This window comes from Phyllobates terribilis, unplaced genomic scaffold, assembly GCF_046119375.1.
Source record: "Phyllobates terribilis strain yellow unplaced genomic scaffold, ASM4611937v1 Scaffold_2__4_contigs__length_985480577, whole genome shotgun sequence".
NCBI classification, from domain to species: domain Eukaryota; kingdom Metazoa; phylum Chordata; class Amphibia; order Anura; family Dendrobatidae; genus Phyllobates; species Phyllobates terribilis.
In genome coordinates this window covers 489278213-489422391 of record NW_027362762.1, presented here as the reverse complement: position 1 = coordinate 489422391, position 144179 = coordinate 489278213, and the positions used below count along the sequence as shown (strand labels likewise).

At 44.5% G+C, this 144179-nt stretch overlaps 2 protein-coding genes across 3 annotated transcripts in view; one reads left to right on the top strand and one right to left on the bottom strand.

Moving 5' to 3' along the window:
• The window catches only part of YRDC (yrdC N6-threonylcarbamoyltransferase domain containing), a 16345-nt gene extending 3733 nt beyond the window's left edge, over positions 1-12612 (top strand). Inside the window, exons 2-6 of the mRNA XM_073665873.1 lie at positions 1-154; positions 4993-5107; positions 7697-7816; positions 8018-8160; positions 11993-12612. The exon at positions 1-154 is cut by the window's left edge and continues 42 nt beyond it. Coding sequence (XP_073521974.1) covers positions 1-154; positions 4993-5107; positions 7697-7816; positions 8018-8160; positions 11993-12050 — 590 coding nt within the window. The 3' untranslated portion in view covers positions 12051-12612. The remainder of the gene's footprint in view (positions 155-4992; positions 5108-7696; positions 7817-8017; positions 8161-11992) is intronic.
• A 20775-nt stretch (positions 12613-33387) lies between these two features.
• MANEAL (mannosidase endo-alpha like) lies at positions 33388-96382 on the bottom strand. Of its 2 annotated transcripts, none has more exons than XM_073665871.1 (5): positions 96035-96382; positions 44892-45456; positions 44690-44799; positions 38938-39014; positions 33388-34775 (listed from the first exon to the last, which is right to left on the bottom strand). In XM_073665871.1, exons 2-5 carry the CDS (start codon positions 45364-45366, stop codon positions 34139-34141), a joined length of 1299 nt encoding a protein of 432 aa, XP_073521972.1. In that variant the 5' UTR covers positions 45367-45456; positions 96035-96382; the 3' UTR covers positions 33388-34138. The 2 variants fall into 2 exon arrangements, with proteins under 2 accessions (XP_073521972.1, XP_073521973.1); XM_073665872.1 differs by lacking the exon at positions 96035-96382 and adding an exon at positions 45576-45596.
• Positions 96383-144179: the final 47797 nt, after the last annotated feature.

Below are 144179 nucleotides of genomic sequence, written 5' to 3'. Positions count from 1 at the left end.
AAGCTGGAGTGATTGGTGTGCCCACTGACACCATCTATGGCATCGCATGCCTGGCACAGAGCTCTCAGTCCATTAGTAACATTTATAATGTGAAAGGACGCAATGGGACCAAACCGCTGGCTATCTGTGTTGGGGCCATTGAGGATATTTATAGGTTAGTAAATCTTACATCTTAGTTGCTTTTATATTTTCTAACATATAAATATTACACACATTGGTTTTAAAGGGGTATTACCATCTTAAAGGGGTTGTCTGTGTAAAAAATGAGCCACAGTTCATTAGTGAAAATGACTACCTGTGGGAGCAGCAGATCCAACTATCAGCTGGAAAATGACAAATGTGGGTCACCAAACCCCTTCATAAATTATTTATTATTATAGCACCATTTATTCCATGGCGCTTTATATGTGAAAAAGGGGGTATACATAGCAGAAACAATTACAAAAATCTTAAACAAAAATGCGACAGCAAACTGGTACAGGAGGAGAGAGGACCCTGCCCGTGAGGGCTCACAGTCTACAAGGGATGGGTGAGGATAGAGCTGGTCGTGCAGCGGTGTAGTGGAGCAATTGTTACTGCATGTTTTACGCTTGTCGGAAGAGGAAGGTCTTCAGGTTCCTTTTGAAGGTTTCCACGGTAGGCGAGAGTCTGATGCTTTGGGGTAGGGGGGGATGCATGGGAGAAATCTTGTATGTGATTGTGGGAAGAGGGGAGTAGAGAAGGAGATCTTGTGAGGATCGTAGGTTGCATGTAGGTATGTACCGAGAGACTAGGTCACAGATGTATGGAGGAGACAGGTTGTGGATGGCTTTGTATGTCGTGGTTAGGGTTTTGAACTGGAGTCTCTGGGCAATGGAGAGCCAGTGAAGCGTTTGACAGAGGAGAGGCTGGGGAATAGTGGGGGGGACAGGTGGATTAGTTGGGCTGCAGAGGTTAGGATAGATTGATGTGGTACTAGAATGTTAGAAGGAAGGCCACAGAGCAGGAGGTTGCAGTAGTCAAGGTGGGAGATGATGAGGGCATGCACTAGTGTTTTTGCAGACTTGTGGTTGAGGAATGTGCGGATCTGAAAGATATTTTTGAATTGGGAGTCGGCAGGAAGTGTAAAGGGTTTGAAGGAGAGGTTGGAGTCCAGGGTTACCCCGAGGCAGCGAGCTTGTGGGACTGAGGAAAGTGGACAGCCAGTGATTTTGATGGATAGGTCAGGTGGGGGAGCTGACTTGGATGGGGGAAAGATGATGAATTCAGTTTTATCCATGTTACGTTTTAGAAATCTAGCAGAGAAGGATGACATAGCGGACAGACATTGTGGGATTCTAGTTAGTAAGGAGGTAATATCAGGTTCAGAGAGGCAAATCTGTGTGTCCTCAGCATACAGATGATACTGAAAGCTGTGGGACTCTGAGCTGTCCCAGGCTGAGGGTTTAGATTGAGAAGAGCAGAGGTCCTAGGACTGAACCTTGGGGACAGACAGATAGGGGTCGAGATGAGGTGTGTGTGTGTGGCACTGAAGGTCTTGTCTAAGTATGAGGAGATCCAAGATTTGGCATAAAAGGCTTGGCCCTGAGATTAGAGAATTTGTAGTAAGAGGCAATGGTCCACTGTGTCGAAGGCAGATGACAGGTCCAGGAGGAGAAGGACAAAATAGTGTCACTTGGATTTGGCGGTTAGTAGGTCATTGGTGACTTTAGTCAGGGCAGTTTCAGTGGAATGGTGCGGTTGGAAGCCAGATTGTAAGTGGTCAAAGAGGGGGCAGGAGGAGAGGTGGGAGGACCGTTCAAAATGGACTTGTTGTTCGAGTAGTTTTGAGGCATAGGGGAGAAGTGATATGGGGTGATAGCTAGATAGAGTGGATGGGTCAAGGGAGGTTTTTTTGAGGATGGGTGCGATCGAGGCATGTTTGAAGCATGAGGGGAAGACACCAGTTGTTAGTGACAGGTTGAAGAGGTGGGTTAGGGTTGGGATGCAGACTGTAGTAAGGTTAGGGATGAGGTGGGACAGGACAGGGTCAAGTTCACAGGTGGTGAGGTGTGACTTGGAGAGTAAGGAGGAAAGTTGATCTTCCGGTTGGGGGAGGAGGATTGAGTAGATATGAGAAGTGGCTGTGGGGACTTTAGGCAAAAGCTTTGTCTGATGGTGTCAAAGTCCTCAGTTGAGATGAGACGGAGGAGGTGCTGGGGGACGGAGGAGAGAATTGAAAGTGTTCAATAGCTGTTTAAGGTTGTGTGGCAGGGAGGATATGAGAGATGAGAAGTAGGTTTGTTTTGCTGCAGTGAGTGTGGACTTGAAAGTAGTGAAGGACTGTATGCATGTGATGATGTTCTCATTGGAGTGGGACTCTTCATCTCCTCTCAGCAACCATGGATGTCCGTCTCAGTTCTTTAGTCAGGCTGGTGTGCCATAGTTGCCTGTTGATTGTGCGAGCTTTGATATGTGGTGGTGGGGGGCGATTGAATTGAGAGCTACAGCTGTTGTGGTGTTATATAAAGCGGCAGCAGCATCTGTATCATGTAAGGAACTAATGTCTGTAAGAGGGAGGAGGAATTCAGAGAGTGAGTGTAGGTCGAGGTGTTTGAGATTTCTGCGAGGGTGTGCAAGTTTGTGGAGTGGGGATTGTGCACCTCAGACATGTATCTGAGTATTGAGTGGAATGTAAAAGGTGACATATAGCAGAGATATTGTACCATTTAGATTGTTTCAAGGGAAGTTGCATAAATGGCACCATCAAGTATATGACAGTTGTGATTACATATGGTTAGGTCACTGTAGTTTAAAGAAATGGGGTTTTAAAAGCTTTTAAAATGAGTTATATGGCCTTTCGTTAGTTATATTATATGTAGCCATGTGACCATCTTTTTATTGCACATTTTCTATTTTTTGCCCTTTTAGTGTTGTCTGGGTTATTTGGGATGTCTGTCATGTGGAGTGCTGGACAAGCCCGTCTGATCGAATAGTATGGGCGTCCTCAATAGGCTGTAAGCCAGACCCTGTTTATCACACGTATTTGTGTAACTGACGTCCTATACAAGCCCCATCTGTGTGCATTTATAATACTACACTGCCACCCCCTCCATGAATTGGTGGGTCAGTGAGTGGCTGTTTGCACCTGTGCTGCCCCCGCCTTTATCAGGGTGGTGTGCTGCATCCTGCAAGTGCATTGGTAATCTGACCTGGTGTTAAGTCTGTTTTTTCTTTTCTGTGATGTTTTTTGAATTTATGTCCTTTTCTGTGAGCTGTGTAGCTATGTGACCACTAATAATACTCTCAAAGGAAAGGTTACGCTGCAGTTCTAGCAGAAATCTGCCTAGTTCTGTAGAAATTTGGTGCATTACTTTGAGATCATGATGGATATCCTAGATATATGCAGGTGTAAAGCTTTTTCTATTCACTACTCCACAATGAGCACACACTGTACATAAGCAGCATTCAGCGCCTTAGGTCCGAATATTGCTTTACACACTGAACACCAGGTGGCGCCGTACTCGGTAAGGAAACGTCAGGGAAATACTTTTTCCGTTTGTCATTTCTCATTATTACACATCTTAATTTATGGACATCTATGGTGATTTCTTTGCCCGTGTGGATTGGATGGGTTGTTACTGACATCTGGTGAGAATTTTATGTCAATAGCACCTTTTTAGAAATATATTTACTTAGACAAAAAGTTCATTTATTTCAGTTCTTCAATGCAGAAAGTGAAACTCATGTATTATATAGTCATTACAGAGTGATCTATTTCAAGTGTTTCTGTTAATGTTGATGATTATGGTTTACAGCCAATGAAAACACAAGTCATTATCTCAGTAAATTAGAATAATTAACAAAAATCACCTGCAAAGGCTTCCTAAGCGTTAAAGGTCCCTTAGTCTGTTTCAGTAGGCTCCACAATCATGGGGAAGACTGCTGACTTGACAGATGTCCAGAAGGCAGTTATTGACACACTCCACAAGGTCCCAGAGTTCCAATTTTCATTTGGAAATCAAGGTCCCAGAGTCTGGAGGAAGGGTGGAGAGGCCACAATCCAAGCTGCTTGAGGTCTAGTGTGAAGTTTCCACAATCAGTGATGGTTTGGGGAGCCATGTCATCTGCTGGTGTAGGTCCACTGTGTTTTATATAGACCAAAGTCAGCTCAGCCGTCTACCAGGAAATTTTAGAGCACTTCATGCTTCCCTCTGCCAACAAGCTTTTTGGAGATGGAAAGGTCATTCTCCAGCAGGACTTGGCGCCTGTCCACACTGCCAAAAGTACCAATACCTGGTTTAAAAACAACAGTATCACTGTGCTTGATTGACCAGCAAACTCGCCTGACCTTAACCCCATAGAGAATCTATGGGGTATTGTCAAGAGGAAGATGAGACACCAGACCCAGCAATGCAGACGAGCTGAAGGCTGATATCAAAGCCACCTGGGCTTCCATAACACCTCAGCAGTGCCACAGGCTGATCACCTCCATGCCACGCAGCATTGATGCAAAAGGAGCCCCGACCAAGTATTGAGTGCATTTACTGAACATTTCAGTAGGCTAACATTTCGGATTTTAAAATAGTTTTTCAAGCTGTTATAAAGTATTCTAATTTACTGAGATAATGACTTTTGTGTTTTCATTGGCTGTAAGCCATAATCATCAACATTAACTGAAATAAACACTTGAAATAGATCACTCTGTTTGTAATGACTCTATATAATGAGTTTCACTTTTTTTGTATTGAAGAACTGAAATAAATGAACTTTTTGATGTTCTAATTTAGTGAGATGCAGGTGTATTACTCCCGCTGTATATCTTCACTGGATCATTTTAGGTTGTTTTCTTTTAACAGAATGTAAATTGCAAATAGTATTTATGATCTATATAGTGGATGTGATATGCAATGGCGGCCATCTCATTTAATAAGTAATAATCTGTTACTACGGAGTGATACACATTTTCAAATGCAGCAGTAAAAAGACGTGACCCAAAGATAATGTCTGATTTGGATTTTCTCTTGAATGCAGGTATTGCCAGGTTAATGTTCCTGACCAGTTACTTCGTGACTTATTGCCTGGGCCAGTTACATTGGTGATGGAAAGATCAGAGGAACTTAATAAGGAGCTGAATCCTTACACTTCAGTAAGTATAGACTGTAGAATTCATACAAGTCAGGAAGAAACGAACATCCTGATTCCATGACACTTGGAACACATTTCTGGGTCACTTGTCAGAAGTAATCCAATAGTCATGTGTATTTAATATAATTTTTAGGTTCTATATACTTCAATGTATACTGCTCAACGTTGACTTTGCAATGCCAGGAAGGAAAAGTGGTGGAATTATGGAAAATCACAGGATCGTTCAATATGTTAAAGATGCACTCCCACTAATTACCCCCACCTTCCCCATTAAATGTGTATGTATATGTATTGTAGTGGGAGTGCTAATCTACTCACCTACTGCTGTTCTTCGCCTTCACTCCTTAGTGATGTCACTGTAATTATGACTATCCGGCTCGCTCTTTGATCTGTGCATGAACCGAAAATCTTCTACAATATAAGCCTATGGTGCCTCGTTCTGATGCTCCATAGACTTGCATTGTAAAAGTTACTTCTGGGTTGTGCAGAACATAGTGACCCAGAGAGTCTGCAGAGCGGTGACGTCACTGAGAAGAGGAGCAGAATGGCGCTGGACACCGGAGGAAGCCGCTGTAGGGGAGTATAATAATACACTTACACTACATTACTTGTGTATGGATATCGATAGATATAGACACACAAACACTCTTCAATGAATTAAATAAAAAATTAGTTGGCGTGCTTTTTTAATGATGTGCAAATGAAGCCTAAAAGATTTTCAAAACCTCTCCATTTATTCAGTATAAAGTATGAGGGCCAAGCACAGAAGGATGGCTCCTGAGACCATTCACTTGTTTCTTTGTGAAGGCCTCTTCATGGTGTTGCCCATATTGTCTCTAGACCAATCGGCTGTAATTTCATACAAGGCAAAAGCAGGACTCCTCGCTGAAGAGCATAGACCATAACTCCAACTTCCATTACCGTCTTGCTCTGCACCATTTTAGCTTTCCAGAGTGGTGGCATAAAGTCAATGAAACACCTGTAGGTGGACGTCTGATCTGTAGCCCATTGCCTTTTGATGGTTTGTGTAGTCACTGATGTTTTAGGCTTGGTATGTGATGTAGAATTTCACTTGCAGTGCAGAATAGATCACTATGCACCACTCTTTGATTCTGACAAGAACACATGGGCAATGCCATTAATAAGTCTTTTCATGAGATAATGTCACACCGTGATAATGCTTCATGCTGGTATAATATACGGTAGCTGAACACCTCTAGTCTGCATTCCATGTACCCTATCAGCATTACATTGATTTGATGGTGGAACCAGTGGTACAGGGTGTATGATATTGTGCTACTGGGAGCAGCCTGCAGTGTCTCTGGGACCTGTCTCCCACAGAGTATACATCGAAGACATCATTGGTCGGCAGTTGCAAAGGGAGCGGCCAGCGGCAGATCTTGATGATTTGCGTACCCAAGTTCATTCAGTGTGGCAGAACATTCCTCAGACAACCATTAAAGAAGCACTCTTCCCATCAAAGTTTTATCCTAATATATTGCAATCATATTATATAGCACTATGCACTTACAACTACTCATTTGTCTGTCTACCCAGTTAATTCTTCTTTGCTCTATGTAGTAACAGGAAGTCCCTTGTTCCTGCATGTATCATTCCCCTCTTCAGCTCCTGACGCAGCTGCTCTGCCCCTCCTGCCTGCCAGGGACTTTTGCAGTGACTTATGACTCACACAGGGAAAATTGACCTCCTGTTTCTAGATAGAGCTTAGAAGGATTCAGCTAATCGGTTTTTAATCACATGATGTCATAATCCTTCTCTTTTCCATTAGGTCTAACAGTGTAGAAGGGCAAAATGAGCAATTGTAAGTAAACAGTGTTATGAAATATAATTGCAATATATTAAGAGGATAAAAACTTTGATGGGAGGAGGAGTGCTTCTTTACGGACCTCACTGATAACATGGCAATGTGCAAGTGCATGGAGTACTCCGTGTCTCTCTCATCCTCAATGCTGAATCAGTCGAGATGTTTGGAAAACTTCCATATTTTTTCATGATTTGCATGTCATTAACATGTCTCTCCATCCTGTGATTTGCATAACTCCATGACTTTTTCTTTTTTGGTTTTGCACTTTCAATGTTGAGGAGTGTTATGGCTCATACAACCCCCGAGTTGTAAAACGGTGTAATACTGCTCCTCTCTACCTTTTGTGGTGTCGCTTTCTATACGTAGCCACACGGATGTCATATTTTGTGTGAATTCAGCAGGAAATAACGTGGCGTTCTCCATCAGATGCTGGATTACAGAGCTATGGTCTTAGTCATTTCTTTCAGAGCAGAAGATTCTTACAAGATGTGTAGCAAATACAGAAGAACCTATGGCTCTGTTGTATGGCGGCACAAGGACTGTGTCCCCCTATAGCTTTGTAACTTGGATCTAATTCTTCACCCTAATTATTTAGAATTAGAAGATGCCCCCTTCTTAGATCCGATTGTGATAGTTAATTAGACCCTTTTTTTTGTTTTGACCTTTGCTTTATTTTTATATATTCATTTGTTCATTCCCCTCCTGGAATTTTCTAAACTAATAAAGTTGTATGTTTCTTGTACTGAATCTGTCGTCTTATTCCAGTTGGTGGGTGTTCGTATACCAGATCACGCGTTTATCAGACAGCTGGCACAGATCTGCTCCGAGCCATTGGCACTGACTAGTGCGAACATCAGCACCCAGCCGAGCACCTTGTCAGTTGAGGTATTATCTCTAAGAGCGTTAAAGTAATGAAGTGGGTGTAAAACGGAATACCCATACTGAATCCGGCCTAGTACCTTTGTTAGATTTATACAGAGATTGTTTTATTGTCTCCCTTCATACATTTGTTAAATTGTTAACATTTTATTTCATTATTTTGACTTTCCATAAGAATATAGTACTATGTTTTGTTTCTGGTTGTAGGAGTTTAGAGACCTGTGGCCCACATTGTCGCTAGTAGTGGATGGAGGATCTATTGGGGACTTGTCTAGTCCAGAATCCAGGTTGGGATCGACCGTAGTGGACATTTCTGTTCCCGGGAAGTTTACGGTTATCCGTCCTGGATGGTGAGTTCTGTTATCAAAGGGTTATCCATTTTTTGCAGTCTTAAATTTCTGTGGGTTTTCTTGTAGATGTGTTTAACCACTTGGTGACCACCAGTATGATATTTTTTTGTTTTTAGATAACACTAAGACTTTACATAAATGCATTGATTTTCTATCAGATTCCTACCCTACAATTCTGGTTGTGTAACACTTTTTTGTTTGAGAGAAGTATCAGGGTCTCCCTTTGCTGCATTTATTGCATGTGTTATAAATGTTCTGTGGTTCATCTGACAATAGGGTGTGGCTTCACATAAAAGGGGTGTGGTTTTGCAGCATAAATATCTGGCACAAGCCAACTAATGTGGTGTTTTATAGGTAAGGTGCACTCACACTTGCAGAGCATGAGCGTTAAACGACCACTGACTGGGCACATGTCAGTGGTCATTTAATAGCCTGCTTACACAGGCCGGCTGCACTCCATGCTCGTAGAACAATCGTTAATACGATCGTCCTGTCCCCATACAACATACTATTCTTGGCATCCTATGGTCTGTTCATACAGACTTTGTGCTGCTGTGACATATGATCATTGATCGGCTGCCTGTTTAGACAGGCCACTACTTTGAGAAACTAGTGTTCCTAGGAAAGCTTGTTACTGGTTATCAGCCAATATAAATGCAACCTTTGATTAGACATAAAGACGTGCCAGATCTATCATCCAGCATGGGCTACTGTGATAAACCTGACAGATGTTGAGACTAGTAGTGTACACTTTGACAATTTTCACAAGTCTACCCCAATGTTATTGGTTAAATCATGTTTAGTAATGGTGTTAACTGAGCTCCTTGATGTGCTTTAATGTCACAAAAACATTGGCGATTCCTATTTGAAGTGCTTTGTACGGGATCACTATTTCCCTTTGGCCTTCATTTAGACCAGCCAGGACATACACTGTGGGGACCCCCAACTAATAGAGAATAGGCTTGTCCTGTCCATGTTCCTAGCAGAAAACTATGCTGTACCGCTGTCTGGTATTTTCAATGCTGCGTCTAGTGGTGGGTTGTATGAACCAGTCCGGTACCGACAGCTGCTCCATTCTGTGAAATGATAATGTTTCACACCAACCCAGCCTGAAAACTGCTGTCATTGGCTGGCTGTAAGTCAGTGGGGTTACAGCCAAGGGTGGGCAAGGTTTCAACGGCTGTAATTTTTGTCTTTAAATGTGTTTTTAATGTAGGTTGGTAATTACTAGTGATGAGCGAGTATGCTCGGGCCGAGCTCTGAGTATTTATAGCTGCTCGGTGATATGGTTGAATCGCTCCCGTGTGCATGATTTGCAACTGTTTGACAGCTTTATTACATGTGAGGAATGTCTATTTCTTACACATTCCTCACATGTAATAAAGTTGTCAAACCATCGCAAATCATGCACACGGGAGCAATTCAAACATATCACCGAGCAGCTATAAATACTCAGAGCTCGGCCCGAGCATACTCGGAAAAAGGGTTAACAAAACATACTCGCTCATCACTAGTAATTACATATTTAATAGGGATCTGATTGAGATCCAAAAGAACCATCTCTTTGGTGAGAGGTGTGAGATGAGCCAACCTGCCCATTGCTAGTTGCTTCTATGAGAGGGGTTGCGGGGTTTCCTCTTCTCATGGTGTGCACTGTATGGCAGACAATGTAGCAGTCACCCTCCTCCCACTCAGAAGCGGAGTTGAGAAAAAACTAGCGAATTGAAAAGTATAAGATTAATTAGGTTTTAGCGTAAAACCCAATTTTTTTTTTCAGCCAAGGGAACAACCCCCAGACATCATAAGCTTGGTTTATATTATCTGGTCATGCCAGCTCAGATACATATGGTGTGAATGAATGGAAGCAGATGTGAATACAGCAGTCACATGGCAGCTGCTGTGGCACCAAATTGTCCATATATATTTTTCATGTTCTTGTGACCTTGGAAAATGAAAGAATTGAATAAGACACACAATTAGTAATTGTCATCTCGGCATCATTTATAAGAAAACTACTAACACCTTTATTGCTTCTGGTAACTATGTACAGTCATGGCCAAAAGTTTTGAGAATGACACCAAAATTATATTTTCACATGATCTGCTGGCCTCTGGTTTTTATTAGTGTTTGTCTGATGTTTATATCACATACAGAAATATAATTGCAATCATATTATGAGTACCAATAGGTTATATTGACAGTTAGAATGAGTTAATGCAGCAAGTCAATATTTGCAGTGTTGCCCCTTCTTCTTCAAGACCTCTGTAATTCTCCCTGGCATGCTCTCAATCAACTTTTGGACCAAATCCCGACTGATAGCAGTCCATTCTTGCATAATCAAGGCTTGCATTTTGCCAGAATTTGTTGGTTTTTGTTTGTCCACCCGTCTCTTGATTGACCACAAGTTCTCAATGGGATTACGATCTGGGGAGTTTCCAGGCCATGGACCCAAAATCTCTGTTTAGTTCCATGAGCCATTTAGTTATCACCTTTGCTTTATGGCAAGGTGCTCCATCATGCTGGAAAAGGCATTGTTGGGCGCCAAACTGCTCTTGGGCGGTTGGGAGAAGTTGCTCTTGAAGGACATTCTGGTACCATTCTTTATTCATGGCTGTGTTTTTAGGCAAGACTGTGAGTGAGCCGATTCCCTTGGCTGAGAAGCAACCCCACACATGAATGGTTTCAGGATGCTTTACAGTTGGCATGAGACAAGACTGGTGGTAGCGCTCACCTCTTCTTCTCCGAATAAGCTGTTTTCCAGATGTCCCAAACAATCGAAAAGGGGATTCATTAGAGAAAATGACTTTGCCCCAGTCCTCAGCAGTCCACTCCCTGTACCTTTTGCAGAATATCAGTCGGTCCCTGATGTTTTTTCTGGAGAGAAGTGGCTTCTTTGCTGCCCTCCTTGAAACCAGCCCTTGCTCAAAGAGTCTCCGCCTCACAGTGCGTGCAGAAGCACTCACACCAGCCTGCTGCCATTCCTGAGTAAGCTCGGCACTGCTGGTAGTCCGATCCCGCAGCTGAAACAGTTTTAAGATACGGTCCTGGCGCTTGCTGGTCTTTCTTGGGCGCCCTGGAGCCTTTTTGACAACAATGGAAGCTCTCTCCTTGAAGTTCTTAATGATGCGATAGATTGTTGACTGAGGTGCAATCTTTGTAGCTGCGATACTCTTCCCTGTTAGGCCATTTTTGTGCAGTGCAATGATGGCTGCACGTGTTTCTTTAGAGATAACCATGGTTAACTGAAGAGAAACAATGATACCAAGAACCAGCCTCCTTTTAAAGTGTCCAGTGATGTCATTCTTACTTAATCATGACTGATTGATCGCCAGCCCTGTCCTCATCAACACCCACACCTGTGTTAATGGATCAATCACTAAAATGATGTTAGCTGCTCCTTTTAAGGCAGGACTGCAATGATGTTGAAATGTGTTTTGGGGGTTAAAGTTCATTTTCTGGGCAAATATTGACTTTGCAAGTACAGTAATTGCTGTTAAGCTGATCACTCTTTGACATTCAGGAGTATATGCAAATTGCCATTACAAAAAATGAAGTAGTAAACTTTGGAAAAATTACTATTTGTCTCATTATCAATACTTTTGGCCATGACTGTAGAAGCAAAATCTATAGTAATTAAAAAGGTTTACTAACATTATATATTTGGTATTCTTGCACCCAAAGCAGCCACTTGACTTGTATTTGGGTTGTTAATTCTTGTCTTGATCAGTGCATTTCATCTTGTGGTTGCAGGGCAGTAAAAAGCCCATGCCATGGTTTTTTAATGGTAAGTGCATAATAATTTTTCCTTTTTCATAATTTGTTCTCCTTGCAGTGCCCTGACTCCAACCATAGAAATCTTGAACAGATACGGCTTGTCATCTGTGTCCTGATGTCCCCTCTGATCATCTCTTGCGTATTGTAGACTGAGAGAGAATCCATTTGACAGCAAACCAGCACGTATTTGATGTCATGGGCCGTGAGCACTGAAGTGCAGAAGCCTGAAAACCGTGGCATGTCTTAGACTTTTTAATCCGCAGGACCTATTAATCATTGGATTCTGTTTTGGATATATGGATGTATTTGACTACTCCAGGAAAATGAATAATTTATTTATAAGAGAAACTGTTACATTGATGACCTGTTCTGTTGAAAAGTAGAACAAAGTCATTGTTTATTACAGATGGACACTTTATTTTTAAAGGACCAGACTTGGATTACTTACTGTAGGCCGGTTACAGACAGATGCATTTTTGTATCCATATTACACTTGTAAATCTGAGCCTGTCTGCCTCTACTTAACAGAACAAAAAGCATCATAGGAATCTGGTTCGACTGAGACTCCTGGTTGGGCCAGGATTTACAGGCATAATACTACACATTTTGCATGTCTGAATCCTGCCTTAAAGTTGTATTTGTTTTTTTTTAATTGAAATAAAACTTGCCAGAACTGTTTTCACCTTTGGAATTGCCACTTACTATGTGCTTATACAAAACGTTATATCTGCAGAATATTACATTTTTTTTTTTTCTTCTATAAGCAAAAGCAGGAAAGTTGTAATATTGCTGCTGATCTCCATAAACTTGTTACAATGTCAACAGTCAACAATCATTAAAGTGGTGGTCCATTTAAAAAAAAAAAAAAATCCTGCGAATAGTTGATAACTTGCTATTTGCTGGGATTCTGAGCCCTGGGACCCGCATTGATTAGCAGAATGGGGAATTTTTATCCCTGTTACAAAATAAATTATCAGATACTCTACTCTTGCGCCATTCATTCTCTGTAGGGCTGCTGGAAAAATCTGCGCTCTGCTTGGCAGCCCCATAAGGAATGAATGGAGTGGTAGTCAAGCGTGTGCACTGCCATTCTAAAACCATGCCTAAGCTTTTGTGTTCAGTTTCCATAATGGAATTTTAAAAAAAAAATGGCCTCACAAGCGCAACAGCATATGGTTGCCATGATTTACAGAGGATGTCAAATGAAGTACTCTCCTGTCCCTTTGTACTTTTCTGACATATATAAATCATAGAAGGGGTGGGGGTTTAGGTCTTCTATTTGGGACACCCTCTAGTGCATACATGTCAAATTCTGGCCCGCAGGGTGATTTATATTTGGCCCACAACACCAGAACCACCAACCCTATATGGGCCCAGTATTCTGTATGGAGCATTGTGGGGCCCATAATACTATAAGGACAACTGTGCTGCCCATAATACTGTATGCAGGACTGTGAGACCCAATTTACTGTATGGAGGACTATGTGGGGCCCATAATACTGTATGCAGGACTGTGAGGCCCAATTTACTGTATGGAGGACTATGTGGGGCCCATTATACTGTATACTGGTTGGCCTGTGACTTTGTCCAAGTTTTTCATTTTGGCACTCTGTGTGTTTGAGTTTGACATCCCTGCTCTAGTGCAAAGAGCTCTTTGTGGTCGGCTGACTACATCCTCTTATTTTTGGTTTCTCTGAAACAGATGTACAATTCTCGGCCTGTGTGCCGCAGTCTGCCCACCTGACTGTGCGTTCAGCGGGGTCTCTCTGAAGATCGCTGGGGCCGGCAGCTATTGAGCACTTTTTCTCTGGAGAGGAGAGCAATCATTGTTACTCAGGCTGTGTGACAGAAGCCTGCTTTAACCGAAAAGTAATGAAGGGCTTCCATCGCACCGTCATATACCTGCACTGAGACAGGAGCTTCTACTCTGAAGCTCACCAACTAATCTCATCCAAATTTCCAGAGCAGGAAGCTTAGAAGTTGCTGCAGAGGAGGAGAAGAGATGTTTCTCCTCCACTAGCCTAAGGAACCTGTATTGTAATCACTAGAAATAGCAGGGTTGGGGCTTAACAGCAAGTGGGTCATGGGTATTTTACCACCATCTGTTCAGTAAATTTGTCACTAAAATATATTTGCATGTGTGAAATGTGAACAGTGTGTAATAGTATGACACAAAGCAGCTTAAACCATTCCTGACGTGAAGTACAGTTCCATCATGTGTCAGATTTCTGGAAGATGATGGCTGAATTATTCAGCTATCATCTGCCTCTAAAAGCCACAGGTGGAGCTGAGGGTCATTCTATGTGTCAGTCAACACTCCCGTGACATGATTGTGATGGTTGCCATGACAGCCTGCTGAAGATCCCCCTGTCATTTACGGTACGTTTTTTAAAAAAAATCTAAGTTCAAATCTACCCCCTCTTCCCCTATTAAAATAAAGCAATCATAAATACACATTTAGTATCGCGTTTGTAAAAGTCCGATCTATCAAAATATGAATTAATTTAATCCGATCAGGAAATGGCTTTACGAAAAAAAAAAAATAATCAAAACGCCAGAATTATGGGGGATTTTGACTGCCGCAACATTGCAATAAGAGTCAATCAAAACTTTGTGTCTACCTCAAAATGGTATCAGTAAAGTCAGATCAGGGCTAAAAAGATGAGCCCTCACAAATTCCCATATCCTGAATATTGAAAATGTTATGGGTGTCTCAAATTGACGACACAAACCAAATTTTTTTATTTTTTTTTTTGTATTTTTGCCGCACTTGGAACTTTTTTCCCCCACTTTCCAGTTCATCACATGATAAAATGAATGGTGTCATTCAAAAAAAAAAATCGTCAGGAAAGGATCCCCGCAATGCCTACAGGAGCTGTGCCCTCACGATCGCTGCTGGGAGCTCAGTGTAACTTATAGCCGTGCTCCGGCTGTGTCACAGCCAGGAGCGGTGCATACACTGCCCCTGGCAATTTAACCCCCTAAATGACATGATCGATAGTGATCGTTGCATTTAGAAGGCTGGGAGAGGGAGGAGGCTCCTCCCATGTGATCGGTACCCACACAATATCACTGAGAAGGCCCGATCGTTGCCAAAAATATTTATTGGTTTAAAAAAAAAAAAAAAAAAAAAATGATTTATTCTTTTTAAATATACCTAAACAAAATAAAAATACACATTTGGTATCGCTGTGACCGGACCCCACCTACAAAACTGTCAATTATTGAACCCCATTAAAAGAATTAATAAAAAAAAAAGTGGCAAACTATGCTTTTTCCGGATACCACCAAAAAAAGTTACTCAAAATTAAATGTAAATAAAAATGGAATCACTGAAAATGTCATCTTGTTACGCAAAAAAAAAGCCGCTGCCCAGTTCAATCAGTGGAAAAATAAGTTATAGTTCTCAGAACATAGCGATGCAAAAATATATATTTCAGCAGCAGAAGGGAAGGAAGGGAGACACAGATCCATTACTAGTGGGTAGGCGGAGCCCCACAGGGATCTTTCACCTCAGATTTATAAAAAGTGACGACCGGCCCCTCCAGCTTAGGCTCCTCCTACTCCCATGTTCCTCAGTCTAAAATTTGAGGTCGCAGCGGATAGTCACTGCCTTTGCAGCTCCTCAGAAGAATTTTTTTTATTTTTACCAGGAGACCTGGCCCTCCCCTGGCAGATCTGCTTACCCCCTAAGGAGGTCCCCGCAGCACCCTGCTGGCCCCGGGGGATATAGGGCGCTCCCTGGCAGAGACGCACACCGCTCATGTGGGGTCCCTGCGCGCTCTGCCGTGGGGGGAGCGAAGGGCCATGGCGCCACACATCCCTCGGGGTCCCTGTGGCGCTCAGCTGGGTAAGTGCCCTCTGTGTGTGTGGAGTGTTTCAGCGGCAGCCGCTGTTACTGACAGAATGGTGACTGCCTTTTTGTCCTTGCAGGCAGAGGGGTACGGCACCCCGGTGTAAGGCCCTGACTGCTGAGGAGACGGGTGCTTCCTTCCTGCCGCACCCCGAGCCGGAATCACAAGACCCTCAGAGACCCCATGCAGGCAGATTCCATGACTGGCTGAGCACAGAGAACAGTAGCTGATGATGCACAGCCCTCTCCTCTTCCCCGGGTGGCAGGGGAGCAGGGACAGGAACGCGGGCTCAGTTAGTGTCGGGGGGCGTGGCTTCGCGCTCTTGGCTGCCTGCCATCATAGCCTCAAGCAGGAAGCCCCGAAAAGCATGCGCTGAAGCTGTCCCCGCCCCCCCCCCTTCTCCTTCTTCATGGGCCCTCTGCATTACCTCCTCCTCCCTGCTCCCCCCTCACACACACACAGGCTCCAGGAACAACGCGGCCAGCTGGTGAGTCACTTCTGTTTCTTAAGCCAGAAGATTCCTTTGTTTTTTCTCACCATTGCAGCGCAGAGCGCTGCTGCTCCTCTGCTAAACGCACACCTCTGACCTTTTAAGGCAAAGGGGCTTTGCGTGGTCAGCAGCATTAACCCCTTCTGGGGGTCTGGCCTTATCAGAACAGTTAACACTTTCTGTAATAGGTTAACCTTTGTTCTGCAGAGCTGGGGTAGTTTTTTCTCCCTCTAAGGAGAAGCTTTAACCCTTCAGTGCTTGGTGAATTTTTTGTGGAGGAACAGGCTGTGATAACGGAATCACACATTCCCGGTTACTGTACCCATTGTAAAGGGTTATTACCGCCTTATCCGCGACGCTCGCAGCTGCGTGGGGGGCATGTCGGATCAGGGTCCAGGGGGCGCGGACCTCTCTCCCGGCCCGCTTCAGGATCGGTCCCGTGTATCTGATGCGCCGGGGTCTTCGATGGCGTCAGGTTCAACACTTGTCGGGGGTCTCAGTGATGTTAAAGTGGAGGCGCTCACTCGCTCCATAGACAGTCTGTCTAACCTCCTGGGTCATTGGGTAGTCCCATCCGGCGTCACGAGGCAGGAAGCGCCACAGGCCTGTGGTGGCGCTGTCTACTCCGCTCATCGGAGGCTTCGGAATCACCGACAAGCTCTGCTGGTGAGATCTCCGATTCTGATGAAGAGGATCGGCAGGGTCGCTCTGCTTCGCTTTCGGGCCGCGTGGATGCTCTTATTGGAGCCATGCGGGAAGCGTTACAGCTGTCTGAAGAGATGACGAGGCCTGGCAAGTCGGCCCGTCTGTATCAGGAGTCGCGTCGGGCTCGTTCGACACTGCCAGCGCATGATGAACTTAACGAGGCGGTGGAGAAAGAACGCCTGTGTCCGGATAAACGCTTCCAGGGGTTGCGGTTCTTTGATGCCCTGTATCCCTGCTCCACGGAGACGATCACTAATTGGGTCCCCTCTCCTGTAGCGGACGTGCCATTGTCTCAGCTGAGCAAATCCTCCTTGCTTCCTGTTAAAGGGAAGGCGAGTCTACAGGAACCACTAGACAGAAGGACGGAGTTAGCGGCGAGTTCCATCTACGAGGCCGCGGGTCATGGACTCCGAGCGGCCTTGGGGGCCATGTGGGCTGGTGAGGCTTCTCTGCGGTGGTTCGATCCGCCGTCTGAAGTGGAAAGACTCTTCCAGCTTTTGGAAGAGGCAGCCCGATATGGCAGGGACGCAGTGCTGGATACTACTTCGGTTCTGTCCAGGGCTCAATCCTCGGCCATCACAGTCAGGAGAGCACTGTGGCTTAAACAGTGGACTGGAGACGCAGTATCCAAACAAGGTTTGCTGAGTCTGGCGTACAAGGGCGGTCAGCTTTTTGGTTCAGACCTCACGGAGCTGATAGCCAAGGATTCGGCTTTGCCGCAGCGGAACGTAGCAGCTTCTACGTCTGGCAAGTCAATTGCTGGTAGTGGTCGCCGGTCCTTTCCGCCCAGGGGATGGTTCTGTCAGCCCTCTTGGAGATCGGGTCATCCCTCGTCTTCTGGGAAAAAGACCACCCAGAAATCCCGTAATCCCTGGAAACAACACTTCCGTCAGGACAAACGGGAGGTTGACAAAAAGCCCAATAAGGCGGACTGACGCCAGGAACCCACCCGAGGGCTCTCGGGTGGGAGGTCGTCTGCTACATTTCGGATCGTTTTGGGCATCCCACGTATCGGACGCCTGGGTGACGCGGGTTATGTCGGCAGGCTATTTCATAGAGTTTCATTCTCGACTCCCGGACAGGTTTCGCCAGTCACGCATCCCGTCCGAGCCCAAGCTGGCTGCCGCACTGCTGCAGGAGGTCGACTCTCTTCTGCAGCAGGGTGTGGTAGTTCCGGTTCCGCCGGAGGACCGGGAAAGGGGGTTTTACTCCAACCTTTTTGTGGTCCCCAAAAAGGAGGAAAAGTTTCGCCCCATTCTGGACCTCAAGGATTTGAATTTTTATGTCCGGACCCGGAAATTCTGTAGGGAGTCTCTTCACTCTGTCGTGGCGGCCCTGTCGCAGTACGATGTCTTGGTGTCGATCGACATCCGCGATGCCTATTTGCATGTTCCTATCGGCAGGGCTCTCCAGCGTTTCCTGCGTTTCGCCATAGGTCAGGCCCATTACCAGTTTGTGGCCCTACCATTCGGGTTGGCCTTGGCACCCAGGGTTTTTACAAAGATTCTGGCGCCGCTCATAGCGCTCCTTCGATGGCAAGGAGTTGCAATTCTCCCCTACCAGGTCAACCTGTTAATTGTGTCGCCCACAGCGGAGGAGGCGGTGACAGCCCGCGATCTCTCCCTTCAGCACATGGAGGACTTCGGGTGGCTGGTCAATTGGAAGAAGTCGTCTTTGGAGCCTTCGCAGTCAATCCTGTTATTGGGGATGCATTTCGACACGGTACGGTCAGCGGTGTCCCTACCTCCGGACAAACAAGCGAACCTTCGTCACCATGTCCAGGCTATGAGGTCGGCGATGACTATGTCCCTTCGGGAGAGTATGCACCTTATGGGTCTGATGGTGGCGGCAATGGAAGCAGTACCGTTTGCACAATTTCATTCCTGGGGTCTCCAAGATCTTATTCTGACCCGTTGGGATCGATCGCCAGCTTCGCTGGATCGCTGTGTCGGTGTCTCCCGCAGGGTGCTAGAGTCTCTTGGATGGTGATTACGTCCGGAGGCCTTATCCCTGGGGAAATCCTTCCTCCTCCCACGGTGGTCGGTCTCTACCGGTCCGGATTCAGACGGACAATGCGACAGCTGTTGCGTATATCAACCATCAGGGCGGGATGAGGAGTTCCAGACTCATGATGGAGGTCTCACGGATCCTGGTTTGGGCCGAGTCCAGGGTTCCAGTCATATCCGCAATTCACATCCTAGGAGCGCTGAATATCACGGCGGACTTCCTCAGTCGCGAGCAGGTGGATTCCGGAGAATGGAGCCTTCATCCGGAAGTTTTTGCACTGCTGTGCTCCCGTTGGGGGACTCCCCAAGTGGAGCATCCAGGTTGAACGCCAGGATCCCGACCTTCATGTCCAGGTACAGGGTCCCGGAAGCTGTGGCGGTAGATGCTCTAGTGGCCCCGTGGAACCAGTTCGAGCTGATCTACGTGTTTCCGCCGGTATGCTTACTCCCTCTAGTGCTCCGGCTGATCAAACTCAAACAGATCTCGGCGATTTTGGTGGCGCCGGATTGGCCGAGGAGAGCGTGGTATTCAACGCTGGTGTCTCTTCTGGCGGCGCCTCCGTTTCCACTGCCTCTTCGTCCGGACCTGTTAACCCAGGGGCCCTTTCGCCATCCGGATTTGAAGTCTCTTCGTTTGGCTCTTGAGACCGAAATCTTGACCCGTCGTGGGTTTTCAGCCGATGTCATTGCCACCTTGCTGGCGGCCAGAGGTCCAGCTACGGCTAGGATTTATCACAGAACTGGGGAGGACTTCAATTCATGGTGTTCTGGTTCATCAAGAAACCCGAGGGTTTTTTCCATTCCCAACTTCTTAAGCCTTTCTGCAATGTGGTTTGGTCAAGGGTCTGGCAGTTAGTACCTAGCGGGGTCAGGTATCTGCACTGTCTGTGCTTTTTCGGAAGGCTATTGCCTCGCGCAGAGATGTGCGTTCGTTTTTTCGCGGGATTGCACGTCAGTTTCCGCCTCGGAGGGCGTTTGTGGCTCCTTGGCGGCTCAATCTAGTCTTGGAGGCTCTTCAACATGGGCCGTTTGAGCCTTTGGATTCAGCTACGCTTTACTTGCTTTCTTGGAAGGTGGCCTTCCTGGTGGCGGTCACCTCCTTGAGAAGGGTTTCTGAGTTGGCGGCACTGTCTTGCTCGCCCCCTTTCCTGGAATTCCACTCGGATCGTGTGGTGCTTCGTACCCATGGCGATTTTTTGCCTAAGTTGGTATCGAGTTTCCACGTCAATCAGGATATCGTGTTGCCCTCCCTCTGTCCGAAACCGAAGAGTCCAAAGGAGCGAGCCTTGCACTCGTTGGATTTGGTGCGAGCATTGAAGTTCTATCTTTCAATCACCCAAGGGTTTCGGAAGTCGGACTCTCTTTTTGTGATTCCTACTGGTCGTCGGCGTGGGTAGCGGGCTTCCAAGGACACTATAGCTCGGTGGTTACGTTCGTCTGTCCTGGAGGCGTACCGGCTCAAGGGCGAGCCTTGTCCGGTTAAGGTTCGAGCTCATTCCACGAGAGCTGTTGGTTCGTCGTGGGCTTTTCGTCAGGGGGCCTCGGCAGCGCAGCTCTGCCGGGCGGCTACCTGGCGCTCCGTCCACACTTTTACTGAATTTTATAAAGTGGACGTGAGTGCTTCCGCCGATGCGGCCTTGGGACGCAGGGTCCTGCAGGCGGCGGTGGTTTAGGTTATCTCTTTATCTCCTTTTCAGCGCTTGTTGCGCACTTGACTAAGTTGTTGGGGTGTTGGCGATTCTGCCACTGTTTCCCACCCTTGGGTTCTGGACTGTTTTGGGACGTCCCACTAGTAATGGATCTGTGTCTCCCTTCCTTCCCTTCTGCTGCTGATAGACGGATTTTGGTTCGACCTTACCTGTAAAATCCTTTTCGGCGAAGGAAGGAAGGGAGACACAGCACCCTCCCATGGCAGAAGTGCATTATTGTTTTCCAGATGCGGCGCGACTCCTCTCTGATGGCAGTCATCGGGACTGGGGTCGGCGCGCTAGGGCTCTGTTCCAGCATTGCCAGCTCATCGCAGTTGTCAGGTCCAGTGAGTAGTGCCTGGGACTGTGTGTTCTTTCCTTTATATGCATAACCTGTTCTCTCGCATTTCTGAATTTTCAGATGGGGTTGTGTTGTTCTGCTGGTGTTGTCTGCTCTTCCTTAGCTTGTGTACGGACTGAGGAACATGGGAGTAAGAGGAGCCTAAGCTGGAGGGGGCCGGTCGTCACTTTTTCTAATCTGAGGTGAACTATCCCTGTGGGGCTCCGCCTACCCACTATTAATGGATCTGTGTCTCCCTTCCTTCCTTCGCTGAAAAGGATTTTACAGGTAAGGTCTTACCAAAATCCATCTTTTTTTTCTTTAAAATAGTTTGTGTAAAAGCAGCAAAACATAAAAAAATGATATAAATGTGGTATCGCTGTAAGCGTACAGACCTGAAGAATAAAGCTGTCAATCAATTTTACCATATAGTGAACAGCATAAAAAAAAAACTATTGCTGGTTTGTTCTGCCTCCAAAAATCAGAATAGAAAGTGATCAAAAAATGTTATGCTCCCGAAAATGGTACCAATAAAATCGTTAACTTGTCCCGCAATAAACAAGGCCTCATGTGACTGTCAGCAGATATTTAGAAAAATTATAGCTATCAAAATCTATCAAAAAGTTACTTTTTCTTTTGCAACAAAAATCTTAGTGTGACAGCTGCCAAACACAAAGATGATATAAATCTGGTATCTCTGTAATCGCACCGACCCAAAAGACTAAAGTCGTCTAATCACTTATACTGCATGAGGAACATCATAAAAAATAAATAAAACCAATTCTTCACTTGCTGCTGATTTGTTCATTCTGCCTCCCAAAGATCGCAGTAAGGCTCCGCTCACATTTATCCTGCGCTGAGCGCTTGCATCGGGGCTTCCGTGTAAATCTCTGAAATATGTGATTCAGACGGAACTCCTGGCGGAAGATTCCCTATAATGAGGCAGATGGAGACACTTTGAACGCTGTTTGGCCTATGATCCAGCAGTGTCTGTCTTTTTAAGTGTGCACAAAAGCGCGATCGGCCACAGTTTTGTGCATCTCTGAAAAGGACACCACTGAACAGAGGCCAGACGGAGTCCAGAGTATCTCAGCTGCCTCATTATAATGATTAGATCCTTTGGGGTTTCATCTGAATCACGTCATTCAGAGATTTAGATGAAACCAAAATGTTATGCTAAATGTTCCCAATTAAAGCTTCAACTCAAGCCACAAAAATAGCCCACGCTCAGGTCCGTCATCTGTTAATGGAAATATAGGGGGCTTCCATGTTACTGGTAGTACAAAGGCTCTGGAAAAGCGCTATGGCTCCTCGCCTCCCAAAAGAAATCCAGCTAAATCTGCGCTCCCAAATCCGAATTTGCAATTTTTACTCGACAACCTCCACTCCAGCTTGTTTCTGGAAAACACCCATGGAGTCCAAATAGTCACTACACCTTTTAGATATGTTCCCAGAGAGGTGTAATTTCTAAAAGGGGTCATTCAAGGGGTAATACTGCTCTTCTGGCAGTTAGGGGCTCTGTGTATGGCATTTGCAAACTATTCTACGATAGGTTGTTCACCAAGAGTCAAATAGCACTCCTTCCGTGTCTCACTGTATGGCTAAGCAGTACTGTACAGCCATATATGGGGTATTGCCACGTTCAGCAGAAATTGTGGGACAAATTTTGGTGCCATTTTTACCCATTTCCCTGTGTGAAAATATAAAATTTGGGGCAAAGACAAAATTGTTGTGGTAAAAATATAATTTTTTCTTCACTGCCCAAAGGTATAAAATTCTGTGACACACCTGTGGTGTCAATATGATCACTGCGCCCTAAGGCTATGTGCGTACGATCAGGATTTGAAGCAGAAATTTCCTAAGCGTTTCTGTATCTCCTTGGCAGGAAAAACGCAGTGCGTTTTTGATGCAGTTTTTGTACATCAATGAATGCTTTTTGGAGCTAAATAAAGTTATTTGGTGGGACAATGCTTAAACCCTTGGATTACCATCAGAACTAGGGTGAGTATATTGGTTAATTTAAATGATTAATGTGTCTGTTGTATTTCAAATAAAGTGTTTGCTCTGTGTTTATTTAACTCTTTTACTTTACTTTAATTAGGTTTGGTCATGAAAAGGTCTGATTTACACCTTGTCATCACCAAACAAAAGAGCTAGGTGTCAGCTGACCCCATTCACCCAATCTTCATTAGCATTTCTATTCACGTAATTTATATGGCAGCTGTGAGGTGCTGCTATTAGCCTGGGAAGGTGCTATTTGCAAACATGGTCCCTGGCCATTAATAACAGCTCACAGCTGTTTCATTAGCCACTACGTCCCCACGAACAGCAACAAGCAGCGCATTGAACGCAGCGTATTTTTGTATATAAAACGCGGTGTTCTAATGCCTCACTTTTGTTGTCGGTACATGTGAATCCACACTTCAATCAGTCAAAATCTGCAGCGGAGGCTAGCGTGTCCACTACAGAAATTGACATGCTGCGGGTGAGTTCGGGTACGTGGCCACTGTCAGGAGCCGCTGCAGGTTTGACGCTGCGTGTTTATACAGCGTCAAACCTGCAGCGTCCAGCTGTTACAGCAAAGTGGATGGGATCTTTAGATATCCCATGTCCACTATGCGCGCATCAGAGGCTGCGAGTCACCCGTGGAAACTGACATGCGGAGCTCTTTCAGGACCGCAGTATGTCAAATTCTCTTGCGGAGTCGCTATTGTCTGCAACTGAAATTTGACCACTAGAATGTATTGAATGCGGTAAATATGCATCTTTCAGTGAACACATGTGGATCTACCTGCGTTCAATAGAATGAAACGTTTTGGATGCAGCAAAAAATATGCGTCCAAAGTGATGCTACGTCCGGATCGTGGACGCATAGCCTAAATTAAAAAAAAAAAAATGGCGTGGGCTCCTGCGTCATTTTCATAACCATCAGACGGAAAGCCGACCACTGGGGGCTGATATTAGTAGCTGGGGAAGGGGCCATTAGCCATCAATGTTCCCTGGCTATTAATATCAGCCCACAGCTGTTTGTTTAGCTTTATTAGTTAGATTACAGGTAGTCCCCAGAAAAAAAAATTGACGTGGGGTCCCCCAATAAAATCTAACCAGCAAAGGCTAAACTAGACAGCTGCGGGCTGATATTAATAGCCAGGTAAGGGGCCATTGATACTAGCCCCCTCCGCGGCTATTAATATCACCCCTCAGCAGTCCCAGAAATGGCGCATCCATAAGATACGCCAAATCTGGCGCTTAGCCTCACTCTGCCCACTGCCCTGTAGCGGTGGCGAGTGGGGTAATGGGGTTGGGGTTCACGTCAGCCGTATTAGCGGCTGATGTGAAGCCCAGGTTAGTAATGGAGAGCGTCTATAAGACGGCCAGAATAAAGTATTTTAATGAAATATAAACACGTTTTTTAATTATTTTTTTTATTGTACTGGGTCTTCGAAGCCTTCGATCTTCTGAAAAAAAAAGTAAAAAGACAACCATATACCTCACCTGTCCGCCGTCACGACACAGTCCATGATTACTGCCGATTGTCCCTCAACGATCCATGTCACTTCTACAGCAGTGACATCAGCCATCACTGATATCACTGCTGTAGAAGACTGCAATGTATACTGACAGGCGTGTAAAATCACTCCTGTCAGTATACATTGCTGCAGGAGGTCACTGGGGTTCATCAGCTAATGAGCCCCGGTGAGCTAACCACCGTGGGAGCATTCTTGAGAATGTTCTCACGGTGATGTCATGTGAGCGATCGTTTGATCGCTACATCACCACAGGTCCTCGCAGTACAGTACACTGCTGGGAGTGTACCGCAGAGAGGAGACGATCTCCGCTGGGGACCAGGAGGACACCAAGGGGCGCTGGAGAAGTGAGTATAAGGTGTTTTGTTTATATACAGTACAGACCAAAAGTTTGGACACACCTCATTTAAAGATTTTTCTGTATTTTCATGACTATGAAAATTGTACATTCACACTGAAGGCATCAGAACTATGAATTAACACATGGGGAATTATATACGTAACAAAAAAGTGTGAAACAACTAAAAATATGTCTTATATTCTAGGTTCTTCAAAGTAGCCACCTTTTGCTTTGATGACTGCTTTGCACACTCTTGGCATTCTCTTGATGAGCTTCAAGAGGTAGTCACCGGAAATGGTTTCCACTTCACAGGTGTGCCCTGTCAGGTTTAATAAGTGGGATTTCTTGTATATGTATGTGTGTGTGTATATATACATATATATATATATATATATATAGATATAGATATATATATATATATATATATATAGATATAGATATATATATATATATATATATATATATATATATATATACACACACACATACATACATATACATATTATATATATGTATATAATATGTATATGTATTGTATGTGTGTGTATATATATGCACATAGCCTTAGATGAATTCATTGAGAGGTGTAGCTTGTAAAATGGGGTCACTTATGGGGTACTCTCCTCTTCCAGTGAGTAATGGCACCCGCAAACCATAACAACAAAATCTGCACTATAATATAGCGCTCCTTCCCTTCTGAACTTCCCACTGTGCCTGAAAAGTATTTCCCGATTATATGTAGGGTATTGGTGCAGTCAGGAGAAATTGCACAAAAAACTGAGAGGTCCATTTTTTCCTTTTAGCCCTTATAAAAATCAAAAATCTTGGGCTAAAACAACATTTTAGTGGTAAAAATGTAACCCCTTTACGACGTGGTACGTAATAGTACGCATCACGTCTTAACCCCCGGTTCAGTGGGGGCTCCGGTGCTGAACCGGCACATGTCAGCTGATTCTTACAGCTGACATGTGCCCGCAACAGCTGCGGGTGGAATCGTGATCCACCTGTGGCTGTTAACCAGTTAAATGCCGCTGTCAATCTGACAGCGGCATTTAACATCGCCGTATCGGAAGTGCGGCATTAGCCTCGCCCATCGGTGACCCCGTCTCATGATCGCGGGTCACCGATGGGTTGGCATGACAACCCGGGGACTGTAGCAGACCCCTGTGGTTGTCATGTCTCGATTTGCTATGAGCGCCACCTAGTGGTTGGCGCTCATAGCACAGGAGCATTTCTGCTGCATACAGGCGATCTGCTCATCGCCTGTATGTAGCAGAGATGATCGGACTGCTGCTGCTTCTAGTCTCCTATGGAGACTATTGAAGCAAGCAGAAAGTAAAAAAGTTTTTTAAAAAAATATAAAAGTTTAAATCACCCCCCTTTCGCCCCATTCAAAATAAAATAAAAAAAAGCCCCACATATACATATTTGGTATCGCCGCGTTCAGAATCACCCGATCTAGCAGTATAAAAAAATAATCAGATCGGTAAACGGCGTAACGAGAAAAAAATTCTAAACGCCAGAATTACTTCTTTTTTGGTCTTCGTAACATTGCAATAAAATGCAATAACAGGCGATCAAAACATCGGATCTACCCCAAAATGGTATAAATAAAAACATCAGCTCGACTCACAAAAAATAAACCCTCACCCAGCCCCAGATCACAAAAAATGGAGACGCTACGGGTCTCGGAAAATGGCGCCATTTTTTTTTTTTTTTTAGCAAACTTTTGATTTTTTTTTCAATACTTCAATAAAAAAGAGCCTATACATGTTTGGTGTCTACGAACCCGTAATGAGCTGGATAATAATAATGGCAGGTCAGTTTTAGCACTCAGGGAATATGGTAAAAAAAAAAAAAAACTGTGGAATTGCATTTTTTTTGCAATTTCACTGCATTTGGATTTTTTTCCTGTTTTCCAGTACACGATATGGTAAAACCAGTGATGTTGTTCAAAAGTACAACTTGTCCTGCAAAAAATAAGCCCTCACACGGCCATAATAAAAAGGGTATGGCTCTGGGAAGAAGGGGAGCAAAAAATGAAAGCGCAAAAACGGAAAATGGTCCAGTCATTAAGGGGTTAATTATTCTTTCTTCACTGCCCAATGGTATAACATTCTGTGAGGCACATGTGGTGTCAATATGCTCACTGCGCCCCTAGATGAATTCATTGGGCGGAGGGGGGGTGTAGTTTGTAAAATAGAGTCACTTAGCCAGGTAAGTGACACATCGCTGGAGTCATGGTCTCTGCCCCTACAACACGCTGCTCCGCTGCTCTCAGATTGCACAGCAAGAATTTGTTGACAGATACCCTTTAACACTGAAGCCCTGTTCACATATAGTTTAGCTGGAGGTTATTTGTGAAGGTAAGAACTGCATAACTTACCCCAAAAAATCTCAGCAAACACTTTGCTGTGACATGTTCTTTTCTGTGAATTGGGATGATATTTTAAAGAATAACTATATAATTAGTTTTTTTTAGCTTTTATATGATAGGTGAGGCGGATTTTTGAAGTCCTTGGTTCGGATGAGCAGGCAGCTGTAACGCAGCATGGACTGATGACATTGGTCCATCATCCGTGTGTCCGTTTTTACCATCAGTGTTTGGTTTGTGTCTTTTTTTTACCATCAGTGGTTTTCACAGATGGATAAAGAAATAAATACGGACAGCATACGGATGGCTGTGCGTGTTTTTCGCTGACCCATAGACTTGTATTAGCCCTTTTCATTCACGGACATGTCTGTGTGTTTTGCACTGACACGGTCCGTGAAAAACATAGACATGTGAACAGCACCATAATGGATACGTGCTGTAATCATGAAAAAAAAAAACGGATATAAGATGTACGTGCAACACGGATGTGTGAATGAGGCCTTAGAGACAGATGAATGAGGAATAATACAGGCTCAGTTCCTGAACTTTGATCAAAGAACAGGAACCGACATATGACCTACTAGTGCGTAATATGTCAAGAAGGGGGTTAAACAAAAATTTGAAATATACTCTTTATCTAACAGAATGTTCATTAACCTAATGCTAAAGAAAACGTGTTTATCTGGGAGCTGTATTGTAGCCCCTTCAAAAAGCACAAAATATACTATGTGTGATCACGACCTTTAAGGGGTTGTCCCATCTGAAGAATTGCTTTCCCCAAATGAGGACTTATTAGTAATCAGTAGTCATGGGTCTGGCATCTAAAACTTTTTACTTTGAGAAGGCCTCTCAAGGACACATGAAGTGTTCCATGGAGCTTTTTCACCCATTCACAACATTCGCCGTATATGCATGGCTCATGTTGGAAGCTGGTGTATGGAGAGGGTTCCCGCAGTGAGCCCACCCCATACCCGGCAAGTCATGGCTGTGTATTACAGCCAGGACCTGCCCCTAACCATCACGGGTGGATCAGTGCTCCACTCGCAATTGTTAACTTGTTAAATGCTGCTGTCAATCTCTGACAGCGGCATTTAACAAACGCCAACGAGCGCGTGTGTCATTAACTCCACCCATCAATGCGTGACGTGATCGCGGGTCGCCGATGAATTGTCACGACAGCCGGGGATCAGCTGATGACCTCTGTGCCTATCATTACGGAGCTCCTTTGAAACCCTGCCTGTGGCCGGGCCGTGATTTCTGCTACATGCTTCGATGCAGTGACATCGCTGTATATAGCAGAAGCAATCCGATGATCGCATCTCCAAGTGCCCCAAAAACAATAAAAAGTTTAAAAAAAAAATGTCCGATCTATCAAAATATAAAAACAATCCAATCTGTAAACACCGTAAATAGAAAAATTTCAAGAATGCCGCAATTCCACAAAAAATACTGTGAAAAGCGATCAAAAATCCACATCTGCCCCAAAATAGTACTAATAAAAACGTCGTCTCGCCCCCCCCAAAAAATAAGTCATCACACAGCTCCATCGGCTAAAAAATAAAAAAGTTACGGGTCTCGGAAAATGGCGACACAATCCCCAAAATTGTTTTTTTGAAAACTTTTAATTTTTTTTCATCACTAAAATAATAGAAAAACTGGACATATTTTGTATAGTCGTATTCGTATTGATGAGGAGAATCATACTGCATGGTAAACAGCAACTTGGAATAGCAATGAGAAATATTTCAGTGAATAACAGTACAGTTCTTTGCAGCAGTGTGATGCACCCAGTCGTGGGAGACACCACGTGAGTTCTCTTTTTCGAATTATATGGCCCTAGTGGGGGTCACCGGTTCCTCCCGCTAGGCCGCAAGTCTCTTCCAGATAAAGTCTATCAGATCCCGTTTAGCCTCCCACGCATCAACCGGCCCCCACCCAACCTGAGATCCTAATCCCAACTGTCCCCTGTACCATAGGTGAGAGTTGTAAGTGACGGCTCTGTTCACTTGCGCGGTTCCTCCGCTGCTGCTGGCGAATCTTTCCTGTTGCAGTCCTCTCTCAGCTCTTCTCGGCTTGACCATCGACGGTAGTCTCTCACGCTTGGGGGAAGGGGGTCCCGACTTCGGCTCTTGGCAGGCGGCATCGGATCCCGGGAACTTACTCAGTGTGGGGCGCAGGTCCTGACTCTGACCAACATGCGCAGGGATCAGGGGGGCTTCTGTGAAGAGTGTGGAGCCTCTCAGGCCATGTTCAGCTCTGGTGCAGCGCAGCCCTCCGGCTTGGGCCTGTTGTGCTGGGCTCTTTTGTCCCTCTGGAGCACATCTGCTCCACTCTGTGCAGCCTGGTGCCAAATCTCTGGCTGCAGTGTCTTCTCCAGTGCACATCCGCACCCTGCGCTCTCTTGGCGCCAAAAGCCCCTGCAGTCTGGCACACAGGGCCTTTATACCCAGGAAACTCTGAGTCACAAGATCAGGTCCATCACACAAAAGTCTCACTCCCTGCAAATCTGATACACATCATTTGGTTCCTGCTAACACAATTCTTTGTTTCACTTTCATTTTCAGTTTGTTCCAGCAGGGGGTGGTGTTTGCTTACAGTTACTTAGTCTCTCTTGTCCATCTCTCTACAAAGACCACAACTACAATAAGGCTAAGTGCCCACGTAGCATTTTTCAAGCATATATGCTGCGGAATTTCCGCAGCGTAAACGCTTGTTAAACGCTAGGTAATCAGCCCCCCATGGTCCCCAAGGGGATTCCACAAGTTCTATGCCCATGCTGTGGATTTTTCTGCAGCGTTTATGATGCGCTCAAAAATCTGCAGCATGTCCATTAATTTTGCGGAAGCGCGGCATAATCGCCGCCATTGACTTGCATTGAGACGCATATTCTTGCATATAGACGTATACATTTGTACTCACGGATTATATGCGTTTCAATGTGCGGATGGTACCCAGTTCTGGAGGAGAGAAGACTCTCATCCAGACCTGGGTACCATTGTACCTGTAAAAAAAAGAATAAAATAAAAAATAAAGTTTATATTCACCTTCTGATGGCCCCTGGTCTCCTTCCCTGTGCTTGCGGGCAGGACTGAAGGACCTTCGGTGACGTCACAGTCATGTGACCGCAGGCCCTTCAGTGCAGTGTCCCGCGATCAGCTGGCAGCCAGGAACGAGCGCAGCAACACACGCCGGGCCATCAGAGGGTAAGTATAGGTTTATTTTTTTATTTTTAAACATTCTTACGGTCACACTATATAAATCCATGCTGTTTGCATGGATTTATATAGTGTGACCAAGTTGTCACAAGCACTTTCCAAGTGATGCTAAAATCGCCTGGAAAGTGCTTGTCAACCTGCATGCGGAAATGGATGTGAAGAACGATTCAAATCCGCATGTATTTGGCAGGAAAAACGCATGCACAATCTGCATGCGTTTTTTCTGCCAGGGAGATGCAGAAATGCTGCAGAAATTTTCTGCTTCATTTCTGCATCGTGGGCACATAGCCTCACACTGCTGCCACTACCCTGCCATATGAGGGTCCACCCTCATCTTCTGTGCCTTTACCCTTTGTCTTGTAGACTATAAGCCCTAGCAGGCATGTAATCATGTTCATTGTACTGTTTTGTCATGCACTACCATAAAGCCTGTTTACACCTTTTCATGCATAAAGTATCCTGGAAATAAGAGTGCTTAAAGGGGTATTCTCAAGTTATTTCATAGGTTTTTCGGTTGACCGTAGACATAAGTCCATCGAGTTCAACCTATAGACTAACATATTGATCCAGAAAAAGGCAAAAAAAAAACACGAGGCAGATGTCAATTGCCCCATATTAGGGGAAAAATTCCTTCACGACTCATGATAATCAGACTGGTTCCCTGGATCAATGTTCCATTACAGAATCTAGTACTCATAACCTGTAATAATCTATTTTTCAACAAAGGCATCCATGCCATGCTTTTACTTTTGTAGTCAATTAACCATTAAGACATCATAGGCAGAGAGATCCAAAGTCTCACTGCTCTTGCAGTAAGGAATCTGATGATAATTAAACCTTCTTTCCGCTAGACGTAGAGGATGCCCCCTTGTCACAGTTACAGGCTTTGGTGTAAAATTAATTTGAAAAACCTCTGTACTGTCCCCTTATATATTTGTACATTGTAATAAGATCACCTCTAAGTTTTCAGTTTTACAAACTGAATAACCCCTAAGTTTGATAAGCTGTCTTTGTATTGCAGTCCATCCATTCCCTGAATAACCTATGTGGTTCTTGCTCTTGTTCAGCTATGTCTGACTTTTACACTAGAGCCCGAAATTGTACAGTTTTTTCAGTATGGCCACACTATGTTCTTGTCATGAGCATCTATGCCTCTTTTAATACATCCCAAGATTTTATTTGTCTTGGCAGCAACTTCTTGACATTGATCACTAAAGTTGAGTATCACTGCTCGGTTTGGGGATGCGATCCGGTGACCTGTTGCTGGTTGGTGGGTTCCACTGTCTGCTGAGCTATTACCCTTTCTTCCCTGTCCAAATGTTGATGGTTTCTATTGTCTTTGTTTTCATTTTTTAGTTTGCTCCTCTCCAGGTGTTTCTCATTTTCCCATTTTTGGCTACCCTATCACATTCTGGGTGGGGTTTTATATTTTCACCCTTCACTGCACTTCCTTGCTGGCTATACCCCTTGGTGGATGTGTGTTCAGGAGTTCCAGCCCTTCAGCTAAGGGGTTTACCTTGCTTGGTAAACCTCAGTAGTTTTCTTGAAGGGAGTCTGTTTGCTTCCCCTCCCAGAACCTTTTCCTTTTAGCACTTTTGGGTTTCTGGGAGGTTATACTTGTTCCTTGTATTTTTGGTTCTCCTTACCTTTCCATCTCTAACCTATTTGAATGTGTCTTAGTTTCTCACTTTGGGTTTTCCTATCCTTCTTCACACTTCTTTCCCCTTGCTGGCAGTGTGTTGCAGCCTCCCCTCTGGTTTCCCAGGAGGTATAAGAAACCCCTCGACGGCCCTTTAGGGAGTTAGGTCCGAGGTGGTGTTTTTAGGTGTGCGGCTGGGGCTTTTCTAGTCTGTACAGGAACCAGTTGTGTGCAGATCCGGCTTTTCCCGTGTGTGAGTGTGTACATGTTCATAACATTGAGTTTGCTGTCCACCCATATGCCCAAGTCTTTTTCAGTGACAGTTGTACCTTTTGTTTTACCCTATAGTAAATAATTGTACATTGTATTTCCTCGGCCCAAGTGCATGACCATAAATTTACCTACATGAAACTTTAATTGCCATTTTCCAACCCAAGACTCCAGCTTGTATAAATCCCTCTGTAATATTATATCATCCTCCTCTGTGTTGACTACCTTGCAGAGTTTCATATCATCTGCAAATATTGAAATTCTACTCTGTATGCCCTCTACAAGGTCATTATTAGGTATGATAAAATTGCTTTAATTAGACAGCATGGAAATGAGCAAGTTTGCAGTTACCTTGCTTTTTCTATCTGCTGACATTCTCCTGCAGTGAGAGCTTTTATCTTTCACAGTGTACAGCTGGTTTCCAAGAAGCTTGGTCACTACTGTCTGCTCAGACACTGGCCGAGTGTGCGCAGCAGTTACATTCCAAGATAGAAGTTAATTCCTAACATACTAGCCACATAGCGCTAGCCCATGCCCATTGATTTCTATATTGCATTTAGCTCTTTCCCTCTCAGCTCCTGACATGTTGCTGTTATAAATCTTGCAAAACCACATGTCCATAGTATCATTGCTTTTAGAACAGGTCTCCTAATCATGGCTCTCGACTCTTACTGGCTATGTGCTTTTTCAAATGTCCAGTTATCTCTATATGTGTGAATATAGTGATAACAGTGTAAACTCCAGAACAAACCACTGATAGTTGAATGTGTTATAGCAGAACTTGTGCTGAGCTTTATAGTTCTAATACTACATCTCAGCTACTCACCAGAACTGTCACTCAAAGAGTGCTCACACTGCCAGAATCCAGGAATTAGAGTTGTGAGCTGCTCAAGAGAAAACTTGAGAATAACCCTTCAAAATATTATATATATTAATTCTATACTTCTAAAGAAGTACATATTTAACTTTGAAAACATAATTTATTTTTTCGTCATCAGCCTACAAACTAATCATATGACAAACAAAGAAACAATTTGCAGTAAAAAGATCCACATGTGTTTGTAAAAAAAGATATTCCAGTTTTTGTATTATGGGGAATAATACAAAAAAGTTAATAAATGTAGTCACAAAGTGATGGCATGGTACAATTATGGTTTCATCTAATTATGAGAGATGTTGCCTTCAAATGGTCCATCAAAATCAGATCTTTGGTGCTCTGATTCTCAAAACTTGACCAATCAGTTGATTGAATGGGTGGTGGTTCTGCTTTTTGTCCCTTTCATGTTTACCAGGTACAGCTCCATTTTTTGAGTAGTGGCTGTGCGTAGTATTGCACCCCATTCTTATTTATGTGATAGGAAATCTGACCCCTACTGATTTGGTATTGATGGCCCTAATCTGAATAGAATAATATCTAATCAATTTTGTACACATGAAAAATCCCTTTGACAGCTAAATAGTGGAACAATTATAAGGGATGACAGACAGCTCATTGATTAAGATCTCCATTGTGAAGTGCTGTAAATTGAACACAGACTACGAGGCTAAGATAACAATCTTGTGGAGCCTTCTATTTTTCTCACAGGTTTATTTAATGCAAACTTTTTCTTAATACAATTTCATACAAACCCTACGTTCAATCTACTAATTGATTTGGGTCCCAGCACACTCCAGCCACAAATGCATGCTCCATCAGAGTACGGTGAATGGCACAACTCTGGTACAACTTGAAGTTATAAAATGTTATTCCTTGAGCTCACATAAGCCATTGTTCTTTCTCCTTGTTGAAATGTTCTGCCCATTTTCTTGTAAGAACAAGGTAGAGATCGGGCTGGTGTGGCAAATAGTCTAAATACAGACGAGTGGCGGTTTTCTTTGGAATTGCTTTCTCAATCTGGGTACCCTCATGCCATTCATTAAAAGACGTGATCGAGACTATTTCTGGTCGGACAGTGAGGGCTGCTTGAAGAGCTGTTTCATAATACTTTCCATTAACTCGATTTCTGGTGTTGTGATTGTTCCACGGTCTGATGCTTGTGTCTATGTAACCAGGGCCAACACTTGGTACAAACATGAGATTGTTGGTATCACAAAAGCTTTTGATAATTTTCCAATTTTGGTGCGATGAGCCAAAAGAGAAACCATTAGAAGCAAAGTACGTGTAAATCCCATCATAGCCGGCTGTAAGGATGTCATGCTTGTGTCCTTCTTCTACCAGCAGGCCAATAAAGACTCCATCATAAGGGGTGTTACGGATCGAATGTGAGCCAGTCACTGTCAGCAGGTTAGCCCATGATTCAGGTGGCGTTAGATAAGAGTCATAAATGTAGAAGAAAGGAAGGCTTTTACCAGTACTTGTTTTATATCTGTAAAAAGCTGCATGGGCTCCAAAGCTAAAAAGGACAAAGGAATATTACATAATTAACAAGATATGCAAGAGTATGGCAAATAGTATTGTAAAAACGTACATTATACTAGTAGTGATGATGATGGTACAGTAGCTCCATCAAGCAAATCTGCCACTCAACATCAATAGATATGAAGGTTATCAATAATGTGAAACAGGAAAATCAAAATATGGACCTTACCAGGTGAATATGAACACAAAAATTGTGTATGGGAAACAATGTACTTAGAGGCGCTATATAACCGTATTACGCCTGTTCTTTTTATATGTGTACATTAGCAACGCTAGTTTGGTGTTGCTATTAATCAACATTGTAATTGCAGGTGTGGCTCTGTAATTGAAGCTTTATTTTAATATTACTTTACATTATCATTTCTAAATTGCGTATAAGTACATACATTTTTATACATTATATTTCCAAATTGTGTATATGTACATATTTCAATTTATTTTACATATTACGAGAGAGGGGGGGGGGGACAAATTTAATTAGGTTTCAGTTCTGTAAAGGGGAAAATGATCACTACAATGAACTTTATTACATAGAATTCATCTTCATAACCTGTGATTTAAAACCATAAATCACAAAAAATATACATATTTACATATTCAATATAAATATAATTTATTGCAAGCTGATTATATACAGAGATAAAAACAACATGCACACAAATAGACAGATAATTAATCTGAGGAAGCATCTTTCAGCTCACATGCAGCAGCAAAACGTGCTCCGGTCAGGGATTATAAGGCTGTGTGCCCACAATGCGTTTTTGGTGCATATTTGCAGCGCGTAAACGCTCCAGAAATCCATTGCATACCTTATCCCATGACTTCCTATGACATTCTGCAAGTTCTGTGCACATGGTCAGGAGGATTTTTTCTGCACAGATTTTACTCGCAGAAAAAATACGGACATGACCAATTCTTGTGCGTTTCTGCATGAGTATTTGCGTATACAATACGCATGCAAATACGCGTCAAATACGCATGTAAAAAACGCATGCATTTTTCTGCCAAGGAGATGCAGAAATAGGCTATGTGCCCACGATGCAGAAATGAAGCAGAAAATTTCTGCAGCGTTTCTGCATCTCCCTGGCAGAAAAAACGCAAGCAGATTGTGCATGCGTTTTTCCTGCAGAATACACGCGTATTCACATGCGTTTATGCATGCGTTTACGCATGCGGACTACAAGCACTTTCCAGGCGATAGCATCACTTGCAAAGTGCTTGACAACTAGGTCACACTATATAAATCCATGCAAACAGCATGGATTTATATAGTGTTACCGTAAAAAATAAAGCTATACTTACCGATCCCCCGCCGCGTGTGCTGCCACGTGTGCTGTCGCGCTCCTTCCTGGTTCCTTCCGGGTTGCCGGCATATCGCGAGACAGCCTGCGGTCACATGTGACCGCGACGTCATCTCAGGTCCTGGAAGGTAAGCGCTGCAGGGGCCGCCGGACAGGTGAATATAAACTTTATTTATTATTTTATTCTTTTTTTTACAGGTACAATGGTACCCAGGTCTGGATGAGAGTCTCCTCTCCTCCAGAACTGGGTACCATCCGCACATTGAAACGCATATAATCCGTGAGTACAAATGTATACGTCTATATGCAAGAATATGCGTCTCAATGCAAGTCAATGGCGGCGATTACGCCGCGCTTCCGCAAAATTAATGAACATGCTGCGGATTTATGAGCGCTGCAGAAACGCTGCGGAAAAATCTGCAGCATGTGCATTGACATTGCGGAATGCCATTGGGGACCATGGGGTGCGGATTACCACGCGTTTTTGATGCATTTCCGCTGCGGAAATTCCGCAGCGGAAACGCATGAAAAACGCATCGTGGGCACGCAGCCATACTCAGGAAAATTTCTGCATCGTGGGCACTAAGGCTAATACATTTCACGGCACAAATTATGATGAATTTGTCAGCTATGTCTGGCATCGCCCCCTTTCTGTTAAGCTCTGCCTAGCTTGTGCTCTGCAGTGTCTCTGAAGGATGACAAGCTGGATGGCAGCGTTCTGCTTCCATCCAGCCTGCCATCTCAATGCCATCCCAGCATGGGAGAATACTCCTGCTCAAGCGGTGACATCATTTGCCGGCACCACATACGCAGGAGAATTCTCCCACTCTGTCAGTGACGTGCATGAGGTGAGCTGAGTTCATTGGACATGAACTCGGCTCATCTGGATGCCGTCACAGCCAGACACCGAGGAGCTTCACTGAGGAGCTTCTCAGTGTCTGTGGCATGGCAAGCTGGATGGCAGCGTTCTGCTGCGATCCAGCCTGTCATGTCAATGTAGCAGAGCTGAAGCTGTCCTGGGAACCATGGAAAGGTAAGGATGAGGTTGGTTTATTATTTTACTTTTATTGCAGGAGATCGTTGGCTTCAGCTGGAATGGGTGTGATGGTAAGTATGGTTTCACTTAGAACAATAAAGAATTGTGTCTTTATTTCAATTAAAGGACTTTATTCTGGGTGTTTGTGTTTTTTGGTAACTTTGACTATGGGGTTAGTAATGGGGGTGTCTTATAGACGCCTCTCCATTACTAACCTGGGCTTGATGTCAGCTGGCATTATAAGCTGACATCAACCCCAGCCACAGCTACAGGGCAGTGGGAAGAGCGAGGCTAAGTGCCAGAATTGGCGCACCCTATGGATGCGCCATTTCTGGGGCGGCTGACGGCTGGTGTTTCTAGCCTGGGAGGGGGACAATATTCATGGCACCCTTCCTGGGCTATTAATATCAGCCCCCAGCTGTCTGCCTAGCCTTTGCTAGCTATTAAAATACTGGGGACCCCACGTCATTTTTTTGGGGTCCCCCATTTTAATAGCTAGTAAAGGCTAGGTATTCAGCTGGGGGCTGATATTAGTAGCCTGGGAAGCTCCGTGGGTATTACCCCCTTCCCAGGCTTCAAACATCTGCCCCAGCCGTCTGCTTAACCTCCGCTAGAGACTAAAATTACGGTGAACCCCACGCTAATTTTTTTTTAATAAATCCTTTATTTTAACACTAAATGACAAGTACAGTAACCAAAACTGTCACTGTACTTATTGTATATGTGACTGACATGTTTCTATCTATCTAATCTATGTGTGATGCTCTATTCTTTCTGTTCTAAATTGTCGGGTACCGGTGTATGCCGCTGATGAATTGCCGGCCGGCTTTTTTAAAGAGACGGGTGCATGAAAATCGGAGGGCACTAGTGTGTTCCAAGTGCCCTGCTATGTTTTTCATGCACCCTCCTATATACCCTGCCTGCCTATATATTCTGCCTGCCTGACCTTTAATTGAGCACTGTTCCCATCAATTTGGGCAATTTTTCACCTTCTGCAGAATGCCGGGGGGGACCGCCAGAAAAATGCTCGAGTTTCCCATAGACTTACATTGGGCTCGTTGCTCGGGTGGAGCATCTGAGTATTCCAATGTGCTCGACCCGAGCAACGAGCACCCGAGCAATTTAGTGCTCGTTCATCACTAGTAAGCATCTATTGTTTATATTTTAATTGGGGTCCTGGATCGATTAAGTAGATGTTGTCCAGTAGTGTAAAATCCCTTTAAATTATTTTTAGGTGGTTATTTACTATGAAACACATTGAGAAATTTAAAATAAAAGTAGAAATGCTACAGTATTAAGGGTCGTAGTCAGTTGATACATGCTGCCCGTACCAGCATGATTCAAAGACGGGCTCCTGCATTGCAGACATCTATTGTACACTGACATACTACATCATTTCAGATAAGAACATAATTGAAAGCATGGATGGGGAAAAGGGGACTAGTCCGAGAGGCAGGTCCTGCCAGGTTCTCCGCACCGGCTCAGCTAAACTGACAAGTCTCGCCTTATGTGTGTATAGGTAGAGACCAGTCAGTCTTGTTGAGGAGGTGGGGAGAAGCTGGCAGGACCTGCCCATTTGAACTAGTCATCTCATCCCCAGCCGGGCTTTCATTGTTTTCTCTCTGAATCACTCCAGTGTTTCAGAGTAAAGTATAGATGTTTAGAATGCAGGAGTCGGTCTCTGACGCAGGAGTCGGTCTCCTTTTCCTGCTGCCCGTAGTTCAGCCACCATGTATCAGCTGAAAATTTCCCCTAACAAGCTTCCAGGACTCAAAAAATAACGGTAATCAAATACATACTTATCAATGATGTATTTAATGTTTTCATGAAGTGTGCGGTCATCACGTCCCTTGTATGGCTGGATATGAAACGCAACCTACAATACATAGAAAATACAAATTTTATTTTGAGGATACATTACAGTATTCACATCTGTCACTTGGATGCCAGCTTTGTGTCTGTGAAAATGTCACATTTTATCAGTCGCACCATAATTACAGCAAACATGCACAGACAAAAGTAACTGATAATATTGGTGGTGACCACAAAATCATTCATCATGTGCAGCGCTTCTGTCACCAGATTTCACAATACATTGTTAAATTGATCTCTTAGAAAATATGAGGCAGGTGTACTTACGTTGAAAATCCATGTTAAAATGGCTACTTTTTGGAAATTTCACTGCCTAATATTAAAATGAGCAGGGAAAATTATTATCATGGACTCATAAAATGCTTATTTTTTTTCAAGATTATAAAGCCATTTCTGACATGCATTTTCAGCATTAATAACAGAACAGCAAAATTAAACAAGTGTTATGTGTCCACCAGAGAATGTAGCCTATAAACATGACACATAATCAGGGTATATTAAAATATAAAATGTATTAATTAATAAATTCTACATTTTAATATACCCTTATTATGTTTCATGTTTATACAGGGGCGGACACAGACTGTAGTGGGCCCCTGTGCAAGAAATTTTTGGGGGCCCCCCCCTGCTCTTCATAAGGCAACAAAGTTATGTAAACATAACCCCCCCATGTGCAGCTCACCCCACCGTGCATCTCACCCCACCGTGCATCTCTCACCCCCCCCGTGCATCTCTCACCCCCCCCGTGCATCTTTCATCCCCCCATGTGCATCTCTCATCCCCCCATGTGCATCTCTCATCCCCCCCATGTGCATCTCTCATCCCCCCCATGTGCATCTCTCATCCCCCCCATGTGCATCTCTCACCCCCCCATGTGCATCTCTCATCCCCCCATGTGCATCTCTCACCCCCCCCATAGTGCATCTCTCATCCCCCCCCCATAGTGCATCTCTCATCCCCCCCCATAGTGCATCTCTCATCCCCCCCACCATAGTGCATCTCTCATCCCCCCCACCATAGTGCATCTCTCATCCCCCCCACCATAGTGCATCTCTCATCCCCCCCATAGTGCATCTCTCACCCCCCCCACCATAGTGCATCTCTCATCCCCCCCCACCATAGTGCATCTCTCACCCCCCCACCATAGTGCATCCCTCATCTCCCCCCCCACATGTGCATCTCTCATCTCCCCCCATAGTGCATCTCTCATCCCCCCACCATAGTGCATCTCTCATCCCCCCACCGTAGTCCATCTCTCACCCCCCCCATAGTGCATCTCTCATCCCCCCCCCCACCATAGTGCATCTCTCATCCCCTCCCACCATAGTGCATCTCTCATCCCCTCCCACCATAGTGCATCTCTCATCCCCCCCACCATAATGCATCTCTCATCCCCCCCACCATAGTGCATCTCTCATCCCCCCCACCATAGTGCATCTCTCATCCCCCCCACCATAGTGCATCTATCATCCCCCCCCATAGTGCATCTCTCATCTCCCCCCATAGTGCATCTCTCATCTCCCCCCATAGTGCATCTCTCATCCCCCCCCATAGTGCATCTCTCACCCCCCCCACCATAGTGCATCTCTCACCCCCCCACCATAGTGCATCTCTCATCTCCCCCCATAGTGCATCTCTCATCCCCCCCCATAGTGCATCTCTCACCCCCCCCACCATAGTGCATCTCTCATCCCCCCCCATAGTGCATCTCTCATCTCCCCCCATAGTGCATCTCTCATCTCCCCCCATAGTGCATCTCTCATCTCCCCCCATAGTGCATCTCTCATCTCCCCCCATAGTGCATCTCTCATCTCCCCCCATAGTGCATCTCTCATCTCCCCCCATAGTGCATCTCTCATCTCCCCCCATAGTGCATCTCTCATCCCCCCCCATAGTGCATCTCTCATCCCCCCCCATAGTGCATCTCTCATCCCCCCCCCCCCATAGTGCATCTCTCATCCCCCCCCCCATAGTGCATCTCTCATCCCCCCCCATAGTGCATCTCTCATCCCCCCCCCATAGTGCATCTCTCATCCCCCCCCATAGTGCATCTCTCATCCCCCCCCATAGTGCATCTCTCATCCCCCCCCATAGTGCATCTCTCACCCCCCCCCCCCATAGTGCATCTCTCATCCCCCCCCCCATAGTGCATCTCTCATCCCCCCCCATAGTGCATCTCTCATCCCCCCCCCATAGTGCATCTCTCATCCCCCCCACTCCTAGTTAATTGTATTTAAAAAAAATAAAACTTGTTATACTTACCCCCATGCGATCCCTGCAGAATCCTGGCGCTCGTCCAAATCGCTGACACCAGGTTCTCCTGACTTCCGGCCATGTGACGGCGCCGTCACATGACCGGAAGTCAGGGGAATCATGAAGGCGCTGCCGCAGCATCGCAGCGCAGCGCTGAGACGTCCCGGACCCGGCGCTTAGCATGGGGCCGGGGGCCCCATGAGGAGAGAGACGCACAAGAGGGGGGGCCCCAACGGGGCTCCGAGGGGGCCCCTACCGGCCGGGCCCCATACTGGAGTCAGGACAGTCATGCCCTGATGGCGGCCCTGCTGGAGGGGCCCCCTCTCCCTCGGGGCCCCCGTTCAATGAACCGGCTGCACGGGCGGTAGTTCCGCCCCTGTGTTTATAGGCTATATATATATATGTATTTTCCGTAGTTACAGTGCCTTGAAAAAGTATTCATACCCCATGAACTTTTCCACATTTTTTCATGTTACACCCAAAACTTAAATGCATTTTATTGGGATTTTATGTGATATACCAACACAAAGTAGCAATTATTTGTGAAGTGTAAAGGATATGGTACATGATTTTCTAATTATTTTAAAAATGACCAATTGCCTCCAGAAATCACATGTGTAATTTATTTTCAGTAAAGCTACAGCTGTTCTGGGAAGGTCTCAAAGGTTTGTTTGAGAACATTAGGAATCAAACAGCATCATGAAAACCAAGGAACATACTAGACAGGTCATTGATAAAGTTGTAGAGAAAAGTAAAGCAGGGTTAGGTTATAAAAAATATAGCCCAAGTTCTGAGAACCTCACAGAGCAGTATTCAATCCATCATCCAAAAAATGGAAGTAGTATGGCACAACTGCAAGCCTACCAAGACATGGCCGTCCACATAAACTTACATCCCAAGCAAAGAGAGCACTAATTAGAGAAGCAGCCAAGAGGCCCATGGACACTATGGAGAATCTGCAGAGATCCACAGCTCAGGTGGGAGAATCTGTCCACAGGACAACTATTAGTCATATAGTACATAATTCTGGCCTTTATTGAAGAGTGGCAAGAAGAAAGCCATTTTTGAAAGAAAGCCATAAGAAGTCCCATTTGCAAAAGGCCATCGTGGGGGACACAGCTAGCATGTGAAAGAAGGTGCTCTGGTCAGATGAGACCAAAGTAGAACTTTTTGGGCTAAATGCAAAACGCTATGTGTGGCAGAAAACTAACACTGCAGATCACCCTGGAAACACCATCCCTACTGACAAACATGGTGGTGGCAGCATCATGCTGTGGGGATGCTTTTCTTCAGCAGAGACAGGGAAGCTGATCAGAGTTGATGGGAAGATGGATGGAACTAAATACAGAGCAATCCAGGAGGAAAACCTGTTAGAGGCTGTAGAAGACTTGAGAATGGGGAGTAGGATCACCTTCCAGCAGGATAATGACCTTAAACATACTGCCAGAGTTACAATGAAATGGTTTAAATCAAAGCATATTCATGTGTTTGAATGGCCCAGTCAATGTCGTGACCTTAAAAATGCTGCTCACAGACGCTCCCCATCCAATCTCACTGAGCTAGAGCTAATTTTCAAAGAAGAATGGGCCAAAATATCGGCCTGTAGATGTGCAAAGCTGGTAGAGACATACCCCAAAAGACTTGCAGCAGTAATTGAAATGAAAGGTGGTCCTACAAAGTATTGACTGAGGGGGCTGAACACAAATGAACGTCACAATTTTCAGATTTATATTTTTTAAATATTTAGAAAAATATGTATAATTTCCTTTACGCAACAAGTACTTGTGACGCGCCCCCTGGGCCAGTGTTGTTTGGGGATACCCGGAGCCGGATCAGATGGGGGTTGTAGTCTCCGAGTGGCTGTGACCCGGTCCGTGCCCAGGGTGTCAAGCTCAGTGTGTGGCAGTCCTTACTGATGTTACTAAAGTTCTTTATGTCGACTACGCCACCCGTTGAATTGCGGTCACTACGGCCGCCGCTGCAGCAGGGTCCGCTGAGGCTGATGGTGTTTGTGCAGCCCAGGTAGAATAACCCCCAACGGGAGGGGTATAGCCTCAGGGGGTCAGGTGCAGAGGATGGTGGTTGTGGAAGTGCAGTGAAGATGGTAATGAGAGTCAGAGTCGGGTTGTGCAGTTCAGGGTTCTTTACTTACTGCTGTTCTTGTACCGGTCACTCCGGCCTTGAGTGACCACCCGAGCCGCGCTGCGTCCACCAGGTCCTGGACTCGGCCAACCCCCAAGTAGTTCTGGAGCGTGGTTCTGAGCTCCCTTTCTGTCCTGTCCTCGTCTCTGGCCTTCCCCACCAGGGATCCACCTATGTCCGGCTCCCTCGGGCCTCTTGGTGGTAAACCCTTGTCTCTGGGTTCCCTGACCCTATGCGTGGTCTGCCTTCCGGGTGGATATAGTGGGTGGCCGTGGCAGATTCTGCCCACGGCCTCCGGTTCCTGGCTAAGGTGTGCTGTAGCCTCTGCCAGCTTGGGATCCGGTACCCTGTTGCCAACTCTTCACCCTTTGATTTAGTTTGGGCTCTCAGAGTTCCTTCTTTCTCCCCCTCTGGGTCTTTCTTTCTCCTCTCTCACTCTTGGCCTTGGGGCTGCTCTGCTCCTCTGCTTTCCTCCACTGCTCTGCAAAAGACTGATGTCTCACTGACTGACCAGCCTTCTGCAAAAGACTCCTCTGCAAAGACCCTGATCTAAGATGGTGCCCACCTTATATACTCCCTCTATGTGTGAGCTCAGGTGACCAGCACCCAATGAGCTCCTAACTTTACCCAGGCTGCTCCCCCTATCTGCCCCTACACTACTGGGATGTTCCACCCCCCTCCCACTCCAGCCAGGAACAGACACTGTCGTACCTGCACATTTCTCTAGTGGGAGTACCATCGGTCTGTTCCTCGGAAATGGGATGTGTGTAGTGCATGCAGCTAACTGAGCTCAGTTCCACACTCCATCCTTACCCGGGAGTGGAATATCACACCTCTGGCTGAGGTGCAATACCCCTGTAGCAGCCGAATCCTCAGGGTGCTACACTTGCTACTTTGTATTGGTATATCAAATGAAATACCAATAGAATACATTTAAATTTGTAGGTATAACTCGAAAAAATGTGGAAAAGTTCAAAGGGTATGAATACTTTTTCAAGGCACTGTAAATACACCAGCCTTATCAGGTCTAGGAGATCTATTTAATAATGTATACAATTTGTATTGTAAAATCAGGAGACAGGATATGCTTTATTCCTCATGCTTATATTTATGGCTGCTTTTTACGCATCTATAAAAGAAATGTATTCATTTTGTATAGTTTCTGTAAACGTGTGGATCTGTTTAATGGTTTGGTTTTCTTATTGTTAACTTCCATTAAAATCAAGTGTACACTGCATAAAGTCATCCCACTCTAGCCTAATAAATGAGTAACATATCTGTTACCTTAATTTCATATCTGTGGGCAGCATCCAGAACCAAGGGTGCCAAGTTCTCCACTGCTTCCCCATTCTCATCTGCTGTACCAGGCGGGTACCACGACAGTACTAATACTCCTGTGACACAACAATTATGTAGTTAAGTTTTTATTGGTAACATCGGTTTCCTATTATTGATTTATTAAAAGGAATATACTTCCTCAGCTTACCTATAGCAGCTGCCCTCAGCTGCCTCATGTGTTCTTCGAGGACCTCTGAGTCTTTTGAACTGTAGGGTCCTAACTCAGGGTAAAAACTGGATCCGATGTCCTCAGGGGGACTGTGTCTGCCTTTTGGATAACTTGCTGATATTTTTGGGTCCCAATGAGGCACCATCACATGATCCCAGTGGATATAGTTTTTATCAAACTTTGGATTTCCGTACCACATGTAGTAGAAAACATGAAGATCATAGTACACTTTTGTTAGCTCCGCTGCATTCGCAGTACCTTGTGGCTGGGAAATAGCATCACTAGATACAGACCGTTTCTCTGATTGTTCTCCAAAGGGCATAAGTTCTAGGCCAGGAGCCAGGTCAGAAAAGCCATCCGTGGGCTTCAAAGTTCGCAAGCCCATCATAGTTCCGAAAATGAAAAGAGTGAAAAGGAAAAGAGCAATGCATGCTTTCCGTCGAAGCCTTGCCATCTCAGACAAGTGTTCTGATCAATGAGCCCCAGAATGTCCTTCTTTCAATATCAAGTTGATATTACCCCATCAACTTCTGTGGAGACAGATCTATAATAGAAATAGTAACATAATTGGTCACACAATTTAGGAACCCAAAATATAATAAACATTACAATGTTATAAGAGGCTTCTATGCAACAAATTACTGTAGTATTTCATAACCTTACCTAGACAACCCCTTGTTATGAGAAGATGGAAGCTCTAAACCTGTCAATCAGCTCCAATCTGGCTCTGAGAGGGGCTTACTGTGTGAGGACTCCCCTCTATGATGTCCATGTGACAAAACCTCTACAGCAGCCATATACTTAATAATGGTCTGACCATAAGAAGATCCCATTGCTCGGTCCCGATCACTTATCTGATCTTGCTCCTATGCAGAAAACCACCTTCTTTGTGGACATGTCATTACTCAAGCACACATTACACTATAAGGAAAAAAAGTTAGAATCTAAAGTTAATGAAGAGTATATTTTGGCACTATAAGATATAACATTATAATTGATCTTTTAGATAGACAAAAGATTTTCCTACTAACTGGTATATGTGGCTTCAATTTCGTGCTTTATTGTCTACCAAATGTGCTGCATAATTAATTTCTGGAAGGGGTGAGGGTAATCAAGTCACTTTTACTTGTGGCTGCATTGCCGTTATTTGTGCAAAAGTGTCACATAATGTTTGATAAATCTGAGCATCTTTAAGTATAACACTTTTGTCTAGACCTGATTATCCATATGTGACATGCAGAAGTATTGCTGTTGCTTCCAAAGCATCCAGCAACTGTGACAAATAACACAAGCACAGGAGACAGGAAGTGTTGTGCTTCAGAAGCATCCAGCAACTAGAGGGGTTAACACAGTCACAGGAGACAGGGAGAGTTTTAGCAGAGCCCCAGGGGGATTTTGGGAAACTTATTATTGTAGTCTGTCTGAAGCCGAAGAGAAAGGTGGTGTGTTATCTGGATCTGACAGAAGGCAACTGAACAGGATTCAGATCAGGAGAGAAACTAAACACATGTCAGATAAACTCCATGAACTAACAGTGCAGAGTATTATCGGGCAGGAAGATAAGGACTGGAAGGAATTGAGTCACAGGGATCATCTCCCTCATCAAACCCTCCCCCTCCATCTCCATGCAGGATAAAGAATGCTGTGTACTAGTGAGTTCTTGTGAAGGAAAAGCCTGCTGTTTACGCATAGAAGTGTGCTGATAAGAGATGTAATCTGTGCTGAATTATGCTACTGAAGAGACTGACGTTACTGTGCCTGCTTTATGAAACTGTACTGTAATGAAAATTGTTGCTGTAATATCCCTGAATTGCACTGCCCGTGCTTCAGATTAAATTCCGCTAATTCCACTGTTAAACTGTTGAAAAAGACTCTTGTCAGATGTGTCTGGTCAGCAACTGAATCTATCGTGTGCCTGAGAGAAGCTGCATCCCATGGTCGCCCTGAGTAATGGTTCCCCCAGGATTCCAACAAATTTATGAAACCCGTTTTGCCCTATCTGAACCTAGCAGCGTGTTTGTAGAACATACTTAACTCCCCTACCCTGTATAAATATGGTGTAAACCTTATTTTAATAGCTTCAATTTAATGGAGACAAAAAATAGTAAAAAGTCAAAATTTTTGGCAAAAAATTAGTTTTAGAACAATTTTTGTAACTTTGAGGACAAAAAATATTGCAAATGCCTTAATATATTTCCCTGACAATTGTCCTCAAGCACCCAATTCTGTGCTCGCTGATTCAGCAGCCAAACCATGGGCTTAAAGAGGACCTTTCACCAAATATTTTATGTTGAATTGGACATACAATGTAATATTGACTGCAGAGCAGAATAAAACTGTTTTTTTGGTTTATTTTTAAATCTCGCCTCTGCAGTGCACCCACTTTTGTTAAGTCCAAGTGGGTGTTATCAGATTGCTTTCACTGTGGCATGTACTTCTTCCCCCTGTATGATGTTGCTTATGATTGGTTAGCATCATATTTGGATGAAGTACACGCCCCTTAATACATTGCCAATGTCTTAGCAGCGGAGAGCAGAAATTAAACAAAAACAACAACAAAAAACCCTTTTATTTGGCTCTGCAGCCACTATTGTATTGTGCATACAGTTCAACATGAAAAATGTATTAAAAGGCCCTCTGTCACTCCCAAAGCTCAAATTATACCACCTACACATTCATATGGGGAACTTAGCTCCTGTATAAATCATACCTGTCGAACAGATTTCACTACTTTCTACTATATACTTACCTTGTAATGTCTTCACATCCTGTTCCATCCAGACGTGTCCGGATCCCAGAATTCCAAGAGGCGGAAGTTCGTCGACCGCCATATTGGGACACCCAAGTGACGTGAAGAGATCACATGAGAGGAGAAGATAGCAGATGGGGGAGAGAGAAAGCGCACAGGGGGGAGAGAGACAGAGCACAGGGGGGAGACAGCTCAAACGGGACAGCACATGAGGGGAGAACACAGCACAGGAAGGAGAGAGACAGCTGACAAGGGGGATAGCACATGGGGTAGACAGGTCAAAGAAGAGAGCACAGACGGAAGAAGTCAGCACATGAGGGAAAGACAGAGTGGATAGGTGGGTGAGCACATGGGGGGGAGAGATTCTCAACGCTGCAAAGCCTGCCCCCATCATGATATTACCCCCCCCCCCGATGCGATAGCATCAGGCCATCAGGCCTCCATCTAGTATATATAAATTTCAAATAAAATCAATAATTTTTATTAAACATCATGATTAAAAAATGATTAAAAAAGCAGAATACTATTGAATAGGAGATGCTAGACCATACACCAAAAAATGTATATATTAAGTCTTCAGAGTAAATATAATAGAGTGGCACATAGGTACATATGTATAGAGAGACAATAATAAATATATAAAACCAACACCCAGACCATATAAATCAAGGCTACCAATTTAGCAAGATGAATGCTCCATACCCTTAGTCAAAAAAATATCATCCACAAGTCATAGGAGACCTAAGGGTCGGCATTCAAAATTAACCTTGTCAGTATACCATGCCTCTATACTTAGGAAGAACAATACGACATGGTAACCATAGCCCCAGGTAGAGATCAATGACAAGTGAACGAAATGCCTATAAACATATTACCTGTCACCACAAGGATGTGGGCTGTGCAATGGTCAACGTGCCCCTCACCCGACGCACGTTTCGCCACCCTTAGGTCTCCTATTACTTGTGGATGATATTTTTTTTGACTAAGGGTATAGAGCATTCATCTTGCTAAATTGGTAGCCTTGATTTATATGGTCTGGGTGTTGTTTTTATATATTTATTATTGTCTCTCTATACATATGTACCTATTGACTGTGCCACTCTATTATACTTACTCTGGAGACTTAATACACTGCTCAAAAAAATAAAGGGAACACTCAAATAACACATCCTAGATCTGAATGAATGAAATATTCTCATTGAATACTTTGTTCTGTACAAAGTTGAATGTGCTGACAACAAAATCACACAAAAATCATCAATGGAAATCAAATTTATTAACCAATGGAGGCCTGGATTTGGAGTCACCCCCAAAATTAAAGTGGAAAAACACACTACAGGCTGATCCAACTTTAATGTAATGCCATTAAAACAAGTCAAAATGAGGCTCAGTATTGTGTGTGGCCTCCATGTGCCTGTATGACCTCCCTACAACGCCTGGGCATGCTCCTGATGAGGTTGCGGATGGTCTCCTGTGGGATCTCCTCCCAGACCTGGACTAAAGCATCCACCTACTCCTGGACAGTCTGTGGTGCAACGTGACATTGGTGGATGGAGCGAGACATGATGTCCCAGATGTGCTCAATCAGATTCAGGTCTGGGGAATGGACAGGCCAGTCCATAACTTCAATGCCTTCATCTTGCAGGAACTGCTGACACACTCCAGCCACATGAGGTCTGGTATTGTCCTGCATTAGGAGGAACTCCGGGCCAACCGCACCAGCATATGGTCTCAAAAGGGGTCTGAGGATCTCACATCGGTACCTAATGGCAGTCAGGCTACCTCTGGCGAGCACATGGAGGGCTGTGCGGCCCTCCAAAGAAATGCCATCCCACACCATTACTGGCCCACTGCCAAACCGGTCATGCTGAAGGATGTTGCAGGCAGCAGATAGCTCTCCACGGCGTCTCCAGACTCTGTCACATGTGCTCAGTGTGAACTTGCTTTCATCTGTGAAGAGCACAGGGCGCCAGTGGCCACTTTGCCCATCCTGGTGTTCTGTGGCAAATGCCAAGCGTCCTGCATGGCAGGGGCGGAACTACCGCCCGTGCAGCCGGTTCATTGAACGGGGGCCCCGAGGGAGAGGGGGCCCCTCCAGCAGGGCCGCCATCAGGGCATGACTGCCCTGACTCCAGTATGGGGCCCGGCCGGTAGGGGCCCCCTCGGGGGCCCCCCTCTTGTGCGTCTCTCTCCTCATGGGGCCCCCGGCCCCATGCTATGCGCCGGGTCTGGGACATTTCAGCGCTGAGCTGCGCTGTTGCAGCAGCGCCTTCATGATTCCCCTGACTTCCGGTCATGTGACGGTGCCGTCACATGGCCGGAAGTCAGGAGAACCTGCTGTCAGCGATTTGGACGAGCGCCAGGATTCTGCAGGGATCGCATGGGGGTAAGTATAACAAGTTTTTTTTTTTTTTTAAATACAATTAACTAGGAGTGGAGAGATGGGAGATGCACGTGTGTGTGTGTGTGTGTGGGGGGGGAGATGCACATGTGTGTGTGTGTGGGGGGGGGAGATGGGAGATGCACATGTGTGTGTGTGTGTGGGGGGGAGATGGGAGATGCACATGTGTGTGTGTGGGGGGGGAGATGCACATGTGTGTGTGTGGGGGGGGGGATGGGAGATGCACATGTGTGTGTGGGGGGAGATGGGAGATGCACATGTGTGGGGGGGGAGATGGGAGATGCACATGTGTGTGTGGGGGGGGGGAGATGGGAGATGCACATGTGTGTGGGGGGGGGAGATGGGAGATGCACATGTGTGTGTGGGGGGGGGATGGGAGATGCACATGTGTGTGGGGGGGGGGAGATGGGAGATGCACATGTGGGTGGGGATGTGAGAGGTGCACATGTGGTGGAGGGGGATGAGAGAGGTGCACATGTGGTGGAGGGGGATGAGAGAGGGGCACATGTGGGGGAGGTGGATGAGAGAGGGGCACATGTGGGGGAGGGGGTGAGAGATGTGCACATGGGGGGGATGAGAGCTGCACATGGGGGGGTTTGAGAGCTGCACATGGGGGAATTGGGAGTAGGGGGATAATGAGCTGCACATAACGAATGTGGGGTGGGGGAGAGTAAATGATAAATGATGATGGGGTGGGGAGAGCACGGACATGATATAATGAATTGGGGCAGGGGGTGCATGTAAATATTGAATGCGGGGAGCAGGAAGTATAGAGTAGGGGGCGTTGCGGATGCAGGAGTGTGACTGGTAACAAATTGGCGGAAAGAGTAGAGGTTCTAATTAAATTATATATTAAGTGCCTATTTACAGTTAATGGGGGCACAGTGGTGGATTACAATTTATATTTGGAATGGTAGGTTGCATAATAACTAACCATATATTGATGGTGGATGCATGTCTGTATTCAGCTGCGTAATGTAGAAGTTGGGGAATGTGCTCTAGATAACTGTGTTATTTTATGCAGAGACGAGTCCTGGCTGGAAGACGTGATGGCGGTCTGTGCTGGATGAAGGAGAAAAGCGAAGATGAAGGACTTCACCTAGAGACGTCACCGGTGAGTCAGTCTATTACATGTACACTGTGTATAATGTCACTGGTGATCACTGCATTACCTGTACACTGACACTATATACAGAGCTCCTGTGTATAATGTCACTGGTGATCACTGTATTACCTGTACACTGACACTATATACAGAGCTCCTGTGTATAATGTCACTGATGATCACTGTATTACCTGTACACTATATACAGAGCTCCTGTGTATAATGTCACTGGTGATCACTGTATTACCTGTACACTGACACTATATACAGAGCTCCTGTGTATAATTTCACTGGTGATCACTAGATTACCTGGACACTTACGTTATACATACCATGTATAGAGCTCCCGTGTATAATGACACTTATGGTAATATTAGTAATGTGGTGGTAATATTAGTAATGTAGTGGTAATATGTGGTCTGGTCATGGTGTGGCAGTTTTTCTCCCTTCTGTGTGGTATTATTCGGTCACTATGTTGTGGTAATATGTGGTCTGGTCATGGTGTGGCGGTATTCCCTGTATGTGGTATTATTGGTCATTTAAAAAAAAAATGTATATGACACATTCCCTTAAAGAAAACTAAATAAAAATATATCTAAAAAGAGTATTGGATATTTTAAGAAAATTTTAATAGGTTAGAGTAGGGCCCGCCCAGAAGAGTCTACCTTATCGTGGTGGCGGCTTTAAAAATCTTTTGGCCAAAACAAAAGCTGATGGCTATGTATGTGGCGCCGTCACATGGCCGAACGTCAGGAGAACCTGGTGGCAGCGACGTGGACGAGCGCCAGGATTCTACAGGGATTGCATGGGGGTAAGTATAACAAGTTTTATTTTTTTTAAATACAATTAATTAACTAGGAGTGGGGGGAATCAGAGATGCACGGGGGGGGATGAGAGATGCACATGGGGGGGTGAGAGATGCACATGGGGGGGTGAGAGATGCACATGGGGGGGTGAGAGATGCACATGGGGGGGTGAGAGATGCACATGGGGGGGTGAGAGATGCACATGGGGGGATGAGAGATGCACATGGGGGGGATGAGAGATGCACATGGGGGGGATGAGAGATGCACGGGGGGTGAGAGCTGCACATGGGGGGGGTGAGAGATGCACATGGGGGGTTATGTTTACATAACTTTGTTGCCTTATGAAGGGCAGGGGGGGCCCCCCAAAATTTCTTGCACAGGGGCCCACTACAGTCTGTGTCCGCCCCTGCTGCATGGTGTTGGGCTGTGAGCACAACCCCCATCTGTGGACGTCGGGCCCTCATACCACCCTCATGGAGTCTGTTTCTAACTGTTTGTGCAGACACATGCACATTTGTGGCCTGCTCGAGGTCACTTTGCAGGGCTCTGGCAGTGCTCCTCCTGTTCCTCTTTGCACAAAGACGGAGGTAGCGGTGCTGCTGCTGGGTTGCTGCCCTCCTACGGCCCCCTCCACATCTCCTGGTGTACTGGCCAGTCTCCTGGTAGCGCCTCCAGCCTCTGGACACTATGCTGACAGACACAGCAAACCTTTTTGCCACAGCTCGCATTGATGTGCCATCCTGGATGAGCTGCGCTACCTGAGCAACTTCTGTGGGTTGTAGAGTCCGTCTCATGCTACCACGAGTGTGAAAGCACAACCAACATTCAAAAGTGACCAAAACATCAGCTAGAAAGCATTGGTACTGAGATGTGGTCTGTGGTCCCCACCTGCAGAACCACTCCTTTATTGAGGATGTCTTGATAATTGCCAATAATTTCCATTTATTGTCTATTCCATTTGCACAACAGCATGTGAAATAGATTGTCAATCAGTGTTGCTTCCTAAGTGGACAGTTTGATTTCACGGAAGTTTGATTTACTTGGAGTTATATTCTGGTGTTTAAGTGTTCCCTTTATTTTTTTGAGCAGTGTATATTAATTTTTTGGTGTATGGTCTAGTGTCCCCTATTCAATAGCATTCCCCGTCTCATGCTGCACATAAAACATCTGCATCTCTGGCTGCTATGGGCATAAAAGGGGACAAACTTATGGTGTGGCACCCATGCTCCCCTGACCTCAACCCCATTGAGAACCTCTGGAGCATCATCAAAAGGAGTGTCTATGATGGTGGGAGGCAGTTCACATCTAAGCAACAGCTCTGGGAGGGTATTCTGTCCTCATGCAAAACAATTGAAGCAGAAACCATCCGAAACCTGACTAATTCAATGGACGAGAGAGTTCAGAAGCTCCTTTCGAACAAGGGGTCCTATGTGAAAATGTAACATCACCTAGAATAAAGTTTTGAGTTGAAAACTGTTTGATTTCAGTTTGTAATAACCTGCTAATGCTTATAATTTCAAAAATGACCATTTTTTGTTCTTTATTAAAATGAAAAGGTTGAAAACTCTGCTGTGCATAATAATTTGGAACATGCATTTTGAGTGCAGTTTGAGTGTTTTATTTTTTTAAGAATATACTGTTATCATAGGCAGTTTGTACAAAAACCTTTCAATTGTACTCTAATAGTTATTTGACTGGAAAATTACAATGACTGCAATTCATATAGGTAATTTGGGAAAATCTGAGAAAATATTATTTGCATAATAATTTGGAACACAGTGTACAAAAAGTAGCACAGCAAGCTGCTCTATTCTGTCCTGTATTTTTGTCAAAATCTGTCAGAGCCTCCAATGCAGATGTGAAAATCGCTTTAACCTGAAAAACGTCGGTTTACAAAACCTTATTTAGATTTTTTGTACAATAGATCAATTGGAACAAGAACATTTCCTTGTGCTAAATGGTAAAACATCATGAGCTATTACAAGTTATTCAATGCGGAGGCACAGAGGGTTTTTTCTCACTAGTCTTTTGAAACTCTAGGGGATAATACAGTTTCTCATGATGGCAACATATGGAGAAGGTCTCATGGAAGCAGAATCTCATGAAGGCAACACACTTAAGGTCTTTAAATCAATAGGGAGTCAAGCTGATTAAAGACACTTAGCATGACACAAATCCGCCAACAAATTTTATTCAGAACATAGGACTGGTTGAGCATTAAAGCGGATTAGCCACCAGATTACACAGTGCAAACTGCATAAATTATGCAGATCTCTTAGACCTGATGAGGCTGGTGTACCTACTTTGAAAATCCGTGTTAGAATAACTGTATAATCCTGAGCTAAAAATTAACGTTTTATGAGTGCTGCTGGCCTCATAAAGTGGTAATTGTAATAATAGATAACAGACAGGGAAAATTTGAAAAAAGGATTAGTAAGGATGTCAGGGTTTCCGCAGAAAGTTTAATTCCTTTTAATCAATTTCCATACCTTGGTAAATGTATTATTTTGATTAATAAACCTTCTATAGTATTTTATATCCTCTAAAACTATATACAGTCATATGAAAAAGTTTGGGCACCCCTATTAATCTTAAGCTTAATGTTTTATAAAAATTGGTGTTTTTGCAACAGCTATTTCAGTTTGATATATGTAATAACTGTTGGACACAGTAATGTTTCTGCCTTGAAATAAGGTTTATTGTACTAACAGAAAATGTGCAATCTGCATTCAAACAAAATTTGACAGGTGCATAAGTATGGGCACCTCACCAGAAAAGTGACATTAATATTTAGTAGATCCTCCTTTTGCAAAAATAACAGCCTCTAGTCGCTTCCTGTAGCTTTTAATGAGTTCCTGGATCCTGGATGAAGGTATTTTTGACCATTCCTCTTTACAAAACAATTCCAGTTCAGTTAAGTTTGATGGTCGCCGAGCATGGACAGCCTCTTCAAATGATCCCACAGATGTTCAATGATATTCAGGTCTGGGGACTGGGATGGCCATTCCAGAACATTGTAATTGTTCCTCTGCATGAATGCCTGAGTAGATTTGGAGCGGTGTTTTGGATCATTGTCTTGCTGAAAGATCCATCCCCTGCGTAACTTCAACTTTATCACTGATTCTTGAACACTATTGCCAAGAATCTGCTGATACTGAGTGGAATCCATGCGTCCCTCAACTTTAACAAGATTCCCAGTGCCGGCATTGACCACACAGCCCTAAAGCATGATGGAACCTCCACCAAATTTTACTGTGGGTAGCAAGTGTTTTTCTTGGAATGCTGTGTTTTTTTGCCACCATGCATAACGCCTTTTTGTATGACCAAACAACTCAATCTTGGTTTCATCAGTCCACAGGACCTTCTTCCAAAAAGAAATAGGCTTCTTCAAATGTGCTTTTGCATACCTCAGCCGACTCTGTTTGTGCGTACTTGCAGAAACGGCTTCTTTCGCATCACTCTCCCATACAGCTTCTCCTTGTGCAAAGTGCGTTGTATAGTTGACCGATGCACAGTGACACCATCTGCAGCAAGTTGATGCTGCAGCTCTCTGGAGGTGGTCTGAGGATTGTCCTTGACTGATCTCACCATTCTTCTTCTCTGCCTTTCTGATGTTTTTCTTGTCCTGACACTTCTGGCCTTAACAAGAACTGTCCCTATGTTCTTCCATTTCCTTACTATGTTCCTCACAGTGGAAACTGACAGGTTAAATCTCTGAGACAGCTTTTTGTATCCTTCCCCTGAACAACTATGTTGAATAATCTTTGTTTTCTGATCATTTGACAGTTGTTTTGAGGAGCCCATGATGCCACTCTTCAGAGGAGATTCAAACAGGAGAACAACTTGCAAGTGGCCACTTTAAGTAGCTTTTCTCATGATTGCATACACCTGGCTATAAAGTTCAAAGCTCAATGAGGTTACAAAACCAAAAAAAGTGCTTTAGTAAGTCAGTAAAAAGTAGGCAGGAGTATTTAAAACAAGAAAATGATAAGGGTGCCCATACTTATGCACCGGTCAAATTTTGTTTGAATGCAGATTGCACATTTTCTGTTAGCACAATAAACCTCATTTCAAGGCAGAAACATTACTGTGTCCAACAGTTATTACATATATCAAACTGAAATAGCTGTTGCAAAAACACCAATTTTTATAAAACATTAAGCTTAAGATTAATAGGGGTGCCCAAACTTTTTCATATGACTGTATCTATTTATATATTGCCATTCATACTTACTCCTAAAAGACATCTGTTACGTGGCTTGTATTTCATCTGAAAAGGCTACAGTTCTCTTTAGGGCATTACATTTCACTGAATCTTTAAGTAACAGGAGAGAAACTGAATAGTGACAAAGCCAGACACAATGTGGGAGACACAGTAGAACACTGAAAGCTGATCATGTAGCACTCATCCATCTTCCTTCTTGTACACTGCATGTAGATATATTATTACCATTTAAAGGGATGGTGCTGTAACCTTTATAATATAAAGCAACATAATTGGACGCAACATAATTGGACAAATGTAAAAACTCAGAAAAGCTGCATGTGAATGCCATTATGTGTATCTGTTAAAAAAACAAGTAGAGTTTGTATTTCAATAATAATCAGCCATATGGTGGCCATGAAGTAATGTATTTAGTAATATTCCCATTGAAGTAGAAGTATACATATACCTCTTCCCCTCCTTGCTCCCCATGTTGTGTTTACCTCTCCTGTAAACACCAATACCTACAGTTAGGTCCAGAGATATTTGGACAGTGACTGAATCTTCATGATTTGGGCTTTGCATGCCGCTATTTTTGATTTAAAATGAAACAACTGAGATGCAATTGAAATGTAGACTTTCAGGTTTAATTAAAGGGGTTGATGAAATATATCCTATGAAACTATACAACCATTTTTCACCAAAGCCTCCTCATTTCAGGGGCTTAAAAATAATTGGACAAATTAACTTTACAATAAATAAAATGTTAATTTTTAATACTTAGTAGAGAATCCCCTGGAGGCAACGACTGCCTGAAGTTTGGAAGCCATTGACATCACTGTGAAGACCCGGGGTCTTCTGTGGGCGTAATACTACTCAGACAACACAGGGTGACGGTAAACAACGTGGCAATAATTTAATAATAAACAGATGAAACAGTCCCAGCAAATACCCAAGATGGTACAACACAGTCTCATCCTTCTGCTGGCCCGCCTGGGATAGAACTATGACTTTGGGACTTCCAGGGCCAACTACCTCAACCGGTGGCCCCAGCTTCTGGCGGGCCCCCACAGAGAGAGTAGTTGGCGGCAAGCTTAGGAAGCTGACAGTCCATCGAAGTACAAGGCCAGGAGACCCGAGGGTCCCACCCTGCCCTCTCTGAGAGTTTCCATGGGGCCAGGTGACTTCATCGTCCCAACCTGGTCTCCCCAAATGTATCCATGGGCTCTCTGATGGTCAATGGAGCAGATCTGTACTCTTAGATTTGGATTCTACATGGTTCCAGCCTGTGTCTCTTTGGATAAAGCCATGCTACCAAGCTGATGAACTTAAGAGACCTCCTTGTAAAGTCTCTTTCAATTTTCTGTTTCAAAAATCTGCCTGCTACAGAGGCATATGTTTATTAAATAGTTCACATTTGTTCTTTTTAAGTATACATCCACAAGGCAAGGGTTAGGGAGGGTATTATTCCACAGGGCTCAGGTCTCATTGTGTGAGCATGTAATCAATTTACATAGTTGGTATAGCAGGGGGCTCTAGTAAATAAACATCATTGTTTCAGAAGCAAGAGAAGACAGCATTCAGGGTTATACAATTACTGGTCCGTCCTTCCTGACCAGCCACAGAAATACACATACATTCACAAGTTAACACAAACACAATAGTGTAATTCTCTTGGCCTAACAAATCTAAACGTCTGGCTGATTAAGGTAAGAAGCTGTTTCGTCACAGTCACCAAATGCTGGGTTTCCTCCTTTGTGATGCTTTGCCAGGCCTTTACTGCAGCTGACTTCAGTTGTTGCTTGTTTGTCTGTCTTTCAGTCTTAAGTTTTGTCTAAAGCATGAGAAATGCATGCTCAATGGGATGGGGATCTGGTGATTGACTCTTGACCATTGCAGAATATTCCACTTCTTTGATTTAAAAAATTCTTGGGTTGCTTTCACAGCATGTTTTGGGTCATTGTCCATCTGTATTGTGAAGCTAAGTCTGATCAACCTTACTGCATTTGGTTGAATCTGAGCAGAAAGTATAGCCCTGTACACTTCAGAATTCATCCGGATGCTTCGGTCTTCAGTGACATCATCAATAAACACTAGTGATCCAGTGCCATTGGAAGCCATGCATGCCCATGTCATCACACTGCCTCCACCATGTTTTACAGAGAATGTGGTGTGCTTTGGATCATGAGCTGTTCCAAGCTTCTCCATACTTTCTTCTTCCCATCATTCTGGTACAGGTTGACCTTAGTTTCATCTGTCCAAAGAATGCTTTCTCATGAAGTCTTCTCTTTATGGCAGACTTAGATACTGAAACACCTACTTCCTGGAGAGTGTTCTCCACTTGGGTGGATGCTGTGAAGGGGTGTTGTGGGTTCACAGCAAGAGCTTCCAAATGCCTCACCTCGAAGGAGCTCCAGACTTATTACCTGTGTAATTGATTATGGATTAACAAGGGAATAGCCCATTCCGCCCATTAAAGAGTTTTGAGATATCTGTCCAATTACTTTTGGTCCCTTTAAAAAAGGCATGTACTTATTTAAGAGCTGCAATTCCTAAGTCCTTACGTTAATTAGGATGTGAATACCCTCAAATTAAAGCCGAGAGTCTTAAGCCCATATTGATTATATGACTCTATTTTGCATATATTTTGGTAAACAGCTAAAATGACAAAACTTGTGTCACTGTCCAAATACATCTGGACCTACCTGTACATTCCTTGCCCCCATGAACGATGACACAAAAAAAAGGTGCGCCAACACTGGGGTAAGTATGTCGACATGAAAGTTAACATACATGCCTAGAATATAAATGATCCATTCTAATCAATTGCTAGAATATGCCATGATTAATGAGGGTCAGACAGGAAGTCTCTTTTACAATATAAGTCTACGGAGCCACTTTCTGAGGCTCCACAGGCTTACATTGTAAAAGCCACTTCTGGGTTGTGCAGAGCGCAGTGTGACCCGGAGGAGTCTGCAGAGTGGTGATGTCACTGAGAAGAAGAGCAAAATGGCGCTGGGTCCCATAGAGAGCAACGGTAACGGAGTATATTAATGAACTCACACTGCATTACATGCATATATACACATTTACTGAAAGAAATATTAATATGAGTGCTTCTTTAAGGGGGTCCAAACTGTACAATTACTGCCACCATGTCATATTAGAACATATAGATGTCCTGGGATTATTAGCTACAATGGGGAGCTGTTAGAATATGGACCACTTATGCTGGTATGACCATACATACACAATTGTGTGGCCTGCAGCTTCCCATCTGACTCTTTAGGGCTTTTATTCTTTGTATAAATCATTCATTATGCAAATAGTTATCTTTCTTTTTGACTGACTATAAGTCAGCTTCTAAAATTTAACGAGCCTGGAAACATGACTAGGGATACTAGGCCAAGACAGACACCCATTTATATGCAGCTGTTTCAGGATACTTGTCCCTTATCAGCGTAGATCAGAATTTGGCTGGCTGAGTGCAATGGCTTTAATACAGATTTTGGGGGATCGGCTCTTATTTCCACAGTGCTACCAACCTAAATAATTAGAAGCTATTTTAACTTTAGCTGGTCTTAGTGGGAAACTTAATTTCTGTGCCACTCATTAACATCCCTTGATCCCGTATGACAGAAGAGAGCCCCTGTGCAAGAACAGTATACGGGTTCCTCTTTGTGTTTGTGACAAAGGCTGGTTACTGTTTTGGAGTAGCAAGTGGGCCCCCTTACCTCTTGGGCTGCACCAATGTCCACCAGTTGGGCCGTTGTATTTGTTTCTGCAGCTAAATCTGCTGACAACTTTTCTCTGGCAGGAAAACAGCTGCGTCAAAAATGCAGGTTTTCCTGCGTTTTTTTATGCGATATTTTTCACTGTCCTTCTGTCTCTATTTAGGCATGTACATAAATTTCTGTGAAAAAAAAGAATCCCATTCTATTTTGCCATCAAAAACGCTGCAAAAATGCACCAAAAAACGAAGGTGCGTTTTTTGGTGCATTTTTGCACAGTTATTTTCACTACCCATTATTTCCTAGGAGTGAAAAAACACTGCAAAAACGCTGCAAAAACACTGAAAGAAATGGCATGCTCTATCTCAAAAACACAACCAAGGCAGAAAATATGCAGCAAACAAAAAGTATGTGAACAGAGAATTCTGGTTTCTCATAGACTTTGATGGTGATTTTTTTTCAACAATGGTGTTCTACTTGGTCGTCTCCCATGAAGTCCACTTTGTATAAAACAACGACGGATGGTGCGATCTGACATTGATGTTCCTTGAGCTTGAAGTTTACCTTTAATCTCTGTAGACGTTATCTTGGGCTCATTTGTTACCATTTGTATTATCAGTCTCTTTGATTTGTCATCAATTTTGTTCCTGCAGCCACGTCCAGGGAGGTTGGCTACAGTCCCATGGATCTTACATTTCTGAATAATATGTGCAACTGTGGTCACAGGAACATCAAGCTGCTTGGAGATGGTCTTATAACTTTTACCTTGCTTCCCCTGGTCCATGTTGAGTGTGGTACACACCATGTCACCAAATAGCACAGTGAGTATCTGTAGCCCTATATACAGGCCCACTGACTGATTACTAGATTGTAGACACCTGTGATGCTAATTAGTGGACACAGCTTGATTTAACATGTCCCCTTTGTCACATTATTTTCAGGGGTACCATCATTTCTGTCCAGGCCTATTTCATTAGTTTATTTTTTTTTTAATTCTGTGGAAGCAGGGTTGAAAAGCAATGTCTGACTTTCATTTGTTCATTTTCATAGATTTTTAATTTATTATTACTTTTGTCAGATTCAAGTTATTTCTGTGACCATTGTGGGTTTTTCTTTCTTTAAACGAGGGGTACCAACAATTTTGACCACGTGTGTATATCAAGGTATGACCTTATCTTAACTTGGACAATGGGTAAATTGTTTGGCAAATGTTAAACTTAGTGTTCAAGTTGATGAATTGATCTCATGAGAAAATATAACTCACAATATGCCTGATTTTAATTTCACCTATACTGATCTAAGGAGTCTCAAAAATCTCAAAAATTTGCATGAAGACACTGCTTTACATTGGCCATTAAACAAAACCAACTCATCTTTAAATCCTGCTGCAAGCGTAATCCGTGTCTTACCACATTTACCAGATAATTGCAAAATGGACTACTGCCAACATTATACTGGCAGATATTTTACACTAAAGCATTTTATTTTCTAAACCCTTGGAATACATGCAGAGCTTATCCCCATGGCAACTCACAATTATATTTATATCAAATGTGTCATGTATCTATCTCATCGTCTGACATTTAGATTTATAGGAGATATTCCACTCTCTCAAATTGTAGGATGTACCGCGCAGAATAATATACAATATGAATGACCTAGATCAACAGAGTATATCAGGAATAGAAAAAATAAATACATAGAATATATGTAAATATAATTTCTAAATAGCTTTAATTAATAATTCACAATTGTTTTGTCCAGAGAGGTTATCATTGTAGCACCCCTGGTAGCATTAGTATTGGACCAGAAAGACATGGTGGACAGCAGAGTGAGCAGCTTCTTCTTACCTCAAGAACACTGGTATCTCCTGTATTACATCAGAAAGACAGGATGTACAGCAGTGTGAGCAGCCTCTTCTTACCTCAGCACCCCTGGTATCTCCAGTATTAGATCAGAAAAACAGGCTGGATAGCAGTGTGAGTAACCTCTAATTACTTCAAGACTCCTGGTATCTCCAGTATTAGATCAGAAAAACAGGCTGGATAGCAGTGTGAGTAACCTCTAATTACTTCAAGACTCCTGGTATCTCCAGTATTAGATCAGAAAAACAGGCTGGATAGCAGTGTGAGTAACCTCTAATTACTTCAAGACTCCTGGTATCTCCAGTATTAGATCAGAAAAACAGGCTGGATAGCAGTGTGAGTAACCTCTAATTACTTCAAGACTCCAGGTATCTCCAGTATTAGATCAGAAAGACAGGGTGGACAGCAGTGTATATAATCCTATATTCAATATATATGTCTGTCCAAAAACTGGGGTCAGTAAAAGCAGTTTCTTTATTTTGAGTACATTGCAAGCTCCCTGGCACAACAGCTCATACTGGAGACGCAAGGAAAGAACCAACTGTAGGTCTGAACAAGGGTCCGACCAGCATGTCCAGCCTACGCGGATAGCCTATTTCATCCCTGATAGCTACATATGTGGAAGTTTTTACCTGCCAGGCTGCAGTAAGCTCCCGTCTCTTTTTTTCATTTGTGTAGGGGGTTCAACGTATGAAAAGTACAATAAGAGCCTGCTGACAGATCCCATTTAATTACCCTATAGAGGAGAATATGAAGGTGGTTCTTCAGTACTAGGATTAGGAATAATCCATACATAACACATGACAGAATCTACTTTCAAGTCCTGGAAATGGCCTCTAGTTATTGTCACAGCTAATCAGCATTCTCTGCAGTGCAGCCGGCAGGGACTCAAAGTCAAGGCTTTGTGTTGCAGGACTGCTTTCAAATGCAAAATCAATAGATCAGGAACATATTTATATGGATGATTTAAGCTCCAATTAGTACAGCCAGCAGGGCAAGCAGAAGCGATCAAATTCTCTGCTGGAACGTTTTATGAGTGCATCTATTAAAAGGATTTGCTGACAGTAGATCTCTTCCGCTGTTCCTAAGGAGTGTCTAATTGCTAACTGAACCTGAAGGGCGTCTTATCAATGCATCTCGAGCATTTTCCTGATCAGAACTCATTCACTTCTGGGTTGTATCATTTCCTATACCAATATCCACATCCCGAGATGGCTTCATAGTAATAAAGAATGATCTCTTCTACCTTTGTCTAAAAATCTTGTTTGTTTGTTTGTATAAGGCTCAACTATCATGTTCCCACATATGTATAATGATTGGGGGTTACTGAAGACTGTAAATGGATCAACTATGGACAGAATCCCGATACAGCATATTTCACCTTTTTTGGATTCTATGGGGGAGTGCAAACCAAATACATATTTAGAAATACATACTGTAGAAGGAAAAGGGGAGTAGACTCTTCTCCTATTCCCCAAAAATAACAATGCCGAAGCACATTGTCTTAGAATTCTGCATTATTCCAATCCTCTGTTATCCATCCAGGGAATATATGAATAAATTGACCACTGGGTGTTAATATTTCCCTTCTAAATTGTTTCCCCTTACACAGTCTCCAATTAGTGCTCACAATTGCACAATGTGTAGGAACACAATTTATCAATAATGGGAAAGGTAACACCCAGTATTCAATTTATTCATTCATTCCCAAGAAGAATAATAGAGCAATTACATAAAGGTAGAATATGTAGAAAAGATAAAGATGGAGATGCTGAATTGTTTAATTTATGAAGAATACAAGTATGTAGCAAGATATACATGTCAGAACAGCTTACATGGCATTTTTAACCCCTTACGCACCCTGATGTGACTGTATGTAACAGTCAGGGTGCTCGTTTGTAGACAAAACCTAAGATAAAAACAAAATAAGCAAATACCCTGCAGTAAATAAATAAATACATAAATAGCAATAGTGCATGAATATAATACCGGGTACTTAGTTAACAGAATTTTGATTTAAAAACAAAACAAAACGTAAAAAGCCATCCAACCACATCAAGGTGACCCTATTAGGGATGGTCCTAACCTCTAGTATTAAAACCTTACCATATGTCAAGTGATGTAATGCGAATAAGGGCTGAGGAGGACTGAGACATTCGAGTGTAGTCTGATGTTTTCACGTTCCCATGGACTTATATGGGTGCGCATGGTCCAATTATTGGATGCATTCGCAGCATACTACAATTTTTATTCTCATGCCGAATCGGCAAGAGAAAAAAGTCACAGATCTGAACTGCCCCATAGTGTAACATTGGGCTGAGTGCTATACAATAAAACTTCATATAGCACTTGACTGTGTTGTACGCTCGTGTGAGTGAGCCCTAATAACGGAGATACTAGAAGTACTGAGGTAAGAAGAGGCTGCTCACACTGCTGTCCACCCTGTGCTTCTGGTTTAATCCTGGAGATACCAGGGGTGCTGAGGTAATAAGAGGCTGCTCACACTGCTGCCCCTCCTGTCTTCCTGATCAAATACTGGAAATACCAAGCATGCTAAAGTAAGAGAAGGCTACTCACACCACTATTAAAAAATAAAAGGAAAAGAGTCAGCTCACCCCTTTAGAAGTCCATTGCACGGAAACATGCAGTGCCACAGGGAAAATGTACAAAGAAAAGTAGAGAATCCAGCATCAGGATCTTCCATAAAATTGATCTATTTATTAGGTATAATTAAAAACCATAAATAAGTCAAAAAATGGCAACCACTTTAGTGTGGGGTTATGACCACTATCCACCATGTCTCTCTGATCTAACACTGGAGATACCAGGGGTGCTGAGGCAATAGGAGGCTGCTGGCACTGCTGTCCACCATGTCTTTCTGATGTAATACTGGAGATTACAAGAATGCTGAGGTAAGAAGAGACTGCTCACTCTGATGTTCACCCTGTCTTTCTGATCTAATACTGTAGCTACTAAGGGTGCTGACGTGAGTTGAGGCTGCTCACGCTGCTGTCCACCCTTTCTTTTTTTTTTTTAAATTAACTATTTATTTGGTTTTGTCAAGTAAAACAAAAACATAAGATACCAAAATACAGCAAATGAAAATACAGAGACTTACGTAATGTTAGAGGACATGCAAATATCAAGTCATCATTATATCTTATAGTCACTTATTTAGGATAAAACTTCATTACTTTGAGGTAGTACAGTTAAGGAGGATGAAATCATAGGCCAGTGTAACCAGCGTTTCTCCACCAAGTCACGGTGCGCCACATTCTGAATGAGCATGAGTCCACACTGCCAGCACAGATTCACCCTTTCACACACCTCATTAATGGTCGGAACAAGATCCAGCTTCCATTTAGATGCGAGATATTGTTTAGCAGCAATCAGAATATATGAGCAAATCCATCTAGTGTCATTTGGTAAATCTGTTATTCCAATATTCAATAATGCTAATGCTGGTGACGGTTGTATTTGAAATGCGACACATTGAGACAGTACTAGAAAAACATCTTCCCAGAACTTATACACCTTCTCACAAGACCAACATGCATGAAATAGGGATCCCATTTCTCCACATTCCTTCCAATATAGATGATAGTACTCAGGAAAGATATGGGATAGTCTCTTAGGGGAATAAAACTAATTATATTTTTAAAACTGAGTTGTATTTTCTAAGATAATTCCATCTGGTTAATACATGAAGAGCTTTTAGCAGACCAAGCTAATGCCTGATGCCTCTGTTCATAAGTGAAGGAAACGCCTAGATCTTGTTCCTATTTCACCATAAATGGTAGCTTAGGTAGCGCAGGTGGCGAATTCAGCATATTATAAAGAAATGGAGATAACCTTGTCGTAGCCCTTTTTCCATAGTATGAAATATTATGAATGAGTATGAATGTTAGAGGACGGTTGCTGTCTATGGATAAAAGGACAGGAAGAGAGGAAGCTTCTAAGCTGCGCATATTGAAAGAAAAAATGTTTAGGGAGTGAGAATTTATCGGCTAGCTCACTGAATGAGAGAAGGAATTAACCTTTAAATAACGCAGCAAGATTTGCAATCCCATGGGTAGCCCAATGTGTAAAACAAGAGACCGGGATCACCTGTTCCAAACTTTTCAGAGATATATTTCAAAGGGACATATATGTGTTTCTTTAGTATTTCTTTCCAGATATAAAAGGCATTTTGCATAACAGGACGTATGCGAGAATGTGAACCAGGTTTTAAATATTCAGCCTCTATCAGGTATCTAGTGGAGTGCAGTTTGGTCAATACATTCTCGATTTGAACCCATTTGTGAGTCGAGTCTGAGCACCCCCATCCTCTTATTGCATCTACCAAGCATGCCTTGTAATATAGAAATATCCCCATACCTCCATCCTGAGCCTTATAACATAACATATTTTTAGCTATTCTCGGTTTTTTATTAGCTCATATAAAGTTTGAGAGCATGGATTGTACTTTAAGTAGGAAAACTTTAGGTATGAACAAGGGAATACATATAAGGACGTATAATATTCTGGGTAGAAAAAGCATTTCCTAGCTATCCATGACATGTCTAGTTTGGATATTCTGTCTAATTCTGGTTTGAGAGAAGTGATCAGTTTCGAAATATTATTCTCTTTTGCCAGCTCCACCCTGTCTTTCTGATTTAATACTGGAAATACCCAGGGTGCTGAGGTTAGAAGAGGCCACTCACGCTGCTGTCCTCCCTGTGTTTCTGGTTTAATCCTGGAGATACTAGGGATGCTGAGGTAAGAAGAGGCTGCTCACACTGCTGTCCACCTTATAATTCTGATTTAATACTGGAGATACCAGGAAGTCTGAGGTAACAAGACACCGCTCACACTGCTGCCAAACCCTGACTTTATGACCTAATATAGGAGATACTGAGGGCGCTGAGGTAGGAAGAGGCTCCTCAGACTGTTGTCTACATTGTCTTTGTGGCTTAATACAGGAGATACCAGAGGTTCTGAGTCAAGAAGAGGCCACCGTGTCAGATCTAATACAAGAGATACCAGGGGGACAGATAAGAAGATGCTGCTAAAACTGCTGCCCACCCTGTCATTCTGTAAATACAGAACTTGGCACTTGAAGTGAATGAAAGAATAATAGTGGTTTATTGAACAAAAAAGTCATCTCACAAAGCATGCATGACATTTCAGTCCGTTGGACCTTCCCCAGATGCACTGTGTATAAAACAATAAAAAAGGAAGAAATTATATATATATATACACTACCTTTCAAAAGTTTGGGGTCACCCAGACAATTTTCTGTTTTCCATGAAAACTCATACTTTTATTTATCAAATGAGTTGAAAAAAGGAATAGAAAATATAGTCCAGACATTGACAAGGTTAGAAATAATGATTTTTATTAGAAAGAATAATTTTCTCCTTCAAACTTTGCTTTCGTCAAAGAATGCTCCCTTTGCAGCAATTACAGCATTGCAGATCTTTGGCTTTCTAGCTGTTAATTTGCTGAGGTAATCTTGAGAAATTTCACCCCATGCTTCCTGAAGCCTCTCCCACAAGTTGGATTGGCTTGATGGGCACTTTTTGCGCACCACACGGTCAAGCTGCTCCCACAACAGCTCAATGGGGTTGAGATCTGGTGACTGCGCTGGCCACTCCATTACAGATAGAATACCAGCTGCCTGCTTCTTCCCTAAATAGTTCATGCATAATTTGGAGGTGTGCTTTGGGTCATTGTTCTGTTGTAGGATGAAAATGGCTCCAATCAAGCGCTGTCCACAGGGTATGGCATGGCGTTGCAAAATGGAGTGATAGCCTTCCTTATTCAAAATCCCATTTACCTTGTACAAATCTCCCACATTACCAGCACCAAAGCAACCCCAGACCACCACATTACCTCCACCATGCCTGACAGATGGCGTCAGGCACTCTTCCAGCATCTTTTCAGTTGTTCTGCGTCTCACAAATGTTCTTCTGTGTGATCCAAACATCTCAAACTTTGATTCATCTGTCCATAAAACGTTTTTCCAATCTTCCTCTGTCCAATGTCTGTGTTCTTTTGCCCATATTAATCTTTTCCATTTATTTGCCAGTCTCAGATATGGCTTTTTCTTTGCCACTTTGCCCTGAAGGCCTCACGTTGACATTGGCGTTTTGCGTGTACTATTTAATAAAGCTGTCAGTTGAGGAGCTGTGAGGCGTCAATTTCTCAAACTAGAGACTCTAACGTACTTGTCTTGTTGCTCAGTTGTGCAGCGGGGCCTCCCACTTCTCTTTCTACTCTGGTTAGAGCCTGTTTGTGCTCTCCTCTGAAAGGAGTAGTACACACCGTTGTAGGAAATCTTCAGTTTCTTGGAAATTTCTCGCATGGAATAGCCTTCATTTCTAAGAACAAGAATAGACTGTCGAGTTTCACATGAAAGTTCTCTTTTTCTGGTCATTTTGAGAGTTTCATAGAACAAACAAATATAATGGTCCAGATTCTCAACTAGCTCAAAGGAAGGTCAATTTTATAGCTTCTCAAATCAGCCAAACCGTTTTCAGCTGGGCTAACATACTTGTGCAACAGTTTTCTAAACATCCATTAGCCTTCTTACACAGTTAGCAAACACAATGTACCATTAAAGCACTGGAGTGGTGGTTGTTGGAAATGGGCCTCTATACACCTATGTAGATATTGCAATAAAAACAAGACGTTTGCAGCCAGAATAGTCATTTACCACATTAACAATGTATAGAGTGTATTACTGATTCTGTTAATGTTAGCTTCATTGAAAAAAATAATGAAATTTCTAAATGACCCCAAACTTTTAAATGGTAGTGTATATATATATATATATATATATATATATATATATACATATATACACACATATACATACACACACATACACACACATATAGATATACACTGCTCAAAAAAATAAAGGGAGCACTCAAATAACACATCCTAGATCTGAATGAATGAAATATTCTCATTGAATACTTTGTTCTGTACAAAGTTGAATGTGCTGACAACAAAATCACACAAAAATCATCAATGGAAATCAAATTTATTAACCAATGGAGGCCTGGATTTGGAGTCACCCCCAAAATTAAAGTGGAAAAACACACTACAGGCTGATCTAACTTTGATGTAATGTCCTTAAAACAAGTCAAAATGAGCCTCAGTATTGTGGGCATGCTCATAATGAGGCTGCGGATGGTCTCCTATGGGATCTCCTCCCAGACCTGGACTAAAGCATCCGCCAACTACTGGACAGTCTGTGGTGCAACGTGACGTTGGTTGATGGAGCGAGACATGATGTCCCAGATGTGCTCAATCGGATTCAGGTCTGGGGAACGGGCGGGCCAGTCCATAGCTTCAATGCCTTCATCTTGCAGGAACTGCTGACACACTCCAGCCACATGAGGTCTGGCATTGTCCTGCATTAGGAGGAACCCAGGGCCAACCGCACCAGCATATGGTCTCACAGGGGGTCTGAGGATCTCATCTCGGTACCTAATGGCAGTCAGGCTACCTCTGGCGAGCACATGGAGGGCTGTGCAGCCCTCCAAAGAAATGCCACCCCACACCATTACTGACCCACTGCCAAACCGGTCATGCTGAAGGATGTTGCAGGCAGCAGATCGCTCTCCACGGCGTCTCCAGACTTTGTCACGTCTGCCACATGTGCTCAGTGTGAACCTGGTTTCATCTGTGAAGAGCACAGGGCGCCAGTGGCGACTTTGCCAATCTTGATGTTCTGTGGCAAATGCCAAGCGTCCTACACGGTGTTGGGCTGTGAGCACAACCCCCATCTGTGGACGTCGGGCCCTCATACTACCCTCATGGAGTCGGTTTCTAACCGTTTGTGCAGACACATGCACATTTGTAACCTGCTGGAGGTCATTTTGCAGGGGTCTGGCAGTGCTTCTCCTGTTCCTCCTTGCACAAAGACGGAGGTAGCGGTCCTGCTGCTGAGTTGTTGCCCTCCTTCGGCCCCCTCCACGTCTCCTGGTGTACTGGCCTGTCTCCTGGTAGCGCCTCCAGCCTCTGGACACTACACTGACAGACACAGCAAACCTTCTTGCCACAGCTCGCATTGATGTGCCATCCTAGATGAGCTGCACTACCTGAGCAACTTCTGTGGGTTGTAGAGTCCGTCTCATGCTACCATGAGTGTGAAAGCACAACCAACATTCAAAAGTGACCAAAACATCAGCCAGAAAGCAATGGTACTGAGATGTGGTCTGTGGTCCCCACCTGCAGAACCACTCCTTTATTGAGGGTGTCTTGATAATTGCCAATAATTTCCATCTATTGTCTATTCCATTTGCACAACAGCATGTGAAATTGATTGTCAATCAGTGTTGCTTCCTAAGTGGACAGTTTGATTTCACAGAAGTTTGATTTACTTGGAGTTATATTCTGTTGTTTAAGTGTTCCCTTTATTTTTTTGAGCAGTGTATTATATACATATACACCCATAAAATATTTTAGCTCCTATCATCCATATGTAAATAAACATATAAATCCAGGAACTATACACATAAATGAAGCTTGTAAATGAATCCAGTGGTCTATAATGAAGGTGACAGGGGTGCTGAGGTAAGAGTAGGTTGCTCACACTGCTGTTGACCCTGCATTTCTGTTAGTATAAAAAGACAACAGCCATTTTAATTTCATAGTAATTACTTTCCCAGACAAAGCAATAGTGAACTGGGAATAAAAGTATTTAGAAATCTATCTATAATCACATTTGCTTTAGTTATATTTTCTTCTATTCCAGAGAACCTTCTTAAGTGTTACATTTTAATTGTCACAATTGCCAAGTATGACCTAAGGTATGTTCATTATCAGAAGACATCAATAGCTTCATTTAGGTACTAGACTTTCAGTTGTGGGGATCCCAATGCTAAAGCTGACAGGGCTGACATGTTCCTACTCCCTTTATTGACTCACTTTAGATCCCATTAGCATTAATTACGTTTCTGCAATCTAGGCTGTTGAAGCAAGAGCGGGGCCTGTCAATCACAACCGCTTCCCACAGGGGTCATGGGGTCCATACCCCTACACATACCGTGATGTGCATGCGTCTTATGCTACCATAAACAATATGGACTCTTTTGGGACCTTTCTGTTTTACTGAATTGCAGTCATATTTGGCAAAAAAGTTGGTGAATAGGTTTTGTTCAAAATGTTGGTCCGTTTGTTTTCTACAGTCTCTGTGTTAATATATATAGTAGACTACAGAAATAGATAATGCTGAAAGGTCCAGAGAGGTCATTGGATGGCAGACAAATTTTAGAAAAAAATCTAACTACTTAGTACATATAGATTAAAGCAATAGGGCTAAACGGGTATTGTCATTGCATTAGTTAAAACTGGAAAGTGCTTGTAAAAACAAGTATTATTAAAATACTCTCCATTATCAAGAATGGAGGGATTGTTAAATTTATGTTTAATGCTTATTGCCTATGTTAGCGCCACTGCTGCGGTCTATCAGCCATGACTGGTCTGCTAGGCAATGAGCACAGTGCTTACAAGCTCTTTTCTATCCAAGCTTTTAATCACTGCTTTGAGTCATTGGCTCATCCGATGATGCAGAGGCAAAGCTGCACCATACAGTAGCATCGGTGACGTACAGTTCAGGCCATGTTCACAACAATAACACTGGTCCGAATTGTCAGTCAATCAGGAGCACACTGCCCACCCAGCAATCAGGAAGGCAGGAGGCTGGCTAGTGTTGGCTCATGAAGATAGTGAGACAACCCCTTCAAGAGGCTGTCCCTTCAGAACAACCACTAATCACCAAAAAAATATACTACCACTGTAGCCATCTTGACGTAACTATACGTTAAAATATGTTAAAATGCTGCAATCCATTTATCACGGACTTCATTCTAAGTATGGGTTTCTCATTTGGGAACTGCCTGTTTAACCCCTTAGTGAAAGAGCCAATTATGTCCTTAATGACCAAGCCAAATTTTACAAATCTGACCACTGTCACTTTATGAAGTAATTACTCTGGAACGCTTCAACGGATCCCCCTGATTCTGAGACTGCTTTTTCGTGACATATTGTACTTCATGATAGTGATAACATTTCTTCGATATCACTTGTGTTTACTTGTGAAAGAAAGGAAATTTGGTGAAAATTTAGAAAATTTTGCAATTTTCATACTTTGAATAGTTCATAAATAATATTTCCCACATATCTACTTTGTATCAGCACAATTTTTGAAACATTTTTTTTTTCTTAGGAAGTTATAAGGGTTAAAAGTTGACCAGCGAATTTAAATTTTTGTAACAAAATTTAAAAAAACTTTTTTTTAGGGACCACATCACATTTGAAGTGACTTTGAGGGGTATATATGGCAGAAAATACCCAAAAGTGACACCATTCTAAAAACTGCACCCCTCAAGGTGCTCACAACCACATTCAAGAAGTTTATTAACCCTTCAGGTGCTTCACAGGAACCCAAGCAACGTGGAAGGAAAAAATGAACATTTAACTTTTTTCACAAAAATGTTACTTCAGACCCCAATTTTTTTATTTTCACAAGAGTAACAAGAGAAGATGGGCCACAAAATTTGTTGTGCAATTTCTCCTGAGCATGCCGATACCCCATATGTGGGGTAAAACCACTGTTTGGGCACATGGCAGGGTTCGGAATGGAAGGAGCGCCATTTGACTTTTTGAACGCAAAATTGGCTGGAATAATTAGCGGACGCCATGTCGCATTTGGAGAGCCCCTGATGTGCCTAAACAGTGGAAACCCCCCACAAATGACAATATTTTGGAATATAGACCCCTCAAGGAACTCATCTAGATGTGTAGTGAGCACCTTGAACACCCAGGTGCTTCACAGAAGTTTATAACGTATAGCCGTGAAAATAAAAAGTCAAACTTTTTCCACAAAAATTATTTTTCAGCCCCAAATTTTTTATTTTCATAAGGGTAAGAGGAGAAAATGGACCCCAAAAACTGTTGTGAAATTTCTCCTGAGTACACTGATACTCCATATGCGGGGAAAAAACACTGTTTGAGCACACGGCAGGATTCGGAAGGGAAGGAGCGCCGTGTGCCTTTTTGAATGCAAAATTGGCTGTAATTGAGAGTGGACGCCATGTCACGTTTGGAGAGCCCCTGATGTGCCACAAGTGACCACATTTTGGAAACTACACCCCTCAAGGGTTTTATCAAGGGGTATAGTGAACATTTTGAACCCAGAGGTACGACACAGAATTTGATAACATTAGGTCATCATATTGTATATGTTGTCATTAGTCTTGAGCGCAAGTTCTCGCTACTTGAGATTGCATCGAGTACTCGGGTATGCACCATGTATCGTGGGTGCTCGAGTGACATGCTTGAGTCCCTGTCCCACATGTTTCACAGCGGTTAGACACCCAAAAAGAAACCATGCAGGCATTATTCGTGCATAGCAGGCAATCCCCACGTGTTTTTTTTGGATGTATAACAGCCGCAAAACATGCGGGACAGGGACTTGAGAATGTCCCATGAGCACCCGCGATACTTGGTGCATACCCGCACTGCGCATGCGCCCGCCATTTTTTTTTACAGGAACGAATCAGAAGCGTGGGATGGCGGTGGTACCGGGTGGGCTCGGGGGGCTTTATTTATCTCTCCCCTGACATGTATATCATGGCAAAGGAGAGAGAAATGATTGCAACCGCGGGCACATTTTTCTCCAGCCCTTATCATGTTCTCCAGCGGTAGCTGAGACCCCAGAGATTTTCCGACGCTGGGGGGCGCTACACTGTTATTCCTCAGCGCCGTTAAACAGCGGCGCTGAGGAATAAGTACCCTTAATGACCGCCGTGAAAAGGCGTATCGGCGGTCATTAAGGGGTTAAATGTTCAGACAACGTGGAGCAGTGAAAGGCTATATTAAATGGAAAAATATTTTTTTCTATGACATTAAAAGGTTGTTATCTAGATTTTTTAAAATGTATGGACTATCCATAAAGGGAATCTGTCAGCAGATTTTTGCTATGTAATCTGACAGCAACATGATTGTAGGAACTTTTTGTAGACTCTGATTCCAGTGATGTATCACTTAGTATACTGGGTACAGCCGTTATGACAAAGTCAGTTTTCTTTGCTGCAGATTGAGCAGAGCTTAGTTGTTGATCTGTGTATAACTGCACCAACATCACAGCTGTGTAAATTGTATAGTGACAGAGCTGCTAATCAGGGCTGGGGGCATGGTTGGACTAACCTGCATGTGCCAAGTTGTCCTGTAATGATAATCTCCTGCTGATAAAACATTGATTGTATTGTAACAACAAAACACAGCCCAGTAAGTGACTCATCCCTATAATAAGGGACTCTTCTCCTAAATTATGGTGCTCTCAGATTGCATAGCAAAAATCTGGTGACAGATCAACAGTGCCACAGCCCCTATGAACAGCTAATGAGCGGCGATGCTGAGAGTCGGATCCCACTAATCTAATAGTGACGACCTATCCTATGGAATGCCTATGCATTTTAAAAACTTGATAATTCTTTAAGAGTAGAATGTCACAATAATTACCGTGATATGAATATGGAATATGGAGGACTACAGGGCAGAAGGCCTTATAGTTCTCTAGTGATAATCTCCTGATGATAAAACAGTGATTTTTTTCAAAACTACATCAAGCAGTTTAGTAAGTGACACATAGTTGGAATCAGGGTCGCTGCCACTACATCATGCTGCTCTCAGATTATATGGCAAAACCTGGTGGCAGATCAATAGTACCACGGCCCCTATGAACAGCTAATCAGCAAGGATGCTGATGTTAAACCGTTTGTTCCAACCAGCCATGCACTCCATAATTACAATACATTCAAATCACTTTGTAAAAAGCACCGCAATAAGGCTACTTTAGTCTCTGCAAGTCTGCCCTCTACAGGAAAGAGCACTGGAAATTCTACGCCCTCTGTACACATCCAGAGAACAGGGAATGCACGCTAACCACTTATTTTCCATGACACTGGATTTCACACAAGATTAGTGTATTAACTCCTCATGCTACCACATCTGAGAGCAGTATGATGTAGGGGCAGAAACCTTGATTCCAGCATGTGTCACTTACTCGGCTGCTTGGTTTTCTCTGCTGCAGATCTAGCAGTTCTCTGAATGATGAGCTCTGTGTTACCCCACCCACACCACTGATTGACAGTTTTCTGCATACAATGTTCATAGGCAGAAAGCTGCCAATCAGTGGTGGAGACAGGGTTATACAGAGATCATGAATATGGAATATGGAGGACTACAGGGCAGAAGGCCTACTAGTTCTCTAGTGATAATCTCCTGGTGATAAAACGGTGATTTTTTTCAAAACTAGATCAAGCAGTTCAGTAAGTGACACATCACTGGAATCAGGGTCTCTGCCACTAGATCATGCTGCTCACAGATGGGGTAGAAATAAATTTAAAGACAATATAATTACATTGCAGGGAACAGTACAATATGGTCTAAACATAAAAGCGCATTCACAGTCGCAAGCGTCAATTATCATACAAATGAATGAATATTTATTTACATACAGAATAAAATCCAATTGAAGCATTCACTACTGACCTCTTTCTTATTTAAAGATGGATTATGAATTGCGTATATCCAGTATCTATGGATAGATCACCTGTGCAATCACATACAATAGTGTAGCTGCTATTCATGATTACACTCTGACATTATCGTCTCCGATTCATGAGCCAATAAACCCCATAAGTCAATACTGATTTAGGTGGATTCCCCTTGACCTGAGCCTATCAGCCCTGATACTGTGATTTTTGGACAAACAGTGTAAAAATGGGAATTTTTGCACAATCGATCCATCATCAAACGTGAAGTTCTTTGCATGCTTAACCACCACTCCCTTCAAACGAAGGACTTGAGATAGGTGACACATGTTGATTTTGAACAAAAATCCTTAAATATGAAAAAAGTCATGGCCGTTGGAATGTGAAAGGGCAAAACCAAGAAATCGCTTTTTTCTGTACTGGAGTTTTCCGACCAAACATGTGTCACCCATATACACCAAAGTTCTAAGGGCCTCACTACCCTCAGCTGTTTTTGTCTTGCCATAAGTTTGAATGAGAGTAATACACAAGCGTGATCACCGCTTCACTCAAAGTCCGCCTCAAGGTATGTGCACACAGCATCATTTTTCAGGTGGATTTCGCCTGAAACAGCGGTAATAAAAGTCAAAAAGAATAAACATAAGTACAGCAATGTCAAAACAACTTGCTGTGTATATGTTCCATCTTTTTTCACATCTTTTAACCTGGGGTCGTGGCGCTGGTATGCACAGACCTTGCAATTGTAAGTACACTTAATAATATGCTGCTATAATGAATAATTTATTACATTTATCATGCTGCTATTATGTGCAATATACCTATGTTTAATATTTGTTCCTAATACCTAAGTTTGTATGCAATATAAAGCACTTGCACTTTAATTTAAAATATTTATACATACAACTATTCTGTATATAGGACATTCATGCATAGACTGCTGTTATTTTATATGCATGCATCAAATCTGCCAAAAGCACGTGGGCAAACATGATATGTTCGCATGAGACCAAAGTTGAACTTTTTAGCCATAATTCCAAAAGGTATTTTTGCAGCAAAGCCAATATTGCGCATCAACAAAAGAACACCATACCCACAGTGAAGCATAGTGGATGCAGCATTATGCTTTGGGGCTGATCTTCAGCAGCTTGAACTGAGTCTTTAGTCACGGTGGAGGGAATTATGAACAGTTCCAAATATCAGTATATTTTGCATCAAAACCTTTAGGCCTCTAATAAAAGATGATGATTTATTTCACTTTTCAGCACGACAACGACCCTAAGTATACGTCCACTCGACAAAAGAATGGCTTCACCAGAAAAAAATCTAAGTTTTCTAATGACCCAGCCAAAGCCCAATGTCATAAATTGGGGTTGTATATTCTATACCTATATCATATATCTGAAGTCTGTAGGGATTCACGATCTCAGGTAGGCATTAGCTAGCATTCACACATGCAATGTGGATTGGTCCAAATATGTGAAATTTTATTGCTTTCTTAAAACACCAAGTTATCCAAAACAAAACAGCCTCTTCAAGGCACAAGGTATAACAGCAAATAAACAATTCATTCAGCAGGCACAAATATGTCAGTGCATGCTCACCAAACAGATTACAGTCCTCTCTCTCAGGAAACAAACTTTAGACAAAGAAGAGGTACAGTCCTTCCAGCTTCGGTAGAATTCATGTGTCCCGTGATGGCTCCAGCTCTGCTACATCTAGATGGCAGGCTGCATAGTAGCGGGACGCGACCATCCAGCCTGCCATCCTGCAGAGACACTGAGGAGCGCAAGCATGCTTGTGATGGCATCAAGATGAGCTGAGTTCATGTCAAATGAAGTTCACCTCATTGACGTCACTGCGAGCATGGGAAAGTTCTCACGCTCGCCGCGCCGGCAAATGACGTCAATGCATGCGCTGTGAGAATTCTCCCACTCTTGCGGTGACGTCAATGAGTTGAACTGAGTTAATTTGACATGAACTCAGCTTATCTTGATGCTGTCACAGCGAGACACAGTGTCTCTGCAGGATGGCAGGCTGGATGGTCGCCTCCCGCTACTATGCAGCCTGCCATCTAGATATAGCAGAGCTGGAGCCCTCGAGGGACGCATGGATTCTGTTCTTCACGTCGGAAAGGTAAGGATGAGGTTGGTTAATTATTTTACTTTTATTACAGGTGACATGGGATTCAGATGGAATGGGCGTGATGGTAAGTAGAGTTTAATTTAGAATATTAAAAGGTGTCTGTGTTTATTTCAAATAAAATATATTATTCACGGTGTGGGTGTATTTATTTTGCATTTGACTTCCACTATGGGGTTAGTAATGGGGGAGTCTTATAGACGCCTTTCCATTACTAACCTGGGCTTGATGTCAGCTGGCCTTATAAGCTGACATCAACCCCAGCCCTCTAACCCTTCTTGCCACCACCACAGGGCAATGGGTAGAGTGAGGCTAAGTGCCAGAATTGGCGCATCCTATGCATGCACCATTTCTTGGGCAGCTGAGGGCTGCTGTTTCTAGCCTTGGAGGGGGCCAATATTCATGGCCCCTTCCTAGGCTTTTAATATTAGTCACCAGCTGTCTGCATAGCCTTTGCTAGCTGTTAAAATAGGGGGTCCCAACGTCATTTTTTTTGGGGGGTCCCCAATTTTAATATCCAGTAAAGGCTAAGTATTCAGCTGGGGGCTGATATTAGTAGCCTGGGAAGCTCTGTGGGTATTACCCCCTTCCCAGGCTTCAAACAGCTGTCTGTTTAACCTCTGCTAGAGTATAAAATTACGGGGTACCGCACAGTAATTTTTTTTTTTTTATAAAATCTTTAATTTAACAAAAAATCACAAGTACAGTAACCAACACTTGCACTGTACTAATTATATATGTGACTGACATCTTTCTATCTATTCTATGTGTGTAGATCTATTCTTTCTATTCTAAATTGTCGGGCACCGCTGTGTTGTAACTGTACGGGGCTGATGAATTGCCGGCTTATAAAGAGACAGGTGCGTGAAAATCGCATAGCACTCACATGGCACTCTCACAGCACTCGCATGACACTCGGTCCAGAAAACTGAACGTTTTTTTCACACATATGGGTATGAGCCATTAGAGAGAGACTGGCTTGTCTCTCCCAGCTACAACACACTCCACTCTCCTCAGCATCCCCAGCAGACTGAGAGCTCCCAGATGAACACATGCCTTGGCTCTTATTCAAAGCTCTAAAGCTATCTGGACAACCCCTTTAACCTCACATGCAGCCTATAACCTCTCTCCGGCTGATTAACACTAATTTGTACTGTATCAGTGCTTGAAGAAAGTGTCTTTTAAAAACTAGCAGTAGGTTTGGGAGTTGATGTTGAGTCCATCTTTAACCAGAAAAGGTCCAAATAACTCAAGTTCAATAATACCAGGAGTTTTGTGGCCGTTACTAATCCAGACTCTCATCTAATCAGCCTATAAAACCTTTGAAAAATCTGTCTTCAAATATTTCTTGGCCCAGTCTTGATGTTTCTGCTTTTGTGTCTTGATCAGTGGTGGGCGGGTTTCAGTTTTCCTTACCTTGGCCATGTTTCTGAGCACTGAACATCTTGTACTTCAGGGCTCTCCAGGGAGGTTGCAGTTCTGGAATATGACAGCACTGGAGGAAAATAGGTTCCTGATCGCTTCACAATTGATTCTTCTCAAATCTTTGGCAGTTAATATGAATATTTTTTTCTCAACATGTTTTTTTGTGACCCTGTTGACTATTTGCAACAAGACTTGATGGCTGTGATAACGTCCCAATATATTAGTGTGGCGCCCCTGAGGGTTCAGTCGCCACAGGGGTACTGCACCTCACCCAGAGGTGTGGTATCTCCTTCTCTCAGGTAAGGAGGGAGTGCTGCCCGGAACACCAACACCTGCATCCAACACTACACTACTCCAGGCCGACTGGAAGTGCAACATGCATGTGCGCCGCTGCTGAGCCCTGTCCCTGGCTGGAGTGGGGGGGACTCAGAGGTAGAGGGAACCAGTAGTGGGTGTGGGTGGAGGAAGCAGTTTAGGGGAGCACCATAGCAGTAGGTATATAAAGGGAAGCCATCTTAGGGTGGCAGATTAGTCAGTGAAGAACAGTCTGGGAGCAGAGTCTCTTTAGGAGCTCTGCTCCACAAGCAGGGCCCAGTTCTAGAGGCCAAGGTGGGGAGCAGAGGAGTAGGCTCCGATCTACAGAAGGGATCCTAGGGGGTACGGCGAGTGCAGGACGGCACCCGTATGCCCCGCATCTGTCAGAAGACACAGGGATCGTAGGCCGCAAGAAGGGGACCGGCCCCTGGACCAGTCGTGTAACTCTACGTCTCGGCTGGGAAAACCGGAGGCTTCTGGCTTATATAGTCAGTTGCCGAAGCCTCATTCTAATCCCCGTGAGGGTCAAGCAGGTCCGGGAACTCCAACGTGACAGGAGGGACTTCAGAGCACCCGAGCAGGATTGAGAGTGGGAAGCGCAGGGCAGGAGGGAGAAAGACCCAGCGTGAAGACGGTCTAGCTAGGAACACAAGAAAGTGGGGTACTGTCAGGTACTCCTAATCTGCCTGAGGAAGTGCTGAACCCCTGCCTGGTGAATGCAGCGCTACGTGGGAGATTGACACCTGTACAGTGCATCAGTGGAACCGTCATAAGAACTGTGAGTAAAAACTCGGATGACTGCACCGCACTTGTTATGTTCTGCTACCAGAGCTAAGGAAAGAGAGGAGATCTGTCCCTACGATAGAACTCAGCTGAATCCCTACGATGTAACAGGGAACCTGATCCTGCGATCAGACCTGCTAAAGTCCTAAGCTAGTCTGCACGGAGACCTATAGATGTGGGGAAGGAATCCCTACAAGTACTAAGGACTGGGAGGAAAATGGGACACCTCCTAACAGAAATAGTAGCAGACAGACGAACAAACAAAATATATAGAACATAGAGGTCCGTAGACCAAGCAAACTAACAGAGTTAGATACAGAGCACAGGCTAGCTAGAAAGTAGTTATACAATGAAGTCCAGCAAAGCCAGAAGGGCGGAGCAGGATTAAATAGGCCAACAAGGTCATGTGACCAGCAAAGGAAAAAACCTAAGAGCAAGGTTCTAACAGTACCCCCCCTTCTAAGAGGATCCTCCGGATCCCCTAGGACCAGGCTTATCAGGAAATCTCCTGTGAAACGCTCTGATAAGTCTGGACGCGGAAACATCATCTGACCTCACCCAAGAGTTATCCTCGGGTCCGAAACCTTTCCAGGCCACAAGATACTGAAAACTACCTCTATACCGTCTAGAGTTAAGGATGCGAGAAATTTCATATTCCCCGTCCTCCACCACCGGAGGAACAGAGGCAGAGGCGTCACCATCCGACACAACAGCTTTTTTTAACAGAGAGACATGAAATACCGGATTAATTCTCCAGGAGGTAGGAACCTCCAACCTAACAGCAGATTGGTTGACAACCTGAAGCACCTTAAAGGGCCCTACAAACTTGGGACCCAATTTCTTAGAAGGAATCCTCAACCGCAGATTCCTAGAGGACAACCAAACCATGTCACCAACAGCGAACAAAACCTCCTGTCGTTTCCTATCAAAGTAGTCTTTAGATTTTCTGTTGGCCTCCTGAAGATTACCACGCACATCCGTCCAAACTCTCTCCAAATCACCGGAAAAATTCTCTTCCTCAGGCACGGCAGATCCCAACTTGGAGAACGACCCAAACGACGGATGTCTCCCAGAACAACAAAAAAAAAGGCGAACAACCAGCAGAAGAAGATGTATGATTGTTCAGAGCAAATTCAGCAAGTGGCAGAAACTCAGACAACCCCTCTTGATTGTCTGCCACAAAACAACGCAAGAACTGCTCAACATCCTGGTTTTTCCTTTCTGTCTGGCCATTAGATTCAGGATGATATCCGGACGAGAACGACAAATGAACTCCCAACCTGTCACAAAAGGCACGCCAAAAACGAGCCACGAACTGAGGACCCCTATCAGAAACAATGTCAGTAGGAACGCCATGAAGTCTGACAATTTCCTTGACAAAGGCCTTAGCGAGAGTTTTAGCGCAGGGCAGTTTGACGAAGGGAACCAAGTGACACATCTTGCTAAAACGGTCCACGACCACCCAGATGACAGTAAAACCCTCAGAGGGGGGAAGGTCAGTTATAAAGTCCATAGCCAAATGTGTCCAAGGAGCACTGGGAACCTCCAAAGGACAAAGCAACCCCGCAGCAGGAGTATGTGAGGACTTAGATCTAGCACATATAGTACATTGACGCACCCACTTAATGACTTCCTTCTGCCATCCAGGCCACCAAAAACTGCGACCCACCAGTCTCTTGGTCTCAGAGATTCCGGGATGACCTGCCAACCGAGATTCGTGACACTCAACAAACAAATCTCTCCTAAAGGTCCCAGGCACAAACAACCTCCCATGAGGAGTGTTAGATGGGGCATTCTCCTGTGCTTTAAGAATCTCATCTTCCAAAACGGAGTCCAAAGCAGCTATCACAACACCTTCTTGTAAAATGTTCTCCTCTTTCTCAGCACCGACTATGGGAGAAAAACTGCGAGACAAGGCATCCGCCTTAACATTCTTAGTACCAGGGATATAAGTAACGGAGAAATTAAACCGCGAGAAAAACAGTGCCCACCTAGCCTGACGGGCATTCAGGCGCTTGGCAGCATCAAGATATATCAGATTTTTATGATCCGTAAGAACCTGAACGGGAAATTCCGCACCTTCCAAGAAGTGGCGCCAGTGTTCAAATGCGAGTTTAATAGCCAATAATTCCCGATTACCAATATCGTAATTCAGTTCAGTCTCCGAAAATTTTTTTGAAAAAAAGGCACAGGGATGTAATCCATCCCCGTTATCCTGAGACAATACTGCGCCAACCCCCACAGAGGAAGCATCAACCTCAACCAAAAACGGCTTAGTCACATCAGGCTGCATAAGGATGGGAGCAGAGGTGAACCTCGCCTTGACATACACAAAAGCTTCAATGGCCTCAGAAGACCACTGAACCGCATCAGCACCTTTCCTGGTGAGATCGGTCAGAGGTTTGACAATACTAGAAAAAATTTTTATGAATTTTCTGTAATAATTGGCGAAACCTAAAAACCTCTGTATCGATTTCAAACCAATAGGCCTAGGCCATTCCTGTACAGCTTGAACTTTAACCGGGTCCATCTCAAAACCTTCGCTGGAGATAATGTAACCCAAAAAACTAATTCTCTGTACAGCGAACTCACATTTCCCCAGCTTAGCAAAAAGCGAATTGTCCATCAATAACTGTAATACCTCACGTACGCTCCGCCAATGAGACTCCAGATCCGGCGAATAAATCAAAATGTCATCCAAATACACAACCATATTTTTGCCGATCAAAGGTCTAAGAATGTCATTAATAAGATTCTGGAAAAATGCAGGAGCATTAGTAAGACCAAAAGGCATAACCAGATTCTCAAAATGACCCACAGGAGTGTTAAAAGCAGTCTTCCATTCGTCACCCTCCTTCATGCGCAACAGATTGTATGCCCCCTTAAGGTCAATTTTAGAGAACCACTTGGCCCCCATTAACTGGTTAAACAGATCAGGAATCAATGGCAGCGGGTAAGGATTGCGTACAGTAATTTTGTTAATCTCACGAAAATCCAGACAAGGACGTAAACCGCCGTCCTTTTTTTTTACAAAAAAAAATCCAACCGCCACAGGAGACTTAGAGGGCCTAATGTGACCGGCGGCCAAACTTGTCTGTATGTATTCCTCCAAAGCCTTCCTCTCAGGAATAGTAAGGTTAAATAAACGACTTTTAGGAAGAGTCGCTCCAGGGACAAATTCAATAGAACAATCATAGTCTCTATGGGGAGGCAAAACCTGCGATTCCTTCTCAGAAAAAACTCTCCAAAAATCCTGAATAGGAACAGGCAATTCTCCCCTATCCAAAGCTGCAATACGCCCGTTACAACACTTGTCATAACATTTATGGCTCCAGGATTTAATTTCACTGGTAGACCAATCCAGTACAGGATTGTGAAATTTTAACCAGGGCAATCCCAATATTACTGGAGAAGGCAAGTTATTCAAAACTACCAAATCCAATTTCTCATGGTGAACACCATTAATAGTGAGAGGAAATTCACAGACCTTGAGAGTAATATTCTTCAAAGGGGAACCATCCACAGAAACCACAGCAATGGGGGATGATAAAGGTTCGGGTTTTAAATTGAGTCTTTCCAAGAATCCCCCATCAATTACATTCAGAGTAGACCCACAATCAACAAACACCCGAAATTCCATTAATTTTTCCTGAGCAATCGTGGAAGCAGCTAAAAATACACCCTTGGAATTTAAACAGGCAATACGGGCATGACTGACCATTTTTTTTTCTTTCTTCATACGAAGCTCACAGCCTTTAATCAAATTACCAGATTTTCCGCAATAGAAACACAAGCCTTCAGAAAATCTACGGTCTTTTTCTTGAGAGCGAGGTGCCACCGATCCAATCTCCATCGGTTCACCACTGTTAGTACACACATTCTCATAACCAGAAACTGACATAGCAGAGGATTTGCTCTCATTAACCCTTGCACGCAGTCTCCTATCCACCCGTATAGCTAATTGCATAGCCTGTTGCAAATCTTCAGGTGTAGGATAAGCAATTAGCAGGTCTTTAACCCTTTCATTGAGCCCAGCAAGAAATAGACTTTTCAGAGCAGAATCGTTCCACCCTGTTTGAGTAGACCAACGACGGAAATGAGTACAATATTTTTCCACATTACCTGATCCCTGTCTCAAACGTCTCAACTCAGTCTCAGCTGATGCGACACGGTCAGGATCATCATATAATAGTCCCAAAGCAGAAAAAAAACTATCCACTGATCTGAAGCATGTATCACTAGGTTGCAAAGAAAAGGCCCACTCCTGAGGCTCTTTGCGCAAAAGTGACATAATGAACCCTATGCGCTGGGATTCATCCCCAGAGGACTTGGGTCTCAAACGAAAATACAATAAGCAAGCATTTTTAAATGAAAAAAATTCTCGGTGTTCACCAAAAAATAAATCCGGCAAACATACCTTAGGCTCCAAGAAATGTGCTCCAGGACAGTTACTCACGTGCTGACGGAGCTCGGCCACCTCCAGAGAGAGTCCCTGCAGGCGATGAGCCAAATCCTGAACCGACACCATGATGGAACAGAAAAATCTTTCCTTAGAGAATTTGCAGGCTGGACTTACTGTTATGTTCTGCTACCAGAGCTAAGGAAAGAGAGGAGATCTGTCCCTACGATAGAACTCAGCTGAATCCCTACGATGTAACAGGGAACCTGATCCTGCGATTAGACCTGCTAAAGTCCTAAGCTAGTCTGCACGGAGACCTATAGATGTGGGGAAGGAATCCCTACAAGTACTAAGGACTGGGAGGAAAATGGGACACCTCCTAACAGAAATAGTAGCAGACAGACGAACAAACAAAATATATAGAACATAGAGGTCCGTAGACCAAGCAAACTAACAGAGTTAGATACTGAGCACAGGCTAGCTAGAAAGTAGCTATACAATGAAGTCCAGCAAAGCCAGAAGGGCGGAGCAGGATTAAATAGGCCAACAAGGTCATGTGACCAGCAAAGGAAAAAACCTAAGAGCAAGGTTCTAACAGCACTGCCTCCGTCCCTTCTCTCATCTGCGCCATCTCTCCCTCACGGCACTACAACGCCCAGCGTAACCTACACGTCCTACACTGCCCTGGAGCCAGCTCTACCTGTGGAGAACCACACCATCCCTGCTGCCATAACACCAGCTCCAGAGGACTGCTCCGCAGCGGCGGCACCCTTTAGCCGCAATCTACAGGTGGCGTCACGAACTTTCCCAAATCCCCTATAAATTTCCCTTTTTACTGACCGCCCTGTGTCACGGACCGGGTCAGCCACCGTGATATTCCACATACCGGCATCCATAGGCCCGGCTGCCGAGTACCCCACGGCCCTGGGGGCGCGTCATTAGCAATTTCAAGAGTGCTGAAAGACATTTAACAATTTTTGACTATTCAGTAAGTTGATCTCTTTTTTGGACCATTTTGAATGAGGAAAACAACCTGCCTAATGTGGAAAGGGTCAGCTCACCAGACTCGGCATATGAAATCAGCTGCAGCAGGAGATCTCGCACAGACCAACCATTGTAGCTTTAATGAACCCTTACTTACCTAAGCTGCCTTATAATTCTGCACACCTTGATAAAGGAAATTGTACCCTTAGGCCACACCCTTCCTCATTACACAAATATACACCACCTGATCTGCTTCATCCAATAAGCATTCAAGTTTATCCAGTTTGGAGTTGGAAAATATGCATAAAAATTATGATATGGCCAAAGTATTCACCTAATAATTGTGTACAAAGTATAGAGGTTACACTAAAGACTGCAAAAAACATAAGACTAAAGTCTGCGAGATCAGCGAAAAGTCCAATGTGTATGGGGCTTCCCGACTCTCCCTTATCAGATGATGTCAGAGAGGGAAGGAGCCGGTCTGCTGAATTTTAGCGGCTGATCCTTTTTATTCTTCCTGAAGATGAGCTTCTGCCAGAGGATTCTGTCGGCGGTTTCCATAGAGAACACAGCAGTGCTCGGCCAAGCATTCCTGTGTATGTGAGAGTCAGGGAAGCTAGATGTCGGCTGAATGATTGTACAGATGAAAGCTATCTATTGTGTTTGAGGGTTGTAAAGGGGTGGTCCGGTGAAAACAAATTATCACATAGTCACAGGATAAGTGATAACTTGCTAATCAGTGGAGGTCCGATCACTGGGACCTACACCGATCGCCAGAACGGGGAACTTTTATCCCCATTACAAAATGGAGCAACTACTGGAAAAAGCCAAGGGCAGCCCCATAGGGAGAGAATAGACTGCAGACGGCACTACTGCCCCATTCTAACAGGGATAAAAGTTCTCCATTCTGTCAATCAGTGCAGGTCCCAGCAGTCAGACACTAATTAATAAGCAAGTCACCTATCCACAGGAACTTGTTTTGACTGAACAACCCCTTTAACTCTATTCATAGTTGGAAGCAGTTATAAGATAAAGTTATGTTTCCTGCGTAAATAGTGAGATCTTAGCATTATTTAGAGGGGCATGTAAAGGTTTGGGCACCCCTGGTCAAAATTACTGTTATTGTGAACAGTTAAGCAAGTTGAAGATGAAATGAGCTCTAAAAGGTCTAAAGTTAAAGATGACACATTTTCTTTGGATTTTAGGCAAAAAAATAAAATAACATAAAAAATAAAATAATAATATATATATATATATATATATATATATATATATATATATATATATATATTCATCTTTTACATTTTAAAAATTACAAAAAGGAAAATGGGCTGATGCTGATGTTTGGGCTCCCTGCATGGTTAGTACCTAGTAGCACCCCCTTTTGAAAGTATCACAGCTTATAAATGCTTTTTGTAGCCAGGGAAGAGTCTTTCAATCTTGTTTGAGGGATTTTCATTCCTTCTTCCTTGGAAAATTCTTCCAGTTCTGTTAGATTCCTGGGTCATCTTGTATGCACTGCTATTTTGAGGTCTAGCCACAGATTTTCAATGATGTTCAGATCAGTGGACTGTGAGGCCCATTGTAAAACCTTCCGCTTACGCCTTTTGAGGTAGTCTATTGTGGATTTTGACGTGTGTTTAGGATCATGATCCATTTGTAGAAGCCATCCTCTTTTCAACTTCAGCTTTTTTACAGATGGTGTTACAGTACTGGTCACCATTATTGGCACTCCTTCATATTTTTCATAGACTTTACAATATCTTCAGAAATAAATGGAAAAGTACCAAAGTTATATCCTCAGGATTTTTTAATTAGTGGTCCAAAGTAACACAACAATAAAACATTGTTTTTCAACTTCCATGTTGCAATTTTAAAGAAGAAACAGAATAAACAGAATAAACAGCATGTGCAGCAATAAAGGCACCCCCAATTAATACTTGGTTGCACACCCTTTGGCATTGCTGACAGCCTCCAAATGTTATATGTAACCATCTAACAGCTTCTTGCACTTCTCAGCTGTAATTTTCTCCTGCTCTTCCTTTGCAGGAGGTTCAAGCTCTTGAATGTTTGCAGGGTTCTTTTACCCAATGGCAGATTTCATTGCTGGCCATTTTAAAACAATCCATTTTTTCTTTTTCAACCATTCCTGTGTACTTTTGGATGTGTGCTTTGGGTCATTGTCTTGCTGGAGGACCCATGATCTTCGACTCAAACCAAGTGTTCTTACACTGGGTAAGACAATTCACTCTAAAATCTCTTGATAATTCTCTGATTTCATGATTCCTGTGATACAGTCAATGCTTCCAATACCAGACGCAGCAAATCAACCCCACAGCATTATGGATCCTCCACCATGCTTCACTGTTGGTAAGGTGTTCTTTTCCTTATAAGCTTCATTGCGCCGACTATAAACAAACTGTTGCCTTGCATTGCCAAAAAGCTCTATTGCCTCTCCAGCAACTCACTGAAATTTTGCTTGGTCTTCCAGACCTTATCTTGACCTCCACTTTTCCTGTTAACTGCCATTTCTTAATTACATTTCGAACTGAGGAAAAAGGCAACTTGAAAATGCTTTGCTATCTTCTTATAGCCTTCTCCTGCTTTGTGTTAGGCAGCTGCTTAGAAGAACCCATGGAGGCTTTTTTTTGGCACAAGGTTAGAGGAGGCTGGATTTTGATAAAGCTGGGAAATTTACATCACCTGGCCTTTCCTAACGATGATAGTGAACAAGCCATAACCCTAGCAGGCAAATGAAGGTCTGAAACCTTGGTCAAAGTTATCTAAGCATACAAATCTCCAAGGGTGCCCAAACTTTTGCAATGGCCTATTTTCTTTATTGTAATTTTTAAAATGTGAAAAATAACAATATATATATTTTTTGCCTGAATACAGAGTTAATGTGTCATCTTTAACCTTAGGCCTTTTAAAGATCATTTCATCTTCAACTTGCTTAACTGTTCATAATAACAGTAATTTTGATTAGGGGTGCCCAAATTTTACATGCCACTGTATGTTCAAATCCTCCCTATTGTCCGCAGAGCCTGGAATTCATTAACCCTATAATGTATGGAGTGCACAGCTTACAGGGAATATTCATCTTGCTCTCAACTTGAATTCTGAAAAAATTAAATGTGCTATGCTAATTTTCTGACACTTTGTACATCTATTGCAGGCCACTCTGTGGTCTGTGTGTGCACCGGGAGTGATGATTGTGATTTCCTGTAGTGATCATGTGACTTGAACAGCGAATCATAGTAAGTTTACAAAATTACTTATGGCACCGGCGCTGACCATGGAGCAGCCAACACTGGATTCACAGAGCTGACAGGAGACAAATATGGCATCTTGTTATTTTCATTTTCACAGCCTCCAAGGCAGTGGCAAAATTATGCTTTCATAACCGAAATTTCTCCTGTGTATCTTGTTTTGTGGACTTCTTACACCAACCAGAAAACCCATCTCTTCAGAAAAGACCACAACTACAATAACACTGCAGCCACTACCCTCACCTACCTACTACCCTCACCTACTGTGCCTTTACCCTTTGTCTTCTAGACTGTAAGCCCTAGCAGGCATGTAATCATGGGCAGCACGGTGGCTCAGTGGTTAGCACTGCTGCCTTGCAGCACTGGAGTCCTGGGTTCAAATCCCACAACATCTGCAAGGAGTCTGTATGTTCTCCCCATGTTTGCGTGGGTTTCCTCTGGGTTCTCTGGTTTCCTCCCACACTCCAAAGACATACTGATAGGGAATTTAGATTGTGAGCCCCAATGGAGAAAGTGCAGATAATGTCTGTAAAGTGCTGTGGAATTAATGGTGCTATATAAGTGAGTAAAATAAATAAATTGTACTTTTTTGTCATGCACTACCATAAAGCCTGTTTGCACCTTTTTATACATACAGTATCCTGGAAATAAGGGCGCTTAAAGGGGTATTCCCAAGTTATTTAATAGTTTTTTAGGTTTAAGGTATACATAAGTCCATCGAGTTCAACCAATAGACTAACATGTTGATCCAGAAAAAGGCAAAAACGATTATGTACTATAAATCTGAAATACCGCAAATTATGCCTCAAAATTGCTAAGAGGAGTATTTTTACTTCTCTGTATAATATGTAGTGCAATCTCGGCCTATGTCATATATCTGTAATCAATAGTGTTGAGCGAATGTTGGATAACGTCGGATAGTGACAAACAGCCAATCTATCTACTGCCGCAAAACATGCAGCCGCAGGGAGGCAAACATATTAGCAGAACACGCTGAAAATACTCAGATAAGACTGAACATGCCTGGATAACACGTTATCCGAACACATTCGCTCAACACTAATAGTCATACATTCTATACTTACGCCATATGTCTGGGGTCGTACATTCTACACTGATATATCTGGGGTCGCATATTCTATACTTACATGCTTATAATTTCAAAAATGACCATTTTTTTGTTCTTTATTAAAATGAAAAGATTGAAACTCTGCTGTGCATAATAATTTGGAACATGCATTTTGAGTGCAGTTTGAGTTTTTCATTTTTTAAAAAATATACTGTTATCATAGGCAGTTTGTACAAAAACCTTTCAATTGTACTCTAATAGTAATTTTACAGTCAAATAACTATGACTGCAATTCATATAGGTAATTTGGGAAAATCTGAGAAAATATGATTTGCATAATAATTTGGAACACAGTGTATAATATAACCGGGGATGCGTGTCTCTGTCTGAAGCCTCTATAGACTACGCATGCGTGACGCACAGTCTGGCTCCAGACAGAATCACCCATCCAGCCGTTACAGGTAAGAGGAGTGTGTATGGCGCTGGAGATCGCGGTATGCGTAGACACTGAACGCATACCGGGGCAGGAGTGAGGTGTCGGATCGGTGCGTGCGCATAGCGCTATCCGGTGCCATTTTACTGAAGACACATTTACAGTTTGTCTTCAGCAAAATGGCGCCGGAGAGCGCGGTGCTCCGGCACCGCACTCCTCCCCCGGCCTCCGTCAGAACAGGACACAGAAGCGCTGGAGCACAGAGAAGAAAGGTGAGTATAAGACTGTGTGCCCACGATGCGTTTTTTAAGCGTTTCGCAGCGGCAAAAACGCTGCAGAAACACTTAAAAAACGCATGGTAGAAGGGCAGCAATGTACCCCAATGATAATCTGCATGTGCTGTGCACATGCTACGGAAATCTCCGCTGCGGATTATCATTGCGGAAAAAAATGCAGCACTACCAATTATTTTGCGGAAGTGGTGCGTTTTCGCCGCCATTGACTTGCACTAGAACGCGCCAATTCCGCAAGACTGCATCAGTACTTGCGTAATTGGTGCGTTCTAATGTGCGGATGGTACCCGGGTGTAGAGGAGAGGAGAGTCTCATCCACACCCAGGTACCATTAAAAAAGCTGTAAAAAAAAGAATAAAATAAAAAATAAATGCATACTTACCTTCTGGCGGCCCGCGCTGTGCTCCTCCTTGCTTCCCGGCACTTCACGATGGAATGAAGGACCTGTGCTGACGTCAGAGTCATTTGACGGGTCACGCGACGCTGACGTCGGCAGGTCCTTCAATCCACCGCTGCCGGCAGCCGGGACGGTGAAGCAAGCCAGCGCGGGCCATCGGAGGGTAAATATAGATTTATTTTTTGACATTCTCTCGGTCACACTATATAAATCCATGCTGTTTGCATGGATTTATATAGTGTGACCAAGTTGACAAGCACTTTCCAAGTGATGCTAATCGCTTGGAAAGCGCTTGACAACCTGCATGCGGAAATGTAAGTGAAGAACGCTTCACTTCCGCATGTCCCTGGCAGGAAAACGCATGTACAATCCGCATGCGTTTTTTTCTGCCAGGGAGATGCAGAAACGCTCAGGAAAAAATCCTGAGCATTTCTGCATCGTGGTCACATAGCCTTACTGTTTATTTTATTTGTATATGTGTACAGTGTGAAAGGGATGAGGGGGCCACACATACCAGGATTGTGGGGTGAGGGGACCATGCATATACCAGGATTGTGGGGTGAGGGGACCATACATACCAGGATTGGGGGGTGAGGGGACCATACATACCAGGATTGGGGGGTGAGGGGTACCACACATACCAGGATTGGGGGGTGAGGGGTACCACACATACCAGGATTGGGGGGTGAGGGGTACCACACATACCAGGATTGGGGGGTGAGGGGTACCACACATACAAGGATTGGGGGGTGAGGGGACCATGCATACAAGGATTGGGGGGTGAGGGGTACCACACATACCAGGATTGGGGGGTGAGGGGTACCACACATACCAGGATTTGGGGATGAGGGGTACCATGCATACCAGGATTGAGGGGTACCACACATACCAGGATTGGGGGGTGAAGGGCACCACACATACCAGGATTGGGGGGTGAGGAGTACCACACATACCAGGATTGGGGGGTGAGGGGACCATGCATACAAGGATTGGTGGGTGAGGGGTACCACACATACCAGGATTGGTGGGTGAGGGGTACCATGCATACCAGGATTGGGGGGTGAGGGGTACCACGCATACCAGGATTGGGATTGAGGGGTACCATGATTACCAGGATTGGGGATGAGGGGTGCCATGCATACCGGGATTGGGGATGAAGGGTGCCATGCATACCGGGATTGGGGATAAGGGGTGCCATGCATACCGGGATTGGGGATGAGGGGTGCCATGCATACCGGGATTGGGGATGAGGGGTGCCATGCATACCGGGATTGGGGATGAGGGGTGCTATGCATACTGGGATTGGGGATGAGGGGCCATGCATACCAGGATAGGGATGAGGGGTGCCATGCATACCAGGATGGGGATGAGGGGTGCCATGCATGCCAAGACTGGGGGTGAGGGGTGCCATGCATACCAGGATAGGATGGTGGAGACAGGATGGGTGCAGCATAAATACCAGGAGGGGGGCAGCACATACCAGCATGGGAGACCATATACCAATAAAAATGCTCGCCACCCGGGCGTAGAACGGGTTCAATAGCTAGTATCATATATAAGGAGTCGTACATTCTATACCTACGTCATATATCTGGTGTTGTATATCCTACACCTTCGTCATACATCTGGGGTTGTACATTCTATACTTATGCAATATATCTATGGTCATAGATCCTACACCTACGTCATATATCTGGGGTTGTACTTTCTATTCTTCTGTGATGTATCTGGAATCGTACATCCTATACCTACATCATATATCTGAGGTCATAGATACTATACCTACATCATATATCTCGGTTCTTATATCCTATACCTATGTCAGATATATACCACATGTACATAATATATTTGGGGTCTTTTATAATATTCCTTTGTCATATATCTGGGGTTTGTATATAATATACCTTTGTCATATATCTCTGGTTGTATATTCCATACCCCCGCCATATATCTTGGGTTGTATATTCTATACCCACGCCATACATCTCGGGTTGTATATTCCATACCTACACCATGTTTCTCGGGTTGTATACTCCATACCTACACCATATATCTCGGGTTGTATAATTCATACCCACACAATATATCTCGGGTTGTATATCCTATACCCACGCCATACATCTCGGGTTGTATATTCCATACCTACACCATACTGTATATCTCGGGTTGTATACTGCATACCCACGCCATACAGTTATATGAAAAAGTTTGGGCACCCCTGTTAGTCTTAAGCTTAATGTTTTATAAAAATTGGTGTTTTTGCAACAGCTATTTCAGTTTGATATATGTAATAACTGTTGGACACAGTAATGTTCCTGCCTTGAAATGAGGTTTATTGTGCTAATAGAAAATGTGCAATCTGCATTCAAACAAAATTTGACAGGTGCATAAGTATGGGCACCTCACCAGAAAAGTGACATTAATATTTAGTAGATCCTCCTTTTGCAAAAATAACAGCCTCTAGTCGCTTCCTGTAGCTTTTAATGATTTCCTGGATCCTGGATGAAGGTATTTTTGACCATTCCTCTTTACAAAACAATTCCAGTTCAGTTAAGTTTGATGGTCGCCGAGCAAGGACAGCCCTCTTCAAATGATCCCACAGATGTTCAATGATATTCAGGTCTGGGGACTGGGATGGCCATTCCAGAACATTGTAATTGTTCCTCTGCATGAATGCCTGAGTAGATTTGGAGCGGTGTTTTGGATCATTGTCTTGCTGAAAGATCCATCCCCTGAGTAACTTCAACTCTGTCACTGATTCTTGAACATTATTGTCAAGAATCTGCTGATACTGAGTGGAATCCATGCATCCCTCAACTTTAACAAGATTCCCGGTGCCGGCATTGGCCACACAGCCCCAAAGCATGATGGAGCCTCCACCAAAATTTACTGTGGGTAGCAAGTGTTTTTCTTGGAATGCTGTGTTTTTTTGCCGCCATGCATAACGCCTTTTTGTATGACCAAACAACTCAATCTTGGTTTCATCAGTCCACAGGACCTTCTTCCAAAAAGAAATTGGCTTCTCCAAATGTGCTTTTGCATACTTCAGCCGACTCTGTTTGTGGCGTGCTTGCAGAAACGGCTTCTTTCGCATCACTCTCCCATACAGCTTCTCCTTGTGCAAAGTGCGTTGTATAGTTGACCGATGCACAGTGACACCATCTGCAGCAAGTTGATGCTGCAGCTCTCTGGAGGTGGTCTGAGGATTGTCCTTGACTGATCTCACCATTCTTCTTCTCTGCCTTTCTGATGTTTTTCTCGGCCTGCCACTTATGGCCTTAACAAGAACTGTCCCTGTGTTCTTCCATTTCCTTACTATGTTCCTCACAGAGGAAACTGACAGGTTAAATCTCTGAGACAGCTTTTTGTATCCTTCCCCTGAACAACTATGTTGAATAATCTTTGTTTTCAGATCATTTGACAGTTGTTTTGAGGAGCCCATGATGCCACTCTTCAGAGGAGATTCAAACAGGAGAACAACTTGCAAGTGGCCACTTTAAGTAGCTTTTCTCATGATTGCATACAACTGGCTATGAAGTTCAAAGCTCAATGAGGTTACAAAACCAAAAAAAGTGCTTTAGTAAGTCAGTAAAAAGTAGGTAGGAGTATTTAAAACAAGAAAATGATAAGGGTGCCCATACTTATGCACCTGTCAAATTTTGTTTGAATGCAGATTGCACATTTTCTGTTAGTACAATAAACCTCATTTCAAGGCAGAAACATCACTGTGTCCAACAGTTATTACATATATCAAACTGAAATAGCTGTTGCAAAAACACCAATTTTTATAAAACATTAAGCTTAAGATTAATAGGGGTGCCCAAACTTTTTCATATAACTGTATATATCTCGGGTTGTATATTCCATACCCACGCCATATATCTTGGGTTGTATATTTCCTACCTACATCATATATCACGGGTTGTATATCCCACACCCACGCCATATATCTCGGGTTGTATATTTCCTACCTACATCATATATCTCGGGTTGTATATTCCATGCCTACACCATATATCTCGGGCTGTATATTCCATACCTACATCATATATCTCGGGTTGTATATTCCATACCTAGACCATATATCTCGGGTTGTATATTCCATACCTACACCATATATCTCGGGTTGTATATTCCATACCTACACCATATATCTCGGGTTGTATATTCCATACCTACATCATATATCTCGGGTTGTATATTCCATACCCACGCTATATATCTCGGGTTGTATATCCTATACCCACGCCATAAATCTCGGGTTGTATATTCCATACCCACACCATATATCTCGGGTTGTATATTCCATACCTACACCATATATCTCGGGTTGTATATTCCATACCTACATCATATATCTCGGGTTGTATATTCCATACCCATGCTATATATCTCGGGTTGTATATTCCATACCCATGCTATATATCTCGGGTTGTATATTCCATACGCACACCATATATCTCGGGTTGTATATTCCATACCTACACCATATATCTCGGGTTGTATATTCCATACCCACGCTATATATCTCGGGTTGTATATCCTATACCCACGCCATAAATCTCGGGTTGTATATTCCATACCCACACCATATATCTCGGGTTGTATATTCCATACCTACACCATATATCTCGGGTTGTATATTCCATACCTACATCATATATCTCGGGTTGTATATTCCATACCCATGCTATATATCTCGGGTTGTATATTCCATACCCATGCTATATATCTCGGGTTGTATATTCCATACCTACACCATATATCTCGGGTTGTATATTCCATACCTACACCATATATCTCGGGTTGTATATTCCATACCCACGCTATATATCTCGGGTTGTATATCCTATACCCACGCCATATATCTCGGGTTGTATATCCTATACCCACGCCATATATCTCGGGTTGTATATCCTATACCCACGCCATATATCTCGGGTTGTATATTCCATACCCACACCATATATCTCGGGTTGTATATTCCATACCTACACCATATATCTTGGGTTGTATAGTCCATACCTATACCATATATCTCGGGTTGTATATTCCATACCTACATCATATATCTCGGGTTGTATATCCTATACCCACGCCAGATATCTCGGGTTGTATATTCCATACCCACACCATATATCTTGGGTTGTATAGTCCATACCTATACCATATATCTGGGGCCATGTACACGTTACCTACCTTACAGATCGGTGGTGATATGACTACTATTGATCCAATCACCCAAGGGCTGCAGGATGCAGGTGGTGCTCATTGTGTCCAGCATAGGCTTACAATGAGGAGGGCTGCAGCATGCCAGTCATGGTGGTGCTGTCATACGTACTGAAGGCTCCTGTGTCCCCCTCCAGCAATGACCGTGTCGCCATGGAGTGTAGTATACAGGATGGTGTGGTGTGTCAGGAGGAGGCGGCAGCACACAGCATCCTCACAGCCGACATCATGCCTCCTGCTCCTCCACACATCCCCGGACCTCTCATCCTGTACAATGCTTTCATTAGAAAAAGGCAGGAGCTTACCATCACTCACACGGGGGAACTACAACAGGTGCACATTTGTATGCAGACACGCTATAAGTTATTTCTAGTGACTCTATATTATGTAGATGTATATTACAATGGGCACAATATGTATCCTATGATACATAATGTTGTAAAGGAAAGGATGGAGCTATTATAAGGAATGCACTCATACACACCCCTGCATTCAGCCAGTGGTACATCCCATGATGTGAGCACTCCGCAGTGTGAACAGAAGGCAGCTTTATGTGGTGTGGTAGAACTTGCATTGTGCCAGTTATTAGTATGTGGTGAATGATGTCATGTACATGGTCAGGGCCAGCTCCAGGTTTTTCTGGGCCCCGGGCGAAAGAGTCTCAGTGGCCCCTTTAACACATACCACGATTCATGATGCACAGATACGCCGGAGAAATATATATATATAGTACAATGCAAAGATTTCACTTACTACATTACATGAGTGATATCTATTGTAAATTCTACAATAGCTCAGAAACCGGCGAATCCTCACAGCGCACAGTGCAGACCGGACAGTATAGTCCTCCATACAATATTATGGGCACTACATAGTCCTCCATACAGTATAATGGGCACCACATAGTCCTCCATTCAGTATAATGAGCCCACATAGTCCTCCATATAGTATAATGAGCCCACATAGTCCTCCATACAGTATAATGAGCCCACATAGTCCTCCATATAGTATAATGAGACCACATAGTCCTCCATACAGTATAATGGACACCACATAGTCCTCCATATAGTATAATGAGACCACATAGGCCTCCATACAGTATAATGAGCCCACATAGTCCTCCATATAGTATAATGAGCCCACATAGTCCTCCAAACAGTATAATGAGCCCACATAGTCCTCCATACAGTATAATGGACACCACATAGTCCTCCATACAGTATTATGGGCACTACATAGTCCTCCATACAGTATTATGGGCACCACATAGTCCTCCATACAGTATAATGGGCATTACATAGTTCTCCATACATTATTATGGGAATTACATAGTCTTCCATACAGTATTATGGGCACTACATAGTCCTCCATACAGTATTATGGGCACCACACAGTTCTCCATACATTATTATGGGCATTACATAGTCTTCCATACAGTATTATGGGCACTACATAGTCCTCCATACAGTGTTATGGGCACTATATAGTCCTCCATACAGTATTATGGGCACCACATAGTCCTCCATACAGTATTATGGGCACCACATAGTCCTCCATACAGTATAATGGGCACCACATAGTCTTCCATACAGTATAATGGGCACCACATAGTCCTCCATACAGTATAATGGGCACCACACAGCCCTCCATACAGTACTATGGGCACCTCATAGTCCTCCATACAGTATTATGGGCACCACACAGTCCTCCATACATTATTATGGGCATTACATAGTCTTCCATACAGTATTATGGGCACTACATAGTCCTCCATACAGTGTTAAGGGCACTACATAGTCCTCCATACAGTATTATGGGCACCACATAGTCCTCCATACAGTATTATGGGCACCACATAGTCCTCCATACAGTATTATGGGCACTACATAGTCCTCCATACAGTATTATGGGCACTACATAGTCCTCCATACAGTATTATGGGCACCACATAGTCCTCCATGCAGTATTATGGGCACCACATTAGTCCTACATACAGTATAATGGGCACCACATAGTCCTCCATACAGCATAAGAGGCACCACATAGTCCTCCATACAGTACTATGGGCACTTCATAGTCCTCCATACAGTATTATGGGCACCACATAGTCCTCCATACAGTATTATGGGTACTACATAGTCCTCCATACAATATTATGGGTACTACATAGTCCTCCATACAGTATTATGGGTATCACATAGTCCTCCATACAGTATTATGGGTATCACATAGTCCTCCATACAGCATAATGGACACCATCATAGTCCTCCATACAGTTTTATGGGCACTACATAGTCCTCCAATACAGTATTATGGGCACCACAAAGTCCTCCATACAGTATTATGGGCACCATATAGTCCTCCATACAGCATAATGGACACCACAAAGTCCTCCATACAGTATTATGGGCACTACATAGTCCTTCATACAGTATAATAGGCACTACATAGTCCTCCATACAGTATATGGGCACCCCATAGTCCTCCATACAGCATAATGGACACCACAAAGTCCTCCATACAGTATTATGGGCACCACACAGTCCTTCATACAGTATAATAGGCACTACATAGTCCTCCATACAATATTATGGGCACCACATAGTCCTCCATGCAGTATTATGGGCACTACATAGTCCTCCATACAGTATTATGGGTACTACATAGTCCTCCATACAGTATTATGGGCACCACATAGTCCTCCATACAGTATTATGGGCACCACATAGTCCTCCATACAGTACTATGGGTATTACATAGTCCTCCATACAGAATAATGGACCCCATATAATGCTCCATACAGAATAATTGACCCCATATAATGCTCTATACAGAATAATGGACACCATATAATGCTCCATACAGAATAATGGGCCCCTTATAATGCTGCATACAGAATAATGAGCCCCATATAATGCTCCATAAAGAATGGGCCACATATAATTCTCCATACAGAATAATGGCACCACAGTGCTCCATACAGAATGGGCCCCATATAATGCTCCATACAGAAAAATGGACCCCATATAATGCTCCATACAGAATTGGCCCCATACATACAGTTATATGAAAAAGTTTGGGCACCCCTATTAATCTTAAGCTTAATGTTTTATAAAAATTGGTGTTTTTGCAACAGCTATTTCAGTTTGATATATGTAATAACTGTTGGACACAGTAATGTTTCTGCCTTGAAATGAGGTTTACTGTACTTACAGAAAATGTGCAATCTGCATTCAAACAAAATTTGACAGGTGCATAAGTATGGGCACCCTTATCATTTTCTTGTTTTAAATACTCCTACCCAATCCTGGTATGTGTGGCCCCCTCATCCCCCAATCCTGGTATATATGGTACCCCTCATCCCCCAATCCTGGTATGCTGGGTACTCCTCATCCCCCAATCCTGGTATGTGTGGCCCCCTCACCCCCAATCCTGGTATGTATGGTACCCCTCATCCCCCAATCCTGGTATGTGTGGCCCCTTCATCCCCCAATCCTGGTATGTGTGGCCCCCTCACCCCCCAATCCTGATATGTATGGCACCCCACATCCCTTTCATGCTGCACACACATACAAAAAAATAAACACTTATACTCACATTTCTTCCCTGTGCTCCAGCGCTGCTGTGTCCGGTTCTGCTGGGGGAGGAGTACGGCGCCGGAATACGCACGTTCCCATACCGCGCTGTCCGGCGCCATTTTGATGAAGACACACTGCAAATGTTTCTTCAGTAAATGGTGCCGGATAGCGCTATGCGCATGCACCGATTCTGACGCCTTACTCCTGCCCCGGTTTCCGGCGAAGAGAGGCGCCGTGGCAACGCTCCTACCGGTCAGATAAGTATGTAAGTATGGCGCTGGAGATTGCGGTCTGCGTTCAGTGTCTATGCATACCATGATCTCCGGCGCCATACACACTCCTCTTACCTGTAATGGCTCCATGCCTGCTTCTGTCTGTAGCCAGACTGCGCAGGCGTGGCGCGCTTGCGCAGTCTATAAAGGCTTCAGACAGAGACACACATCTCCCATTATATTATAGATGGTACGTGACCCAGCTTTCCCATCCTGACTTCTCCCTTCCTCTGCTTCTATGTACACATGGTATACAGTGCTGGCCAAAAGTATTGGCACCCCTGCAATTCTGTCAGATAATACTCAGTTTCTTCCTGAAAATGATTGCAATCACAAATTCTTTGGTATTATTCTCTTCATTTAATTTGCTTGCAAGGAAAAAACACAAAAGAAAATGAAGCAAAAATCAAATCATTGATCATTTCACACAAAACTCCAAAAAAGGGCCGGACAAAAGTATTGGCACCCTCAGCCTAATACTTGGTAGCACAACCTTTAGCCAAAATAACTACGAACAACCGCTTCCGGTAACCATCAATGAGTTTCTTACAATGCTCTGCTGGAATTGTAGACCATTCTTCTTTGGCAAACTGCTCCAGGTCCCTGATATTTGAAGGGTGCCTTCTCCAAACTGCCATTTTGAGATCTCTCCACAGGTGTTCTATGGGATTCAGGTCTGGACTCATTGCTGGCCACCTTAGAAGTCTCCAGTGCTTTCTCTAAAACCATTTTATAGTGCTTTTGGAAGTGTGTTTTGGGTCATTGTCCTGCTGGAAGACCCATGACCTCTGAGGGAGACCCAGCTTTCTCACACTGGGCCCTACATTATGCTGCAAAATTTGTTGGTAGTCTTCAGACTTCATAATGCCATGCACACGGTCAAGCAGTCCAGTGCCAGAGGCAGCAAAGCAACCCCAAAACATCAGGGAACCTCCGCCATGTTTGACTGTAGGGACCGTGTTCTTTTCTTTGAATGCCTCTTTTTTTTTTCCTGTACGCTCTATGTTGATGCTTTTTGCCAAAAAGCTCTACTTTTGTCTCATCTGACCAGAGAACATTCTTCCAAAACGTTTTAGGCTTTCTCAGGTAAGTTTTGGCAAACTCCAGCCTGGCTTTTTTATGTCTCGGGGTAAGAAGTGGGGTTTTCCTGGGTATCCTACCATACAGTCCCTTTTCATTCAGACGCCGACGGATAGTACGGGTTGACACTGTTGTACCCTCGTACTGCAGGGCAGCTTGAACTTGTTTGGATGTTAGTCGAGGTTCTTTATCCACCATCCGCACAATCTTGCGTTGAAATCTCTCGTCAATTTTTCTTTTCCGTCCACATCTAGGGAGGTTAGCCACACTGCCATGGGCTTTAAACCTCTCGATGACACTGTGCACGGAAGACACAGGAACATTCAGGTCTTTGGAGATGGACTTGTAGCCTTGAGATTGCTCATGCTTCCTCACAATTTGGTTTCTCAAGTCCTCAGACAGTTCTTTGGTCTTCTTTCTTTTCTCCATGCTCAATGTGGTACACACAAGGACACAGGACAGAGGTTGAGTCAACTTTAATCCATGTTAACTGGCTGCAAGTGTGATTTAGTTATTGCCAACACCTGTTAGGTGCCACAGGTAAGTTACAGGTGCTGTTAATTACACAAATTAGAGAAGCATCACATGATTTTTCAAAGGGTGCAAATACTTTTGTCCACCCCCTTTTTTAGGTTGGTGTGGAATTATATCGAATTTGGCTTTAGGACAATTCTTTTTGTGTTTTTTCATTGAATACAAATTAAATGAAGAGAATAATACCAAAGAATTTGTGATTGCAATCATTTTCAGGAAGAAACTGAGTATTATCTGACAGAATTGCAGGGGTGCCAATACTTTTGGCCAGCACTGTATTTCTCAACTAACTACTACCCCCCACTCTTATTTATGACCATGTTTCCTTGGCCCTTGAATACCCTGCATCCAGGGGTGGATTAAGAGTAGCAAGGGCCCCGGGCAGTTTAGAAGGCGAGGGCCCCCCCATCCCCCCACCTGATTTATCATGTGTAGTGTTGAGCATTCCGATACTGAAATATCGGGTATCGGCCGATATTCGCGGTATCGGAATTCCGATACTTAATTCCGATACTTTTACAATATCGGATACCGGAATCGGAAGTTCCCATAATGCCTGCGCTCTGCAGTGTCTGTGAAGGATGACAAGTTGGATGGCAGCGCGATCCAGCCTGTCATCAGAATGCCATCCCAGCGGGGGAGAATTCTCCTGATTGTTTAAAAGCCGGCGCGCGGTAAAAAGCCGCCGGCTTTTAAACAATCACACAGCCCCATACTGCTTCCCCGCAGCCTCCCACCCCGATCCTCCGCTCCCCTCGCCACCTCCAATCCCAATCGTAAATTAGGACCGGGCGGGGAGCGCAGCACCAAGGAGCGAAGGACCCGGGCGGGGAAGCCGGCAGTGAAAAGACTTCACCGCCGGCTTTCCCGTTCTGTGCTGCGCTTTCCCGCCGGTTATTTCAAATGAACAGCTGAGGTATCAGGTGATTCCGATCAGCTGTTCATTTGAAGTCGCCCCGGTGCCCTCAGAGGGTTCATGTGAGTTCATGCTTGACTGCATGAACTCACATGAACTTTCCCACGGCCGCACAGGTCAGCCACACCTCGCAGACCATCAGCCCGTCATGATTAGTGTGTGTGCGGGTGTCTGTGCGATGTCTGCGTGTGTGTGCGGGGTGTCTGTGCGATGTTTGTGCGGGTGTGCGCGGTGTCTGTGCGTGCAGGCAGACATAGGCCGATGTGACACTACTACTCCCATCGGCCTATGTCTGTCCCCCGTCCACTCGTGCCAGCAGGATCAGCTCGATGGGAGCAGTAGTTCCCATCAGCCTGATCCTGCTATTTAAATGGCCCTACTGTGCCCCAATAAATGTTAAATACATGTCATTGGTGGCCAGTGGTTGCCTACAATAAATTAGTTCATACATTACCTGTCCCCGCCGATCGCCACCTAAAATAAAGTAAAAAATAAAAAACTACACCTATACTCACCTAGACACCTAATTCCCCGAAGCCATCGATCTCCTGTAATAAAATATAAAATAATAAACCACAACCTTATCCTTACCCCTCCGTAGTAGTCCATGAGTGTCCCACGAAGATCTCCAGTTCAGAGCAGCCACATAGAATGTGACCGCTCTGAACCGCTGCCGCCGCTAGAATGATGGGGCCGTAAGGGTTCACTGGAGTTAAGGCAGCGCTGCTCCGGTTAGCTCCTTTACGGCCCTGCTGTATCGTGAGAAATTCCCACGGTACAGCAGTGCCGTAAAGGAGGTCTCCGGAGCTGCGCTGCCTGAATGCACTCCGGTGACCTCAGTCAGTGGCTCCCGCTGCCGGGAGCGGACGTGTTCCCGGCAGCGTGAGCTTACAGCAGCCATGCACAGCTGTCACCATCTCCAGATGTGACAGCTGTGCATGGGAGATCAGCGCAGGAACGTGGACAGGTAACTATTTTTTTTTAGTAAACTAAGAATTAAATAAAATTGTGTGTTTTATTTCAAATAAATTATTTTTTTCTGGGTGTAGTGTGTTTTTTCTTTTTAACACTTTGTAGGTTAGTAATGGGGGTGTCTTATAGACGCCCATCATTACTAACCTGGGCTTCATGGCTGCTGGCGCTGACATGAACCCGACCACTATTACCCCCTGCCACCGCACCAGGGCAGCGTGGAAGAGCGAGGCTAAGTGCCAGAATTGGCGCATCCTATGGATGCGCCATTTCTGGGGCGGCTGACGGCTGGTGTTTCTAGCCTGGGAGGGGGCCATTATTCATGGCACCCTTCCTGGGCTATTAATATCAGCCCCCAGCTGTCTGCCTAGCCTTTGCTAGCTATTAAAATAGGGGGGACCCCACGTCATTTTTTTGGGGGGGGTCCCCCATTTTAATAGCTAGTAAAGGCTAGGTATTCAGCTGGGGGCTGATATTAGTAGCCTGGGAAGCTCCGTGGGTTTTACCCCCTTCCCAGGCTTCAAACATCTGCCCCAGCCGTCTGCTTAACCTCCGCTAGAGACTAAAATTATGGGGGATCCCACGCCATTTTTTTTTTAAATAAATCCTTTATTTTAACACTAAATGACATTTGAGGAGTTAATAAAGATGCAGTCCCTAAATTATTATTTATTTTTTAATTAATTTTTCCCAAAACTTTTGACGTGGGCTTCGCCATATTTTTGTATGCCAGCCAGGTACAGCATCCAGCTTCTATGAACGCGCCATTTTCCGGGGCGGCTGCGGACTGCAATTTTCAGCGGGGGGGGCAGAAAGCTTGGGCCTCCCTGCGCTGCAGATTCCATCCCCCAGCTGTCTAGTTGTACCTGGCTGGACACAAAAATAGGGAGAAGCTCCACGTTTTTTTTTTTTTTTTTATTATTTCATGAAATTCATGGAATAATTAAGAAAAAAAGGGCTTCCCTATATTGTTGTGTCCAACCAGGTACAAATAGGCAGCTGGTGGTTGGGGGCAGCCCGTTCCTGCCTGCTGTACCTGGCTGGACACAAATATAGTGCAAAGCCCCACGTCAATTTTTTTTTAATTATTTCAGGAAATTCATGAAATAATTAAAAAAAATGTATGTGGGGCTTCGCCCTATATTTGTGTCCAGTCAGGTACAGCAGGCAGAAACGGGCTGCCCCCATCCACCAGCTGCCTATTTGTACATAGCCGGACACAACAATATAGGGAAGCCCTTTTTTTCTTAATTATTCCATGAATTTCATGAAATTAAAAAAAAAAATACGTGGGGTTCGCCCTATTTTTGTGTCCAGCCAGGTACAACTAGGCAGCTGGGGGCTGGAATCTGCAGCGCAGGGAGGCCCAAGCTTTCTGGGCCCCACCCGCTGCAAATTGCAGTCCGCAGCCGCCCCGGAAAATGGCGCGTTCATAGAAGCGCCATCTTCTGGCGCTGTACCCAACTCATCCAGGGCCCTGGTGCGGTGGCTCACTGGGTAATAAAGGGGTTAAGGCCAGCTTGGCATTATCAGCTGGCCCTAAGCCCGAAATTCATGGGGTCACGCCAATATTAGACATGACCGCCATGAATTTCTAGTAAAGTATTTAAAAAAAACACAAACACCCAGAAAAAAGTCCTTTAATTGAAATAAAGACACAATTCTTTATTGTTCTAAATTAAACCATACTTACCGTCACGCCCATTCCAGCTGAAGCCAACGATCTCCTGCAATAAAAGAAAAATAATAAAGCAACCTCATCCTTACCTTTCCATGGTTCCCACGACAGCTTCAGCTCTGCTACATCGAGATGACAGGCTGGACCGCAGCAGAACGCTGCCATCCAGCCTGTCATCCCGCGGACACTGAGAAGCGCAGGCTTGATTGCGCTCCTCAGTGTCAGGCTGTGACGGCATCCAGATGAGCCGAGGTCATGTCCAATGAACTCGGCTCACCTCATGCACGTCACTGACAGCGTGGGAAAATTCTCCTGCACTCAGCGCTTCAGCGTGAGAATTCTCCCACGCTGTCAGTGACGTACATGAAGTGAGCTGAGATCAATGGACTTGAATTGACGTGGGGCTTCGCACTATATTTGTGTCCAGCCAGGTACAGCAGGCAGGAACGGGCTGCCCCCAACCACCAGCTGCCTATTTGTACCTGGTTGGACACAACAATATAGGGAAGCCCTTTTTTTCTTAATTATTCCATGAATTTCATGAAATAATAAAAAAAAAAAAATGCGTGGGGCTTCGCCCTATTTTTGTGCCCAGCCAGGTACAACTAGGCAGCTGGGGGCTGGAATCTGCAGCGCAGGGAGACCCAAGCTTTCTGCCCCCCCCCCCCCCCGCTGCAAATTGCAGTCCGCAGCCGCCCCAGAAAATGGCGCTGTACCCAACTCATCCAGGGCCCTGGTGCGGCGGCTCACTGGGTAATAAAGGGGTTAAGGCCAGCTTGGCATTATCAGCTGGCCCTAAGCCCGAAATTCATGGGGTCACGCCAATATTAGACATGACCACCATGAATTTCTAGTAAAGTATTTAAAAAAACACAACACCCAGAATAAAGTCCTTTAATTGAAATAAACACACAATTCTTTATTGTTCTAAATTAAACCATACTTACAGTCACGCCCATTCCAGCTGAAGCCAACGATCTCCTGCAATAAAAGTAAAATAATAAAGCAACATCATCCTTACCTTTCCATGGCTCCTACGACAGCTTCAGCTCTGCTACATCGAGATGACAGGCTGGACCGCAGCAGAACGCTGCCATCCAGCCTGTCATCCCGCAGACACTGAGAAGCGCAGGCTTGCTTGCGCTCCTCAGTGTCTGGCTGTGACGGCATAAAGATGAGCCGAGGTCATGTCCAATGAACTCAGCTCACTTCATGCACGTCACTGACAGCGTGGGAAAATTCTCCTGCACTCAGCGCTTCAGCGTGAGAATTTTCCCACGCTGTCAGTGACGTGCATGAGGTGAGCTGAGTTCATTGGACATGACCTCACCTCATGTATGTCACTGACAGCGTGGGAGAATTCTCACGCTGAAGCGCTGAGTGCAGGAGAATTTTCCCACGCTGTCAGTGACGTGCATGAGGTGAGCTGAGTTCATTGGACATGAGCTCACCTCATGCACGTCACTGACAGCGTGGGAAAATTCTCCTGCACTCAGCGCTTCAGCGTGAGAATTTTCCCACGCTGTCAGTGACGTGCATGAGGTGAGCTGAGTTCATTGGACATGACCTCGGCTCATCTTTATGCCGTCACAGCCAGACACTGAGGAGCGCAAGCAAGCCTGCGCTTCTCAGTGTCTGCGGGATGACAGGCTGGATGGCAGCGTTCTGCTGCGGTCCAGCCTGTCATCTCGATGTAGCAGAGCTGAAGCTGTCGTGGGAACCATGGAAAGGTAAGGATGAGGTTGCTTTATTATTTTTCTTTTATTGCAGGAGATCGTTGGCTTCAGCTGGAATGGGCGTGACTGTAAGTATGGTTTAATTTAGAACAATAAAGAATTGTGTGTTTATTTCAATTAAAGGACTTTATTCTGGGTGTTTGTGTTTTTCTTTAACTTTGACTATGGGGTTAGTAATGGGGGTGTCTTATAGACGCCTCTCTATTACTAACCTGGGCTTGATGTCAGCTGGCATTATAAGCTGACATCAACCCCAGCCCTATTACCCCACTGCCACCGCTAAAGGGCAGTGGGAAGAGCGAGGCTAAGTGCCAGAATTGGTGCATCCTATGGATGCGCTATTTCTGGGGCAGCTGACGGCTGGTGTTTCTAGCCTGGGAGGGGGCCAATATTCATGGCACCCTTCCTGGGCTATTAAAATCCGCCCCCAGCTGTCTGCCTAGCCTTTGCTAGCTATTAAATTAGGGGGGACCCCACGTTATTTTTTTTGGGGGGTTCCCCCATTTTAATAGCTAGTAAAGGCTAGGTATTCAGCTGGGGGCTGATATTAGTAGCCTGGGAAGCTCCGTGGGTATTACCCCCTTCCCAGGCTTCAAACACTTGCCCCAGCTGTCTGCTTAACCTCCGCTAGAGCCTAAAATTAAGGGGAACCCCACGCCAATTTTTTTTTTAAATAAATCCTTTATTTTAACACTAAATGACAAGTACAGTAATCAACACTGTCACTGTACTTCATATATATGTGACTGACATGTTTCTATCTATCTAATCTATGTGTGATTCTCTATTCTTTCTATTCTAAATTGTCGGGTACAGATGCTGAATTGCCGGCCGGCTTTCTTAAAGAGACGGTGCACGAAAACACTAATATTTTTTTAAATAAATCCTTTACACTAAATGACAAGTACAGTAACCAACACTCTCACTGTACTTATTATATATGTGACTGACATGTTTCTATCTATCTAATCTATGTGTGAAGCTCTATTCTTTCTGTTCTAAATTGTCGGGTACAGATGCTGAATTGCCGGCCGGCTTTTTTAAAGAGACGGTGCACGAAAACACTAATATTTTTTAAATAAATCCTTTACACTAAATGACAAGTTCTGTAAGCAACACTGTCACTGTACTTCATATATATGTGACTGACATGTTTCTATCTATCTAATCTATGTGTGAAGCTCTATTCTTTCTGTTGTAAATTGTCGGGTACCGGTGTATGCCGCTGATGAATTGCCGGCTTTTCATGTCATTCTACATTATTCTTAGTTGTTTTACTTCATGTAGAATTAACCTACAAGGAAAGAAAGGGTTTATTTTCATTCCGATATTTGTGTCCCATTGACTTGCATTGGTTTACGGTATCGGAATCGGCGATATCCGATACTTTTTGGGTATCGGCCCGATCCAATCCGATACGATATTTCCTGATATCGGAAGGTATCGCTCAACACTAATCACGTGACATGTCACATGATCCCCTGTGATAGATCATGTGATAGTTCACGGGAAATTAATCTGGCACAATATTAATTGTGCTGCCTCATCTGAGAGCAGCACAATATAGGGGCAGATACCCTGATTCCAGCGATGTGTCACTTTTTCAGCTGCTTGTTGTCATTTTGAGAAAATCACCGTTTTATCTGCTGCAGATCTAGCAGCTCTCTGAATGCTGTGCTCTGTATAGCCCCGCCCCCACACCACTGATTGGCAGCTTTCTGCCCATGCTCAGTGTACACAGAAATCTACTGATCAGTGATGGGGGTGGGGTCCTACAGAACTTACTAGTCATCTAGTGATAATTACCTTCTGACAAATCAATGATTTTATCAAAACAACACTAAGCAGCCCAGGAAGTGACACATTACTGGAATCAGTGCCTCTAACCCTACATTATGCTGCTCTCAGATTAGGTGGCAAAAACCTGATGACAGATTCCCTTTAAAGGAGCTGTAAACACAAAAAGGTTTGTATTAAAAAAAAATACAAGCCATTTGTGAAATTAACTTTTTTTCATTGTTAATTCACATTAGACTGTATCTTCAACACTTTTGTCAGCAGGTCTTGTTACAGACTCTGAATAGGGCAGCTCTCTCCCTCTCCCTCAGCAGAAAGTCACAGCATGGTGAAAAAACAGGATCTTTTATGATTTTCTCATAATAAATAAAAAAGGACATGCAAGTCCTCCAAACTATTTTCCGTTTCTCTATAGGGGAGGTCCTAAATCTTTCTTGTTCTTTAGTTGATCACATGTCAAAAAGGCAAAGCATTTACTATGAACTCGCCTAAAAAAATATGCACTTGGAGAGTAATATCATCATCTGCATGTAAATATTCCTTGACTCTAAGGGCTCACTCACACTCTCGTATAACAAGGCCGAATGCTATGTGATGTTTTATCGGATAGGACTCGGCCCTATGTTATACTATGGGACAGTGCGATTATTGGCATGAGAAAATAATCTCATTCGATATTCGGACCATGTGCACCCATATAAGTCTATGGGTGCACGTAAAACATTGGACTGCACTCGGATGTCATCCAAGTGCAGTCCGATGAACACTCACAGAGACTATGGAGAAGATGGAGAAATTAAGTTCTCCATCTTCTCCATATCTGTGCTGCGAGAGAATCGGATCACACTCAGTTGAAGCTCTGACAGAGTTTGAGCCGAGTGTCATTAGCATAATTGGCCCTATTCTCTTGCATGAGAGAATATATGGCTTAGTGAGTGGACCCTAAAACTGAATAGTAGTGACGGACAGGCACCTCACAAGCGGGATCCATGTAGCTCTCAGATGTCATGTAGGTAGGGCTTCATTCCATGGGGTAGGGCTTAATTTCAAGGTATATAAAAAAAATGGACTTCAAATAAAAATTAAATGAACACAAAAAGCACTAATTGAATTATTTTTTTCGTATTTATGTTTGCAGCCCCTTTAAAAACCCTTTGAGGACCAAGGCACATATATGTCCCATAGTTTTAAACTGGAAAAAAATTTGATTGAATAAAATTTAAGGTCCTCGAAGGTTTAAGTAGATCATAAATTCATATGAATACTTGCTCATACAATTGCACATGCCAGTAGATGAAGAAGAACAGAATCAAAAATATGACATTAAGTGGAGCACTTACAGGTATTCAAGGTGAAAGAGACCAGCAAAGGCATCGTCTCGAATTACAGTAAGTGAGGTAGAATTCAGCAAGCTGAAAATGAAGACAGCAGGTTAGAAGCGAACCAGACTTTATGGTGCTCAGAATTAGTCAAGCAGGATTTATTGACTGCTGTTGCAAAGCACTGAGACTCCCGCAGTGTATAGATGGCGCCGTGCGGCCTCCCGCTGTGTATAGATGGCGCCGTGCGGCCTCCCGCTGTGTATAGATGGCGCCGTGCGGCCTCCCGCTGTGTATAGATGGCGCCGTGCGGCCTCCCGCTGTGTATAGATGGCGCCGTGCGGCCTCCTGCTGAGTATACGTGTATAGATGGCTACGTGCGGCCGCCTGCTGAGTATAGATGCCGCACGGCGCTCCCCCCAGAGACAGCAGGAGGCCGCACAGCGCCATTTATACTCAGCGGGAGACCGCACGTAGCCATCTATACACAGCAGGAGGCCGCACGGCGCCCCCCCCAGAGACAGCAGGAGGCCGCACAGCGCCATCTATACTCAGCGGGAGGCCGCACATAGCCATCTATACACAGCGGGAGGCCACACGGCACCCCCCCCAGAGACAGCAGGAGGCCGCACAGCGCAATCTATACTCAGCGGGAGGCCGCACGTAGCCATCTATACACAGCGGGAGGCCACACGGCGCCCCCCCAGAGACAGCAGGAGGCCGCACAGCGCCATCTATACTCAGCGGGAGGCCGCACGTAGCCATCTATACACAGCGGGGAGCCGCACGGCGCCATCTCTACACAGCAGGGGGCCGCACGGCGCCATCAATACATGGCGGGGGGCCGCACGGCGCCATCTATACATAGCGGGGGGCCGCACGGCGCCATCTATACACAGCGGGGGGCCACACGTAGCCATCTATACACAGCGGAGGGCCGCACGTAGCCATCTGTACACAGCGGGGGGCCAAACGGCGCCCCCCCCAGATACAGCAGGAGGCCGCACGGCGCCAACTATACTCAGCAGGAGGCCGCACGCAGTCACGCACACACACAAACATATACAGACATATACATACACGCATAAATACATTTGAAACACGAAAATACATATAAACAGACATGACACAATGATATCTGCCCACACACACACATACAAACAGACATCACACAATGACATCTGCCCACACACACACAGACATCACACAATGACATCTGCCTACACACACATACACACACACATACACACACACAGACATCACACAATGACATCTGCCTACACACACACACACACAAACAGACATCACACAATGACATCTGCCTACACACACACACAAACAGACATCACACAATGACATCTGCCCACACACACACACACAAACAGACATCACACAATGACATCTGCCCCCACACACACACACAAACAGACATCACACAATGACATCTGCCCACACACACACACACATACAAACAGACATCACACAATGACATCTGCCCACACACACACACACACAGACATCACACAATGACATCTGCCCCCCCCCCCACACACACACACAAACAGACATCACACAATGACATCTGCCCACACACACACACAAACAGACATCACACAATGACATCTGCCCACACACACACACAAACAGACATCACACAATGACATCTGCCTACACACACACACACACACAAACAGACATCACACAATGACATCTGCCCACACACACACACACAGACATCACACAAACAGACATCACACAATGACATCTGCCCACACACACACACACATCACACAATGACATCTGCCCACACACACAAACAGACATCACACAATGACATCTGCCTACACACACACACACACAGACATCACACAATGACATCTGCCCCCCCCCACACACACACACAAACAGACATCAAACAATGACATCTGCCCACACACACACACAAACAGACATCACACAATGACATCTGCCTACACACACACACACACACACACACAAACAGACATCACACAATGACATCTGCCCACACACACACACACACAGACATCACACAATGACATCTGCCCACACACACACATCACACAATGACATCTGCCCACACACACAGACATCACACAATGACATCTACCCCCCCCACACACAAACAGACATCACACAATGACATCTGCCTACACACACACATACACATCACACAATGACATCTGCCCACACACACACACACAGACATACACACACAAACAGACATCACACAATGACATCTGCCCACACACACACACACACACACACACACACACACACACACGCATACACACACACACACACACATACACATACACACACACACACACACACACACACATACACACACACACACACACACATACACATACACACACACACACTCACTCACCATCCCCCGGCTCGGCTCCAGTCCTCCTGGCTCCTGCTCCTCTCCCGTGGTAAGTAGCAGTGCAGGCCGGGCGCGCACTGCGTGACGTCACAGCTAGGAGACACGGCCGCGCACAGGGCCGTGTCTCCTAGCAGTGACGCGGCCGGGCCAGCACAGGGAAGTTAACTGCTGCAGTGCTGGCCCGGCCGATGAAGAAGTAGCGGCGGCTGCTGCTGGGGGAGCGGTACGGGCCCCCCCTCCCGCCACTGCTACCGGTATGTGCCGCGGCGGCCCGCACATATAATGAGGGCAATCCGGCATTAGACACCCCGCCCGGAGCCGCGGGCCCTCTGCAGGCTCGGGGCCCCGGGCGGTCGCCCGGATTGCCCTCATTATAATCCGCCTATGCCTGCATCTGACTTAGTCTTAATCAGCTGATCAAGATGAGCACAGACCACTCCTCTCAGGTTCACACCTGACTGCATTCTGTAGCACATATTTTGTGAACAAGGAGTCTGCTATAGTTGTGTCTGCAGTGCATTGCCTTAAGTGTGAGATATGAATTATACCTGAATTGAACCTGAAGGGAACTGAAGGTAACTGGATACTTGGACACTGTAAACAATGTTTGTGTTTGTCTTCTCTCTCACCCCCTTAATCATTCACTTCTTACAACCACCCCTAATCCCTACACCTAGCAAGAAACTCTTCATCTCTCCCTTTATCCTCCCCATTTATCTTACCTCTGCCTCTGAACTATTCCTCAACATTCAATCCTGTGTCTCAAGGCACAGACAGCCACCTCATGCTCTCTCCTGCTCCCACCTACTAACACTTTCTCTGCTCCTCCTCACTGCTGGGGATATCTCCTCAAATACTGGCCCTTCTCACCACATCCCCACAGTCACCTCCACCTCCTATCCACAATCTATCACAAACTCTCACAACCCTTCTAACCTCATACACATCCGCGGAGCCCCTGCTTCCCCAGTCCCACTAACATGAGCTCTCTGGAACGCTCGCTCCATCTGCAATAAACTTTCCTACATCCATGATCTCTTCATGACTAACAAATTTTCCTTCCTCGGCATCACCGAAACCTGGCTCACCCCCTCTGACACAGCCTCTCCAGCTGCAGTTTCATATAGTGGATTCCACCTTTCCCACACACCCCGCCCCATTGGCAAGTATGGTTAAGGAATTGGCTTTCTCCTGCCAGATAACTGCTCCTTCACCAAAATCCCACTGCCACCTTCCATTACTCTCCCCTCTTTTGAAGTGCACTGTGTGTGCATCTACTCCCCCTCCAACCTCCAATTGGCTGTCATTTACTGTCCCCCAGGATCAGCCAACACCTTCCTAGACCATTTCACCACCTGGCTACTTCACTTCCTTTCTGCTGACATCCCCACTATCATCATGGGCGACTTCAACATCCCCATTGACACTTCTCTCTCAGCAGCCTCTAAGCTTCTATCCCTCACTTCCTCCTTCGACCTTACTCAATGGTCTTACGAAGCCACTCACAAAGATGGCCACACTCTGGACCTCATCTTCACCCGCCTCTGTTCGCTGTCTAACCTCTCTAGCTCAACCCCCCTCTTTCTGACCACAACCTACTTACATTCTCTACCCTCTCCTCCCCAGGGCAACAATGCCCACTCCACAAATTAGCATACCCTCGCAGAAACCTCAAACACCTTGACCTACACTGACTCTCTGAATCCCTCCTCCCTCTTACAGAAATCAGTTCCTTACATATCGCAGATGTTGCTGCCACATTATATAACACCACAACAACTGCAGCTCTCAATTCGGTCGCCCCCCTTACACATACCAAAGCTTGCACAATGAAGAGGCAACCCTGGCACACCAGCCTAACCAAGGAACTGCAACGGGCCTCCAGGGTTGCTGAGTGTAGATGGAAAAAGTCTCACTCCAATGAGCACTTCATCGCATTTAAACAGTCCCTCACTACCTTCAAAGCCACACTCACTACAGCAAAACAAATATACTTCTCATCTCTCATATCACCCATGTCTCACAACCACAAACAACTATTCAACACCTTCAATTCTCTCCTCCGCACCCCAGCGCCTCCTCCCTCTCCTCTCATCTCAGCTGAAGACTTTGCCTCATTCTTCAAGCAGAAGATTGACACCATAAGCCAAAGTTTTTGCCTAAAGTCTCCCCAGCCCCTCCTCACACCTACTCAATCCTCCTCCTCCATAACCAGCTTCTCCACCATTACGGAAGATCAACTTTCCTCTTTACTCTCCAAATCACACCTCACCACCTGTGAACTTGACCCAATCCCGTCCCACCTCATCCCCAACCCTAACCCACCTTTTCAACCTGTCACTAACAACTGGTGTCTTCCCCTCATGCTTCAAACATGCCTTGATCACACCCATCCTCAAAAAGTCCTCCCTTGACCCCTCTCCGACTAATTATCGCCTCATATCATTTCTCGCCTATGCATCAAAACTACTGGAACAGCATGTCCACTTTGACCTGTACTCCCACCTCTCCTTCTGCTCTCTCTTTGACTGCCTCCAATCTGGCTTCCGACTGCACCATTCTACTGAAACTGCCCTGACTAAAGTCACCAATGTCCTACTAACCGCCAAATCCAAGCGACACTACTGTCCTCCTCCTCCTAGACCTGTCATCTGCCTTAGACACAGTGGACCATTCCCTCTTACTACAGACTCTCATCTCTCGGCATCACAGACTTGGCCCTATCTTGGATCTCTTCATACCTAACAGACAGGACATTCAGTGTCTCCCACTCACACACCACCTCCTCATCTTGCCCCCTATCTGTAAGTGTCCCCCAAAGTTCAGTCTTAGGACCCCTCCACTTCTCCATCTACACCTTTGGGTTGGGACAGCTCATAGAGTCTCAAGGCTTTCAGTATCATCTTTATGCTGATGACACACAGATCTACGTCTCCGGACCCGACATCTCCTCCCTACTAACCAAAATCTCACAATGTCTATCCGCTATTTCATCCTTCTTCTCTGCTAAATTTCTAAAACTTAACATGGACAAAACAGAATTCATCATCTTTCCACCATCTCATTCATCCCCCCCCACCCGACCTATCTATCAATGTCAATGGTTGTTCACTCTCCCCAGTCCCTCAAGCTCGCTGCCTTGGGGTAACCCTGGACTCTGATCTCTTCTTCAAACCATATATCCAAGCCCTTTCCATGTCCTGCTGACTCCAACTCAAAAATATCTCCTGAATCTGCACATTCCTCAACCACGAATCTGCAAAAACACTAGTGCACACCCTTATCACCTCCCGCCTCGACTACTGCAACCTCCTGCTCTGTGGCCTCCCTTCCAACACTCATGCACCCCTCCAATCTATCCTAAACTCTGCTGCCCGACTAATCCACCTGTCCCCCCGCTATTCCCTGGCCTCTCCTCTCTGTCAATCCCTTCACTGGCTCCCCATTGCCCAGAGACTCCAGTTCAAAACCCTAACCATGGCATACAAAGCCATCCACAACCTGTCTCCTCCATACATTTGTGACCTAGTCTCCTGATACATACCTGCACGCAACCTCTGATCCTCACAAGATTTCCTGCTCTACTCCCCTCTTATCTCCTCTTCCCACAATCGCATACAAGATTTCTCCCGTGCATCCCCCCTACTCTGGACCCTCTACCCCAACATATCAGACTCTCGCCTACCGTGGACACCTTCAAAAGGAACCTGAAGACCCACCTCTTCCGACAAGCATACCACCTGCAGCAACCCTCGCTCCACCATACCGCTGCACGACCAGCTCTACTCTCACCTACTGTATCCTCACCCATCCCTTGTAGACTGTGAGCCCTCGCAGGCAGGGTCCTCGCTCCTCCTGTACCAGTCGCTGTCATGTTTTGTTCAAGATTATTGTAATGGTTCTTGCATGTATACCCCTTTTACACATGTAAAGCACCATGGAATAAATGGCGCTATAATAATAAATAATAATAATACACAAAAGATAAATAATCAAATACTTCTCCTCATTCCCCGCTGGCCGCAGCTCCGGTCTCCTCAGCTCCGGTGTCTTCAGCCTCTTCTGGCTCTCTGCACTGCTCAGAGGGCGCGCTGTAGTGATGTTACCACACCCTCAGCCTTGAGATGTCAGAGTCAGAAGAAGCGAAAGAAACAGGATCTACGGGAAACGAGGAGAGGTTCAAAGCACAGTGGGGAGGACCAGATGCCAGCGCGATTCACGGACCCCATAACATGCTGGTGTCCCCAACAGCCATTGTCCCCCCCCGTTTGCTCAGGGCCCCGGCACTTGCCCAGGTGCGCCAGATGGTGACGCTTGCCTTGTACATGGTGCCAGTGTATTAGTATGTGGTGGTGATATCACTGACATAGTGCTAGACAGCGTACTAGCAAGTGGTGGTGATATTATGTACATGGTGCTAGTGTGTTAGTATGTGGTGAATGAGGTCATGTACATGATGCCAGTGTAGCATATGGTGGTGAAATCACATTCTTAGTGCCAGTATATTAGTATGTGGTTGTGATGTCATGTTCATGATGCCAGTATTTTAGCATGTGTTGGTGATATTATGAACATTGTGCCAGTGTATTAGCATGTGGTTGCGATATCATGGACATTGTGCCAGTGTATTAGCATGTGGTGGTGATATCATGGACATTGTGCTAGTGTATTAGCATGTGGTGGTGATATCATGGACATTGTGCTAGTGTATTAGCATGTGGTGGTGATATCATGGACATTGTGCCAGTGTATTAGCATGTGGTTGCGATATCATGGACATTGTGCCAGTGTATTAGCATGTGGTGGTGATATCATGGACATTATGCCAGTGTATTAGCATGTGGTGGTGATATCATGGACATTGTGCTAGTGTATTAGCATGTGGTGGTGATATCATGGACATTGTGCCAGTGTATTAGCATGTAGTGGTGATATCATGGACATTATGCCAGTGTATTAGCATGTGGTTGCGATATCATGGACATTGTGCCAGTGTATTAGCATGTGGTGGTGATATCATGGACATTATGCCAGTGTATTAGCATGTGGTGGTGATATCATGGACATTGTGCTAGTGTATTAGCATGTGGTGGTGATATCATGGACATTGTGCCAGTGTATTAGCATGTAGTGGTGATATCATGGACATTGTGCCAGTGTATTAGCATGTGGTTGTGATATCATGGACATTATGCCGGTGTATTAGCATGTGGTAGTGATATCATGGACATTGTGCCAGTGTATTAGCATGTGGTTGCGATATCATGGACATTGTGCCAGTGTATTAGCATGTGGTGGTGATATCATGTGCTTGGTGCCATTGTATTATTATGTGGTGAATGATGTCAAGGACATGGTGCCAGTGTATTAGCATATGATGGGGATTGTGCCAGTGTATTAGTATGTGGAGGTGATGTCATGGACATTGTGCCAGTGTATTAGTATGTGGAGGTGATGTCATGGACATTGTGCCAGTGTATTAGTATGTGGAGGTGATGTCATGGACATTGTGCCAGTTTTATTTACCACCCATTAACCCACATACTTGGTCTTACAGACATGTGTTTTTATAGAGCAAAACCAAATAACCGAGCTGGACTATAATATGGTATACATGCAGAGTGTAAGAGCACATTCACACTGTGGCCATTTCACAGACAAAACCCAAGAAAAAAAACACAGATGAGCATATACCCTACAGCATTAAATAGTAATAGTACATGTAAATAACATAGGGTACTTAGTTAACACTATTTTGATCAAAAATGCATAAAAGTCATCCCACCACGACAAGGTGTACCCATCAGGATGGTCCTAACCTGTCTCTAGTATTTAAAATTTTATCATGTGTCACACATCGTCAATGTGAATAAGAGCAGAGCAGGACAGGGCCCAACTGAGACACCCACCCATGGGAAGCTATACAGATGCTATACTTAGCTCAGAAGGGGCTGCCATGCCCCGTTTGTACAAAGCACAAGAGATTACAGCAAAACCAAAAAACTGAGCTGGACAATAAGCTGGTATATGTGCAAATTGTAAGAGCACGTTCACACTGTGGCCATTTCACAGACAAAACCCAAGAAAAAAAACTAAAAAAACGAACTAAAATTTCCTGCTCTGGCTTTATCTACATTGACGTCGTTTGACACATGGTAAGGTTTTAATACTAGAGAGGGGTTAGAATCATCCCAATGGGTACACCTTTTCCCGGTTGGATAGCTTTTATACATTTTTGTATCAAAATAGCGTTAACTAAGTACCCTATGTTATTTACACATACTATTACTATTTACTTATTTTCTTGCTGTAGGGTATATGCTCATTTTTTTTCTTGGGCTTTGTATTTGTTTTTATACAGATAGGTGTAGAAATATTTGGATGTAAGAGGGTGACCGGAACGGTCATGTGGTTCTCCCTTAATTAGAAAAATGGGTATAGCCTGTGTATATGAAAAAGTGTTTTATATTGCATAGAACCTTATAAGCACCAAGGTGCACGGTTAATGTATTGCTATAATATGTGGATGACTCTGATAAATGTACTAGATATAGTACAGAAATCCTGGTCCCACAGGAATTAGGTGTAAAACAAACAAGGACTATAACAAATTCAAATATAAAAAATACACTAGATATTGAAACAACTATCTCTCAAATTAAATTACCTCCCAATACATCTACCCCTGAGAATTTTCACATTATATCTAATAAAAATGCACAAAAGAAAAAACCTCCACCTATTGAAAAAAATTATCCCATTAGAGCCCAAGATCATTGTATTGAAAAATTCTCCAACATTACATCTCCCTAATCCTGGACTTCCTCTACTGGAAATTCCAACTGCTTCCGACAGGTTGGAAACTTCCAATGTTGAATTTGATATAAATGAACTAACTCTCCATGATAATACGAAATCCTCATCAGCATTCACTACAGTATTACAAGCGCCTACACCGTCCCCATCCTCAGTTATATACAATATCTCTTTTTTAGAGATAGGTCCAAGTATTTCAGAAACAATTTTAATAACACTAATCAGTTTTTCACAAACAGCTCAAATTTTAAGTCCAATACAAAAGAATCATATCACAAATTATTTCACACCGACTATAATATTAAAATCCAAAAAAAGAAAAGTGGAGCAAGAGGAAAAAGAGGAAAGGGATCTAATACAATTTTTTAAAAAATAAGGAACCCAGAAACTAATAAACAAATAAATCTACCTCTGGTAAAAAAAAATTAATTTATCATCTCATATTTTATCTTCCTCAGAAATGGAAATTCTAAGTAGAGGATTAAATTTCTGCCCCAGTTAAGATATGAATGACCTCTTTCTAGATTTAAATAAATTTACTCGCAAACTTACTCTTAAAAGGCATTGGTGGCTGAAAATGGGGACATTTGGGAATTCTAAAAAAATACAGATCCCAGTAGAGATAAGCGAAGAAAGGGAATATATTCACAAGGAGGTACACCCAAAATCTCTATTCAACCCTCACCAACATAGAGGACCAAATATAGAAACTTTTTTTTCCCTAGTATCCGAAGAATTTAGGAAATGGGAAAATAAAAATAAAACCGAAAAGCATGGAATCAGGAAAAACAAGTTACAAAACAATATCTCTAAAAAAGAAAAAGTGGCTTTGCAGGATTTGAGACAAAATACAGATATAGTAATAAGGCAAGCTGATAAAGGGGGAGTAGTTGTGCAAAACAGATCTGATTATATTGAAGAGGCCCTGAACATATTGTCTGATATGAGATATTACAAAATTTTAAAAGAAGATCCTACGCAATCATTTGTTCGGGACAATCACCATATGATCAATGAAGCCTATAAGAGGAACATTCTTAATAAAACAGAAAAAAGATTTCTAGCAAATCCTGCGCCAACTATGGCTTACTTTACCATTTACCGAAATTACATAACCCTAAAAAACTGCCCGGCAGACCAATTATATCAGGAATAGGGTCCTTGACTTGCCATCTTTCTCATTATATTGACTTGTTTTTACAAGATCTAGTAAAGGCTCTTCCTTCATATTTGAGAGATTCCACACAATTAATTGAGGAACTGAGGGATATTGAATGGGAGGATAACTATTCCTTTATCTCTTTGGATGTAAATTCATTATACTCTAATATAGATCACGAAATGGGAGTAAATGCGGTGGGTTTTTATCTAATGAAGACAAAGATGCTCCCTGAACAAAGAGGTTTTCTGTGAAAGGGTTTGAAATTCACCCTTGAACACAACGTGTTCAGTTTTGAAGGAGTACAGTACATACAGTTACTCGGCACCGCGATGGGGACTCGGGTTGAACCAAGTTCTGCAAACTTATTCATGGGGCGATTCGAGTCCTCATCATCACTCTCCAAGCCTGCTTTCCACAATAAAATAAGGCTTTATAGGCGATTCATAGATAATCTGATCATTATATTGAAGGGGACAAAGGAGGAAGAGGCACAATTAATAAAGGAGCTTAATAATAATGCTTGGGGGATCACTTTTACATCACAAATTAATAAAGAAGAAATGGTGTTTCTTGATTTGGAGATTAGCCATAGTGGGAAAAAAATATTACTAAAACCCACTTCAAAAAAGTGGATTCAAATGGCTTTTTAGATTTTAACAGTGCGCATTACAAGAAGTGGAAGGTAAATATACCCTACAATAAATTCTTTCGTATAAGAAAGAATTGTGCGAGAGAATCTGATTATGTAGCTCAGTCTAAAATCCTAAAAAGAAAATTTAAGGAAAAAAGATACCCAAAAAAATGTGATAAATGGGGCATACAGGGACAACAAAATAAAAACACAGGAGAATGTCTGAAGGGAAAAAAATAGGAGGGGGATAACTTGACCACTGGTAAAGAAAAAAATGATGACCACTGGAAATTGAATTTTGTGACAACATTTAACAGGGGAAATAAAGTCATAAGAACTGGACTTTCAAAATATTGGTATATTTTGAAGAGTGACCCTGTTTTGGGAAAACATCTCCCTGATAAACCAGGGATTACATACAGAAGGGAGAAAACTTTGAAAAATCTGGTGGCCCCCAGTAAATTAAAAAAACTCTTGGTTTTTAAAAGAAAAAACATTAATAAAAGTACGAATCAAATTTTTTGCAGAGTTTTCCAGTGAACAGGAGTTTTTAAATGCAACTCCAAAAAATGTTGCACCTGTGGGGTCTTAGATTATTGGGTTAAAACTATCAAGTGCAATAATACCGGTGATGTCTTTGAGATCCTACAAAGGCTCACCTGTAGTAGTGATTATGTTGTATATGTCATCACATGCAGCTGCGGTTTGCAATATGTGGGACGCACTGTGCAGACATTGTGGTCCCGCATCAATGGACACAGAAATAGAGCAAAAAATGGCTTTCTAAAGCATAGTCTCTCTGGAGGCATCTATTAATAAAACATAATAAAATTTTTAACATAAAAGTAACTCCAGTGGAGCAGGTACCCCCTGGTGTTGCAAATAGGAATGCTCTTTTAAACCGGAAAGAAACGTTTTGGATATATCGTTTGGGAACATTATATCCAAATGGATTGAATGATATCATAGAGAGAGTTTAAATGTTTTGACAATTTTTTTTTTCTCTTTTATTGCATTCATGTTGACAAGAATGTGGTTTGAAAGGCTGAACCAATTAGTGAGTGTGCGCTTGAACCTGGTCCACACCCCAAATTAAGTTTCTATAGCTGGGATAAATGGTTTGCTAATATATACAGTTATATGAAAAAGTTTGGGCACCCCTATTAATCTTAAGCTTAATGTTTTATAAAAATTGGTGTTTTTGCAACAGCTATTTCAGTTTGATATATGTAATAACTGTTGGACACAGTAATGTTTCTGCCTTGAAATGAGGTTTATTGTACTAACAGAAAATGTGCAATCTGCATTCAAACAAAATTTGACAGGTGCATAAGTATGGGCACCCTTATCATTTTCTTGGTTTAAATACTCCTACCTACTTTTTACTGACTTACTAAAGCACTCGTTTTGGTTTTGTAACCTCATTGAGCTTTGAACTTCATAGCCAGGTGTATGCAATCATGAGAAAAGCTACTTAAAGTGGCCACTTGTTGTTCTCCTGTTTGAATCTCCTCTGAAGAGTGGCATCATGGGCTCCTCAAAACAACTGTCAAATGATCTGAAAACAAAGATTATTCAACATAGTTGTTCAGGGGAAGGATACAAAAAGCTGTCTCAGAGATTTAACCTGTCAGTTTCCACTGTGAGGAACATTGTAAGGAAATGGAAGAACACAGGGACAGTTCTTGTTAAGGCCAGAAGTGGCAGGCCAAGAAAAACATCAGAAAGGCAGAGAAGAAGAATGGTGAGATCAGTCAAGGACAATCCTCAGACCACCTCCAGAGAGCTGCAGCATCAACTTGCTGCAGATGGTGTCACTGTGCATCGGTCAACTATACAACGCACTTTGCACAAGGAGAAGCTGTATGGGAGAGTGATGCGAAAGAAGCCGTTTCTGCAAGCACGCCACAAAAAGAGTCGGCTGAGGTATGCAAAAGCACATTTGGAGAAGCCAATTTCTTTTTGGAAGAAGGTCCTGTGGACTGATGAAACCAAGATTGAGTTGTTTGGTCATACAAAAAGGCGTTATGCATGGCGGCAAAAAAACACAGCATTCCAAGAAAAACACTTGCTACTCACAGTAAAATTTGGTGGAGGTTCCATCATGCTTTGGGGCTGTGTGGCCAATGCCGGCACTGGGAATCTTGTTAAAGTTGAGGGACACATGGATTCCACTCAGTATCAGCAGATTCTTGACAATAATGTTCAAGAATCAGTGATAAAGCTGAAGTTACACAGTGGATGGATCTTTCAGCAAGACAATGATCCAAAACACCGCTCCAAATCTACTCAGGCATTCATGCAGAGGAACAATTACAATGTTCTGGAATGGCCATCCCAGTCCCCAGACCTGAATATCATTGAACATCTGTGGAATCATTTGAAGAAGGCTGTCCATGCTCGGCGACCATCAACCTTAACTGAACTGGAATTGTTTTGTAAAGAGGAATGGTCAAAAATACCTTCATCCAGGATCCAGGAACTCATTAAAAGCTACAGGAAGCGACTAGAGGCTGTTATTTTTGCAAAAGGAGGATCTACTAAATATTAATGTCACTTTTCTGGTGAGGTGCCCATACTTATGCACCTGTCAAATTTTGTTTGAATGCAGATTGCACATTTTCTGTTAGTACAATAAACCTCATTTCAAGGCAGAAACATTACTGTGTCCAACAGTTATTACATATATCAAACTGAAATAGCTGTTGCAAAAACACCAATTTTTATAAAACAATAAGCTTATGATTAATAGGGGTGCCCAAACTTTTTCATATAACTGTATGTGTGGTTGAATTTTATACTAGTAGGATTTGTACTGTGTGTCTATGATACCTGAAGAACGATATATATTGTATCCGAAACGCGTTGTATCTCTTTTATTTTAACTTATAACAAAATAACAAATTCAAAAAATTCAAAATACCATCCTTGGATGTGAGACCTGGGAAGTGCTGCCATTATCGACTGGATACATTCCTCTTGATATATTCATCCTGTGCAAGCCTTTTGGCTCTTTCACTTGGATCCACCTGAGGCAAGTTGCAAGCCCTGTTCATTGAGAAGTATCTCAGAGGGATTTTTGAGGATACATAATCCAAAGCTATATCAGTCTTCTATCAGATCAGTGCATGAAATTGTGCACCCATCAAAGACTGTAATATTGTGTTTACGCACTTAGGAAGCCGCGATTTGTCTGTTTTTCTCTCCCAAACAGTTTTTTTTTCCATAGATATAGGGAAAGGATGAGATTAGTACATAGGACATAGGTTTAGATTTAGCTGTAAAATAGGATTGGGTATAGTGTGGTGGTGGGCACAATACGTTCAGGTTTAGGATAGAAACAGTTAATGTGTTCAGGAACAACTCCAGTGTGGGAGAGGCAGGACCAGTTAACAAGAGGAACACTTCCTGGTTAGTATAGTGAGAGTAAGAGATTAGATGGAGAGGGAGCAGTAGTTGGAGGCATAGCTCCCAAGCGTCCCGCATTTGGCGGGACTGTCCCGATTTGTGGGCTCAGACCTGCATCCCATCACGGCACAGCTGTTCTCCCGGCTTCAGTAGCACCGTTCTATACCTAGTAACAAGCCGCTTCCACACACACCTTCCCGTTAAACACTCAGCGCCGCTCAGTGAGAGAAGGCTATGAGCAGGCACTTCCCATTACGTAGGCCAGCATCCTATCGCTGCTTAAGTTAACCAATGAGGTAACTCACACATACTCCCCCCCCATACCTACTAATTACTACCTTGGGGTCTGAAACTATGCGCATCATATGACGCTCTACCTGGGCCATGCCCCCTCCTTCCAACCAGTTGCCAATCGTGTTCGTCGCTCACATCCTGGCCACACTGCTTCTCCTGCTCCCGTACTCGGCGGCTGGAGGTAACCAGGACCAGGGTGTGGCAGGACTCCGCTGGGGGAGGACCCCACAGGATAGGGACAGCCATTAAAATCTGGGGCTTGGAAGGAAGTTTTGCCTCTGTGAATGGAGTAGTTGCATGGAGGCTAGTGCGAGGCTCGCCAGTGATTCACGGAGTGTCAAGATGACGTGGGAGCCATAAATGTGGGAAGTGCCAGCTTGTCAGCTGCAATCCTTCACGTGTCTGTGACCTGCAGTGAATAAAAGGATTTGGATGCCAGTCAGGGTGCTGCCTGTGTGCCCGCCCCATGTATGAGTAAACTAAGGGTGGCATTACAGCTGGAGTGCTCATTGTACATGGTGTGCGCCAGCACTCCCGTGTACGAGTAAACTAAGGGTGGCATTACAGCTAGTGTGCCCATTGTACATGGTGTATGCCAGCAGGGCTGGCGTCAGCACCCGGGTAAGTGCCGGGTTCCCCAACGGCGAGTGGGCCCCCCGCTTCCTCAGGGCCCCGGCACTTGCCCGGGTGTTGACGCTATGGGCCCAGTGAGTAGGGAAAACCCGGTGTCAGCGCCTCAGGGCCCCAGCACTTGCCATACTTACCTCTCCTCGATACTCTTCAGCTCCAGCGTATTCCACTTCTCCTGATGAGTCCTGACCTGCCGCCAGCGAGGAGAGATGATTATTTTATTTTTTTTTATATATGGGACCCATACTGTATGGAGCTATATATACTATATGTGGCTATATATGGGGCCCATACTGAATGGAGCAATATATGGGGCCCATATTGAATGGAGCAATATATGTGGCCCGTACTAAATGGAGTAATATATGGAGCCGTACGGTATGGACTCACAGATGACGCCGCGCTGCCATGGGCGATCAAAAGCCGCACCGGGGACACCAGATGGTTAGAGATTCATGGCCTCCTGAAGAGTCCTGACCTGCCGCCAGCGAGGAGAGGTGAGTATTTGATTTTTATTTATTTTTTATATACTGTATGAGGCCCATACTGTATGGAGCTATATATGGGGCCCATTATGCTATATGTGGCTATATATGGAGCCCATACTGAATGGAGCAATATATGGGGCCCATACTGAATGGAGCAATATATGGGGCCCATACTGAATGGAGCAATATATGGGGCCCTTACTGAATGGAGCAATATATGGGGCCCGTACTGTATGGACGCACAGAGGACGTCGCGCTGCCCTGAGTGATCAAAAGCTGCACCGGGGACGCCAGATAGTTAGAGATTCATGGCCTCCTATCCAGCCGCCAGGTAGCACTGACCTGGATGCTGGACCGGAGTTCCGTGAATCGATCCGCTTATCTCTAGTTCCAACCATCCTAGATACAGTCGACAGTCCTGGATTTGGGTCTGCTGTCTCGGGTATCTGCTGAATGTCCCTCATTAACAGTGCCCCTCTGACAACTCCTCTTGCCAGGGGAGAAAGAAATGGTAAATAGGCGTAGATTGGAGTGTAGCCAGGGCGTGGCCAAAATTTTCTCTGCCCGCCACATGATGTGTCCCTCTTTTTATTCTTCAAAAGTTGAGAGGTATGGTTGGAGGTCTGAGGGCATGAAGACACGGCCTGTTCAGCAGCAAGATAATGTTAGCAATAAACTCGGACCGGACATTTCTGGAATGTTCAGAACCACGATCCAACTGAGGCGCTGAAAAGTGTGCCTCAATATCTTCCTAGGAGAGGAAATGGGACGGGAATCGCATAAGGTAGTTGGGACGGGACTCATGGAAGCTGCAGAGCCAGACGGAGTATCCCAGGCATCAGAGATGCCAGAGAGGAATGGGATATTTCAGGGCGAGCGAACAGCTGACATCAGAACGAGCTGTGCTATGGATGTCAAAAACGGAAAAGTTTATGCCCAATACTGAGTGTTTCAATATGATGAAAATAGACAGTTAAGTGAACTTCTCTATTATAAAATGAATTTGATGTCCCCTAATGTGTGTGCGGCGGTTCCTGAAGTTGAAGAACTGGAGACAGCAGAGACCTACAACCAAACTGTGAGTGTTACGCACCACACGCATAGCACAGGAGAATCAGAACATCATTTATTTGTAGGGTGCCAGGGTGTGGGAATACAGCAGCCCCTCGCCCATGACTACCTCCCTGTGCACCTTATATGGACAGTGACACAAGTTTTGACATTTTAGCTGTTTAGCTGCCTCTTTTTAAAGGGACCAAATGTAATTAAAGTATCTCAAAAGCTTTTTAATGGGCTGCATGGGCTTTTCCTTCGTTAATCCATCATCAGTAAAAGATCTGGAGCTAACTCCAGGTATTGCATTTGCATTTGGAAGCTGTTGCTGTGAACCCACACATGCAGTCAAATGAGCTTTCAATGGAAGAGAAGCAAGCCATCATTAGGCTGAAAAAGAAGAAATCCATCAGAGAGATAGCAGAAATGTTAGGAGTGGCCAAATCAACAGTTTGCTACACTGTGCAAAAAATGATTGTTGTCATGCTTGGGTTTTGGGACTCAATCCAGAGACCTCTTGATGTGTGGTCAGTTTCCCTCTCTGCTGAGCCACAGCCTGTTTGGTCTTTGTCCAACTACTGATGGTTCTTTTGTCTTTTCTTTCTTTGGTTTGCTTCTATTCAGGTGTCTCTCACTTCCCTATTTGGTTCTGCCCTATCACATCTTGAGAGGCGCTGTTTATACTCACCTTGCACCTTCCTTCTTTGCTGGCTAGATCTCAAGACAGATGGTTTTTGGAGATCCAGCTTCTCAGCCAGGGATTATTTTACCTGGTTAATTTCTGTTGCTATTCCAATGTTTTGTTTGTGTGTTTTTCTCCCTAGTACCCTTTGCTTTCTTTTACGTTTGGGGTCTGGGAGGTTTTCCACCTATTCCATTTGTTGTGTGATTCAACTTATTTTCTTATGTCTTTCTTGTGTGTCTATGTGAACACTTTCATAAGCCTGTGCCACTTCCTCACATTTTTTGGACAAATCAGGGTCAGATTAGGGACTTTCCTAGTCTGAACAGGGATCTTTTAGGTTCAGGTGTTTGTCTCTCCTGGTTTTTAATTATCCTATGAAAGTGTGCTTATACAATCATAACATTAGCACTGATGAGCTTGGGAACTCAAAAAGGCCTGGACGTCCACGGAAGACAACAGTGGTGGATGATTACAGGATCCTTTTCATGGTGAAGAAAAACCCCTTCACAAAATCCACCCAAATGAGGCACTCTCCAGGACGTAGGTGTTTCAGTATCTAGGTCTACTATAAAAAGAGAAGACTTTGTGAGAGCAAATACAGAGGGTTCACCACAAGGTGCAAACTAATAATTAGCCATAAAAATAGAAAGGTTAGATTAAACTTTGCCAAAAAAATATCTAAAGAACCCGGCCCAGTTCTAGAAAAACATTCTTTGGACAGATGAAACTAAGATCAACCTGTACCAGAATGATGGGAAGAAGAAAATATGGAGAAGGCTTGGAACAGCTCATGATCAAAAGCACATCACATTCTCTGTAAAACATGGTGGAAGCAGTATGATGGCATAGGCATGCGTGGCTTTCAATGGCACTGGGTCAATAGTGTTTATTGATGATGTGACTGTTATGACTGAGCTCTAACACTCACATGGGGATCAACAAACCAGGAAAAATGTTAAACCTGCACACCACAGGTTAATAAACAGAATAGGCAAATCCCTAACCTAACCCTGATTTTCCCATGCCTGACCGCGGAAGTTGGCACCCTAAAATTACGCAATGGCACCCCCACTCAACTATACATAGAGTGTAACTCAAAACAACAACAACAGAACGTAGTGCACACAGACAGAGTGTGAGACACAGGGCTAAAGACATGTTCACATAGTCATACATGAAAGATGGAAGAAAAAGAAAGGAACGCAAAAAGACCTTCGGTATACGTGAAAACCCCCAGACCCTGAATGTAACAAAATGGGAAAAGTGAAGAGAAGAGGAAAATGCAAACAAACCACAGGAGAAGCAATAGAGAAAACCTCAGCAAGATAATCCTTCACTGGGGAGCTGGGACGCCAAACATCCATCTAACTTGGAATATAGCCAGCTGAGACTGCATGTGCCAGGAGAGTATAAAGAACCCCTCCCAAGATGTGATAGGAAAAATAAAAATGAGGAAGTGAAAATACCTGCATAGAAGCAACACAGCAATGCAAAGACAAGAGCATTATCAGCAGTTGGACAGAGACAACAGACTGTGGTCCAACAGAGAGGGAAACCGACCCACAGCCCGAGTTCACCGGATCAAGCCTCGGAGTTGAGCCATGACAGTAAATTGAAGACAGAAGCAGCTGGATGAACTCTAAAGTGTACAGGGCTATACTTTCTGCTCAGATTAAACCAAATGCAGCAAGATTGATTGGACGGTGCTTCACAGTATAGATGGACAATGACCAAAAACAAGCTGCTGAAGCAACCAAAGAGTTTATTAAGGAAAAGAAGTGGAATACTCTGCAATGGCTGAGTCAATCACAAGATCTCAACCCCAATGGTATTTCACATGCTTAAGACAAAACTTAAAGGGGTGGTCCGAAGGCAGCAGGCAGTATATGACTCTTGGCCAATTTTAGTTTGGATATACTCTTTCAAAGCCTCCCTCTCAGGAAGTGAGAGCTTAAACAAACGACACTTAGGCATCTTAGCACTTGGTATGAATTCGATCATATGTCCTATGTGGTGGGATAACTTCATCTCAGAGAACATATCAAAGTCCTAAATGAATTCTGGAATGTGAGACCTCACAGAAGTCAGGGACTTCGATAAACAACTAGAAAAACAAGAGTCCCCCAAGACTTAACCTCGTGAGTCTCCCAATTAATAGAAGGATTGCGCTTAACTAACCAAGGTAAGCCTAAGGCCACGGCCTCACTATCACTATTTGGTCACTATTTGGTCACTATTTTTTCTCAGGAGTGGGAGCCAAAACCAGGTGAGGAACAATCAGAGAAAAGGTATAATAGAAACAAGTGCATCAATTCTGTATTTATCACCCACTCCTGGTTTTGTCTCCCACTCCTGAGAAAAAATACTGACCTAATACTGATAGTGGGGACGTGGCCTAACATTATTTTTGCAGGTAGAGAAGGAAACACCATAAATGTAATGGATTCAGTATATATGACGCGCCCAGGGGATGGGGATGTCGCGGTAGTCGGCTCCCGGGCCCGTACCCTGGGCCTCTCTTTAAAAGGGTGGATAATTAAGTGAAAGTTCGTGACGCCACCTGTGGTATCTGGTGAGGTTCACCAGCGCTGCGGCAGCCCACTGAGGCCGGTGCTAAGGCAACTCGGGTGGTATAGCTCCCCACAGGTGGAGCTAGGCCTCAGGGCAGTGTGGATGTAGGGATGCAGGACAGAGGGGACCCAGCCGGGTCTGAAGAAGGATAGGCAAACACACAGTTCACTTCAGTACCTTTTACTGATGGAAATCCAGGCACATTCTGGAGCACTGTAGGGTGAAGGGTGCATATCAGGATCCTCCCCAGTGAGTGGGTATAGGGCCTCCTGTTTCTTGCCTTTGTGTGGTAAGTTTCTGACCAGCCTATAGCTAGGCCTAACTTTGTCTCTGTCCTGCACCGGCTGACTTTGTGGTAGGGTCTTCTCTTGGAGTACACGCTCCCAGCTTGCGGGGCCTCCGCGTCTCCTGGCTCTGGTATGTATCAGCTCTTGGGTGATCCTGGGACCTGAAGTCTTCCAGGGGTCTCCGGCTATCTCTACGGGGAATATACGGCCCTGTAGACGCGGACCCGGTGTCCGGTATATGTTTTCCGGGGTGAGCTTGTACAGCTCCTCTGCCCCCAATGCTACTTACTCCTCTAGCCTTCGGCCGTGCTCGAGGTCCTCACTAGGCTATACACACTAGCGGCAGCTTGCCACGCTTCACCGCTCTTATGGCGTCGGCACGCCTTGGGCTCACTAACCTGAGCTTCACTCTAGGCTTTTTCACTAGAGGAACTGAACTGAGAACTCTGTCCCTCTCTGGCTCTGAGCAGGAACTCTGTTCTCTAGACTGAGCTCGACTCTGTATTCAGACCTGTACTTGCTGAACTCTCCAGAGGAACTGACTCACAGACTAGACTCCCTGCCTAGCTCCACCTTCCCTTTTTATATCCCTATCAGGCTCTCTCTGGTGGTCTGAGGTGGAAGGTGGAGGTGTGTGTATGCTATGAGGGCCTCTTGTGGAGGAATCCGTTCATGCACCCTTCTAGGATCTGTGGCACTCATGTGCAGCAGGGGCTCCACATTCCCCCCTAGCAAAGCTCAGCACTCCCGAGCTGAAGTACATTTTGAAACAACAATATAACATGAACAACAACAATCTTCCCTTTATGGGACGCACATTCTTAAACATTGCATATAACATTAATAAGTAATAAATAGATATATGTACTGGAATAAGCAACCTAGAAGTCCAAGTCTCTTCCAGAGAGGTTGCTCAAAGGGGCACTCCAAGGAGTGCAAATATTTACAAAGAAAAGTCTTTGGGCTGCACATAGTCCTCAGCCGCAGAGTTCTTGAGTACCCATACGGGTAATGAGAAGTAAATTGGTAAAGTGTCCATATCACTTGAATTGTCCATTACCGAAGGCAAAAATATAAGTTAAATGCATATAAAAGGCAATGAATACATGGCAATATACTAGATAATACAGTAATATACTATACAATGCTATATAATACCCTAGGGGTAACTATTTACACTTGTCAGAAGTTTAACTATTTTACTCTCTGTATCTGACAGGGGTCTGACCTAGTGTACTGCGTGTAGACCTACGTGGTACTGGGATGCGTGAGGCACTAGTATTTGCACTACTTCCCATTCTGTCAGTACTTGGTGTGGAGGGACTGCAGGGCTGCCTTAACCTCGCTACAGGACTGGCAAGTATACCATTGGCTGGGCCTTCTTGCTCTGCTCCAACCGGGGATCCTTCTTCCGGGGATTGTTCTTGAGCAGGCTCTTCTGAAGCACTTACAGGTACTACTTGCTGTGGAGGGTCTTCTGGCTGTTGAAAGAAGTGGATCACAGGTATTATTACTGCTCCTCCTAGTTGAGGCCAATCTGCCGGGAAGTCTCCTAAGTCAGTATGGATTACTGCTTCTTCAGGTTCCTCCGGGATAATGAGAGGCACTTCTTCTTGGGGCTTTAGCAGGTCTGGACACAACTTCAGATGGTCTCTAGATACCGTTGCAGTCGTTATTCCTCCATCCTTAGTAATTAGACAGGTTTTCTTATTATCAAATCTTGAATTCAACACAGTGTAGGGTTCTCTCTCCCACTGGTCATCAAGTTTGTGGTTTCTTCTCTTCCTTTTTAACACTACTGCACCAGGTGTGAAAGGTTCTGCTGGAGCACCTCTGTTGTATTGAGATTCCTGCTTGTCCCTCACCCGAGTGAGACTGTCTTCGACACAGGCTTGTACTCTTCTGTACTGCTCCTGTCTGGTCGTGTCCCAGTCCTCAGTGGTCACATCTGCTTCTGGTTCTACAACACCGAGCTTCAGGTCCATGGGAAACTTTCCTGGTCTTGCTCGCATGAGATATGCTGGAGTGCAATTGGTGAAACTCACAGGTATGTGATTGTACAGATCTACCAGGTCAGGTAGTAGGTCTGGCCACTGGTTTCTCTTCTCAAGTGGTAAGGTCTTCAGCAGGTTGATAACGATGTTGTTCATCTTTTCACAGAGACCATTGGTTTGTGGGTGGTACGGTGTAGTTCTTATTTTCTTACTCCCGTAGAGATGGCAGAACTCTTTGAACAACTCAGCCTCAAAGGCCGGGCCTTGGTCCGTCAGCACCTGCTCAGGGTATCCATGGGGTCTGCAGAAACACGCCTGGAACGTTTTTGCTGCTGTCTCTGTCATCAGGTCTTTGACGGGGGCGACCACCAGGAACCTGGAGTAGTGATCCACCATGGTCAGGGCATAGGAGTACCCTGACCTGCTTGGTGACAGCTTGACATGGTACAGGGCCACGATCTCCAGGGGTCGAGTCGTCTTGATGGGTTGCAGGGGTGCCTTCTGGCTGCTGTAGTCTTTTCTTCGGAGGCTACAGGGTCCACAGTCTCGGCACCACCGCTCAATGGAGCTGCGCATTCCTACCCAGTAGAATCGACACTTCAGCAGGGTCTCTAGCTTTTTCCAGCCAAACTGCCCCGCCTGATCGTGGTAGGCCTCCAACACCATTTGGATGTCTGTCTTAGGGACCACTACCTGCCATACCATCTCATGGGTTTTTGGATTGACGTACCTCCGGCACAGCTTCTCACGGTAGATAAACAGCCGGCTTCTCTCACTCCACAGCTGCTTTGCTTGCAGAGACGCTTCCTTCTCCAGGGAGGAACCTTCTTGGGTTATCAGCTCCTTGATGCGGCTGACAACCGGGTCACTGTCCTGGGTCTCTTTCCAGCTGAGGTGAGGCAAAGGGTTTAACGTCTTCCCACGTTGCCTTCTGGAGGCTCGTTGCTCGTGGATCATCCCATTCCAGTGAAAGGCAGGTAGCTCAATCTCCTCCAGGTCATCCACTTCTTCTTCTGTGTCTGACTGGTGAGGCATCCTGGACAGGGCATCGGCATTGGCGTTCTTGCGGCCCGCCCGGTATTTAATTGTGAATTGGTAGTTTGACAGCCGAGCCATCCATCGTTGCTCCATGGCTCCTAGCTTGGCTGTTTCAAGATGGGTCAAGGGGTTATTGTCAGTGTAGGCAGTGAACTTGCTAGAGGCTAGGTAGTGCTTGAACCTTTCAGTGATGGCCCAGACCAAGGCCAGGAAATCTAACTTAAAGCTGCTATAGTTCTCTGGGTTTCTCTCAGTCGGGCGGAGCTTCCTGCTTGTGTATGCAATCACTTTCTCTTGGCCATTCTGCTTCTGACTTAGTACAGCTCCCAGTCCTTCGTTGCTGGCATCAGTATACAGCAGGAACGGTTGGCTGTAGTCAGGGTAGGCTAGGATCTCATTGCCTGTCAGGATCTCCTTCATCTCCTGAAATTACTCGGCTTGCTCCTTACCCCAGTGGAATGGGGGATTTCTGCCTTTGGGGGACTGTCCTACCAGGAGGTCTTTCAGAGGGGCTGCTTTCTTAGTGTAGTCTTTTACAAACCTCCGGTAGCATCCTACTAGTCCCAGGAACTGACGCACCTCCTTGAGGTTCTTTGGCTCCGGCCACTTCTGGGTGGCAGTGACCTTCTCCGGGTCCGGTGCTACCCCTTCTGGACTGACAATATGCCCCAGGTATTCTCTGGTGCGATTTACTTGTCTGTAATCTACACACATTCTCATGCTTCCGTCCTTTTTCCTGACTAGAACTAGGGGAGCTGCCCAGGGACTACAACTATCCCTTACTACCCCTGCCTTCTTCATGTCATACAACATCTCCTTGGCTTTCTGTGCTGGTGGTATAGGCCTGTAACGTTCTTTGATGGGTGGATGGTCACCTGTAGGGATGTGATGTTGTACCCCCTTAATCCTCCCAAAGTCAAGTGGGTGCTTGCTGAATACCTGCGCGTATTCCTGAACCACCCGGTGTATACCCTGGTTTTGGTGGGCAGGAGTGATGTCTGTCCAAACATGGAGCTGTTGACACCAATCCTCCACCTGGGTTGCCGGGTCATTATCCTCCACTTCGTCTGGTGAGGTTAAGGACTCCGCCGTGCATATAGACTTGTTATTTACAGCGTGTAACTTGGCAACAGTGGCATAGCGTGGTAACCTGACCTCATCTTCCCCATAGTTGAGAAGACGGACGGGCACCCTCCCATTGCGTACATCTACTACCCCTCTGGCGGTTAAGAGTGTAGGTCTGTGCTCTGAGCTAAGGGGTTCTACTACCGCCTGGTAGCTCTGTCCTTTAAGACCTATTGCTGCTCTACACCAGATAAGCATTTCACTCATTGGGGGGATCACAATGGGTATGGGGTCTGTTACCCGCACATTACCAATCTCACCACCGGATAGCTTTACTTGCTGCTGGTACATCAGGGCCCGGATCTCCTTCTGGATCGCTCTTCTCTGTCCCGGTCTGGTGGCATTAGCGAGCTGTTGGAGCAAAAACACCACTTCCTCCAAACAGTTACCAACAATGTTAGTGCCTAGTACCATATTCAGTCCTGAGCCATCAGAGACAGTCTCTACTACAATGAGTCCCTGGTCCTTCAGCTCCATTCTCCCCACCTTTACCGTCACATCCTTAACCCCAACTAGGTTAAGAGGGAGGCTGTTAGAGGCATATACTGAAAAATCTGGTTTCGGGGGTTGGAGACTGTCCATGGACCAGTATCTCTTGTAAAGGACATCAGGCATAATTGTTACCTGAGATCCAGTGTCCAGCAGGGCAGGTATCGCAATGCCATCCAGGATTATAGACAGGAAAGGTCTTCCTCCCACGTACCTGCTGTGCCAGTCTGAGGGGCCTGCTGAGTCTATTCCTGAGTGTTGGCCCTCGGACCCAGGGTTTTCTCGTTTAAAGGACAGCTCTGGATGGTGTGACCTAACTTGTGGCAGCGGTGGCAGACAGGGTCCCTCGGTGGACGGCGTTGTTCGCTGATCCTCCCAGGGGGTGGCGTTGTCCTCTTCCTCCTTCTCATCCAGGGGACATCCTCAGGACTATTGGCTAGCAGGATCCTTCTTCCTCCTCGGGCTCCGTCCACAGCTGCAGGGCACTCAGAACAGTGGTCAGGGTTTTGCTCAACTGACGCACTTCAGAGCGCAGGCTATCCAGCTCACTAGGGGACGTTGCTGAAACCTTGGCCTCAGCTGCCACTGGGGAAAAGGTGGACGAGGCAGGTACTGGGGTGGCCCCACCCTGGTAACATTGGATAGCAGTTGTTTCCAGGGGCTGCAGTCCTTTTATAGCCATGTCCTTAAGGGTGTCAAAGGTGGCATCTGGATGATCCAGGGACCACCAACGCACAGTCCTGCTCTCCTCTTGGGACCTCAGTCCCTGGATAAACTGTTCTTTCAGCATTTTATTTTCATCATTGATGCTGGTTGGACTACCCTGTTTCAGAGCCCGCAGGGCCCCTTGTAAACGCCAGGCATAGTCCCGAACACTGTCCTCCGGTTGCTGAGAGCAGTTGTAGAACCTCATCCGGAGGTCTGTCTCAGTACGATTTTCAAAGACAGTCTGTAACTTTTTAAAGATTGCGGACACTGACTCCTGGTCTGCGGCCGACCAGGTTTCTACTTCTCGCTCCGCAGCACCAGTCAATTGTCCCAATGCAACAGCGGCTCTTTGCTTGCCTGTCATAGAGTACATGTCCAGTATACCGCATATTTTCCGCTTAAATCCCGACAGGGTATCTGGTTTGCCGCTGTACTGGGGGAGCCATTTCGCTCCAGGGATGTACGGTAGGGCCATGGGTATGACAGGAGTTACAGGCCCTGCTGGTGGAGCGGCTGCTTCGGCCTGCTCGGCGTCGGGCGCGGATTGAGCATCAGGGCGGTTAAACGGTATTCCGGCATTGTGCTGTTCCTCAGACATCCTGGCGCCCCCCTAGCGAACCATGGCCTACCCTCTTTTCTTTTCTTCCGTTAGGCCGCAGCTCCGCAGGTGACGGTCTTCTTCAGGACCTTGCGTCGCTTGCATGCTACGTCAGAGCGTTCAGCGACGCTCCTTCCTGGACCTGGCGCTTCCTGGTTTGACGTCGAGGCGTGGGGGGTGTCCGGGCTTCGCGCGCTTTTGCAGGTACGCCCCTCAGTTTCCTGCGGCTACGCCCTTCTTCCCGCTCAGCGACCCAGCAATGGAGACAATCTTCGCCACAGTCAAAAACACAGTTTTTGATTAAAGACGCACAGTACCCGGTGGCAACGGGCACAACACTCCATCGTTGCAGCGGGCACGGAATCCTGTTCGTGACGCCAGGAAAGAGATGTTGTGCCCAGGGGATGGGGATGTCGCGGTAGTCAGCTCCCGGGCCCGTACCCTGGGCCTCTCTTTAAAAGGGTGGATAATTAAGTGAAAGTTCGTGACGCCACCTGTGGTATCTGGTGAGGGTCACCAGCGCTGCGGCAGCCCACTGAGGCCGGTGTTAAGGCAGCTCGGGTGGTATAGCTCCCCACAGGTGGAGCTAGGTCTCAGGGCAGCGTGTATGTAGGGATGCAGGACAGAGGGGACCCAGCCAGGTCTAAAGAAGGATAGGCAAACACACAGTTCACTTCAGTACATTTTACTGATGGGAATCCAGGCACATTCCGGAGCACTGTAGGGTGAAGGGTGCATATCAGGATCCTCCCCAGTGAGTGGGTATAGGGCCTCCTGTTTCTTGCCTTTGTGTGGTAAGTTTCTGACCAGCCTATAGCTAGGCCTAACTTTGTCTCTGTCCTGCACCGGCTGACTTTGTGGTAAGGCCTTCTCTTGGAGTACACGCTCCCAGCTTGCGGGGCCTCCACGACTCCTGGCTCTGGTACATATCAGCTCTTGGGTGATCCTGGGACCTGAAGTCTTCCAGGGGTCTCCAGTTGTCTCTACGGGGAATATACGGCCCTGTAGACGCAGACCCGGTGTCCGGTATATGTTTTCTGGGGTGAGCGTGTACAGCTCCTCTGCCCCCAATGCTACTTACTCCTCTAGCCTTCGGCCGTGCTTGAGGCCCTCACTAGGCTATACACACTAGCGGCAGCTTGCCGCGCTTCACCGCTCTTATGGCGTCGGCACGCCTTGGGCTCACTAACCTGAGCTTCACTCTAGGCTTTTTCACTAGAGGATCTGAACTGAGAACTCTGTCCCTCTCTGGCTCTGAGCAGGAACTCTGTTCTCTAGACTGAGCTCGACTCTGTATTCAGACCTGTACTTGCTGAACTCTCCAGAGGAACTGACTCACAGACTAGACTCCCTGCCTAGCTCCACCTTCCCTTTTTATATCCCTATCGGGCTCCCTCTGGTGGTCTGAGGTGGAAGGTGGAGGTGTGTGTATGCTATGAGGGCCTCTTGTGGAGGAATCTGTTCATGCACCCTTCTAGGATCTGTGGCACTCATGCGCAGCAGGGGGCCACATATAGTACCCCTACATACATCCTCAACCTTTGAGGTAACATGGATTTGAGAGAAAGGAAAATTATCAATCACTGACACTTGAATGGGAAGACCGAGAGTAGAGATATTATAACCACAGTTTACAGTGAAGTCATAATCAATAAGCTTCAAAGCCGCACCTGAATCCACAAATGCAGGTGTAAAAATAAAACCAGTCTAAGGGTGTGTGCCCACGATGCGTTTTTTAAGCGTTTCCACAGCGGCAAAAACGCTGCAGAAACGCTGCAGAAACGCATGGTAGAAGGCCTGCCATGTTCCCCAATGATAATCCGCATGTGATGGTAAAATCGCTTGGAAAGCGCTTGTCAACCCGCATGCGGAAATGCAAGTGAAGAATTTCCGTATGTCCCTGGCAGGAAAACGCATGTACAATCCGCATGTACAATCTGCATGCGTTTTTTTCTGCCAGGGAGATGCAGAAACACTCAGGAAAAATCTGAAGCATTTCTGCATCCTGGGCACATAGCCTTAGTCTCCAGAGATACCTGTCAGAAAAAGACAGATGCTTGTACCAGAGATAATTTCAAAGTCATGGAACCTGCAACTTCACACTTAAGGTTTTTTTTCCTTTTAGAAATTCCTTAATGTACTTAAAACATTGAACCATGACGTGAGCTGAACAACCACAATAAAAACAAGAACGAGTAGGTGCTCCGTGTACCGTACCCTCTCTAGGATCTCAGCAAGCACCAATTTGCATAGATTCACCAGTCTCATCTGATGAAGGAGAAGCTACTAAAACACCTCCTAATGTGTCTCTATCCCTCACATGTCTGTCTAAACGGATATATAGCCTCCTCTAAAAACTGTAGGCAGGAATTGTAAGTTACCCTGTCTTTAATCTGATCCAACAGTCCCTGGTAGAACTGACTCCTCAGAGCAGGGTTGTTCCAAGCGGTCTCCACAGCCCAACCTCTGAATTTAGAGCAGTAATCCTCAGCTCTACGTCCTCCCTGAACCAATCTATGGATCTTGGACTCGGCTACAGCGATCTTGTCAGGGTTGTCATAAATGAGCCAAGAGAAATGCCTCTACAGAGGCCAACTCCGGAGAATCCTCAGGGAAAGAAAAAGCCCAGGCCTGTGGATCTTCACAGAGTAAAGACAAAATAATGCCTACTTGTTGACTCTTGGCCCAAGAGCAGGGCCGGCGTCAGCACCCGGCGCACCCGGGCAAATGCCGGGGCCCTGAGCAGGCAGAGGGGCCACTGGCGGTCACGCACCCCGCTGGGCTATGGGCGGAGGAGAGCGGTGTCAGCGCCCGCCCTTCTCCGCCGCTTGCTCAGGGCCCCGGCAGCTGGATACTTACCTCTCCCCGTGCCTCCGCAGATCAGCTGTCTTCCTGCTCTGCGCTCCCTGTGACGTCTCAGGTCAGAGGGCGCGGTGACGTCTTTACACCGCGCCCTCCCCTGAGCCGTCACAGGGAGCGCTGAGCGGGAAGATGCCGACAACGCTGGAGTTCGGACCCGAGCAGCGGGCAGCAGGTAGCAGGTGAGGAGAAGGGAGGTGAGTATTTGATTTTTTTTTTTTATGTATGGAGGCATGGTGCAGTATAAAGAGAAGGGGGGGGTGGCATCCTCCATGGAGCATTATAAAGAGAGGGGGGGCATCCTGCATGGGGCATTATAAAGAGAGGGGGGGGGCATCCTGCATGGGGCATTATAAAGAGGGGGGGTGACATCCTGCATGGGGCATTATAAGGTGGGGAACAGCCTGCATGGGGCATTATAAAGGGGGGGGGGCAGCCTGCATAGTGCATTATGTGGGGGGGAACAGCCTGCATGGAGCATTATAAGGGGGGGGGGCAGCCTGTATGGGGCATTATGTGGGGGGTAACAGCCTGCATGGAGCATTAAAAGGGGGGGGCCTGTATGGGGCATTATGTGGGGGGTAACAGCCTGCATGGAGCATTATAAGGGGGGACAGCCTGTATGGGGCATTATGTGGGGGGTAACAGCCTGCATGCAGCATTATATGGGGGCCAGTATCCTGTATGGAGCGTTATAAGGGGACCGGTATCCTGTATGGAGCGTTATAAGGGGACCGGTATCCTGTATGGAGCGTTATATGGGGGCCAGTATCCTGTATGGAGTTTTATAAGGGGACCAGTATCCTGTATGGAGCGTTATATGGGGGCCAGTATCCTGTATGGAGCTTTATAAGGGGACCAGTATGCTGTATGGAGCGTTATATGGGGGCCAGTATTCCGTATGGAGCCTTATATGGGGGCCAGTATTCTGTGTGGAGCGATTCACCGGTTTCTGAGCTATTGTGGAATTTACAATAGATGTCACTCATGTAATGTAAGAAGTGAAATCTTTGCATTGTACTATATATATATATTTCTCCGCCGTATCTCTGCATCATGAATCGTGGTATGTGTTAAAGGGGCCCACTGAGACTCTTTCGCCCGGGGCCCAGAAAAACCTGGAGCCTGCCCTGCCCAAGAGGATACTGGAAGTAAACGGAAGTATAACTTACATGAAGCAGAAAAAATAGAGAACTTCTGTCTCCATTGAAAAAATCCGGTAATTTTACCTTAGGTAGGTTCCAAGTGGGCTGTGGAGTCGGTAAGCCAAACCTCCGACTCCTCAATTTCCATGACACCGACACCGACTCCGACTCCCTCATACATGGCTCATGTTTAAGTGATAAATTTACTGTAGCACGGATTCATCTCAGCTAAAAGTCTAGACCCTTAGATCAGGAATAGGACAGACATTTATAGGACATTTCATAAGTTTGCCAAATTCTTATGAAAAAATATTCCCCACAAACTGCATTGAACTACTGTACCCAATTTATTATATATTTTAGGAGATGGAGTCGGTCCATGTTATACCGACTCCGACTCCACCAAAATGGACACCGACTCCGACTCCACGACTCCGACTCCACAGCCCTGGTTCCAATGTGTTATTCAGATGCCCTTGGTCAGTAAAAGTGGCCAAAAGTGCATGCTGCTGTTGGTCCCTTATTTCTGCGACCTACAGGAACAAGGCCTGTAGCTGTCTGGCCAAGGAGCAAACCAGATCTACATGGACTCCCCAGAACACACTAAATGGGCTGGCTATAATTTAATGTCTGAGCCCTAACACTCACACGGTGATAAACAAACCAGAGGAGATATTAAACCTGCACACCACAGGTTAATATACAGAATAGGCAAATCCCTAACCTTACCTGAGTATGCTGGGATGCACGAAGGGCTCTCAAACTAATCATCATCAGACAGGAAGTAAAAAAAACTAGACTAACAGATAGTGTAGTGAGGGAACAGTGGAATTTTTAAAGCAAGCATATTTGAAAATAGCTTAGATTATGGCATCAAATAGATAGGGATTTAGATGAAATTTACCCTTTCACCACCTTTGGTTTTTCCGTATTTGTGTTTTCGTTTTTTGCTCCTCTTCTTCCCAGAGTCATAACTTTTTTATTTTTTCAGCAATATGGCCATGTGAGGGCTTGTTTTTGCGGGAAAAGTTGCACTTTGGAAAGACACCATTGGTTTTACCATATCGTGTACTGGAAAATGGGAAAAAAAATTCAAAGTGAAGTGAAATTGCAAAAAAAAGTGCAATTCGATAATTGTTTTTTAGGTTTTTTTTTTTTTTAACCCTAGAACGCATACCTGGGGCCTGGCAGGCCCGCCCTGTTAATTGTTTTCTATTTTCTGCAAGATTGCTTTAGTTAGAATTTTGAAACTCTAGGTATTCCTCAGGTATATGGTTGTTTATCATTTGAGTTTGAGTTATTCCATGTTATTTGCACACGGGCCTAAAAGGCCCCAGGTATGTGAAAATGTAGATTTTTATGGTCATGCGTTCTAGGGTTAACCATGTTCAGTAAATGCTAAAACTGACCTGCCATTATGATATCCTAGGTCATTAAGAGTTTGTAGATACAAAACATGTATAGGTTCTTTTTTATTTAAGTGGTGAAGAAAAATCCAAAGTTAGCAAAAACTGATCTGAACGTGATCTGAGGCTGTGTGGGGGCTTATTTTTTGTGCGCCGGGCTGACATTTTTATTGATACTCTTTTCTCATTACACCGTTTACGGTTCGGATTAATTATTTTTATATATGGATAGATCGGGAAATTCTGAACACGGCGATACCAAATATGTGTATATTTGATTTTTTTATTTTTATTTTGAATGGGGCGAAAGGAGGGTGATTTGAACTTTTAGATTTTTTTAATTTTTGTGTTGTGTGTAGCTGTAGTGCTCATTTGCTATGAATGCCGACCGCAGACCCCGGGTTGTCATGCCAACCCATCAACGAACCGCGGTCATGTGACCCAGGTGCCAAAGGACAGGACTAGTGAAGGCCTTCAGCTGCGGCCATGTTAAATGATCACAATTCCAACGGCAACTGTTAGGGGCACAAACAGCTGATCAGATCAGCTATCATGTCCCCGGAAAGGTGCGGGCTCAGCGCTGAGGGGGATGCGACCTTGGACGTAATCATACGTTAAGGGCTTAAAGCAGAAAGACCCACAAACAAGCAACAACTCAAGTCAGCTGCAGTAAAGGCCTGGCAAAGCAGCACAAAGGAGTAAACTAAGCGTTTGGTGATGTCCATGGCTTCCAGTCTGCAGGCAGCCATTGCCTCCAAAGGATTCTCTACAAAGTGTTAAAAATAAACATTTTATTTATAGTAAAGTTAATTTGTCCAATTACTTTTGAGCTCCTGAAATGAGGAGGCTTTGTAGAAAATGGTTGGAATTCCTAAACGTTTCACATGATACTTTTGATCAAGGGCAACTTGAAAACGCTTTGCTATCTTCTTAAAGCCTTCTCCTGCTTTGTGGGCATCCACCATTTTCATTTTCAGAGTGTTAGGCAGCTGCAAAGAAAAACCAATGGCTGCTGCTTTTTGGCACAAGGTTGGAGGAGGTTGTTTTTTTTTATAAAACTGTGAAATTTGCATCACCTGGCCTTTCCTAATGATGATAGTGAACAAGCCATAACCCTAGCAGGCTAATTAAGGTCTGAAGCCTTGGTTAAACTTCTCTGAACACACAAATCTCCAAGGGAGCCCAAACTTTTGCATCGGCCCATTTTCCTTTATGTAATTTTTAAAATGTAAAAAATAACAATATTTTTTTTTTTGCCTAAAATACAAAGTAAATGTGTCATCTTTAACTTTAGGCCTTTTAGAGATCATTTCATCTTCAACTTGCGTAACTGTTCACAATAACAGTAATTTTAACTTGGGTGCCCAAACTTTTACCTTCCACTGTAACTTGCTTATTGTTGAGGGGTCGACCACTGGTACCCGAGTGATCCTGAGAATGTGACTCTACAGCCCCATCTTATAGATGGTCCACCTCTACTACATTAGTTATCTGTGGGACCATTGGAAATAGGTGAGCTCTGGTACTGTGCTTATCGGCAGTCTTATAGACAACGAATGAGAAAGAGTCTGGTGTTTTGTAGTTGCAACTTCCAGAATATGGGAAATATACAGAAGGAACAGACTGTGCAGGTATTGTGCTTGCGCAGTCTCTAGAGGCTTCGGACAGAAGGACACATCCCTGATTATACTATAGATACCAGTCATGTATTGTCATATAGACTGTACAGGCCCATACCTAGGGGAATCGGGGGGGCATGTGACCTGGGTACAGCCGTCAGAGGGGTGCCTTCGGGCCACCTCATGCGGTGGTCAGAGGTGTCTCCTAGGTAGCTGCATTTTGCATTCGACCATTCTCTGAACTGGCTGTGGAACTGACAGTTGATCAGAGAAGGGAGCTATGTACTGGCTCATATTGTATATAGGAAGCTATGTACTGGCTTATATTGTATATAGGGAGCTATGTGGGTGCTCATACTGTATATAGGGAGCTATGTACGGGCTCATATTGTATATAGGGAGCTATGTGGGTGCTCATACTGTATATAGGGAGCTATGTACGGGCTCATATTGTATATAGGGAGCTATGTGGGTGCTCATACTGTATATAGGGAGCTATGTACGGGCTCATATTGTATATAGGGAGCTATGTGGGTGCTCATACTGTATATAGGGAGCTATGTACAGGCTCATATTGCATATAGGGAGCTATATGGGTGCTCATACTGTATATAGGGAGCTATGTACGGGCTCATATTGTATATAGGGAGCTATGTGGGCGCTCATACTGTATATAGGGAGCTATGTACGGGCTCATATTGTATATAGGGAGCTATGTGGGTGCTCATACTGTATATAGGGAGCTATGTACGGGCTCATATTGTATATAGGGAGCTATGTGGGTGCTCGTACTGTATATAGGGAGCTATGTACGGGC

Coding starts and splice junctions, on each gene's coding strand:
- MANEAL (XM_073665871.1), bottom strand. CDS start 45,366: ATGGCAAGGCTTCGACGGAAAGCATGCATTGCTCTTTTCCTTTTCACT. Junction 39,015..44,689: donor CCCACAGATATGAAATTAAG/GTAACAGATATG, acceptor TATGTATTGTAG/GTTGCGTTTCATATCCAGCC. Junction 34,776..38,937: donor ATTAAATACATCATTGATAA/GTATGTATTTGA, acceptor TGTCCTTTTTAG/CTTTGGAGCCCATGCAGCTT.